General features: G+C 37.7%; 3 protein-coding genes and 1 pseudogene across 8 annotated transcripts; 2 read left to right on the plus strand and 2 right to left on the minus strand.

The window, feature by feature from the left end:
• Positions 1 to 25,059: 25,059 nt before the first annotated feature.
• LOC116659138 lies at positions 25,060 to 26,021 on the minus strand (annotated as a pseudogene).
• A 1,084-nt stretch (positions 26,022 to 27,105) lies between these two features.
• Positions 27,106 to 51,169, plus strand: LOC102515291 (placenta associated 8). Of its 3 annotated transcripts, none has more exons than XM_032499129.1 (6): positions 27,106 to 27,263; positions 40,199 to 40,341; positions 40,658 to 40,659; positions 42,146 to 42,270; positions 47,312 to 47,428; positions 50,805 to 51,169. In XM_032499129.1, the coding sequence occupies exons 2-5, from the start codon at positions 40,229 to 40,231 to the stop codon at positions 47,414 to 47,416; spliced, it is 345 nt and encodes a 114-aa protein (XP_032355020.1). In that variant the 5' UTR covers positions 27,106 to 27,263; positions 40,199 to 40,228; the 3' UTR covers positions 47,417 to 47,428; positions 50,805 to 51,169. The 3 variants fall into 3 exon arrangements, 1 of the variants encoding a protein (XP_032355020.1); XR_004326758.1 differs by lacking the exon at positions 40,658 to 40,659 and adding an exon at positions 39,700 to 39,828 and having other exon boundaries at positions 27,110 to 27,263; XR_004326757.1 differs by lacking the exon at positions 40,658 to 40,659.
• Positions 51,170 to 55,516: 4,347 nt separating this feature from the next.
• On the minus strand, positions 55,517 to 84,577 carry COPS4 (COP9 signalosome subunit 4). 2 transcript variants are annotated; one of them, XM_006190334.2, is made up of 10 exons: positions 84,423 to 84,576; positions 76,989 to 77,068; positions 74,733 to 74,884; positions 73,759 to 73,862; positions 69,480 to 69,633; positions 69,169 to 69,319; positions 64,621 to 64,791; positions 61,399 to 61,514; positions 61,117 to 61,201; positions 55,517 to 56,035 (listed from the first exon to the last, which is right to left on the minus strand). In XM_006190334.2, exons 1-10 carry the CDS (start codon positions 84,494 to 84,496, stop codon positions 55,902 to 55,904), a joined length of 1,221 nt encoding a protein of 406 aa, XP_006190396.1. In that variant the 5' UTR covers positions 84,497 to 84,576; the 3' UTR covers positions 55,517 to 55,901. The 2 variants fall into 2 exon arrangements, with proteins under 2 accessions (XP_006190396.1, XP_006190397.1); XM_006190335.3 differs by lacking the exon at positions 61,117 to 61,201 and having other exon boundaries at positions 84,423 to 84,577.
• Positions 84,578 to 97,422: 12,845 nt separating this feature from the next.
• On the plus strand, positions 97,423 to 121,638 carry LIN54 (lin-54 DREAM MuvB core complex component). Of its 3 annotated transcripts, none has more exons than XM_032456669.1 (4): positions 97,423 to 97,588; positions 109,824 to 110,536; positions 114,362 to 114,485; positions 120,896 to 121,636. In XM_032456669.1, the coding sequence occupies exons 2-4, from the start codon at positions 109,856 to 109,858 to the stop codon at positions 121,078 to 121,080; spliced, it is 990 nt and encodes a 329-aa protein (XP_032312560.1). In that variant the 5' UTR covers positions 97,423 to 97,588; positions 109,824 to 109,855; the 3' UTR covers positions 121,081 to 121,636. The 3 variants fall into 3 exon arrangements, with proteins under 3 accessions (XP_032312560.1, XP_032312550.1, XP_032312568.1); XM_032456659.1 differs by lacking the exon at positions 97,423 to 97,588 and adding an exon at positions 97,954 to 98,349 and having other exon boundaries at positions 120,896 to 121,638; XM_032456677.1 differs by lacking the exon at positions 97,423 to 97,588 and adding an exon at positions 99,475 to 99,863 and having other exon boundaries at positions 120,896 to 121,637.
• The last annotated feature ends 7,257 nt before the right edge of the window (positions 121,639 to 128,895 follow it).

Below are 128,895 nucleotides of genomic sequence, written 5' to 3' on the forward strand. Positions count from 1 at the left end.
TTGCCGTCACTGGCCTCCTAAATTGTTTTCAACGTCTTAAACGAAGGTGAAATTTCTCTCTGATGCAGAGAGGAGGCTGAAGTGCTGAACAAGTATTTTTGAAGTGTGAGGAGGTACACATTGCTTGCCTTCCTAGGGAGTCCTCAAGACTTGGCGTCTCAGTTTTAGCTATATATTCCTTTTTTCCTTTGGTGAAGAATTGGCAGGTTTGCATAATAACTAAAGTCTTCTATAACCTCCGGAAGCTTCTCCCATAGCTATGATTTCTCATTTGCACCTTGGTTTTGTTGTTGGGTGGGATGGGGAGGAAGCTCTGAGGGATCAGGGCCCTGCCTTGATATTGGGTAAGAGGTTCAAGATATCTTGAGGGTCCTTGGGCTCAATAACGGAGCTGAGTCTTGGACCATCTGAGCACGGTGGGATGCCAGGGAAACCAGAAACACAGCTAGGACCTTGGGTTCCTACTGAGCCATCACACAGGGACCAAGGGACACACCGGGGTAAAATTGTGCCCTCCTCTTCTGCAGACTCCTTCCAAGTGCCAGGCAAGCCTGTGCCACCCAGGCTGAATCTTTTCAGTCTCTGCTCCAGCCTGTTGAGAGGAAACCCTGTCACTTTATATGATGTGGCCTTCCCCAAGCCATGCGGCCACTCCTTACTTCAGACAAGGCCAGTCTGCCATCAGAAGGAACAAAAATAAGACAGAAAGAGATCTCAGCCGTGCTCAAGTCCCCAGTTCTGGTTATTTCAAAAGGCTGTTTAGATCCCTGTCCTCAGGCTCTTGTTTCTTTTTTGTTTTGTTTGTTTTGTTTTGTTTGTTTTGTTTTGTTGGGGAAAGAGGGGCAGGTGAGTAGGTTCTGTTACCTGTAACCTATGCATGGTCTCTCCCTAATGAGAGTTGCCACATTTCATGAAGAAAGCTGGGCCTGTCTACAAGTCTGTAGCTCTTGAGCATGGAGACAGTGTTCCCCCAAGAAATGGACAGTCTCCCACCTAGCTGCCGAAGGACAGGAATTTAACCCACGATAAAGATAAAGCTTGCCCAGGGAAACCAACGTCACAGCCCCTTCCCCAGTACATCCTCCTTATCATAAAACCACATTCTCAATTACAACTTTCTGGAAAAGTATTTCCACCAGATATAAACTGACATGGTGTTGGCATGAGCTGGAGGTGGGTGAGGATCTAAGCACAGAGATAGCTTGCCCCCAAACTGGTGTTGTAATATTTATAATTCTCCTTTACCAAGTGTGTTGTAAATCACCTGGTCTTTATTCATTTCATTTTCCTTCCTCCTGAGAGAATGTTTGTTAAGGAAATGTACCTGTGAGCAGGGCTACTTCTCTCTGCTGCACTGACAGTCAAAGCAGCTCCCCCACAGTTCAAGCTCATAGACTCTACAGTCTTCTCGCCACATGAAGTTTAATGATGTGCATACTTTCACTGAAAAACAAGAGATAATAAGCCAGAATGATCTTTGACATCACTCCTTTTAGGATAGAATATTACTTCTGGAGAAATGCCGTGATTTCTAGCAGTGTTTATAGCAATGGGCCCAGAGTACAAGAAAAGGACATTAAGATTCACTTACACGTGACCTGATAAAAGCCTGAGAAATGGAAATGTTCTACCCTCATTAGCATCTGGAAATGCTCGATTTTTCCATGCAAATATTTACATAATGGCCAATTTTCCATTTAGAAGAATATTACTGATAATTTCACAAGAAGCTGGCCCTCTGTTCCATATGAACGACAGCACCAGTTGCTCCAGATGCTGAGTAGAAAAATGCACGGACAGTGGAGCTTAGCTCCAGCTGTTTTCTTTTTAAGGATGAAAAGGATTTCTAACTCCCAGCTTTTTAAAATTTGACATATAACTCACATACTATAAAATTCACCTTTTCAGAGTACGATTCAGTGGGTTTAGTGTATTCACAAAGTTATGCAAGGGTGGGGTTATGGGCTGGGTCTCATTTCCTCTCTACACAAGTGCGAAATAGATGAAGGAAGATAAGCCAGAAACTAAAGAGATTAGTTACCTACAGGGGGTGTGTAGATACAGGGTGATGGGAATCGGGTACCAGAGATGAAGAGAGTGTAACTCTTTTCTGAGTATGTTTTCTGTACCCACACTAACGGCAGCAACAAAGAAAAGAATTAACTGAAGTAACTTTGGGAAACAGTGTTCTGGCCTGATCCTGTAAAGCGAAAAGCAAAAGAAATGTACACGACAATGACACTAGTTAGTAAATCAGTGTCTCACAGAGGTATGGGTTAGCAATTCTGAAACCATCCGGTGTACATACTAGGATTGAACAAATAAGTAAGTGTATCATAGATAATGAGAGCTCAATTTTTCACGGTCTGAAAAAGAACTGAAAATAAGGCAAGGAGGAAAGCTAGCATTAATTCTTGCGGTATTGAATTAGAATTAGAGGTATGAAGTTTAGAATTAGAATTATCAGCATGAACACATGGTTTTGGTTGATAGAGCTGTATGTACGCACATCCACATGTGTATCCATGTACATATTGATGCATATGTACACGTAAATGTACGTATATCTCCTCGCTTTACCGAAGCAGCCTAAGAGCAATGAGAACCCAACAGCAGTGAGCCCACCTCGCACCCAGATCTTTTCTAAATACCATTCTCCAATGAAAGGAACCAGAGCTCCTTGGAGACGAGGTTAATTTAGCATAGGTACTCTACAAACAAGTCATGAAAAGCAAAGAAAAACTGGGGCATTTCTCCAGGTTGGAGGAGATTGAGAGAGATGACAACTAAATGTAATGTCGAATCCTGGGTTGAATCCTTGAGCAGAAAATGGAAAAACGCTTAAGATTCAAATCATGTCTGTGGCTGAGCTAATTTTATTGTACCAATGTTGATTTTCTGGTTTTGATCACCTTCCTGTGGTTATATGAGATGTTGATTTTACAAGAAATCTGCCTTTCGACACCTTCATCAAAGCCCAGATGTTTTTGGAGACAGTGGTGGAGGGACAGGGAATGGGGGCAGTTGGGGGGGGTCTTATACTTGTATGACCAAGAATATTCACTTCATTGTTCGTCTTTTAGTTTTTATTGATTAAAACAAAATAGAGATGTGTTCATCTGAGACCCAGGGGCTGATGGGTCTCCAGTTTTAAATTTGAAGAACAGAAACCAATACACTTTCCCCAGAATGATACTCCTTTTGTGTTCCTTTAGCCCCTAGTCCAGCATTATCCCAGTCGGCCCACTTCCCGGAGACAGTGCACAGCAAACCTCTCAGTCTGGCCCAGAACAGTCCAGGGATGGCTGGTGGGGGCAGTGCTGCTTGTTTGGTGCATTCAGGTTCCGCTATGGCCGTCAAGTTACTTACATTTAAAATGGAACTAGTGTTCTGCTTCTGATTTCTCTGGACTCACCTGGCTAAAGATAGACTTTTAAAACATCTGATGATCCTTTCAAACCAAGAAACTACATTTTCCACCCCTAAAACTGAAAACAAAATTCTCTCTCCCAGAACAAAAGAAGAATCTTCCCCAAAATCTGCAATTTTCACTGAGAGCAAAAACACACATTTCTGGCAGCTCAAGGGTAGCCACTTTTTAAGGTTTCCAGCCATCAAACGCATTTAGGTCCAAAGTCTGAGAGGCACAATCAAGAAAAGATAAATGCGAATGAATCAGGCTGGGGGACTTGAAGAAAAGGAAGAAATTTAGGATAGTGTGCTTTCAGCTTGAGCAGCCAAATGGAGGGGAGGGCCACTAAGCCAAATGGGCAAGTCTGGAGTGGGGTGGGAGGAGAGGTTTTGAGAAAACTGAAAGCTCTCTTTGGACTCGTCAAGTTTGAGATGTCTATGCAGCATCCAAAGGAACAAGTCAGGAAAGCAGACATCAAGAGGTTGTCGGTCAAAGGAGAGACCCAGTGAGGAATCGCAAATTTCGGACTTGATGGCACTACACTGGTGCTTGAATCGATGGCAGTGAATGAGAGGAGCTAGGAAGGGCAGAGACAGAAGAAAGAGGGTCTAGGGCCAGGCCTGAGGAACTCCAAGATTTGGACATTAGTTAGAAAATGAAACATTAACAAAATTCAGAAGGAGCAGCTTGTGTGGAGGGGAGAGTGAAACCAAGGGAGATAGAAGAGGACAGTGTTTCAAAAGTGAGAGACCAAATTATATGCAGACACTTGAACTGTGCTGCTGGAATGGAACTGAAGACCTTTTGGAGAGCTTCTCCCATTTTGCAGTATGTGTGCGGGGGGATGGGGGACAGGAGCAAATGATTTCTCCTGGGGATGACTATGAAAGGGTAACTATCTTGGGGGAATAAAATGGTCTGATTATTCCTTTCCACATTTGGAGCGTGATCAAGGCCAGAAAAATGAATGAGTGGAAAGGGTGGCTCCGAGAGGGACAAGGAGAAGGTTAGACACCAGTCAATTTCCCTTTTTTTGAGTTCCTCTAAATCCCGAAAATCAACTCAGTTTAATCGTGTGGCTCACTAAACAGTCAGGTCCCAAGGGCTGTCTCTGTCCTGAATAATCACGTGCAGGAAACTGATCGCTCAGTTTTCCAGATTCCCTCAGAAATAAGCCATCTTTCTGGTGTTCTGCAGGAAATGGCTGTCATCTCATCCTTGGGTCAGTTTTTTAGGACATGCTGACTTGCATCACATTCTCACACTTCCAGCCAGGACTCTCGGTTCATGGCAGGATGGGAGGTGGGGGATAGAGGGAGGCAGGCTCTGTCCACTTTTCTTGGCGTGGTGAACTGAAGTCTCACAGAACAGGCTGGCATGTAGACCCCCTAAGACAGACCACGTCGTCTTCATTTCTTCACCCGCTTCAGAGCTTAGCAGAGAGTGTTGCCATAGGAAGCACTGCACAAATAGTTCATTCAGTAAGTATTTAGTCAGTGCTACTACGTGCCTCTCTGAGCCTCAGTTTATGAACTTATAAAATGGGCATCATAAGAGTACCTACCCCATAGGGTTGATGTAAAGAGAAAATGAAATAACATAGACTGAAAGTGATTAGAAGACTCCTTGACACATAGTAAGTGCCCAAGAACAGTTGATTACCTTTGTTATCATGGTTGTCATTTGCCAAGCATCATCCAAAGCTCTGAATAGAAGGTGGTTAAAAAAAAAAAAAAAAAAGACTATCATCGTGGAGCTAAAATTCAAAAGCTGTTGTTGAACAAATAAATTACTTTTACCACTTTTACCAACAATTTCCGCAAACGAATGTTTCCCTTTGTACTTTCACTGAGTGTCTCTACTCACTCCCTGTAAGCTCCCCCATCTCTAGTCATTAAAGAAACACCAAAGAATCAGGAAATTCTTACGAGACTTGCAGGTGAGTCATTTCCCTAGAGTGGAAGCATGTGCTTTGGGAGCTCGGCAAGAGTCTGGCCACTTTGTGAAACTGGAGGGGACGCCACAGCAGTGATGACCTCCACTCAGCCAACATCTCCTGAGTGTGCTCTGTGTGGCCCTGGGGACACGAGGATGGACACCGGGACATGGCATCTGCCCTCCAGAGCTCAGAGGAGGGGCGCAGCCTGGTCATCCCTGCCTCGGCCTGAGCTGTCCGCACTGCCAGAATTCAAACATGTTTTCTACTATGGGATGAAGATGCGCTGCCTGTAGTCAACTTGCATGAAGACTGAAGAAATACTGATTCCCACACCTCACCCTGTGTGAAAAAACCCAGAGGGAGGGAGAGAGTGGGAGCCTGTGCTGCTAACACAATCACTGGTGACTCCAAGACACACCAGAGTTTGAACATTGCTGCTTGTGGGTTAGCGGAAGCTTGATTCTGATCTATGGTCGGTTTCATATTACCTGCAGGCTTTAATATCCTGGATTTGTTCCAATTTCTGAGCTCGCAAGCCTTGTATGAATTATCAGGGTGTTAGTTATGTTTACACCAACTACTCTGCTTTTGGCTTTCCAAAGCATTTTCCTAGATCATCATTTTTAAATGTTACTTCATTCATCAACACCCAAATAAAAAGTGTTCCACTTTAATTTTTTGCAAATAATAAAGATTAAGATGTTCGCCATTATTCCAATTTCTCATGTCTTTCTACAAAAAGAAAAAATCCTCATAAACAGCTTTGTACATTGTATTAGTCACCTACTCACGCATAATAAACTTCCCTACACTTAGTGGCTTAAAACAACAATGATTATGTATTGGGTCTCATGGTTTCGATGAATCAGGAATTCAGGTGGAATCAATGGAGACAGCTTGCCTTTGCTCCATCATATCTGATCCTCGTTTGAAAGACTCAAAGGCTAGGATCTGGGACCACCTGAAGTTCATTCATTCACATGTCTGGTGGTTGATGCTGGTTTGTTGGCTGAGGGCTTTGCTGGGACTGTTGGCCAAAACATCCACATGTAGCCTCTCCATATAGACTGGTCTTCATTCAAATACGGTAGTGGGTTCCAAGGACAAGCATGGAGGGTGGGGAGAGCCTCTGTATGACTGAGCTTTGAAGTCATATGGCATCACTTGGGCTGCTGGTCCCTTGGTCAGGCAGTCAAAAACCTCCACCCAGATTCAGAGAAAGGGAACACAGACTCCTACATGTGGGAATATCAGTCACAATGTAAGAAGAGTAAGTGGGGTGGGATATGGACGGCCATCTTCAGAAAATGCAATCAGCTATATGCATGTAATTGGTAATAGGAACTTGTAATAAGATACTCCCAGCACACGCCGATAAAATTATCCTTGAGCATGGACACATAATTAATGAGGTTAGGAATCTAGAAATACACGACTGAGACTAGCTTAGATTGCACCTAAGTTAAGCCCCTCCCAGTGTGATATCAGAGCATCCTGTACTTACCACATGGAGCTGAAATTGCCCTGATGTCTGTCTCCCCTGAGAGAGACCTAAAGTCAGGGATTGTGTCTTGTTCACCTTTGGATTCTCAGGCTCTGTGCTGTCCAGCTATGTGCCTTGTGCTGATCATCCCATGAGCGCTGGGCGACCCAAGAAGCTGACCAAGCACATGCCCAGGGTCCCAGCAAAGCAAGGACACAGAGAGAGAAGAGAGACAACGAGGTGCTTCTTATCATTTGTCTAGGATTTGGCAAATTAAAAACGCATTTGAATTTCAGTTCATGCAAACGACATGTCATTTCAAAAAATAAACATTTATTTTCTCAGAGCATAAGAGCTTGCAAGATTCTGCCCGCAACTCCTTTTCTGCTGTTGACCTCTTCACCATGGTGCAGTTACCACCACACCTGTTCATCCCCACAGGTGAGATGAATGTGGAGAGATGCCACTCTCAGTACTGTTCTGTCCCTTTGTTCCATTCTACCATCACAGACATGGAATTATGAGTGTATTACGCTTCTCTAAAACACTGGCAGCTACTGGCAATTACAATGGACAGGAGTTAAAAAAAGAAATTATTAAAATGTGTATATAAAATTTTATTCTGTATGATACTACAGTGGTGGCCACATGTCATTATGCATTTGCCAAAACCCATAGAATGTACATCAAGAATGTACAACCCCTAATGTAAACCATGGACTTTGGTTGATAATAACGTGCCCTTATTGGTTCATCAATTGTACCAAATGTGCCACACTGACGAGGGATGTTGAGGGTAGGGGAGTATATATGTGTGGGTGGGGAGGGCTATGTGTGAACTCTGTATTTTCTGCTCAGTTCTGTTGTGAACCTGAAACTGCTCTAAAAGAATAAAGTCTATTTAGAAAAAAAAAAGAAAGAAAGAATAAAATCTATAATTCAAAGCACATTAAATACTTTGAAAAAAATAACAGTTGTGCATATGTGGGTTTATTGTGTATGTTAGATTTTTTTGGAAACAAGAAATCTTCAGAATAAGTTAATAAAAGAAAGCAAGGCCCAGAAGAGCATATAGTTATTGTGTGTAAGAAAAAAAACAATATCGGTGGAGATAGATTAGGAGTTTGGTATTAACAGATATACATTACTATACATAAAATAGAGAAACAACAAAGACTTACTGCACAGGGAACTATATTCAATTTCTTGTAATGAGCTGTAATGGAAAAGAATATGTGTGTGTGTGTGTGTGTGTGTGTGTGAGTGTGTATGAATCACTTTGCTATACACCTGAAACTAACATTGTAAATTGACTACACTTCAACTAAAATAAAAAATTTTTAAAGAAAGAAAGAAAACAATATCTAGATGGACATCCTTGTAATAAATCTACTATTGCTGAAAGATACAAAAGAAACTGGCATCAGTAAAAGCTTCATACGGGGGGATGGTGTAACTGGGGGACCAGAGAGGGAAGGAGACTTACTTTTCACTGCATACTCTTTTATGGCTTTTGAATTTTGTACATTTACCTATATTATTCTTTCCAAGTAAATGGCACAATATTTAGAGAGAAAATTAATGAAAGTGATCAGTAAATAAGAGAAAAAAAATAGAATTCACTTAACCAACAGAACCAAACAAGGCTTTGTCAGCAAGAAAACTGTGCCTGGGTCAGCAGGACAAGAGGAAATACTGGACAGTATGACATTCTTGAGATGAGAAACAAGACAGAGGTCCTGAGGGTAGGGAGGAATTTAGGAGGAATCTGTGCAGAGGTCATATAATAAAACCACATGGAGGAGGTTTTCTAGTGGGAGGATGTTGTATCAGCAGAAAGAAAAACACAGTTTGAAGAGCTGAAGGTAGCAGGGTTGACATGACCATGATCTGGGTCCGGGAAAGCTTCCCAAAGAAACTGACAACTGAGCTGAAACCTAGAAGACAAATAGGACTTAACTAGCCAAGAGGGACAGGGCAGTGTAGGCAGTGGGTGAAAGAGTGTGTGCAAAGGCTCTGTGGAGGGAGTGCACAGACTCAATTCTCCCCCAGTGCCCACACACACTGGCTAACCCACTGCCACCAGTTTATCCCGATTTAGCGATCAGAATGTTCAATTCTCCCTTTGTCTGAGAGAAACCCTCCTCCATAAGGCTAAACTAGTGGAAGGGGGGCAATCTGTGTATCAGGGGTAAGATATTTGACGTAAGTTGCACGAAGCCTGCGATTTTCTGTCTTGTTCACTGGTACATTTAAGATTATTACCTCCATCTTACCCGAAACTGAAGCACAGGTAAGAGAATCAACTTGTCTCTCCAAGATTGCACAGTGAGTGACTAAGCGGTATTTTTTGGTGCTTATTCAGGTATGCAGGTATGGCTTCATTCGGGCTCTGGCTCCAAGTCCCTTGGTTGCACTCAATCCTCCCCCACTGATTTTCTCTCTGCATCTCAGAAAAAACTGATGGAGAAACTTTGAGCTGAAAAGCCAACAAACGAGCATTTAAGAATCATTCCTGCAGACTTTAAGTTAAAACCCAGAGACTGGAAAAACAGTCATCAGCAGAAAGGAGAGAGTTCAATGAATTCCTAGAAGACGTAAAGTAAGTGGAGAAATAGTAGTTGAAGAACAAATAGAGGAAGCTGTGGTCTAGAACACTTGTAGAGGAGGCCGAAAGGAAGTGGGAGTTTTATCTTTCCTATAAGAATCCCAGTTACTGTTTCAGAAATAATGAAAACAATGGAAGATGGAATTAAGACATGCATTGGCATCAGAAACAATAACTGAATGAAATAATATAAGAGATTTTCCTAGCACTGAAGGATATGTCTTTGGAATGAAAGGATCGACAAAGGACTCAGCACAATGAAAGGAGGAAACATAAGCATAAAAATGAAAATGCTAAAAGCTTCCAAAAACATACTGCTTCCAAAAGAATAAAAATTAAATTGACTTCTCAGTCACATCTGATGGTAAAAGACCATGGAGCAATGCCTTCAAAATTCCCAAGGAAATTTATAGACAAGAGTGCACATAACATACAAACATGGCTTAAAAATAATAGTGAAATGAACACCCATGAACCCAACACTCTGCTAAAGGTATTTCACATCACTAGTGCCTGTGACACCTGAGGGCCCCGCCCTGATCCTGCTCCCTTTTCCCAACTTTGCGCTAACCATTTCTTTGATTTCCTTTACAGTTTCGCCACATATGCATGTACTGCTGACCTATATAATCTTGGTTTGGAAATATGTATTAAAAAACATATATTCATTATATGAAATTTCTACAAGTATCTTCCCATCACATGCATTCCTCTGACTAGCCTTTTCCACTTGTGTTTTTCTGAGCTCACCCGTATTGGTGCAGACAGCTGAACCAGCTGAACGTCAGGGTTCGTGCATTTTCACTGCATTCTAGTATTATTGGTCTGATGGTAATACAGTGACGCTAGCTTGCTTTTGGCTAGTTGCCTGGTAGACTTTTATCTATCCCTTGACTTTTAAAGTTTCTTTGTATTATGTTGCTGCAAATCTTGATAAGAACGTGTGGCTGCATTTGCTTATTCTAAAAACCTGATCTAAGAACTTTCTGTTTTAACTTAGGAATTTAAAGGGAATGCTCACAGTGAAAAAAAAATGTGACAATGAATATATATATGTTCACGTATAGCTGAAAAATTGTGCTCTACACTGGAATTTGACACAACATTGTAAAATGACTATAACTCAATAAAAAATGTTAAAAAATTTTTTTCAAATTAAAAAAAATAAAGTGCTTAATACATTTGGCCGGGGTGGGGGGAATCTGCCATCTTACTTTCTGCTTTCTCTTCCTCTCTTTTCTCTCTTCTTTCTTACCTTCTTTTGGATTGAGCCCCCTCACTTTCAGCTCATCCCTCCTTCCCATAAGAGACTTTATTTTAAACACAGAATTCTAAATATAATTAAACTATGAAGTGCAAAGGAAGAATAAAACATTTTTCAGACGTGGAAAGACTCAAAAATGCACTTCCCACCCCTCCTGTCTTAGGAAGTCACATTCAGTGTGATCTAGTCAAACAGAGTAAACAACGCAAAAGGGTGATCTGGAGTTTAAAAAGCCCTGGGGAGGAATAAAGAAAAGTTTTGGACAGAGAGAAACACAGCAGGTCTAGAGAACAACTGATCCAAATTGGAACAAGAAGGTAGATGTTTTAGGAAGGAACAATCTAGAGAAAACAAAATTCCCAAGATTTGAAATTGACATTCAGAAGACGTTTAAAGTGCATAAGAAATAAAGAACAGTGAATAGAAACTTCAGGGGAAAAAAAGTCCTGACTCCTCAGTTAACTAACTGTGACATTTCCCTAGTTGTTAACTTTTCTGCCTGGACGTCTCCTCACTCTTAAAATAAATTTCCTAAGGTTCAGCCTTCCTCAGAGGGCTGTCATGAGGACCAGGTTAGTTAATAATTGCAGAGTGATTAGAAAAGTGCCCAGCAATTAGTAAGTGTGCATTGAACGGACAAAGAAAAATGAACCTTGGCTCTGTCCTTAACAATAGTCATATAGTCACAGTAATACTAATATTGCTTTTTTGAACTATTTAGATTCAACGATTGGACAATATACAAATTACTTAATTACAGGTACAGAACAGAATGTAAGTTTTATCAACTTCAAAAATAGAAAAGTATAAACAATAAGCTCCTAAAAAATAATACAAATAAATAAATTAATTAATAAGGTTCTACTGTATAGCACAGGGAACTATATTCGATAGCTTGTAATAGCCTGTAATAAAAAAGAACGTGAAAAGGAATATATGATGTGTAACTGAATCACTATGCTATACCCCAAAAACTAACACATTATAAATCCACTATACTTCAATTTTTTTTAAAAAATAGAGAAGTAAAACCAGAGAGAACAGAAGCTAGGAGGCAGAAATGGAGAAGAGGGCAACAAGACAGGGTCAGGTCACCACTCTTCTTGCCTCTCAAAACAGAAAATCGAGGGATACTGTCTAAATAAGAGAGAACCAAACACAAAGGTCTACGTGTAGCATTTAAAGTTATGAAGGAATTAAAGTAGGAACTGAAAATAGTCCTGGTGCTGTGTTGGGAGGGGGGACTGAGGGGGAAACTAGAAGTGCATAACCTTCTTCTACCTCCCTGCAAGCCATAGATAATGTCCAAAATTATTATCAAAAAACAACAGTATAATATATTATCGAGGGACAACATGACAATATCCCAGGAAAACTAAAAACAGAAACAGAAATATCTGAGTTAAAATGCTTTCCCTCTGTGGAGCAGGATTACAATGACAGAAAGGTAGAGCAGGAAACTGCTGCTTCTCTGGTTAAAAAGCCTTCTGTATTATTTGAAAACGTTTAATCATGTGCATGTCCTACTTTCAAAAAAATGAAAAGAAAACTTTCTAAAAATATGCATTCACAGTTTTTCTGGAGACAGCATTGCAATTGTCGAGTTCTGAAGTGGCTCCTACAATTTGCCGTCACTGGCCTCCTAAATTGTTTTCAACGTCTTAAACGAAGGTGAAATTTCTCTCTGATGCAGAGAGGAGGCTGAAGTGCTGAACAAGTATTTTTGAAGTGTGAGGAGGTACACATTGCTTGCCTTCCTAGGGAGTCCTCAAGACTTGGCGTCTCAGTTTTAGCTATATATTCCTTTTTTCCTTTGGTGAAGAATTGGCAGGTTTGCATAATAACTAAAGTCTTCTATAACCTCCGGAAGCTTCTCCCATAGCTATGATTTCTCATTTGCACCTTGGTTTTGTTGTTGGGTGGGATGGGGAGGAAGCTCTGAGGGATCAGGGCCCTGCCTTGATATTGGGTAAGAGGTTCAAGATATCTTGAGGGTCCTTGGGCTCAATAACGGAGCTGAGTCTTGGACCATCTGAGCACGGTGGGATGCCAGGGAAACCAGAAACACAGCTAGGACCTTGGGTTCCTACTGAGCCATCACACAGGGACCAAGGGACACACCGGGGTAAAATTGTGCCCTCCTCTTCTGCAGACTCCTTCCAAGTGCCAGGCAAGCCTGTGCCACCCAGGCTGAATCTTTTCAGTCTCTGCTCCAGCCTGTTGAGAGGAAACCCGTCACTTTATATGATGTGGCCTTCCCCAAGCCATGCGGCCACTCCTTACTTCAGACAAGGCCAGTCTGCCATCAGAAGGAACAAAAATAAGACAGAAAGAGATCTCAGCCGTGCTCAAGTCCCCAGTTCTGGTTATTTCAAAAGGCTGTTTAGATCCCTGTCCTCAGGCTCTTGTTTCTTTTTTTGTTTTGTTTTGTTTTGTTTTGTTTTGTTTTGTTTTGTTGGGGAAAGAGGGGCAGGTGAGTAGGTTCTGTTACCTGTAACCTATGCATGGTCTCTCCCTAATGAGAGTTGCCACATTTCATGAAGAAAGCTGGGCCTGTCTACAAGTCTGTAGCTCTTGAGCATGGAGACAGTGTTCCCCCAAGAAATGGACAGTCTCCCACCTAGCTGCCGAAGGACAGGAATTTAAGCCACAATAAAGATAAAGCTTGCCCAGGGAAACCAACGTCACAGCCCCTTCCCCAGTACATCCTCCTTATCATAAAACCACATTCTCAATTACAACTTTCTGGAAAAGTATTTCCACCAGATATAAACTGACATGGTGTTGGCATGAGCTGGAGGTGGGTGAGGATCTAAGCACAGAGATAGCTTGCCCCCAAACTGGTGTTGTAATATTTATAATTCTCCTTTACCAAGTGTGTTGTAAATCACCTGGTCTTTATTCATTTCATTTTCCTTCCTCCTGAGAGAATGTTTGTTAAGGAAATGTACCTGTGAGCAGGGCTACTTCTCTCTGCTGCACTGACAGTCAAAGCAGCTCCCCCACAGTTCAAGCTCATAGACTCTACAGTCTTCTCGCCACATGAAGTTTAATGATGTGCATACTTTCACTGAAAAACAAGAGATAATAAGCCAGAATGATCTTTGACATCACTCCTTTTAGGATAGAATATTACTTCTGGAGAAATGCCGTGATTTCTAGCAGTGTTTATAGCAATGGGCCCAGAGTACAAGAAAAGGACATTAAGATTCACTTACACGTGACCTGATAAAAGCCTGAGAAATGGAAATGTTCTACCCTCATTAGCATCTGGAAATGCTCGATTTTTCCATGCAAATATTTACATAATGGCCAATTTTCCATTTAGAAGAATATTACTGATAATTTCACAAGAAGCTGGCCCTCTGTTCCATATGAACGACAGCACCAGTTGCTCCAGATGCTGAGTAGAAAAATGCACGGACAGTGGAGCTTAGCTCCAGCTGTTTTCTTTTTAAGGATGAAAAGGATTTCTAACTCCCAGCTTTTTAAAATTTGACATATAACTCACATACTATAAAATTCACCTTTTCAGAGTACGATTCAGTGGGTTTAGTGTATTCACAAAGTTATGCAAGGGTGGGGTTATGGGCTGGGTCTCATTTCCTCTCTACACAAGTGCGAAATAGATGAAGGAAGATAAGCCAGAAACTAAAGAGATTAGTTACCTACAGGGGGTGTGTAGATACAGGGTGATGGGAATCGGGTACCAGAGATGAAGAGAGTGTAACTCTTTTCTGAGTATGTTTTCTGTACCCACACTAACGGCAGCAACAAAGAAAAGAATTAACTGAAGTAACTTTGGGAAACAGTGTTCTGGCCTGATCCTGTAAAGCGAAAAGCAAAAGAAATGTACACGACAATGACACTAGTTAGTAAATCAGTGTCTCACAGAGGTATGGGTTAGCAATTCTGAAACCATCCGGTGTACATACTAGGATTGAACAAATAAGTAAGTGTATCATAGATAATGAGAGCTCAATTTTTCACGGTCTGAAAAAGAACTGAAAATAAGGCAAGGAGGAAAGCTAGCATTAATTCTTGCGGTATTGAATTAGAATTAGAGGTATGAAGTTTAGAATTAGAATTATCAGCATGAACACATGGTTTTGGTTGATAGAGCTGTATGTACGCACATCCACATGTGTATCCATGTACATATTGATGCATATGTACACGTAAATGTACGTATATCTCCTCGCTTTACCGAAGCAGCCTAAGAGCAATGAGAACCCAACAGCAGTGAGCCCACCTCGCACCCAGATCTTTTCTAAATACCATTCTCCAATGAAAGGAACCAGAGCTCCTTGGAGACGAGGTTAATTTAGCATAGGTACTCTACAAACAAGTCATGAAAAGCAAAGAAAAACTGGGGCATTTCTCCAGGTTGGAGGAGATTGAGAGAGATGACAACTAAATGTAATGTCGAATCCTGGGTTGAATCCTTGAGCAGAAAATGGAAAAATGCTTAAGATTCAAATCATGTCTGTGGCTGAGCTAATTTTATTGTACCAATGTTGATTTTCTGGTTTTGATCACCTTCCTGTGGTTATATGAGATGTTGATTTTAAAAGAAATTAGCTGAAGAGCACATGAGAAGTCTCTTCTATTTTTGCAACTTTTCTGTCAAGTCAAAAGTTGTTTCAAAAAAATGTTTTTCTCTTATCACTCATATGTAGAATCTAAAAAAAAAAAAAAAAGACAAACGAACTTATTTATAAAACAGAAACAGACATAGAAAACAAACTTATGTTTACCAGAGAGGAGGGGACTAGGAAGGAAAAACTGGGGGCTCAAGATTTGCAGATACTGACTGGTATATATAAAATAGATAAACAAGTTTATGCTGTATAGCACAGGGAACTATGTTCAATATCTTGTAGTAGCTTACAGTGAAAAAGAATATGAAAACAAATATATGTATATTCATGTATGACTGAAGCATTATGCTGTACACCAGAAACTAACACAACATTGTAAACTGACTGTACTTCCATTAAAAAAAAAAGTTAAAAAATAAAAATAAATAAATAGATAAGAAACAAATCTAAATAATACACTAAATAACAATGAAGTGTTAAAAATGAAGGAACTCAAGGTTTTAAAAAAAATTCCATTCTGGTATAATTAAAGGATAAATCAGTTCAAATGAAATATGTCACTGCTATTAAAACTTCATTCATTTATTTAAAAAAATTTTTTAATCTTAATAATATTTATTTCTCTCATGAAGAAGTTACTTTTTAAAAAAACTAGAAATTTGAGGGGATGAAGGTGACAAAAGGAGTGAAATAACTATAAATGTTCTTCTAGATCAAAAATCATCTGACATCTGAGACGGAGGACTTTCCATATCTATCTGTTACTTCTTCACGTGTCCTAGAAAGACTTCATCATGCTTAACAAAATCCATTACAGTGTAAAACCATTTCCAATATCTGTTACCATAAACCAAGAAATCCATTCATTCAAGGTTACATAAGGAGAATTAATCACACAAAAATTTTATCAACTTCTTTTTCAAAAATTAAAGTACTTTATCGTACTTGGCATTCTTACACATAATGATGTAGATTCAAAGACTGAAAGCATTAAGGGCATATAATTAAAATTCATGGACTGAGACGAGGCAAAGATGACAGAGCAGTAGGATGCTCGCGGCTCACCCTCTCCCACAGATACACCAAGACTCACATCCACGGACCCACTCAGCCAACCAGAGCACCTGCAGAACTCCGACAGAACATTGTCCTCTTCAAAAGATAAAGATGCCAAAAATCTGGTAGGAGAAAGGAAAAAAACAAAGACAAAAAGGCAAAACAGTGCGAGTCCTGTCCCGCGGGGAGGGAGTGGCAAAGGAGGACTAGCGCTCGTTCGCGGGGTCTCCCCTTCTCCAACCGAGAGGCCAGAGGGATGGAGGGGGAGCCTCCGAGGCTCGGATCTGTACCGAGCAGCCCTTGACCTACAGAACCAAGTTAAATGGGCACAGAGGGTCCCTGCGACACCCAGCCCGAGACCCGAGCTGGGAGCTGGGGGCTGGGACAGGCTGCCCGAGCCGGGCGGAGGACGGGGACAGATGGCTGCACTGAGGCAGCCTGGGGGGACTGCAGGGTGCTGCACAACGTGGATGAGTGGGTGCACAGGGCAGAACAACCACGGCCCTCCATAAAACAGCATGGCTGATGTGCCCTGGAGGGAAGGGTGCATACCCCCATCTCTGAAAACCCACAGAAGGTTTTCGGGGAGGAGACGCGGGACTCAGGCGCAGCTGCCATATCCTCTGGCACTTGGCACCCAGGTAGGGGCAGGGGCAAACCTGAATCCGCACCTAGGGGCTCAGCAGCCTCAAAGGCCAGACAGTGACTTGTTTGTAGCCCGAGTCAGATAGGATCCTTGTGCCCGGGTGCCTCGCAAAGTTCACGCCACCAGGACAAACGAGGAGCTGAGTTTGGACACGGAGCAGGGGCGGGCCCGCCTGCGGACCCAGGGCAGAGCGAGCGGCGGCGCGGGGCGGAACTGCGGATCCACCGGCGCCAGGAGACGGCGGGTAGCCCCCCACCTTTACGGCAGGAATGCTGTGCTGGGAGGGGGCGCGATCTGCTTGCCGACAGGCACTGGGAGCAGCACAGACAAGGGCGCCAACAGAGGGCCTCTGGAAATAGCAAGCTGAGTTCACAAAACAGGGTGAAGACAAAGACTTCTCATTAAGAGCACACAGTCTCCAGGAGAATACCCCCTCCACCCTCCTTTTTTTTTTTAATCTGTTTTTACTTGTTGTATTTTCTACTACCTTTTTAATTTTTACTTTTTAAACAACTACATATCCTCCCAGTTTTAACCCCTTTTAAATGTTTCTTTTAAAATAATATTATTTTTAAAAATCCACGTCATGTCATTTTTATCTCTCTTGGTTTTGATCTCCTGTTATTGATTATACACAGGTTTCAAATATTTTTTTCCTCTTTTTCTCCTTTTTTAAAGGTTTTTAAGAGACGTCTCAACCCAATTGCTATTCTGCTTCAGCTTGCTTTTTAATTATTCATTATACACTGTTTTCAAACCTTTTTTCCTCCCCTTTTTCAAAATTCTCTTTATCATATCTTTTTTATCTGTTCTATTTTTTATTACTTTTTAAATTTCTACTTTCTAAACAATTGTATATGCTTCTAGTTTTAATTCCTTTTAAAATTTTTCTTTTAAAATAGTTATATTATTTTTTTTAAATCCACCTGATTTCATTTTCATTTCTTTTAGTTTTGATCTCCTGTTATTGATTATAAATAGGTTTCAAATACCGATTTTTGATCATTTTTCCTGTTTTTTAAGGGTTTTTAAAAAAAGACATCTCAACTCGAATGCTAGTCTGATTCAAATTGCACTTCTATAATTGATTGTACACTGTTTTCAAACCTTTTTTCTCCCTTCTTTTAAAATTCTCTTTCTCTCTCTCTCTCCTTTTTTTTTAAAGTTTTATTCCTACATACGCATTAAATAGATAAATAAACTCCTTTAAGGATCACAATAGATAACTGATACTCCATATGCCACAGTGCCAGAGAGATATGAGCAAGATGAAGCAGAGAAACCACTCCCAATTAAAAGAACAAGAGAAAGCCCCTGAAAGAATGATCAATGAAATAGACATCAATAGCCTACTAGACCAAGGTTTCAAAAAAGGAGTGATCAAAGTACTGAAGGAACAAAAAGAGATAGTGTTTAGAGATATAAAATGTGTCAAAAATGAAATGGTAGCTATAAACAAGAGCCAAGTAGAATTGGTAAACTCATTGGCTGAGATGAGGAATGATCTAAAGGCTGTGCAAAGCCGACTAGATAATGCAGAGGAACGAATTAGTGACCAAAAGACAGGACAATAGAAAGCACCCAATCAGAACAGCTACAAGAAAAACAAATAAAAACAAATGAAAATAGCATAAGGGACCTATGGGATAATATAAAGCATGCCAATCTTCACATAATAGGGGTCCCAGTAGGGGAAGAAAGATCAAAGGGGGTTGAAAAGGTTTTTGAAGAAATCATGACTGAAAACTTCCCAAACTTAAAGAAGGAATCAGATATCCAAGTACAGGAAGCTCAGAGGGTCCCAAACAGGAAGAACCCAAATAGACCCACACCAAGACATATCATAATCAAGATGGCCAGAGTCAAGGATAAAGAAATGATCCTAAAGGCAGCAAGAGAAAAGCAAAGAGTGAGTTACAAGGGAACCCCCATAAGGCTCTCGGCTGTTTCTCTACACAAATACTACAGGCCAGAAGGGAGTGGCAAGATATATTCAAAGTCCTGAATGAAAAAAAGATGCAGCCTATGATACTTTATCCAGCAAGGCTATCCTTTAGCATAGAAGGAGACATAAAGAATTTCACAGACAAGAAAAAGCTACAAGAGTTTAGCAACACTAAACCCATGCTAAAAGAAATATTGAAAGGTCTACTCTAAATAGAAAAGCAGCAGGATGCTACAGAAGTGAGAAACTCACAACTTGAAAGGTGATAACTCATGAATTACAAATAAAATAAACACGAAATTATAAAAGAACATACAAATCATTGAGAGTGGGAGAGGGAGACAGGGAAATATAGAAATTTTTCTTCTTTCTTTTTAAATTTTTTGTTCTTGATAGGATGGGTTTGAGAACATGTTACTATCAGTTTAATAAAAACAATTATAGTAATGGGCTAATAGATTTACAAAAAAGGGTAACCATAAGCCAGAAACTTACAAGGGAGTCACAAAAACTAAATAAAATCCATGATAATACAAAGGAAAATTACCAAACCACAAAAGGAAGAAGAAAGGAACAAAGAGGAAATACCAAATCAACTGCAAAGATAAGTTCAAAATGGCAATAAAGACACATCTATCATTAATTACTGTAAATGTTAATGGACTAAATGCTCCAGTCAAAAGACATAGAGAGGCAGACTGGATAATAAAGCAAGAACCTTCAATATGCTGCATACAAGAGACCCACTTTAGGGAGAAGGACGCATATAGATTGAGAGTGAAAGGATGGAAAAGGATATTCCATGCAAATGGAAAAGCCAAAAAAGCAGCTGTTGCAGTACTGATTTCAGACAAAATAGACTTTAAAACAAAGGGCATAAAGAAAGATAAAGAAGGACATTTTATAATGATTAAAGGAGTGATACAAGTTGAGGATATTACACTCAGTAATATATATGCACCCAATATAGGAGCACCTAAGTACATAAAACAATTACTAACAGAGATAAAGGGGGATATTGATGGGAATACAATCATAGCTGGAGATTTTAACACAGCATTAACATCACTAGACAGATCTTCCAGACAGAAAATAAATAAGGCAACAGAGAAATTAAATAATACAACAGGGAAATTAGATTTGGTGGATATTTTCAGAGCATTACACCCGCCAAAAATAGAATAAAAATTCTTTTCAAGTGCACATGGAACATTTTCCAGGATTGATCATGTACTTGGGCACAAAAGAAACCTCAGCAACTTTAAGAAGATAGAAATTATCTCAAGCATCTTTACTGACCACAATGCCATGAAATTAGAAATCAACAACAGAGAAACAAAGGAGAAAAAAGGAAAGCATGGAGATTAAACAATGTAATTAAAAAACCAATGGGTCAATGAGGAAATCAAAGCTGAAATTAAAAAATACCTTGAGACAAATGAAAATGAAATCAAAACCATACAAAATTTATGGGACACAGCAAAGGCAGTGCTAAGAGGGAAGTTTATAGCAATACAGGCCTTCCTCAAAAATGAAGAACAATCTCAAATAAACAATTTAACCCACCAGCTGAGTGAACTAGAAAAAGAAGAACAAAAAAAACCCAAAAGGCAGCAGAAGGAAGGAAATTATAAAGGTTAGGGAGGAAATAAATAAAATACAGGTTAAAAAGACCATAGAAAAAATGAATCAACCAAAAGCTGGTTTTTTGAAAAAGTAAATAAAATCAACAAACCTCTGGCCAAACTCACAAAGAAGAAAAAAGAGAGAGCACAAATTAGCAAAATAAGAAAGGATAATGGAGAAATTACAATAAATAAAATAGAAATACAGAATATCATATGAGAATATTATGAAAAACTATATGGTACCAAACTGGATAACCTAGAGGAGATGGACAAGTTTCTGGAAACATACTGTCCACCAAGACTGAATCAAGAAGAAACTGACCACTTGAACAAACCTATCACTAGAAATGAAATCAAAATAGCAATTAAAAAACCTCCCTACAAGTAAAAGTCTAGGACCGGACGGCTTCACCAGGGAATTCTACCGAACATACAAAGAAGAACTCATACCAGACCTTCTCAAACTCTTCCAGAAGATTGAAAAGGAGGGAATACTCCCAAACTCATTCTATGAAGCCTGATACCATTCTATAACACCCTGATACCAAAACCAGACAAAGACACTACCAAAAAAGAGAATTATAGGCCAATATCACTGATGAACATAGACGCCAAAATCCTCACCAAAATTTTAGCAAATAGAATCCAACAACACATAGAAAAGATTATACATCATGACCAAGTGGGGTTCACCCCAGGGACACAAGGCTGGTTCAACATACACAAATCAATCAATGTAATACATCACATCAACAAGAGAAAGGACAAAAACCACATGATCATCTCAATCGATGCAGAAAAAGCATTTGATAAAATTCAACACCCATTTATGGTAAAAACTCTCACCAAAGTGGGTATACAGGGAACATATCTCAACATAATAAAAGCTAAATATGACAAACCTACAGCCAGCATAGTACTCAACAGTGAAAAACTCAAAAGCTTCCCACTAAAATCTGGGACAAGACAAGGATGCCCACTATCACCACTCCTATTCAACATAGACTTTGAAGTCCTAGCCACAGCAATCAGACAAGGGAGAGAAATAAAAGGGATCCAAATTGGAAAAGAAGAGGTAAAAGTGTCACTCTATGCCAATGACATGTTACTATATATAGAAAACCCTAAAAGGTCCACACAAAAACTACTAGATCTGATGGAAGAATTCAGCAAGGTAGCAGGTTACAAGATTAACATTCATGAAACAGTTGCATTTCTTTACACTAATGACGAATCAACAGAAAAAGAAAGTAAAGAAACAATCCCCTTTAAAATAGCACCCAAAGTAATAAAATACCTAGGAATAAATCTAACCAAGGAGGTGAAAGAATTATACACAGAAAACTATAAACCACTGATGAAGGAAATTAAAGAAGACTGTAAAAAATGGAAAGATATCCCATGCTCTTGGACTGGAACAATCAATATTGTTAAAATGGTCACGCTACCCAAGGCAATCTACAGATTTAATGCAATCCCTATCAAATTACCCAGGACATATTTCACAGAACTAGAACAAATCATAATAAAATTTATATGGAACCATCAAAGACCTAGACTTGCCAAAGCATTACTGAAGAGAAAGAAAGAGGCTGGAGGAATAACTCTCCCAGACTTCAGACAATACTATAGAGCTACAGTCATCAAGACAGCATGGTATTGGTACCAAAACAGACATATAGACCAATGGAACAGAATAGAGAGCCCAGAAATGAACCCACAAACTTTTGGTCAACTAATCTTCAGCAAAAGAGGCAAGAATATACAATGGAATAAAGACAGTCTCTTCAGCAAATGGTGTTAGGAAAACTGGACAGCAGCATGTAAAACAATGAAGCTAGAACACTCCCTTACACCATACACAAAAATAAACTCAAAATGGATCAAAGACTTAAACATAAGACAAGATACAATAAACCTCCTAGAGGAAAATATAGGCAAAACATTATCTGACATACATCTCAAAAATGTTCTCCTAGAAGAAATAAAAGCAAGAATAAACAAATGGGACCTAATGAAACTTACAAGCTTCTGCACAGCAAAGGAAACCATAAGTAAAACAAAAAGACAACCTACAGAATGGGAGAAAATTTTTGCAAGTGAAACCAACAAAGGCTTGATCTCCAGAATATATAAGCAGCTCATACGACTTAATAAGAAACAACCAAACAACCCAATCCAAAAATGGGCAGAAGACCTAAACAAGCAATTCTCCAAGGAAGACATACAAATGATCAAAAGGCACATGAAAAAATGCTCAGTATCACTAATTATCAGAGAAATGCAAATCAAAACTACAATGAGATATCACCTCACACCAGTCAGAATGGCCGTCATTCAAAAATCCACAAATGACAAATGCTGGAGAGGCTGTGGAGAAAAGGGAACCCTCCTACACTGCTGGTGGGAGTGCAGTTTGGTGCAGCCACTGTGGAAAACAGTGTGGAGATTCCTCAAAAGACTAGGAATAGACTTACGGTATGACCCAGGAATCCCACTCCTGGGCTTGTATCCAGAAGGAACCCTACTTCAGGATGACACCTGCACCCCAGTGTTCATAGCAGCACTATTTACAATAGTCAAGACATGGAAACAGCCTAAATGTCCATCAACAGATAACTGGATAAAGAAAAATTGGTATATTTATACAATGGAATACTACTCAGCCATAAAAACCAACAACATAACGCCATTTGCAGCAACATGGATGCTCCTGGAGAATGTCATTCTAAGTGAAGTAAGCCAGAAAGAGAAAGAAAACTATCATATGAGATCACTCATATGTGGAATCTAAAAAACAAAAACAAAAACAAAAACAAACAAAGCATAAATACAAAACAGAAACAGACTCATAGACATAGAATACAAACTTGTGGTTGTCAAGGGGGCGGGGGGTGGGAAGAGATAGATGGGATTTTAAAATTGTAGAATAGATAAACAAGATTATGCTGTATAGCACAGGGAAATATACACAAGATCTTATGGTAGCTCACAGAGAAAAAAATGTGACAATGAATATATATGTTCATGCATAACTGAAAAATTGTGCTCTACACTGGAATTTGACACAATATTGTAAAATGCTTATAAATCAATAAAAAAGTTTAAAAAATTAAAAATAAAAATAAAAAAATAAAATTAATAGACTTAGATATAAAAAAAAATTTTTAATATTTAGAATTCTCTAACATATTCCAGAAAAATAAATCAAAATATAAACATGATGCAATTCTCCTTTGGATTTTTCCTCTGCTTAAGTGGCATCATATAACAGAAAATTGTTTCAAAACACTTGTTTATACTTGCTATAGCCACAGAAATATATAATATTAAAAATATGAAAAAGCAAGGTCAAGAGAACTGTGGGCACTGTGCATAGGGAAAAAAATACATGAATTTCTCTATTCCTAAGAATTTCTAAAACCTACTTTCCTAATTTCAAGGACAAATTCACTCAAAAGAGGAAAAATAAACAGGTCAGCTCCACATTTACAGCTTTACTGATAGGGTATAGCCATTATGCCAAAATTCAGCCATCTATATAACAACCTCATTTCCCATCTAAAGTTAATGAGAATATATTTTACTTCAAATAGGACATAGTGTCAAAGTGCCAGGAATTGAAAAATAACCTTAAAGTCTTCATTCCACACTTCAAATATCAAAAAAGCAATAATTCCCCAAATCAGGAAAGCATAATGAAATAACTACACAGGAAAAAAGTGGATATTAAGTCATTTCAGTCTTTCTTAATATTGTATAGTGAAAACTGATGTATTTATAACTTTAGCATACTTCATACAGTCATTATTCATCAAAAATAGATAAATGTTCACAAAGAATATTTAACTTAAATTTCATAGTTGCTTCTAAAGTGGCACTTGAAAGATTGACCTGTATAAGGAAATAAGAGTCTTGTCAAATAGAACACAAACCTGTGGGTACCAGGGGGAAAACGGGCTGGGAAGGGATAAATAGGAAGTTTGGAATTTGTAGATACTAGCTACTATATATAAAATAGATAAACAGCAAGGTCCTGCCATATAGCGCAGGGAACTGTGTGCAATATCTTGTTATAGCCTATAATGAAAAAGTCTGAAAAGGGATATATACATATGTACAACTGAATCACTATACTGTACACCAGAAATTAACACAATATTTTAAACTGACTATACTTAAATTAAAAAAAAATTTTTTAAGTCATCAAAAGAGATAGTAAACTAAAAATATAAAATATACCACAATGTTTAAAACCTCATAGTATTCCATAGGAAAATCAATGAAGATAACTTAATTTTTCTGGGAGGGAAAAGTATGCAGTGTTACAAATTTAAAGTGTAAATTTAAATAAGAATTCAATAAGGAATGCATTTATTGAATTGCCTTGCATTGCCACATAATGACCATCATCTATTTGTGGAAAAACAATAAAAATGATATACTTTTTGAATATGTGTACATCAAAACCAAAAGGTTAATTTTTACTTTTTCCTTTATGAGCAACTTTGGATGCATTTTTAGGTTTTGGTTCCCAGAGGGAACTGGATGTTCCTTAGGGTTAATTCCCTGAGTTGCCAAATAAATCCCAAACATTGAAGTTAATGTGTAAGCAGAAATTAAATCCACTTTTGCTTGATCAAGTGGGTCCAACTTCTGCAACAATTCGTTGCTAGAAACACACATGGTCTTCAGCATCTCACCCACAGCATCAATGGAATTCTCAAATGTTGATAAATACTCATGAATTTCTACTGGATAGTCTTCATTCATTTCTTTGTCTGCAACTATGACCAACTCACAGGCCTTCCACCCCTGCCTCCCAGAAAGCAGCTGGTGGCAATGACATCAAACTGTTTCAAAATTCTTTTAAATGTTTAGGAAAGTTTACTTCACATAGAATTCATTGTTATTGTGTGTCCTTCCCCAGTTGCCCCCAGCAAAGATCAAAGGGATAGACCGGATGGTTAAGCTCTTTTATTCATCACTCTGCCAGCCTAATACTAAACAGAAGCTTAACATGATTTGACTCTTTTTTCCCGTATTCATTCAAGCCTAGGACCAGGATGAGACAAAGAACCTATAGATGGAAAATGTAGGGTACTTACTCTTGGGAGAGTATAGCTCAGTGGCAGACTGCATGCTTAACATGCACAAGGTCCTGGGTTCAATCCCCAGTATCTCCATTTTAAATAAACCTAATTACCTACCCCCTTAAAAGAATTTTTTTTAAAGAAAATACTCACTCAGTGAAATTGCCAGGTCAAAGGATAAGTATATTTTTTGATTCTGCTATATTCTTTATAGGCAATACTGCCTTTCAAAGACAGAGTACCAATTTATCATGGCACCAAAAAAATCAATGAGACTGATTTGATTTTGAAAAATCAAAAACATCAATCATCCATTTTACAAAACCTTGTCAAGACTGGACGTCATCTCTATGGGGCGGGGAGGAGATCACTGTATCAGATTATAGCTGGTATCTCGAGAGTCTTTCGATGGTATCAGCTAACCTATTGAACATTGAAATGGACTGTTACCAATGACTCCTTAGTGATTTTGGTAGATGAGCCTATTTTTCTAACTTTAGGGGTGAGGAAACCAAAGCTTAGATTTTTTTGACCTTCAGAGGCCACACAGCTAACAAGTTTCATGGTGGGATTTTATCCCCTATCAGCTCAGCTACAAACCATGGCTCTTTTTACTACATCACATCCAATTTCTTTATACCATTTTTTTTTAAGTTTTGTATTTCTTCCTTCTGAAATACTTGTTCATAGCCTTTTGATTACTGATTCCGTAATTGAAGCCTTTCAGAAATGAGAGTGGCCAGGCTTCTCACTCCCTCCAAGATCATTTGGAATAGCAGGGTTTTTCCACTAGAGCCAGGCTGGCGTTAGACTGTGCGTGAGAACGTGAGGCTGGATATGGTGCAGTGAGGTCAGAAGTAAGTGTACAGGTTACAGTCCCGTTTCAGCCAATTCCTAGCTGCCACCTTGTAGCCTCTTAACATTGCTGTGACTCAGTTTCCTTGCCAGTTAAGCGGGGGTGAGAATCATACCTACCCCACAGAATTGTGGGGAGAATTCAATACAGTAATACATGGAAAGCATTTACTGCAGTGCCTAACACATAGAAGGCATTTAATCAATGCTAAGGAGAACAAACAAAGGAGTCCAAAGAGACAGAAGGAAAAAAGAAGAGCATCTGACTAGGTACGGAATTCCAGATAGTCTATTTTCTCCCAAACACTACCTACAAACTCCTCAATTTTAAAATGGCAATAAATGCACACTAAATCTTCTTTGTTTATTGTATTAAAGGGAAAAAGTAAAATTTAAAAATTGGTCAGCTCTGCCAGCATGTAAAAACCAATCAAATTATATAATGAAACATCTTTTTTTCACCCCTAAAAAGATACAAGAGTGTACTTAACACAACAAAAAAGAAGGAACACCCACTTTGGCAAGGAAATACTTTCATTTTCAAGATAACAAAAACATATCTTGAAAACTGTTCTGCCTGGATTGCATTGGCCAATAAAAACCTCAAATCTGTACTTTGTAGCATATAGTGGAATGTGAGCACACTTACTTCTCTCTTGCCTGTGTCATTCACTTTCAGTGAGGTTCTCACTCAAGCCCAAGACACAGCCTGCCAAGAACCTACTTCTTAACTGTAAGTACTTTGAAATGAAGCACTTCTTTAAAAGCTTATCTTGGCACTGAAAAAAAAAAGTCTTCTTTACCAGTATTTGATTTCCTTTTTTTTAAATTTCTAACATGCTGTATTTTAAGGTTCAGCTGAAAGACCAATGTTTTCTTATCTAACTGCTTAAATTTAGTCAATTTAGTCAATTTCAACATGTGCCAGTCATATGGGAGATGCCACGCTTTTTAAAGTAGTGTAAGATGTTTTGAATCCTTCATCAACTCTGGCTTTCAGCAGGAACACATATTAGGCCTTATGTTTACTAACTTGATCATTAATTTCACTCTATATCATACATAGGCATGCTTACTTGTGCCAGTCGAATTTCTTTGCGTTTTGAAACTATTTTGCTTGTTGTTGGTTTTCTTGCCGTTAGAAATAGAAGACAGGATTTTGCTGATCTAGGTAATGAAACATGAGAATCCTTGAATTTTCAGTATGAAAGTAAGAAAAACAGACTAGAATGCTTTAAAATTAAATTCTGGTGCTTTATGTAAATGTGTAAAGAAAGATAACCTTCTCACCTCACATTTATCAGCTTTTGAGATGAGAAATTATGAAATGCAAATGTTTTAATCAAAGCAAAAAAATGAAAAGTTAATCTAAGTGATATATTTAGTACCCAGATTGATTAAATTAATAATATTGATGTCAATCCAATTAATACTATTAATTAATATTAATAAGATAATGGTCTGTCCTTCTCAAGAGTAAGGTGTTCCAAGGCAGGGGGAGTCAGGTACAAGGTTGGTTGTAACTAAGACTAATGGGTGAAATTAAGATGTTTAAGATGTTTAAAATGTAAGCCAAATCCTGCAAGGTTTCTGGGCATTGAGGTCATTTCACGAAAGGAGCTTTCTAAAGAAAGGAGCTACAGTCCCTCTTCAAAGCTTGTCCACCGAGTTTCCCATTTAAATTCCCCTTGCCTCCATTTTTCCTTTTTCCTGAGTGGCACCAGCCAACATTTTTCATCACTCTCTCTGCTCCCATGGTATCAAAGATGTATGAAACAAAACACCTCTATGGTCATTTAGTGATGGGCAGAGCTGCTGGCCGTGGAGCGGGAACTACTCACGCTCCTTAAACCCTACCAAACCCAACACAAGACTTTCACAAACATTGGAAGCCTGCCCAGTAAATGTTTACTAAAGGGGATTGGATCTGTAGTTATTCTTCACAGAAGAGAAATGAAAACACCCAGGGCTGTGAGTTACAAAGTGTGCTCTGTAAGGTCACTGGTGCTGGAATCCACTGAGAAGCCAGGGCTCTGCACGGGCAGGTGGTGCTGAGGTGAACAGGGCTGGCTTAGCCTGTGCTCCTAGGCGAGCTGGAGGCCTCAGCATGGGCTGCATCTGCCTGGAGAAGGTGATGGCGTTTTTCTAATTCTCATCAAGTTGTAGCTCCGCAGAAGGGCCACTTTTCTCTACTTTACACGACGGCATCTCATGGCATAGTGGCAGCAGCCTTGAGGGTGCGCGGTACAGATTCCTGGACCCCAGTCCACCTCGCCTAAGTCACAACCTCGGAGGATAGTGCCCAGGAATCTACATCATAAACAAAGTCTCCAAGTAGCTTTTACGCACAGGAAGCACTGAAGGCCACTGAACAGAGGAGACAGGCTTGTAGACTAGGTCCCAGAAATTCTTAGAAATATCACTGGGCACTGAAGAGATTCCAGGGGAGTTGCCTTTTGTTCTCTTCCACCACCACCACCACCTCCCCAGTTCCTGCTGTTGCTTTTACTTTGAATGGTTAAGGTTAAAAAATTACTGGGTACTTAATGGCTAAAGCAGAGATTTGCGGTTGTTTGGCATATTTTGTTTCTATTTCACATTTTGCTACAACCTAAAGGATCCCTCAAATTGTGAAATGATATTTAAACCACAGAGCTACAGAGGAGTAAGTGTGTTTGTTTTCTCCTCTGTTTTATAACTGTCAGGGAGGTACCTCTTGAATAAAACAATCTCACATGAGAAGTCACAAGACCTCTTTCAGAAAAAGCTAAATTGGTCAAATGGAAGTGTGGGATGCTGATTCCTAGGGCTGCTCTTCTGGGGGAGCTGGATGGAGCAGCCTTCTTCCTGCTGTAGGTAACCTTCACTAGAGATACACTCTGAAACCCACTGGGGCCCCCACTCCCTGCTCAGTTCTCTGTACTGAAGTCCACAGAAGCACCTGGGTCTCCACAATTTTCCATATTCAAAACAGGAAGTCAAAAGCTGTGAAAGAAACAGAAACCGAGAGCTTTGACTTTAGGGCTGAAGACTGTTTCAGACCCCACACAGGTTTCAGCTGTAGACTTTCCTACAAACTAACTGGCAGTCAGCACGTGGACAGGTTTTCCATGAAGCTGCTCACTACAAAATGTGCAGATGATCGCTGACTGAACTTCAGATGCTCTGGTCTCAGGCTGCTATAAGGGCTAACTCCAGCCTATCTAAATACACACGTACTTAAAGTACACACTGAGCGAGGACACTCAGCTGAAGGAAAGGATGATTCTATAACTGCAGGCAAGTTTCTATACTGAAATCTTCAGATTGCTGTCATTATATTAAAAATCACAGCACAGACTTCTTGAAAAATAAACAACTTAAATGAACATGTTTTTCCTGAGAGAGATCATGGAAAGGATATTCATCATTCATTCATGCAGCTGGTATTTATTGCATGCCAGTTGTGGTGCCAGGCATTGGCTAGGGGCTATGGAGAAGAAAATACAGACAGCTCTAAGCTATACGAATAATCAGCATGACCCTTTACATTCCTTCTCTTTTTTTTTTTTTTTTTTTTAAGTCACTAGGTTTGCTTTTTGTTTCCAAATGGGTATTTCTTGTGTTGATTATAAAAGGAATAAATGCTAACCATAAAAACAGAAAACCAGATAATGCACAAAATTACAAAGATAAAAATAAAAAATACCTATCAGCCAATTCCCTAGTGATAACCACCTAACATTCTATATAGCCTTTCCTGTCTTTTTCTAATGTTTGATTATTAAAAGGAAACACAAAAGAAAATCTGACTGAACATTTTTTTAAAGAATTTCCTGCAATGCCTCTTCTTCCCAGGCCTCAAATATGGGAAGCCATCACCCAAAACTATGGTTTCTATCATCTGTGTACTGAGGTTTGGGATATAGAAAAGACCTGGATCTTAGGATGTCTGGCGGTCTAAAGCAGTTTGGGAAGGAAAGCCATTGCTTAAGTGGTTTCCAGGGCTGGGCACTAGCCAGTGTCTGATGTGCACCAGCTCCAGCTGGCGTCACGCATTGAGACCGCGGTAGCGGGCACCTACTGCGTGCGAGACCTTGCGCTAGGCTTGTAAGATACGTCAGCGAACACAACCCACAAAACTGCCCTTGTGGAGCTTACATTCCCGATTGGGAGCTTCCTTTTCCCCAAACCAAGCTAACTATTGTAAAAACGGTGAGCAACAGAAATGGCATTGCAATTTCTTTACTTGCTTCTTCGTGAAAGAACGAGTTTGTTTAGAGAGTTGTGGTTGCTTCCCGTTACGATGAAAAATAAGCCTGTGCACCAGAAGTAGAATCTGGAGCCCACCTCAGCGGGGCGAGGTGGGTGGGGGGCTGGGGTGGTCGTTTCTGTCTTACTTCCCGATCAGTGAGCTGATCAGCCCACCTATCTGATGATAACTTTTAAAAATGTATTATATATGCCTGGTGAGACTGGGCGACGGGGGCAGGGGGAGCGGCAGGGTGCCGGGAGGGAGAGGCGCCACGACACGACTGCCCGGCCGCTGCCGGTTCCCAGCAGGTCCGGTGCGTCCGCGAGGTGCAGCCACCTAGAGCTGGCTGTCCCCCGCTTACGGCCGACCCTGACCGCGGGCTCCGTGCTGGCTGCCCTGGAGAATTCGGGGGCAAATAGGATCCTGTTCCAGCAGAGGAGATAGCCGGGTCCTGGGAGGCCGAATGTGGGGGCCAAGAGGAGAACACCTTCCGCGCCCGCAGGCCGCTCGCAGTCACTTTCCCGAGCGGTCGAGAGGTCAGCGCGGCTGAGAAGCCACACCCCGGCCCGCCCCGCACCTGCGGAGGCCACAACTCCCGCGTGCGCCGGAAGCGGGGGCGGCGGGCTCTCCGCCCTGAAGAGAACCACAGGCTGCGGAAGGGCAGGGAGGGAGGTTAGGGAGGAAGGGTGTGATGGCTCGACCCAGCCTGACGCCCGCATACCCTTCCGCACTCACCCTGCCCTGCCCTTGTCACGGCCTCCTTGACCCTCCTCCCTGCGAGGGAGTCAGAGCACAGCCAGACGCAAGGTCATTCGCTCCATCACTTGAGGAGCCTACCCTTACCCTTCAAGATAGACTCCTCCCCGCTACATAGACACCCATAAATGACGCACCCCCGAAATGATCGCCCCCACCCCTGACCCTCCGGCTGTTTGTTCACCTACTAGAACTTCCTTTCGCACTGTTTTCTGTGAGATTAACAGTGTTTAAACTTTTATTGTAATAGAGCAGTAAAAGGCCATTATGGCACCAATCAATCAGAAATCAAAATCAAAAGCCACTTTAATGCATATAAAAGAACAAACAATACATTTTTAATCAGCTTCAACTATTCCGAATGCATTTTATGGTATTTTACACAAAAAAGAAATTCTTTAGAATGGTTCCTAATAATTATAAGGGGGAAATGAAACCACAGTTCAAAAATCTTATTATGGCTATATTTGCATTATATACTACTTGGGTTTAGGGATATATTTTTCTAGTGTTTGTAGCAGATTGCTTTTGTATTTTTCATTCTAAATCCTATGGGGCTCTTCTCTCCCCGAATTCTCTTTTATGTTTTGTTTTGTCATTTTTTTAGAAATAATTTTAGATTTATGAAAAATGTTGCAAAAATAGCACACAAAAAAAGACAAACAATAACAAATGCTAGCCAGGATGATGGAGCCCTATACAAAATGCAGCCGTTTTGGAAAACAGTTTGAAGCAGTTCTTCCAAACACTATACGTGACCTTGGTGGTATAGTGCTTAGCATAGCTGCCTTCCAAAATACTAAGCATAAAGTTACCATTTTGACCCAGCAATGCCACTTCTAGGTGTACACCGAAGAGAAATGAAAATAAATGTTCACACAAAAACTTGTACGCAGATAGTAATAGGAGCATTATTCATAATAACCACAAAGTAGAAACAACCTGAATATCCATCAACTGATGAAAGGATAAACACGAAATGGTGTATCCACAGAATGCAGTATGATTCAGCAGAAAAGTACTGATATACACTACAGCATGGATTGTTGAAAATCTTAAAAACATGCTAACTGAAGGAAGTCAGTCACAAAAGACTATATTCTGTGATTCCATTTGTATGAAATGTCTAGGATAAAGCAAAATAGTAGAGGCAGAAAGCAGGTTAAATGTGGTTTGGAGGTGGAGGTGAGAGGAAACGGGAGTGACTGCCAATGGATATGTTTTTTCTCTGGAGAATATGTGACATAATATTCTAAAATTAGATTATGGGGATGGTTATACAGTTATACACTCTAGTCACTGAACTGTATCCATTTTAAATGAGTGAATTTTATGGTATGTAAAATATATCTCAATAAAGCTATTTTTAAACTAGCACACAGCACACACACGCCTCACCTAGGTTTCCTGATTCTTAATGTTTTACATAACCATTGTACAAATATTGAAACCAGGAAATTAATGTTGATAAACTACTAAAAACTAATCTATAGGTCTTGTTCAAATTTTACCAGTTGCCCCACTAATGTCCCAAGGAAGAGAAAAGCAGCCCTTGCTGTCCCAGAGCTGGCCCAGTGCTGTGAGCTAGGCTTTGGTGTTGCTGCAAGTTGGCCGGACACTCACACACTAAGCCTTTTTCTTTTTCTTTTTCTTTTTTTTTTTTCTGAGCTATAATTGACATATAACACTGTATTAGTTTCAGATGTACAATATAATGATTTGATATATTGTGAAATGATCACCACAGTAAAACTAGTTAACATCCATCACCACACTGTTAACAAATTATTTTTTCTTGTGATGAGAACTTTTAACATTTATTCTCTTAGCAACTTTCAAATAGACAATTTAGCATTATTAACTATAGTCACCATGCGGTACATCACATCCCCAGGACTTACTTATTTCACAACAGGAAGTGTGGGCCTTTTGACCGTCTTCCCCCATTTCACCCACTTTCCACCTCTCACCTCTGGCAACCACCGATCTGTTATCTGTAACCATGAGTTTGGCTTGCTTGTTTGTTTTAGATTCCACAAATAGGTGAGATCATACTGTATTTGTCTTTCTCTGTCTGACTTATTTAGCTTAGCATCATGCCCTCCACGTCCATCTGTGTCGTCCCTCTCACCTGGTCTTGGTGTTCCCTGGCACGTGAAACAACCTCACAGAGTGTTAACATGAGATAAGGCTACACTGTGACCATGATGGATCAAAATAACAACGCTAGCACTCCATAATCGTATTTGAACACAGATGAATTTTAATCATCATCCAAGCCACAAAATACCAAACATTTCCCTTTCCTGACTCACATGAGTGATTGCTAATATAACCTATTGCAGAGTTAGCCTTGCTCTAGTCAGCACCTCCTATAGATAAGATTTATTAATATACCCAGTCATAGTATTGTGTCCACTTTCTAGAGCATGTCAAGATGTCCCATTATTGATAATATTAACTTTGATCATTTGACTAAGATAGTGTCTGCCAGGTTTATCCAGTAGAAAGTTGCTGTTTTTCCCTTTGTAATTAGGAAATAGCCTGTGGGGAGATACTTTGAGACCATGTAAACGTCTTGTTTCTCATCATACTTTCAAAGTCTAATTTTAGCATCCATCCATCCAAATCTTGGTTTCTAAATACTGTTTTTCAAATTTTAAAAGCCCAAGTTCATTGGAGAAATGGTTGATTAAAAGGCTGGGGCAGGGAAAGTACAAGATAAATCTGAAACATCTTGTGGGACCAAAAAATAAAATAGCGTGGATTAGAAGCGGGACCTCAGAACCAACTGGATGGCTCTTCCAATGCTACATCTGGGACAATTTGAGCAATGATGCAATTTTAATATTGTCTAGAGAAACTATCCATAATTCTATGCTGATATAAATAAAGGAATTTTTAAATGAGGGAGAAGGGGATAGTGCTTTCCTACAGTAGAATTCCCATTAATGAATGTGGGAGTGGGAAATACAAGATCAACATTTGACAAATCCACAGTAATCGTTGTTATAGACCCTCTGGGCATGCTGTGCCTCCCTCCTTAGGACCTGTGAGTAGAATAAATTCTTTAATTTTATATGCCTCTCTGAGTAGAATTTCCACAGCTGTGTTGGAGTGGTCCTTAAAGACCCCACAAAGGGGATTTACTCCCCTATTTATAACTCTGTGTGTGTGTATGTGTGTGTGTGTGTGTGTGTGTGTGTAAATAACCATGAGTTCATACCTCTGATTCTAATTCAACAGGATTCATACTAGCTGTCCTCCTTTTCTTATTTGTAATTTCTTTCTCTGACAGTGCAGTCTCATTATCCACAATGTATTTACTTATTCAAGCTAAATATATATACATATAATATATATAAGTATATATATAATATATATAAATATATATGGTATATATATATATATGTTTCAGAATTGCTAGTTTCTACCCCTGTAAGAAGCAAGTTTACTAACTAGAGTACAATACTTACGTCGGTTATTTTTGTCTTCAGCTTTACATTATATATTCAAAATACTTTGCAAAGTTATTTAGTTTACCCTTTTCTTCCCCAGTCCCTTTCGTGTGGTTGTAATATTAATTGTAATACACTCAGCTCTGTTTGTTACTGTTTATATTGCACTTTGGACTCCTTCCACGTTCTGATTGATTTTACTGATCCATTGTGTGTTGACTTGATACGTGAAATATTAGCATGGTCGGATGAGTCAGAGTCAAGTGAAAAGGCACACTGAGAGTAGTGTTGCCACCACCCCTGCTACTCCATTTCCATTCTCTCATTCTTTCCGTCTCATTTACTTTGAACATAAGAAATTTCATTTGTTCCTGGTTCATTCTTCCTGTACTTCTTATTTCACAGTTGAACAGATATAGTATGTTTCCTTATATCCCTTTATTTCTTATATAAAGGATTTCATACCATAGCCATTCTTTTGTACATTTTTTTACCACTTATATATATCCTGGATGTCACTTCATGTTAGTTTATAGAGCTTATCCTCATTCTTTTCTTGACAGCTGCATAACACTGCATTGTGCGAGTATACCATAGTTTATTCAACCTCTCTCCCATGTATTGTTTACAATTATTTCGTAAAAACAAGCAATGCTGCTATGAATAACCTCATGCATGTGTATTTTTGCATTGTTGGAGGTGTATCTTCAGGATGAATTTCTAGGGGAGGGATTACTTGGTCAAATGGAAAGTGTTTACATAGTTTTGTTAGGTATTGCCAAAGGTCCTCCCAGAATGGTCGTACCAGTTTGCATTCACACCAGCAATATTTTAGAGTGCCTGTTTCTCCACAGCCTTGCCAAAAGACTGTGTTGCCTTCTTTTTAATTTTTGCCAATCTAAGTGTTTAATTTATATGTATTTAATATTGAATGAATTTGAACATCTTTTTTATAAATCTATTTAAGGGTCATTTTCATGTCACATTTTTTGTGAATTATCTGTTCCTGCCTTTTTGTCATTTTTCTCAACCTTGGGGCTTTTAAATTTCTCTCATTTTAAAGTTTTCTTAAAATACTTAATTCAAATTTAGTCCTTGTTTTCATTTTGTTATTTTATAATCATTTTATTAAAACTTAGAAAAATATGTGGCATTTGCATACCACACTCACTACTGGGAAGGGAAGTACCTAGAGCTATTTTCTAAAGGTGATAATGTTTGATACAAACATTTAAAAGAACATTTTAAAGTTTCTTCCTTCTTTTTAAAAAAATAATAAAAATAAATTTGTTTTATCCTCATCCAGAAACACTGAATGTTCTTCCCATGAGGCTGTTTGCTAGGACTCAGAGAACCATCTATAAAAGTAGACCTGGTTAATTTACAATTAGCTGTGATGAAGCCTGCGGAGATTTAGACATGTTTGAACCAATGCTGATGCGTTTTCAGTTATGCAGAGAAACACTCAAGATGTTGTTCTGTTTCATATGCTACTCTCTTTTTGTCCTCAGGAACTACCAAACTAGCCAGGTGTCACTAAGCAATGCAATCAAGAAAGAAACCAGCTAACTCAAGAAATAGAAAAATTACAAAGTAATAGGGGACAGTGGAAGTTATCTGCTTGCTTTTGAAACTGTTCTATGAGGGGAATAATGTAAGAAAGCAAATAGTACAATCACATTGCCTGAGTATCTGGAGGCATTGTGTTTTTGATTTTAGTATTTTTCTTTTGTGCTTTTAAAAACATGTCCTGAAATCAACTCACTTCATTAAAAAGTAAGAACTAAAAAGAAAAAAACCAAAAAATGAAAAAAAAAAAAGAAAGAAAGCAAAACAAACAAGCAAAAAACACCTACAGAAAAAAGAAATCTGAAGTGGAAATGTATTACACCTCAGTGTCTAGCACACTGTAAGTGAATCAAGCATAAAATAAGTATTTAATTCAACAAGGCAATAAAAAGTATCTTCTGTGAGCCTAGCATTGAGCTTGGTGCTAAAGAAATAAATATAAAGAGAGGGTTCCAGTTCTCAAGGAGATCACAACACACCAATGGCAATGCCATCTGTATGTACTAAGTGTTCTGATGGAGTGGGGACTCTAAAGCTGAGGGGCAAAGGCAGGAGCAGGGACTGTGGAATGAGCCCGAGAAGGATTTGAATTTCACAATTCACTTAAAGTCTCTGAGCATCCATTTCCTCATCAACTCAATAAAGATAATAATTCCTACCTAATAGGGCTGTTGTAGGATTAAGTGGACAATGTGAATCTAGTACAGTGCCTGACAGAGTAGAATCTCTGTGACTACAAGCTCATAGAATTGCCAATAAACGTTTGTGGAAATCATCAAAAGCAGCTCCTTACTGGGTGGGCAGGGTACAGCTTAGTGTTAGAGCGCATGCTTAGCAGGCACGAGGTCCTGGGTTCAATCCTCAGTACCTCTGTTAAAATAAATAAATAAATACCTAATTACCCCCAACACACACACACACACACACACACACACACACACACACACACACACACACACACACACAGTTCCTTGCTACATTTTTGTACATAATTAGCCACTCTCCCTTATATTTATCTGATTTTTTTTAATGTTCATTAAACTCATCCCCAAGCTTTATCTCATTTAATGCCCTCAATAAGCATGAGAGGTGGATAGGTCAGAAACTATTTCCATTTTACAGATTAGTAAGTGGAAATTTAAATGACTAGTTAAATGACTAGGCTGTTCAATGACTAGTTCAAGATAACACAGTTTAGGAAACTGGAATTTGAGCAAAGATATTCTCATTCCAGATCAGATCAATGTTCCATGACCCTGCAGTGCCTCTCATGATGGAGAGAAATTAGGACTAACCTAACAAAATGTACTTCATAATAATCTTTACTGGGGTACACTATAAGGGCTTGCCCCTAACACGTGTCAAGGGTCTGGCAAGTCAGCACTCACAGAGGGATACAGGCTCCAGGTAAATTTGAAGAGAAGAACCAACTTGGATGCAGAAAGATTGGAGAGGACTTCTGTGATATTGTGGTTTATAATAAGAAATACATATTTGGTCTTCATTCTTGTTCATAGCACAGAGCTTCTAAAATCTTTGGAAATTCTTAAGAGGTAAGAATCATAAAGATGTCTTATTATTCATAGCAAGCCCCTCTCAACTACAGAGGAGTTTATGCTAATGAAGTGACTTTTGGAAAGCCTTGAGGATTGGGGCTGGTTGCCAGGGGAACCAACCTGTGATTAGAGGTTTGGAGCTTTTAGCCCTACCTCCTAGGCTTCCAGGAAAGGGAAAGGAGTTGGAGATTGAGTTCAATCACCAATGGCCAAGGATTCAATCAATCATGTCTATGTAATGAAGCCTCCATGAAAACCCTAAAGGACAGGGTTCAGAGAGCTTTTGTGTTGGTGTGCTGGGAGGGGTGGCATACCCAAACTCCACAGGCTCTGAACCTCACCTTCGGTATCTGTCATCTGGCTGTTCATTTGTATCCTTCAATATCCTTTATAATATATCAATCATCCAGTAAGTAAACTGTTTTCCTGAGCTCTGTCAGCCACTTCAACAAATTAATCAAACCAGTTGGTCAGAAGCACAGGTGATAACCTGGACTTACAATTGGCATCTGAGGTAGGGGAGGGAGGGCAGTTTTGTGGCACTGAGCACTTCGCTTGTGGAATCTGACACTATCTCCTGTACACACTTGTTGGAATTGAGCTAAACTGTAGAACCACATATGGTTGGACCCCCCCCAACATGACAGTTCTCTTCTCTCTGAACATCTCTTGCTCAACCAGCCTCTGCTTCACCTACACCCAACTCACATGACTGATCTTCCCTCTTAATCACATGCCTAATCAAATTCCTAAATTCCTATGTAATTGCCCCCGGCCCCCGCTAGAGACTGTTCTAAGATTTGGATCAGAACACCTCCACCATGATAGCTTTTCAAAGAGGTGGTGGGGGGCATGCTCCTCTGCTGGTTTCCTTGGTAACCAATGAGCCAACCTGGGGGCTAAGACTACTGCTATGTCCTGCCCACCGCCCACTGCACATGGTGGGGCATCACTCCAAGACTTTTTTTCAGACATGTAAGCTCCCCCATCCATTAAACTATTGATGTCTCTGTCACTGGCTCCGGGACCTTTTTTTTTTGATCTAGAGGCTAGGCAAGCACAGGGCTTGCAAGCCTATGGGGTGCAGCCCAATGGACACCCAGCGGGTGTTGCAGAATTGCTTAGTGTGCGAAAAGCTACCACACATTCAGTGATCACAAGTGAAGTAGAGTGTTCTGAGAGTAGACAGAAAACAGGAGAGTTTTTTTCTTTACAATCAGAAACAAGTCCATAAAAAAGGAAACATTAAAAAAAGGAGAAAGAGGGGGAAATGTGTGTGTGCACAGAAACTTAGGATGGTGCAGTTTTAGAGAGTCTGTTTCCCTTATTTGCTATTTCTGGCTGTTGGCTAAAAAAAAATACACAATGTGGGAGTTGTGAGTTAAGTTTTACTTAGGGGCCAAATGAGGGCTATTGCCCGGGAGACAGCCTCTCAGATAGCTCTGAGGAAGTGCTCGGAAGAAGCAGGTGGGGAGGTCAGTATATGTGTGATTTTAGTGAAGAGGGATATGTGCAGTCAAGCACACATCTTGGCAGAAAGTTTCTGCTAGTCGTAAGGATCAGATGTCTTTGTTAATGATTTTAGTTCTTTTCTAGAAATGAGAAGATGCAAGAAATTGGGCTCATAAAATCTTCTGCAAATATCTATCTGAAGCCCTGTTCTGCCAGTTTCCCCCAGAGCACAGAGTGTCTCATTCCTGATCTCCACCCTGAGCTCCTTTCAAGGTGTGTTGAAGGTCAGCCACTGCGGTAGCTAGAGACTTCATTCTTGTAGAGCCAAATGGCGAGTGACAGGGTGTAGTTGGCATGGCCATAGGTGTCCTCATTTGTTTCCCTGTCTTGTGTGCAGACTAGGCACCTGCTTAAAAATAGTACTTGCAACCCTGTTACATTCCCTGTACTTCTAGGGGAGCATTTTTACCTTTTACCACTTCAGTGAATCTCTTCCCCCAGGGAACACTGCAGAAATTATGTTCTTCAGGGACTAACAAGCCACTTGATCTAAATCTCCTTACTTGCCTACAAAGCAGAGTGCCTCAAAACAGGCTTCCAAGAGCAACCTCCAGGCTACTGACACTAACTTTTTTCCTTTCAGATCACAGCTACTGAAGATTCAGTAACCAAAATGCAAGCTGCATCCCCAGTGGTCATTGTGACTCAGCCTACAAGTGGTCCAGTACTTCAAACCTCCAACTGGCAGACGGGCATGTGTGACTGCTTCAGCGACTGCTGGGGTCTGTAAGTGCTGGGAAAAGGGCCCCGGTAACTGACATGGAGGCAAATTAACAAAGACCAAATCCTCCCCTCATTCCTCCCTTATCATGTAATAAAAGTTCCTGACCTACTCCTCCAGGGCACCCTGCATGTCAGGCAACGCTTTATTAACAGAAAATGCCTGTACTGAGTATAAGGTAATTCTTCTCCTTCCTTCAAAGAGTAGTTTTACTCTTAAAAATAAGTGCTGGGTTAAAATAACAGTATAAAAGCAAATGACTCTAACCATGCACAAGCTTGGCCTAATGATTTTAAGTTGACTGTGCATTATATAGAAGAGATGTTTCAAGCTTAACTTGATTTTTTTTTTAAAAAAGGCTGCTCTTGTTACATTTAAATTCAACTCCTTATATTATAGTTCCATTGTGTCCAGTACACAAGGGATAATTTTCATCCATGGTTTCAGCATGAGCTCAGAGAAGAACTATTTTAATTTAGGGCTTTTAGGTTTTTTTATACACATAAGAACAAAGAATTTTAAAGGCAATTAACTTCTCATTGGGTAAAATATCTCTGACTCTGTTTTTTGTTTTGCTTCATTTCATTTTCTGATGTCTAAGTGACTTTCTGAGAAAAGGAAGTTTGAGGGTGAGATGAAAGTGTCAGAGGTCAAATGCGTAGTTCTCAACACCAAGCAAGAAACAAACAAACCTACTTACCAAAAAAATGTTTGCTCTGAGATTTTTTTTTGCCTATTTCAAATCTACATCGTGTTCTGAGACAGGGAAGAAAATCTTGTTAACCTTTAACTTAGCAGTGAAGTTGAAATTTGGAATCAAGTTAATAATTACATTGCAAAGCATAGAAGAAAAGGGTTACCCGGGAAATGGAACAACTGGGTTTGTTGATTTGCTCTCATTGTCTTACTGGAGACCTGGAGTCATGAGTTACACTTCTCAGGACATTAGTTCAACATCTGCAAATCATAGTGATAATGAGACTACAAAACTAAAACCTTCTAAAGAGGAACATTTTAATCCTCCAAACCCTAGTATTGTTCCTCAAGTAAGTGAATTACATGTTCTAATATGAACTTAATAGTTTCATGGCAGGATTCCTTAATTATAGATCTGACCAAATCATTCTTTCTTTTTAAGATACTTCAGAGGTTCCTCATGACTTTCATGACCCACTCTGAGGTCTCATATTTCTTCACTGTCCTGTCCCAACCTGCCTTGTCTTCTAGCCTCATCCCCATCCCATCCCTGGGCTCTAGCCATGTTGAATGAAGACCAGGCATTGCCAAGACATGCAGGTTATCTCAAAGAGGCTTTTTTCCCTTTTCTCTACCTGTAAAATCCCTAATCTTCCTTCAATATTCAGATCAAGCCATCTTTTCTTCCCACAGCCTAGGAGATCCCATTTCTGTGGGTGACACCTAGATGTCTTGAGTAGTTCTGTTGGGGAACTTTTTGTATTATGTGACTTCCCTACTAGACTTCAGACAGAGGCATTATCAGCACTGAGGACAATCTTTGGAACATGACTAGGATTCAGTGAATCATTCAATATGTATTTGAAGGCGTTACTACAAAAAGAATACAGACTTTCCAAGGTGCTGTCACTCCTAAAATGATTAGATGGGGAGAAGGGAGAAGCTAATGCAATGTTGAACAAAGTAGTGCCGATTAACTTGGCAGCACGGTATGTGCAAATCCCCAGGATGTGGGCTGCCATTCATGAAGGCAAACTAACTTTCCACTGCGTGGGGGGCGGGGGAAGCAGGGGCAGAGTGGAGTCATTTGCGCCTCTGCCTTCATGTGTTCAGGTCTCTGTGGCACATTTTGCTTCACGTGCCTTGCGATTCAAGTTGCATCTGACATGAACGAATGCTGTCTGTGTGGAACAAGTGTCGCCATGAGGACCCTCTATCGGACTCGATACGGCATCCCGGTGAGTCTCTTACAATACTGTGTCATTCAAATCCGCACCAACATTCAAAATAATTGCTATAAACATGGAGGCCCTTTGATGGTATCCACCATCTGGATTGGATCTGTAGGCGCTTCCTAGCTTGTGCAACCTTGTATTCCATTATTGTAGCAATAGATCCTCTGATTATGTGACTGCCTTCCATGTATCTGTGAAAACCCTAGAGAATAAACGTCTCATATTTGCCATGTATATCATACAACGGGAGAGGATTGTTCAGAGCCTACTATGGCTCAGGTACATTACCTATGTTACATCACTTAATCTTTACATTATCCCTATAAAGTAAGTAGGTCCCCACATTTGCCAGATGAGGACTTTAAAGTTTGAGAAGGTCAAGTAACTCAGGCAAAGATACGCACTAGAGTAAAGGGAGTCAGTATTCAACTCCAACTTTCCACGCCTGCATATTCCATTATACCATAAGCTTCACTTTATGTAATAGGAGAAGATATTAGTGCTCTCCAGAAACAGAATGAAAAGGAGATATAGATGACATGGATATAGATAAATAGAGAGAGAAAGAGATGTCAAGGAATTTGCTCATATTATTGTGGGGGCTAGCAAGTCCAAAACAGCAGGATAGGCTGACAGGCTGGGAAGAGTTGCAGAGTCCAAAGGCAGCCTGCTGGCAGAATTCCTTCTTGCTCAGGGGAGGTCAATCTTTTTCTATTAAGGCCTTCAACGAATTAGACAAGGCCCACCCACATTACAGATGGTTACTGTAAGTCTGCCGATGTAAATGTTAATCTCATCTAAAATATTACCTTCACAGAAACATCTAGAATAGTGTTTGCTTGAATATCTGGGTACCATGGCCTAGCTAAGTTGACACATAAAACTAACCACCACAAGGAACAAATGACATAGAATATTATAGGAACTTATTTTATTCCATTGAAATTATTTTATTTTTTCAGTTAAAAGATGTATTTCTTAACTATAAAAAATAATAAACATATAGGTAATTTTATGACAAATTCAAACACAGAAATATATAAAACAAAAAGTGAAAATATGACTCCTTTACACACAATGCCACTACTCAGTGATAAACCCTGTTAATCATCGGTGTGCATTGCTATCCTTCAGGGTTTTTCTCCTATGCCTATAAGGCATCTGAATATAAATTAGATGTGGCTATAGCTACAGATCTAGACACGTGGGGTTTGGGGTTTGGGGTTTGCAAGGCTCTTTTATTTGTTTTGTTTTTACTTTTTAAAATGGGGTCATACAAAAGAATATGAAGATGAATATATGTATGTATATGCATGACTGAGACATTGTGCTGTACACCAGAAATTGACACCTTGTAACTGACAGTACTTCAATAAATTTTTTTAAATTGGTTGATATTATACTATAATCTGTTTTCTTTTTTCTACTTAATATATGGTAGGCCCCTTTTATGTCTGTAATACAGATTCTTTTTAATGTCTACATAGTATTCCATCATATAGATAATTTATTTAATCACTTCCTTATTGGTGGAAAGTTAAATAATATTGCATTTTAAATAGTTGTCCATATATGATTTGTACATGCACTGGTATTTTTGTAGGCTAGTGTACTACATTAGATTGATAGATCACAGGGTATGCACATTCAAAATTTGAAAGATACTGTCAAATACTCCTCCAAAAAGATTATACCAATTTATAATTCATTAAAATTATATGTGTGCCAATATTTTTTTTCCATTTTGTCCATCAGAGAGGCAAAAATGATATTTCTTTCTTGCTTTAACTAAATTTTTATTAGATAGATCAAGCAACTTTTTGAAAATTTACTGTCCTTTTGCACTTCTGTAAATTATCTGTACATACACTTTGTTCATTGTTTTATTGGGTTGTTTGCCTTTTCTTATCGGTTTGTTGGAATGCTTTATTTATTATGCTACGACTATTTAACATGGACTTTAGCAAATTTTTTAAAGGCTTAGTACATGACCAACTTTTTAAAATGCTCCCTGGGAGTTTGAAAAATCAGTAACAGTCTAAAACTAGAACTCTAGTTGATTTTAACAAAATTTGGAAGATTAGAAGAAAGAGGAAGAAGCAAATATACCCTAAAGACTTTGTTGGTCTGGCATTGATTGGTAAATATAACTTTTTAAAAAAGAATCTTATTGAAGTATAATAGACTACAATAAACCGCATATATTTAAAGTGTACAATTTGATAAGTTTAGACTATGAATGTACCTGTGAAACCAACCTCACAGTCAAAATGATGCACATATTCATCACCCCCAAAAGTTCAGTCACACCCCTTTGTAATCCTTCCTTCTTCCTCTTCTCTCTTCCCTAAGTAACTCAACACGCTTTCTGTCAGTATAGATCAGTTTTCATTGGCTATCATTTTATGTAATAGACCTGTACAGTGCGTACTATTTTGTGTAGCTTCTTTCACCCAGTATGCATATTTTGAGATTCATCCAAGTTGTTGTGTTGTGTACAAGTTACCATGTGTTAAGAGGGTTGATTTGATGTTAAGTATTTTTAACACAAAAAAAAAATTAGAAAAAAATAAAATATTTGAATGGTTATTAACCACATAAAAAGATGTTCAGCATCATCAGTCATTAGAGAAATGCAAATTAAAGCCACAAGGAGATACCACTACGCGCCTATTTGGATGCTAAAATTAATCAGGCTAAACCACACCAGGTGTTAGCAGATATGGAGGAACTGAAACTCTCATGTACTGCTGGTGGGAATGTAAAATCAGTTTCTTAAAAAGTGAAGCATATACCTACCATTTGGCCCAGTCATTCTGCTCCTAGATACTTACCCAAGGAAATACATATCCATAACAAGACTTGCAAATGTTCAGAGCAGTTTTGCTTGTAATAGCCAGAACTAAAAACAACCCAAACGTCCCCTAGCGGGCGACTGGATAAACAAATTGTGATATATCCATATAATGGAATACTAGTCAGCAATAACAAGGAATGAATTTAGGAGTTCTAGATTTGCAGATACAAACTAATACACATAAAATAGATAAACAAGTTTATACTGTATAGCACAGGGAACTATGTTCAATATCTTGTAGTAGCTTATGGTGAAAAAGAATATGAAAATGAATACATGTATGTTCCTATATGACTGAAGTATTGTGCTGTACACCAGAAATTGACACATTGTTCTCTGACTATGCTTCGATTAAAAAAATATATATATATATATATATATATAATAAATAAAAATAACAAGGAATAAACCACTGATATACACAACAACTTGGATGAAACTCAAGATAAATATAATGTCAAGTTGTGGGTAAAAATTTAAGGGGAGGTCATTACTAACTGGATAAAAATTAGTTGTGGAACATCAAAAACTACTAAAGGGAACAAAAGGAACCAGGAAAGATCTACTCAGCAAAAAAGAAGAAGAAGGAAAAACAGCGTCCAGTGAATACCAAACAGGAAACAGTTTGGCTGTCTCATGGTGGGAGTGATTTAGACTTCTCAGCTGTACTAAAATGTCTTTACCTTTTATTAATTCTTTCAGTGTGTTTGTGGTGCATCTTAGGGAGTCTGACCTCTTATGAGATAGGTGAATAACTGCCCACTTATCTTGCCCCTCTTCTCTCCATGGCCCCTAAGCCCACACTAGGGTCCTCTGTTAAACTGATCTGCAGGCGGTGCCCCGAGGGAAAGCCTCAGCTGGCAGCTCTGGGCTGGCCCAGCCACTCAAGCTGGCTTCAATTAACCTCTCGTCTCTCGTTTCCCAGCCTCTTCTTCCTCTTTTCTGAGCTCTAGGTGTTTGGTTTGCGGTTTATCTAATGCCCTGCCCCTGACTCTGTTAGGTTTCATGTTCCTTAGCTCTGTTTTACTTTCTCCCTCAGTGTAACCCCTCTGCTTCACATTTTTCAAAAATTGCTCAAGATTTCTGGCTCAATGAATTGCCCCGTCCCTGCTTTCTAGTACGGCTTTCATTTTATTTAACAAAGTTCTTCAAGCACATAGTTTTTCAAATTATCTACTTCACAAAGTTTGTTAAGAAAAATTATAGTGCCCAAATTTCTCTTCACTACTTCTTCTTCCCTAGAGCTGGTCTTTGGGTGTTTCCCCAAAATCATAGTCTTGTATTGCTATTGCTACTTTTTGACTTTTCATTCTGGGGCCTTGTCTATGTACCTCCCACTGTGGAAGATGAGATTTTAGTTGTCTTCTCCCCTTTCCTCACTACAGACACGCACCTGACCCCTGCCTCACTTCTTCCAATATAGTTACATATAATTGTGGTTAAATCCATATTCAGTATTTATATTAGGGCACTTATGTTTGCTCTTCAGAGTTGAGTCATGTAATGAACTATGCTTTTTCTACCAAACTTTGTTTTTCAGTAGTATTAATAACTCCCAGCTTTTTCATTAGTTTTCCATTTACTTAGCAGTAAGTCAACCCCAAAACCTTTCCCAGTTTTCCAAATCTCGTCCCAGAACATTCAACACATCAGACAGTCTATCAATTTCGTCTTCCTGATGACATCACTCCCTGACCTGCTACCCTTGAACTAGTTGCTCTTCCCTCCCGGTGCTTTGCTTGCACCCTGGGATCTCCTTCATCACGGCCTGGAGATGCCATTAACCTCTCTCCCAGGTTAGGCTCCGTTTCTTATATCTCGTATCCTCTTCTTTCTTGGTCTGCTCCTTCATTTTGGGCGTGGTAGCTTCCTAGAGGAAGCATGTGGGAGAAAAGAATTTTGAGATTTTACTTCCTAATACTCTTTATTTTACCTTCATATTTATGCTTTGATGATACTGTCTTTTATTGTCAATATCACAAAGTATAGGAAAACATTTGATGTCATAAAAAGAGACAAGAGTTACATGGAGAAATCAACTAACATTTCCCTAAATGTACCCATTCAAGCTCTGAATTCAAGGGGTCAATGCCTTTTGCTTCTCTTCAAAATGTCTTGAAAATCCACAAGTTTTAATTTCCAAATAGGTGGATTTTATATTTCTATTTCTTTTATATTTTCAAACAGGGATCCATTTGTGATGACTTCATGGTGACCCTTTTCTGTCCTCAATGTTCTCTTTGCCAAATCAAGAGAGACATCAACAGAAGGAGAGCCATGCATACTTTCTGAAAAAAATTAATGGTAGGTCCCAAAATCTGTGAGTGCTTAGAAATATAATTACAAGCTTTTTATATTACAACAATTCTTTAAGTCTCTTATATGTTATCTTAATATAAAAATTGATTTTGATTTCTTTTTATGAATAAGATAGCTGGACTAGCTTGCTTTGACATAAATCACAGCAATATTTCTCCCAAACCAGGTCCTAGAGTAATGGGAATAAAAGCAAAAATAAACAAATGGGACCTAATTAAACTTAAGAGCTTTTGCATAGCTAAGGATACCAGCAGCAAAATGAAAAGACAACCTACAGAATGGGAGAAAATATATGCAAATGATGTGACCGACAAGGGACTAATTTCCAAAATATACAAACAACTCTTACAGCCTAATTTAAAAAACAAGAAACCCAATAAAAATTTTAGGACAGAAGATCTAAATAAACATCTCTCCAAAGAAGACATCCAGATGGTCAACAGGCACATGAAAGGATGCTCGACATTGCTAATTATCAGAGAAGTGCAAATCAGAGCTACAATGAAGTATCACCTCACACCAGTTAGAATGGCCATCATTAAAAAGTCCATAGTGGGGAGGGTATAGTGATAGAGCACATGCCTAGCAGGCATGAGGGCCTGAGTTCAATCCCCAGTACCTCCATTAAAAAACAAATAAACCTAATTACCTCCCCCCTCAAAAAAAAACAAAAACAAAAACAAAAACAAAATTTTAACCAAAAAAGTCTACAAATAATAAATGCTGGGGAAGGTGTGGAGAAAAAGGATCCTCCTACACTGTTGTTCGGAATGTAAATTGGTGCAGCCACTATGGAGGACAGTATAGAGGTTCTTTAAAAAACTAAAAATAGACTTACTCTATGATCCAGCAATCCCATTTCTGGGCATATATCTGGAGAAAACTATAATTGGAAAAACACATGCATCCTAGTGTTCACAGCAGCACTATTTACAACAGCCAAGACATGGAAACAAACTAAATGTCCACTGACAGATGACTGGATAAAGAAGATGTGAGACACACACACACACACACACACACACACACACACACACACACACACACACAGAGGAATATTACTCAGCTATAAAAAATAATAAAATAATGCACTTGCAACAACATGGATAGAACTGGAGGTTGTCATTCTAAGTGAAGTAAGCCAGAAAGAGAAAGAAAAATACCATAGGATATCTTTTATATGTGGAATCTTAAAAAAAAGACACAAATGAACTTATTTACAAAACAGAAACAGATTCAAACATAGAGAACAAACTTATGGTTACCAGAGGGGTAAGAGGGTAGGAAGGGATAAATTGGGAGTTCAAAATTTGCAGATACTAACTACTATGTATAAACTAGGTACACAACAAGTTTATACTGTATAGCACAGGGAACTATATTCAGTATCTTGTAGTAACCTACAATCAATTAGAATATGAAAAGGAATATATGTCTGTATGACTGAAGCATTATGCTGTACACCAGAAATTGACACAACATTGTAAACTGACTATACTTCAGTTAAAGAAGTAAAACAAACAAACAAACAAACTTAATTACCTCTCCTCACCCCTCCAAAAAAGAACCTTTCTTTCTGATGTTCTTCTGGGCTTCCCACCAGTTGAAACTATCAAGAAGGCAGAAGGCAGGACAGCATTGCTGGCCTCCACAGGTCAGCCTCCCAGGGCACCAGGCAGTGCGGACAAGGGTAGAAATGGATTGGATGGGGCAAACAGGAGATTTCTGATGCAAGGTGTGATTTGAATAAATAGAAGTGAGTTTTACTTCTTATCAGCAACATTAGTGAACTACAGAAGCCAGAAAAGGGGGAAACATCTGTGTGAGCTTAGTTCAAATCTGGTAGGAACAGATGGTCCAGGTAGGAAAAGAATGAGAAGTGAAAGCTTTCTAAAAGTGAGCTGGGGCCGTGGCGTATCATGTAGTGGATACTAGGCTGATGACTTGGCCTTTTATCTGGTGAGCATTGGGGAGTTCCTGCAGGCTTTAAGTAAGGGAGTAACATATGCAGAGCTATACTGTAGAAAATTAATCTGATAGTGACATATTCAAACAGACTGGACAAGATGAGGTCAGAAGTAAAGATGTGGCTGTACACCATTTCAACATTGTTTATTTAAATAATCACATGAGACAATTTGGATAAAAGATCTACTCGCACATACATAATAACAAATCTTGGCATTGGAGCTTCTTTTTTTTTTAACCTTGAGAAAATTACCTTATTGATTTCTGAACTGGTTTGAAGTAAAATACCTTGGTGACCCTAAGGCCTGCTCATCAACTCAGACCCTGCATTATTCACTGACAGCAGAGCTTTAGATCCCCAAATAAATCCTCAAATATCTGAAACAGGAGAATCAAGAGACCAAGATCAAAGCATAACGTGGTTTATGTTAAAATTTAAAAAAAAAAAAAGATTAAGACAAAGAGATAGAGGTACCAACTGAAAAAGTTCCCAGTAGCCAAAACTGGAACAATCTGAGCAACAAAATAAGGTAGTATTGGGTTAAAATCAACTCAGATTATAAAATAAATATCTGTAAGTCCATACTGATATAAATACCTGATTAAATACATAAATGGAGGAGAATAGACAAATCTCCCAGGAGTACAGGATTCCAAATAATTTATGTAGTTACGCCTCCCTCAAGGAGATGGAGTGTAATTCCCCACCCCTTAAGTGTGGGTTTGCAGAGCAACTGCCTTTCAAAGAGTGTAATATGCAAAGGGCAAGGGAAAGAGTAACCTCATGGTGGAGAAACCCCACAAAACTACCTCAGGCAACTAACATCAAAGTCAACATCATCGGTGGTGTCCTTGAGAGCAAGTACCCCTGAAATGATGTGATGAATTGACGCATCACCTCTGTGATCGTCCTCGCAAAACCCCACAACTCCAGTCTCACCAGGAGCAAAACATTACACAAACAAAAATTGAGGTCCATTCTACAAAATATGTAACCCATACTCCTCAAAACTGTCAAGGTCGTTGAAAATAAGTAAGGTCTGAGAAACTATCACAGTTTGGAGGAGCCTAAGGAAACATGGTGACTAAAGGTAATATGCTATCTGGATGTGATCCCGGAACAGCAAAAGGAAATTAGGTAAAAACTGAGGAATGTAAATAAAGGATCGGCTTAGATTAAAAATAATCTATCGATATTGGTTCATTAGTTGTGATAAACCTACTAAAGTAAGATGTTAACTAGTATAGAAATTGGTGCAGGGTATATGGGAACTCTCTGTACAATCTTTGCAACTTTTCTATAAATCTAAAATGATTCTAAAATTAAAACTTTATTAAAAATAAAAAAGTCGCCTGAGGAAATTTAACCCTATTTTTTGTGTGTCCCTTATAGGTGAAGAGCTTTTTTTAAAATCCTTTTTCCTGTGGTATCTCTTGACCTGTTGAAGAGCTCTTACTGAAGCAGCTAAAATCAGCTCCACACCTCTTCAGCTTGCATGTTTCTCCACTCTTGCAACTGAAGTATAATTGATATGTTTAATCACAATCAGTGGGGTTAAAAAAATAGAACTTTGGTTTCTTTTACAGGAATACTGTCCTTTAGTTATGCTAAATGATCCAGCTTGGTTTCTCCTTGCTATTAAATTTTCTGGCTTATAAATTTTGTATTACATTTAAAATATCAATCAAATAAAATATTTTACTAACTCAATTCTTTATGCTTCTTTGCTTTCAATAAAATGTCTTTATGTTATTACTGAACTTCAAGGGTCAGTCTCATAATTTTGTTCTCATAGTTTGGTTTCCTAATAGGAGATTTTGGTTCACAGCAACTCAGCTCTCTTTCATCTAAGAAGTTTAAGAGAGAGAAAGAAAGACCACAGATAACTATTCTAAGACACTTAAGATACCTTCAGCCAACACGGTTGCTCTTTTTCATGTTATCTATGAACACTGCTAATGCTGACAAAGAAACAATGCACTGTGCTCTGTTTCCCAACTGCACATCTGATGGTTTTGTTATTATGTTATTGATTTTTTTTCTCTTTTAAATATGAAGCATCAGACCAAGTAATAAAAATTCAATTCTCAAATTTAATGACTCAGTTTTGCTTAGTGATGGATACATGTGTGAAGCAATATGTTTTTGCATACTTCTTATCCTATTTGATCCTCTGCAACATTTTGCCCTGATGAAAGTCTCACTTCCTAATTTCCTTTCACTCTCCTCCTACATACACTTCTGAATCCATTTCATTTGTTGGAATGGGGGTGGTGGGGGAACTACCTGCTGTAAGCAGATATTTCACTATAAGTACACCGTGAAATTTCAATGAAATAAAATGTAAAAGCTCCTGGAACTTAATAGGCACTCAACAAAGTAGAGCACTTTGTGCCTTCGTTTACTTGCCTTCTAGGTGTAGATGCTTTGCAAGGTTCTATTCTGAGTCCACTCCTTTCACACCTCATGTTCTTCTTAGTGTCATCTACTCCCATGGCTTCAAATGCTTTCTATGTGCCAAGGAGGACTGTATTTCTAGTTTCTCCCTTGCTATTAATCTTCAGAATGTCCCTTCGTTTGCCTACTAGACAAGTCAGTCTGGATGACCCCTATACCTTCTCTACCTAACAGATCAAACGATACCACCACTCAGTTGTTCAAGGTGATATATCTAGGTATCAATGAAACCTGAATTGTCTCATCACACCCTACTCCCTTCTCCTCACATCTAACCAGACACCAACTTCTGTCCCTTAAACTCCACTTGATACCCCTAGTGGGTGATCTGTTTGTTGCTGTATCTGCAGTGCCTAGAACAATGCCTGACACCTGGCAGATACATCTTCAAATTACTTTTTGAATGAATTAATCTGTCCTCGCCTCTTTCTTCCCATTGCCACAGATATAGTCCAAGCCCTCATTATGCCTTTGGAGAACCACATTCATAGCTCCTGAACTAGTTTCTCTGCCTCTAGTAACTCGTTTCCACTGCATTCTCTCCAATCCATCCTATACACTGCTTGTCATGAGTAAATTGTAAACATTCTAAAAAATTTTCTTTGGTCCTTCACAATGTAACCTCAATTTACCTCTTTAGCCTATTCTGACATTTTTCACTCTCAAAATTCCTTATTTTCCCTGCTTTCAACACACATACTTTTTAAAAACAATTTCAAATCCCGACTGTTCATTGTTATATATGTATAGAAAAGCAATCAATTTTTGTCCAGGATTTTTTTTTTCTGATTCCTTGGGATTTTCTACATAGATAATCATGTCAACTATGAACAAGGACAGCTTTATTTCTTCCTTCCCAGTCTATGTAAGTTTAATTTCCTTTCCTGGTCTTACTGCATTACCTAGGACTTCCTGTGCAATGTTTAATAATACCCTTTATAATCCTTCTACTCTTTATGAGATCTGTAGTGAAGGCTCCTTTCGTTTTTAATATTAGTTAATTTGTACCTTCCCTTTTTATCTTAGCTTGGCTACTTACAAATTTTATTGAAATTTTCAAAGTACCAGATTTTGATTTCACTGATTTTACCAACTTCTTGTTTTCAGTTTCACTAATTTATGCTCTAAACTACTCTAATTTTTATTATTTCTTCTCTTCTACCTACTTTGGATTTGTTTTTCAAGCTTCTTTACATGAAAGCTAAGATTATTGATTTTAGATCTTTCTTCTTTTCTACTATATGCAGTTTTCACTGTATCTCACAGATTTTGGTTAAGTTGTATTTTCATTTTCATCTGGTTCAAAATATTTTAAAATTTCTTTTGAGATTTCTTCTTTGACCCATCCTTTCTTCAGAACTATGTTGTTTAAGCTCCAAGTATTTGGGGATTTTCCAGTATCTTTCTGTTACTTCTAGTTTCATTTCATTGTGGTCAGAGAGCAAACATTTTATGATTTCTATTCTTTTCAATGTGTTTTATGGTCCAGGATGTGGTCTACCTTGGCGAATGTTCTACATGAGCTTGAGAAGACTGTGTTCTGTTACTGTTGGATGAAGGGGTTTAGAAACATCAATTAGATCCTGCTGATTGACAATACTGTTGAGTTCATCTGTGTCCTTACCAATCTGAATCTGTCCATTGCTGACAAAGGGTGTCAAAGTCTCTGGGTACAATAGTGGATTCATCTATCTCTCCTTGTAGTTCTATCAATTTTTGCATCATGTATTTTGACACTCTGTTGTTGATGCTCTGTTTTTAATTGAGCATTTTATGATTCCATTTTCTGTCCTCTTAGCATATCAATTATATTTCCTTTTTTAAAATTTTATAGTAGTTGCCCTAGAGTTTTCAGTATACATTTACAATTAATCTTAATTACAATTAAGTCCATGTTCAAATAACACTATACTGTTTCATGGGTAGTGCAACAGTGTATTCCTAGAATACTCCCAATTCCTTCCTTCCATCATTGTCATTTATTTCACTTATCCATGTGCTATAATCATCCAAAAACTGTTGCTATTATTACTACAAACAAAATTAATCTATTAGACCAATTGAAAATAAGAAAAAGAAAGTATTTTACCTTCACTATTTCATCTCTGAAGCTCTTCCTTCCTTTATGTAGATCTGAGTTTCTAACCTATACCATTTTCCTGCTCTCTAAATTTCCTTCCCTCTAGCATTTCCTTTTAATTCTTAAGTTTAATCTCTCTGCTTACATTATTCATCTGTTCTTGCATGTTGTCTACCTTTTCCATTAGAGCCCTTAGCAAATTAATCATAGCTGTTTTAAATTCCTGTTCTGAGAATTCCAACATCGCTGCCATATCTGAATTTGGTTCTTACGCTTGATTTGCCTCTTCAAATTGTGTTTTTTCTGGCTTTTATCATCCCTTGTAATTTTTCGGTTGAAGGCCAGATGTGATGTTTCAGGAAATATGAACTGAGGCAATTAGGCTTTTAATATAAGATTTTAGGGTAATTTCGGTAGAAGCCAGGCAGCACTTAATGTTTTCTGTAGCTGTAAATGACAGAGGCTTCTCTCCTCCGTTTTCCTTGCTGTGTCTTCTTCCCTGTTGTGTTGTGTTCCCCTAAGAATTCTTTCTTAAACAGTCAGTCTTGGATCTCTCAGTCATAATCCACCGCACCGATACCGTACTGGAACTCTGTTGTTGTGGTGGAAGGGTACTTGGTAAGCATTCAATAATCTTACAATTAAATCTGTTTTTTATTTGGCCCAAGTCCCTGGGCTGTGACATCAGAAGTGTTTCTTATCCTTTTTTTTTTTCTCTTCTCCCATGATACAAGAAGACTAAAGAGGGCTGAAATGTTCTAACTGGCTTTTCCCCAGATCAGATAAGGCTCTGGTAACTTCCTTTAGAGGACAGGACTTTATCACGGAAAATGATCTAGGTGTATTTCAGAACAGTTCCTTTTTCCTCCCCGGCTGCCTGAAATACAAGAGGATCCCTGATCTTAATCATGAGAACCTGATGGGGTTCCTGGAGGTAAATCCTAGAAAGTGTAGGGGTTCCCCTAAGAGTGGGCCCTCAGGGGGTTTTAACTGTCCACCTAGTCTACAGTCAGCCTCCAGTATTTTGCCAAAGTTACCATTTCACTATGTATATCAGTTATTGGTTCAAGGAGGTCTGCTCCTGGTAAGCTGATCTCTATTCTAAATCTATTTGCCTGTCTCTCCAGTTTTAGGAGTGGTGGTTTGCCTTGTGACCTCAATTCTGTGATGGATCTAAGACAAGGCATGATTTTTCAGTGTGTTCAGCCTTTTTCTTGTTGTGAGAATTGAGTGATGACTTCAGCTCTTTACATGTTGGAGCTGAAACTGGTAGTCACCTACAAACTCTTTTTTTTTTTTAAAGTCTTCCCTCATTTTCTCTATAAAGTTAAGCTGAAATAATCCTCTCAGAGGAGCCCTCCCTGACCTCTCTCTGCCAAATGAAAAGCTCCTCCCTGTGTGCTCTAGTACTTGTACAGCTACAAGTATTACACATGTTGTCTACTGGCTCTGTGAGTCTGTGAACGCCTGGAGAACAGGCATTACGGCGGCTTATCTTCGCATTTCTTGCATATAGTATAAACAATCGTCTACTGAATTGAAAGGAAAAAGGAACAAAACACTGTTCACTAATTAAAAACAAAGTACTACTTTTATTTGGCTCACTTCTCCATTTATTAGAATAACCACATCTGGAGAGGCACAAAGCACTTAAGTTTACATGACTACAAAGTTATCACAAATCCCAAACTTTTTAGCCACAGATATTTCACTTATTCTGTTTAAAGAAAAAGCTTTCAAAACATCTGAGTTAGCGTTGATACACAGAGACCCTGAATATATGGGAACTACATATTTTCACTTCCTGCTCTAATAATGTTTTCTTTAAATAGAATCCAGCATAAAAGGGATTGAAATATGTAAGGTCATGATGCAAATGCTTTGGAGAAATAGTGAAATTAATCTGTACAACACGGAAAAAGATGTAGTGCGCACAGAAGGTCTGCAAGGCCTCACTGAGCCATCTGGGCTTCCATGGCTTGTGCTGTCCATTCTGGTGCTGTCTGACTAATTTTCTCCAAAAGGTTATTCACTTGGAAACAAAGCGACTGGATCTGTTTGTCCCATGTTGGCAGGGCTTCTCGTGCTAAAGAAAAAGGAATAATGTACAAAGTTGAAATTATTCCTTTATACCATTGAGAATGTGAGTTAAAAGGTAAATACAGAAGCACTGATTTTTAAAAGTTTACTCCAAAAATCTTGGCTAATAAAATTAAGCTAATCAAGCGATAGTTAAGAAGAGTACCCAAATCACTGGCACAAAGTACAAAACAAAACAAAACAAAACAAAACAAAAAAATACACATACAGAGACTTATTATCAACCAAATAACCTCAACCACAATCACAACAATAAAGCTACTTCACTGAAGCCTACTGACTTATCACCAGTGTTCACCAAATCATAAGACACTGCCACCTGCTGAGGAAAGTAAATTTATATATTCAAGGCTGTCTCTACTTGATTCTGAAGGATATTTTAATATTTAAACCCAAAACAAAAAAAAAATTCATAATGAATCCAGCAGGTTTTTCTCTGTACCAGCAATGTATAGTTAAAAATAAAAAACTGGGGGTGGGGGTGGGGGGTAATCCCATTCAAAACAGCACCCAAATTTACAAATATGGGCACAGAATTAATGAAGAAAAAAATATAAAATCTTAATAAAAGACATAAAATTATTTGAGTAGACACAAACCACATTCCCAGGTGGAAAGATGCAGTATTATAAAAATATCAGTCTTTTCCTATTAATATACAAATTTAAAGAAATTTCAAAGACAATCCCCCTTTTCTGTTTTGCTTTCTGAACAAGAATACTAAAGTTAATATGGAAGAACTGATGCTTAAGAGTATCCAAAATAATCCTGAGAACTAAAAATACGGGCAGGATTATGATGTATCTATAAAATGGAATCTTATTCAGCCATGAAAAGGAATGAAGTACTGATTACATGCTATAACATGAATGAAACTGGAAAAACAGTATGTTAAGTAAAGGAAGCCAAAAAGTCACTTATTGTATAATTCCATTTATATGAAATATCCAGAATGGGTAAATCCACAGAGACAAAATAGAAATTGGTGGTTTCCAGAGGCTGGGGAGAGGGAGGAATGAGGAGTAACTGCACAAGGGGCATGGGATTTCCTTTTGGGAAGATGAAAATGTTTTAGAACTAGGTAGAGGTGGTGGCTGCATAACATTGTAAACATACTAAATGACATTAAATTTTTCACTTTAAAATGATTAATTTCATGCTATGTGAATTCCAACTCAATTTAAAAAAAAATTGTAGTGGAGGAACAAGAGTAGCTTTCCCAACAGTAAAATTTACTATAGATTTATTACCTAATATTGTTACAGATTAATGAAACTGGAGTACAGAAATAGATTCAAACATAATGGTATCTGATATATGCCAAAGATTAGAAAGAATGTTTTATTTAATAAATGATATTTACATAATTGGCAATCCACCTTTTAAAAAAAACTAGACTACGCCTAAAGTTATACACACAAATACTGTTGACAAATTAAATTTCTAAATATAAAACAATAAATGACAGAATAAATTTTAGGAAAATATTAATTTTACCCCAAGGTGAAGAAGACTTTCTTTATCAATACAGGAAACTCAAAAGCCATAAAATTTTAAATGGACATATTTGACTATAAAAAAAAAAGCCTTTAAATATATTTATGGTATGCATTGTCTTACAGAAACACAAGTAACTGGGGTGGGAAATGGGAATGGGAAAAATATGTGTCACACAGACAGCAAAGAGCTGAAATTATCATTAAACCAAAAGCTCCAGCAAACTGACACTGGGAGGTCAGAAGAATAGGTGTAGAGGGGAAAGGAAGGAAATAGGCAAGAAAAAGTAACATCAATTCACAGAAGAGGAAACGCTAGTGGCCAAAACATGGAAAGATCAAACTTCACTAGTGTCAGGGAAATGTACAGTAAAACAATAATGCAGTATTTTCCCTCCATCAATTGGTAAAAGATAAAAAAAAGGAATAAAATCCAGCTGTTGAAGACTCTTTCTCTCATTCTGGTGGAAGTGTAAATGGCTACATGTGTCTGGAAAGCAAACTGGTGGTAGCTATTAAGAATCAAAATACATATATCCTCTGATGCAACAAAGGATGAAACTTTTCTATAGAACTAAGTGTCCCAGTATATAAAGATAAGCACAGGAAACCACCTGAATGTCCACCAACAGGTGAATAGCTGAACTCCAGGAAATACTATGCAGCTATTAAAAAACAGATTTACATCTACTGACTTGAAAATATGTTCATGGTATATTAACTTTTAAAAAACACCTTGTAGACCAGTATGTACTTTAAAGTATAATGCCACTTAAAAAGATCTCTACATGTTTTTAGGAGGGAGGATGTAGCTCAAGTGGTAAAGTGTGTGCTTATTAGCATGGTCGAGGTCTTGGGTTCAAACCCCAGTCCCTCCTCTAATAATAAAGGAATAAATAAACCAGATTACTCCCCCCAAAAAACCTAAATAAATAAATCACTCTTCAAAAAATAAAAAAATTAATCAAGAAAAAGATCTCTATATGTCTTTATTTTTCTATATATAAGCATGGAGAAAAGCACACAAGACTTGACACTGACATTAGTTATGCCAGGGAGCTAGGATTAGCCAAATGGAGACAGAAGTGAAAAGATATTACAAACTCTTCCTTTATTCATCCTTATAATGTTTTACTTATTATTATAAGCATATTTATCATTATAATTTTTAAATCTAAGAAAATTAGAAAGGAAAATATTCCATATTCTATCAAGATACAATACATTAATTTAAATTGTCCTTTCACTTGGTGACCCCTTTGCTATACTATTCATCACATAATGTTTGTGTTTATTCAATACTTATTTCCCACTTAAAATGTGCAGGGCACTGGAAGAGATGTTGGATATACCATGGAGAACATGAGACATGGTATCTACCACTAGGAAGCTGAGCTTGGAAACAGATATTTAGACAAATAGCTACAGAAATGGAAATAATTACACTTAATGCTAGGAAAAAATTCAGGGTGATAAGAACATGTAACTTTAAGCCATGACTAACCTGAGGAGTCAGGAAAATTATTACTGGTGAACACTGTTCAAACTAAGACCTGGGGACAAATAGAAGACGGCTGGAGAGGCTGGCTGTGGAGAGGGGTGGTTATTTCAGAATGTTTGGAGTGGGAAGGAATTTACAATGCTGGAAAAAACTCAAAAGACCTGTGAGCTGGATTGGAAACAGAAAGCTATAAAGGATCATGCAGGACTTTCTGGAGACTTTGTAGCATTTTACTCTGCAAGCAAAGGGAAAGCCATTCTTTAGAGTGTCAGAGAAGAGAGTAACATTTAATAATTTGGTTTTTTCTTTTTTCTTTGTTTGTATTTTTAAAAGATCACAATCACTCTGGCTATACTAGGGCAACTGAATTATAAAGGAGAAATTGTAGATGTGAGGATAGTTAAAAGGCTGTTTCTCAAGGCCAGAAGGGGTTACAAGGGTTCAGAATATGTCGGTGACAGTAGAAATGAAGAAAAGCACGTGGACTCCAGACAAACCTAGGAGGCAAAATTGAAAAGGATTCTGGGCAGCAAAGAGAAGGCATGAAGGATCAGAAATGCTGGAGAAAGTGGACAGTGTAGTTTTTGATGGTTGGTTGGTTGCTGTGGGAGGCAGACAGGGACGGGAGATAATGAATTCAGTTTTGGACACGTTCATTCTGAGATGCCCACAAAGCAATCAGGTGGGAAACACTTATTAGTCAATTAGAGCCACTGAGTCTGGGACTCAGAAGAGAGATTTACACTAAAATCTAAGCATTGCCTGCATCAAGATGGTAACTGAGTCAATGGGAACAGATGAGATTCCCTAGGGAAACTCAGTAGAGTAGAGTGGGGAGACCAAAGCTGAGGAGTAAGCCTTCAGCAACCCTAATATTTAAATTTAAAGCACTACAGAATCTATAAAGATGACTGGAAACAATACCTAAAGAAACAGGAGGGAAAGCGGGAGGACAGGGTGGAGGAGATGAAAGAAGTTAAGATGTGGGGGGCATCAAAAAGGAGTGAATCATCAACCCTATTCGGTATGTTGAAAAGTCAAGATGAATTCTGAAAGATCAAAGGATTTTTGCTAAAATGGAAGAGATCCAAGAATGTTTAAACATTGATAGAAAGAAGCTAATAGAGAAAAAAGGATGAAAACAGAAAATAATTACTAAGCTCGGGTTCCTAAAAAGGATTTTTGGGGGGGTAAGGGTGGCAGAGGTCAGAGGAGGGATTCCAAGTACAAGTGGAAGAACTGGAGAGAGAGAAGTCGTCTCTAGTACAACAGGAAGAAAAGACAGAATGAGATCTATGTTTAACGTTTAGTGGTTTATCAATCTGACAAAGAAGTTAAGATAATTTCATACTGACAGTTTTTTTTTTCCTGTGATAAATAGGAAACAAGATTTTCTGCTGAAGGAGGAAAGTCAGACATTTAGGAAAATGACTCTAAATAGTCATCACAGAGTAGAGGAAAAGGGTCGAGGAGGAAATGTGTAAGAATCCCAGGCAGTGTTGAAAACCAAGGACCTTGAATTTGCAATGGAATCAGTCTGTTTGGTGCTCTGACTCTTCTCCAGCAACATCTGTTAACTACTCAAGTAAAGGCATGGAAAGATGGAGAATGGGTTCAATTCAAGGCGAAGTTTTGCTGGACTGCAGGGACAAAAAGTTCACAGACAAGTGTTCTGGGGCATAAAAGAGTAATTGCAGTGATGAATGATGAAATCCAAGCTGGACAGGAAGAATAGAAAAGACGAAAAACAGCTGGGCTGACTGGAAGAAACTGAAAAACAACAAACCGGAGGCTCTAATGCTGTCAAGGGAGAGGTGAAGAAGCAGTAACTGAGAAAGACCACTAGAAAGACAGGGAAAAGGCCGTGTCAGGGTGGGATACTGCAGATTGAAATTGTACAGGTGGAATGGTTCTGGCATAGCAAGACCCAGGGCGTAAATGAGGTGGGCATAGGGGCTGAGGTATTGGACAATGAGAAAGTTGCGAGATCTCCTTATATGTCTGCCTCCACTCATTTAATGAGCTGCTAAACAGGAGCTACAACTGTCATAAACAAGCAAAACTTCTTACTTTCAAAGTGAACTATTCCATCAATCTGATCAATAAATCCATTCATACGTCCTTCTGTTATCATTTGCGATGCTATCTTTTCTGCCTGTTAAAAAAAAACACAACAATAAATTCTCAGACACTTTATCATATCTAACAGTCATTCTAACATGTGATAAGAGAACTGAAACGTGGTTTAGCTACCCATCACTAAGCTTTACATATGTACAATTTTTACTTTGTCTTTATGTCAATAGTTTAGTCTCTCAACTTCCTTTTTATGTATTGGAAACAAGAAAATACCTTAGCTGCAGGAATCTCTAAAAGGGCTCCAAGTTCTTCAAAGGTAATATTATTATATAATTTGCTTGCAGACAACAAATTGTGTTCAATAACAGCTCTGTCCAAGATGCTAGAACCTTAAATAAATATAAGAGAGTCTTAATTTTGAAACTACTTTAACACTCTTAAAAGATGCATCTTTTAAAATTAAATATCCAGGCAGGTAATAACTCATAATCATTGTCCTCATTCCTCCTATCAAAATTTTAAAAGTAACCAAAATGCGTTATTTGACACATTTTGAATAACATACAATTAAATACAAACAACACATTTAGAAAATGACTGGCGAGTAGTAACTAACTAGCTAAATGGATTTAATCCTTTGGATTTGGGTTTGCTTCCCTGGACTATCAGCTTCATTAACTTTTCTTGCTATAAGCACAAACTTTCATCAGCAAGTAGCAGCAAAACAATCATGTGACCTGTTCTGCAAGCTTGAAAAGTCAATACATACAGCTCAATGGAAGTATCTCTGTTCTTTTAGGCACTTCACATGGATCTTACCCTGAGGCAAACGTGAGAAATGTCTGGAAGGCAGGATCCCTTCATGAGAGATCAGGTGTAACATCCCCCCTTAAGTGAGATACTATAGGCCCTGACAAAGTTCTGAACCTAAGGCCCGACCCTGAAGGTATCAGACTGCTGAGCTCACCCAATTCTTTTTTTTTTCTTTCTAGTTTTATTGAGATATAATTGACATATAACATTGCATTCATTTAAGGTGTACAACATAATGAGCCGATTCACGTACATACTGTGAAATGACTACCACAATAAGTTTAGTTAATTAACATCCATCACCTCACATAGTTACAATTTTTTTCTTATGATGAAAACTTTTAAGATCTACTCTCTTAGCAACTTTCTAATATAAAGACCTAAATAAATAGAAAAACATGGAAGACTTAATATTGTTAAGATGATAATATTCCCCAAACTGATCTACAGATTCAGTGCAACCCCTATCAAAATCCCAGCTGGCTTCTTTCCAGAAACTGACAAGCTGTATGACATTTATACAGAAATTCAAAGGACTCAGCAGAGTGAGAACAATTTTGAAAAAGAACAAAGTTAGAAGACTCAGATTTCTTGATTTCAAAACTTACTACAAAGATACAGCAATGAAGACAGTGGTACTGGCATGAGGACAGGCATACAAAATAATGAAATAGAATTTAGAGTCCAGAAATAAACTCTCACATTTACAGTCAACTGATAGTCAACAAGGATGCCAAGGCAATTCAGTGGGGAAATAAGAGTCTTTCCAACAAACGGTGCTGGGACAACTGGATATTCACATGCCAAAGAATACAGGTGGACCCCTACTTTACATCATATACAAAAATTAACTGAAAATGAATCAAAGACCTAAATGTAAGAGCTACAACTATAAAATCTATAGGAGAAAACAAAGCAAATTTTCATGACCTTGGATTAGGCAATGGTTTCTTAGATACAACACTGAAAGCACAAGCAACAAAAGAAAAAACATAAATTGGACTTCATCAAAATTAGTAACTTTTGTGTTTCAAAAGATACCATCAAAAAAGTGAAGAAATAACACACAGAATGGGAGAAAATATTTGCAAATCACTTACCTGATAATGATAAGATCTAGAATATACAAAGAATTCTTACAATTCAATAATAAAATGACAAATAACCCAACTGGGAGTTGTAATGACAATAAACAAAAATGTCCAAGAAAGATAAATAAGAAAAGCAGTAACGTCTAAAATTCGAGAGGAAGGAGACAAAACATCTGTCATATACTGTATAGCCCTGTGTGAGAAATCTGAAAATCATTTGCATTCTCAGAGATCCTAGTGAGTCGCTCTCATTTTAGAAAAGAATTATCTATCTGATTATATCTTCTTTTATTTTTGTCATGGCCAGAAACCTCAATGTCAAATCTGAAACTAAGCTATATCAATCTTGGAAACTTCTTTTTACTTAACTAGCTTTTAACTTGTTTGTCAGGCATCTTCTTGCAAAAAGAATTTAAAGTTGCTCAGAATACACAGAAGACAAAAATTTAAAAGTAAAAAACAAAAACAAAAATAGCAACAACCAACACACAAACATGCTATTTACAGGTGGGCTACAAGTTTAATTTTTTAAGTTTTCTTGCAGCCCACCAGTTTAAGAAAACCAGTAAGTTTATCAACTCATGGTTTTCAAATAAGATAAAAACCAATTGCTCAAGGAGAATCACAACTAATCCTAAAACTGAAAAAGAACTTTTCTGAGTAGCTGCATTAGGAATATATTTAATTAATGAGCATTAGTAATCAATTGGCTTGCTTCTTAAAGTACAATTAAATGAAAGCAATTTAATAGGAGGCCAATATAATTCCTGCAATGATCTGGTTTAACTCCACTCAGTAAGACTGGAGAGGTGTATATCTTTCCATCAAATCTTACATAAATAATTCTTTTTTTTTAATAAATAATTCTTTACAGCTAGATTCTCTTCAACATAGGATGACAGTGAGTCCAAGGCAATGAGTCTAACAGAGCTGCATGTTAATCTCAACCTTTTCCATGTTTCTGATGGTCCTGACGGTCCTATATCTGTATTTTTATTATCATGTGTACTATTGTTATAAGCTACTTTAAAATCTCTGTAAATAAACATATACAGGATATTTGATGTTATGAATAAGCATCTGTTAAAAACTTCTTCCCCAGCAAAGGCAGTCTGATTTAAGCAAACACATCCCTTAACTAGGGAACACAATACCAATTTCTATTCTTATTGGAAACACATTCCCCTGAATAACCTTGGGAAAGCTACTGTGCCAAATTTTGTTGTACCTAAAATAGGACTGGAAAATTATGCTCTGTCACAAACTGATGTTTAAGATTGATTACAGTGCTTATCAAATGGTTTGTGTTTCTAAAAAATCAGGCACTGTACACCTAGACTGTTATTCTTCTGCCCTTACAGTTTACAAAGTATGCTTTATTCCACAAAATACTTTCCAACAGGGCTATTTTTATACTTCAAAGTCATATCTGTGTATAATATTCATCTTGTCAATATAATATTCCTTTTTCTTATCAAGTATTATATAAAAATATTACAGAAAGATATTAAGATCCTTCTAATTTAACATACTTTCCACTAGTGTGTACCTAAATATTTACTACCACATACTTATCAGACATGATCATTACCATCAGCTGTAGTCGCTTTCTGGTGAGGCATCAGCATGGCAGCAAATTCTTGAAGTTGATTTCCTCTGATGATCCTATCTAGGTACATTTTCTCTAGAATCCCATAAGCAGCAAGTTGCTGACACCTTTCATCCTTAAAAAGAGTAGCTAGCATCCGAGAACGCTGCTGTCCTAAGGGAAACAAATGAGCATCAAATATTCTCACGATCTATTTTCCCAATGAAAGATAATCTTTCCTACGACCCCATTTTTGCCTACTAAAATATACAGTTGATTCTCATTATTTGTGGTGGTATGTTCTATTGAGCTACTGCTGACACTGCATTAGTGAACCCTCAACTGCTGCTCCCAGGGAGAATACAGGGTTGGGTTCCTATGAGCCTCTGGTCACAACATTTTTATCAGCTGATCAATATGTAACCTTATGTGTATTTCCGTTTAAAGGCACCTTATTTAACGTATGTTTTTGATTCATTAACATTGAACTCATGGGCTACACTATAACTTACACATGAATGAAGTTTATCTGACACGTTATCTTCTCTATAAGGCACATCACAGACTTCCCACCCTTAAGAACACAAGACAGCACTTCAGCACTATACTTAAGGGTCATTTTAAACAGCAAAATCATCAACAAAATGCATGGAAATGTGAAAAGCATCATATTAAAAAGACAACAAAAAGGGCACTTGTTTACAGCATGTGAGCTAAAACAAGAAGGCAGAACACTGCCTTGTTCAATCCCAACTGGAAACATACACAGGGGGACTCAAATATTTTGCTGCTCCACACATGTCTGCAAATGACTGTAAAAGTACATCGAGTACTGATTTGGGGGTGACAAATTATAGAAAGTAGGCAAATTCACAAATATGGAATCCATGAATAATGAGGCTCAAGTATATATTCATTTGTGAAGACTATGGTACACAGTCATTCTCTCAGTATCCAATGGGAATTGGTTCCAAGACCCCCATAAATACCAAAATCTGCAGATGTTCAAGTTACTTATGTAAAACAGTGTTGTATTTGCATTACCTTCACATATCCTCCCCTACACTTTTAAATTATCTCTAGATTACGTATAATACAAAGTAAATGTATGTAAATAGTTACTGATGTCGGAAAATTCAAGTTTTGCTTTTGGGACTTCTGGAATTTTTCTTCCCAAATATTTTAAATCCGTGGTTGGTTGAATCTACAGATGCAGAACCCCTGGAAATGGAGGGCCAACTGTATGACAAAATGTTGTAAGAGATATGAATTATAGCTAATTGTTATTCTCCTCTTCTTGCTTATTTGTATTTCTACAATGAAGATGCGTTCTTTTGTAATAATAATAACAAAGACCTCCTTTACCTTCTTCACTGAGTTGACATTTGTACTGCTGGTGCAAAAGCAGTGGTGGCTAAAACTACTGGCACCACAGCACAGATCAAGGCACTGGCACCAAACTGTACTGTGCCACACACTCAACAGCCAAAAAACAAAAAGTTTCATTTCAGAATGTCCTTGAAGCAGTAAAAAATCATTTTTATTATATCTTGACAGTTGAGAATATGTCTTTTTAATACTTTGTGTCACAAAATGCGATATGTACCAGTACTTCTGTTGTAAATCAAAGCCCAATGGTTATTCCAAGGAAATATAGCACACATTCACTTAAAATAACAGCTGATAAATTATGGTTTTATAGACTTGGGTATTTGGCAGAAATTTTCTTAAAAATGAACAAAGTGAGCCTATTACTACCAACCAACAGCATCTGCTGGACCTGATACAATTTGAGTTTTCAAGAAAAATGTTAGAATTTTTGAAAACTTGTATCTGCCAGGTGGGAAGGGATAGACTGGGATTTCAAAATGTAGGATAGATAAACAAGATTATACTGTACAGCACAGGAAAATATATACAAGATCTTATGGTATCTCACAGAGAAAAAAAAATGTGACAATGAATATATATATGTTCATGTATAACTGAAAAATTGTGCTTTACATTGGAATTTGACACAACATTGTAAAATTATTATAAATCAATAAAAAATGTTAAAAAAACAAAAAAGAAAACTTGTATCTGCTGCTATAAGCTTGACAACTTTCCAACACCTAAGAGGGTTTTTTCCCTGATGAAATCAGTGGTAACACATTTAAATATAATTTTTATAATTATAATTATAATTATATAATTATACAATTATAATTGTATAATAAAATATATCAATATTTGGAAGCTCTGCGTAACTCAGTGAGCCAGTATTTTCCAAACAATACATGATGGCACAAAATCTTACATGGGTAAAAGATTCATTTGAAGTGCAAGACAGACCAAAATTTGAATATTACAGGATGCAAAATGCTCCTTGATATGGTTTTAGATGCCACATTCCAATGAACCTATAAGAAACTACACCGCTTGTCAAGTGTGGTATCAAAAAAAGTTATCAACAATTATCTGAAAAAAACAATAATATGCCTCCTTTTTCCAACTACATATCCTCATTAGGCTGGATTTTCTTCATATGCTTCCACTAAAACAGCATATCAAAACAGGCTGAGCATAGAAGTGCCTTTAAGAATTCAGTTTTTGTCTATTAAGCTGGACAACAAAAAGATTTGTAAAGTCAAAAGTAAAACAATTCCAATTCTCTAATGTTTTTTGCTTTGGAAAATATAGTTATCTTATAAAAATATGTCATTTATGTTTACATGTAATAGATTATTGCTATTTTTAAATGAATTAATAAAATTTTAGAATTTCTCACTTCACCTTCCAACTAGTAAACAATAAATATACCCTTCCTAAACAAAAGCTCTCTAGGGTTCTCAATTTTTCAGAATCTAAAGGGGTTCTGAAACCAGAGGATTTGAGAACTTAAAAATACTGGACAAAAACGTGAGGGAATTTAAAATATGTCATTTCAAAATAGAGAAGATCTTTCTAATAAGCACATCAACAAAATCTAGACGCTTCATAAAAGAAAAGATTAAAATAAACTATATAAAAATTTAAAGTTTCTGCATGGCAAAAATTTTATAAACAAAGCCAAAAAAGAGATGACAAATTGGGGGGGAAATGGTTAATTTCTTATATACATGAAGAGCTTTTATAAGTCACCAGAAAAAGATAAAAACAAACAAAAGAAAATGGCGAATGAACATAAACAGATAAGTCACTCAAAAAAAATGGGTTTCCAACAATAATTTTTTTTTACATATATGGAAAGACACTCAGGAGCATTCATGATAAATGAAATGCAAGTTAAAACCAGAGTGAAATACTATCTTTCTTTTACCAGATAAGCAAGGATAAAAGAATTTGGTAATGTATGTGAATAATCAGGTACACACAGACATTGTTGTTTACAGTGTAACATTAAAGGCCAATATACAATTTCTATCAAAATTTTAAGTGTATGTACCCTTAAAGAATTTAACCTATACATATATTCATGTAATTCATATATAATTACTACAGCATTGTTTATAATTGACTAATTATAATAAAGCCAAACAATAGAAAATCGAAAATGAGCTATATATGTACTGACATAGAGACCACCATGATATATAGCCACATAAAAAAAGCAAGCTGCAAAAGTGTGTATATCATGCTATCATTTGTATATTAAAAAAAAGAGGATACACACTTTTATATTGAAGGAAATAGAAGAAACCAGTAATAGTTCTTCACAACAGGAAGCAGTATCATTTTATGTATTGCCTTTTCAGTAACAAAAATAAAATAAATAAGATCACTGCTGGAGGGAGGGTATAGCTCAGTGGTGCAGTGCATGCCTAGCATGCACAAGGTCCTGGGTTCCATCTCCAGTACCTCCATTAAAAATAAATAAATAAACCGAATTACCTCCCCTACCAAGAATTTTTTTTTTTAAATCACTGCTTTATAAAGCAGTGGTCTGAACATGTCATTAGGCTCTCAAGTAAATACAGTTCAAGAACAGACATTCTAAAATGATTTAGAAAAGCCATGGCTTAGAATTACCAGCATTTCCATCTCAATGCCCTTTTCTGCTTTATAAGTTGAGTGATTTGCATGCTATAAATTAGTAAAAAGAACAAAGAACAGTTTATTATTTAAATTTATTGAAGAAAAGGATAAATGCCAGGTCTAAAAGTGAGGCTTGAAGATTAAAAAATCCTCAAAGCAGTACGTTAATTATCATATTACCACTTTCTAGATTTTAATTTTTGTTTCTTTGTATAATTCTCACTTAATTTAATATCCATTTTTCAGTGATTTTAGGAGAACTAAACTTCAGATTATCTCTCTTAACTATTCCTAATATCTGTGAGTAAGAGACTGATAACATGCATATTTTAAAATGTCTTCAGTTAGCAATCCATTTTATCACTGTTTTTAACTGTTTAAAATTTAAACTAAATTTACCATAATCATATTAATAAGATTAATAAGAAGTCCTCTTGAAGAATAACTCTTCACTAAGTCCTTGAATAGTAATAAACCTAAAATTATTAAGCAAAGGTAACTTACTGTTCATTAAAGCATAAATGACATGTTTACCTGCTGACGCTAAGATGGTACAGTGCAGAGCATGTTTTAAGGCCTCTAGTCGTTCACTTTCGTGCACTATTGTCTTGTAAGAGAGCTCATTGTACCTCTGTGCAGCTTCAATGAATTTTCTTCTATAATCAAGAACACGTGCATAGCATACCTGTAAGAGGGAAAATGTTTCAACTGGGGGAAAACTTTTTCAAAAAGCAAAAAATAAAAGAATTTCTAATATATAACAGCATTCATCAGATATTCTGGAGCATCTTAATATAGTAGGATTCTCTAATACAAAATTAATTCCAAATCAGCTCATCTGTTACCTTATAGTGTATCTGTAACTGTTCATTGGTTGATTCATTCTGAAGCAATGATGCCCGATTTATGTAAGCCTCTGCCTGGACTGGGTCATCGTCCTCCAGGTACAGCCTAGCAATCTTCAGGTAAGTCTCCAGTTTATAATCTACATTGTACTGTCTGGGACATAACAGAAAAACACAATGACTAAATATTTCATCAAGAAAATCTTTAGGGGTGGTAGAAAATAAGTTATTTTTTCCTTATACATATTCTGTTAATATAAAGGAGTCAATCTTTATACTGCATTATATTATATAAATAAGCTAAAAAAATTCAGAATTCTTATTGAGTTTTTGTTATTTTTAATCATTGTTCATATTTTATTTTAGCTTCTTCTAATCCTCAGATAATCTCACAAGACAAAGATCTTTAAAAAAAAAAAAAAAAGCCCAGTTCAGGGATATGCTATATACTACTGGGGGCACTATAAACATGTATAACCAACCCATAAAACAATTTGGAAAATACTCTCCAACCATCCCTTGAATCCTTTAAAATGCTTATACTCTTTATCTACTGTGTTTTACCTCTAAAAAATAAATCCTAAAAAAAAAAAAAAACCATGGATATACACACATTTGTATGTACAGAATATTCATTTGTAAGGTTATTCATAAATAAATGCAAAAGAAAAAAAATTGAAATCACCCATAATGATATTTACAGTATCAATTAAGTTATGGTACATAAAGATGGTAGATACTATACAATTATTATAATTACTTTTGATAATAGTCACGATGCAGTTTTGCTAAGTGAAAAAACTGAATAAAACATATAAAACACCATTAAAGTGCATTTCTATACACATGTATCATGAGATAATAGCAATTATCTCTAGGTGATGAGATTACAGGTGGTTTTCATTTTCTTCTTAATCCCAATGGTCACATTTCATGCAAGAAATGCATAACACTCTACATAATTCAAAACTCACATAATTTAATTCTCACAAAAAAATTCTCTTTACTAGCAAAAGTGGTGCCACCATGTGGCAAGAATAGAATTTACAACTGATTTAGCCCCAGTTTTGAAATTCTTTACCTCTTAAATGTTTTATATTAATTCACATTTTTCCAAAAGTCATATATTATTACTATTTCGTATTGTATTACTTCCATTCACAACACCAATTTACATAAACTGCTAAAAATAGCACCATACTTTCCTGCATTTTCAAATTTTATGCCAAGTATATCTATTACTTTCATAATCAGAATGAACCATTTTTTAAAGATACAAGTTCTCAATAAATTATCCAAATCCCTTTTACTTTAATTTGTTTAGAAAACTACTAAGTTTTCAGTTCTTTGGTATCCTTACAGATAATGTTACAATACTCTCAAAATGATACTACCACTGCAAAGAACAATAACTAATTTTATATTTATTTCAACCACCAATGAAAATAAATCATTTGCTTTGTGCTAGGGAGAAAGTGCTCTAGACAGAATAAGATCAAAGCTATTAAGAAAGTCCCTAGCCTTTTCAAACCATCAAAGGAAAAAATCAAATTAATAAGAGGCCTTAGCAAAATTCAACATGTACATCTGAAGGTTTTTTCATATCCTGGTTGCTTTTTCAAGGAACATTACTGCCTAACAATTTCATAAATGCACCTGAAGTAGTATCTGCCTTATAATCACAAATATTAATGACGACAAAAAAGAAACCTTCATGGACCTGGTAAAAGAGAAGTAGCTGAAAACATTTAGGTCATTCACAGTTGGTATTTTTATACTTGCCAACTGAAAGAGGAAGTGTGCTTAATGATACACCCATGAGTTTCACACCTTTCGTCCTTCTTGTACTATATACTTTGGAGTATTTCATAAGAACTATAAATATTTTTCAAAATACTTATCAAAGGTAAGATTGCCTGAATAAGAGTTACAAACTATCATCCTAATTTTTTCTAATTGTTTTTCCATCTCATTTTCTCTAGTATCTCAAACCCAACAATCCATTGACCCCATTGTGACACCAAATACTGATACTATAATATTGCTACTGTATTTCTCCCCTTAAAGGCCTCACCTCCCTCCTTACCTAGCTTAACTCCTATGGTCAACATTACAATCATTGAATTGCATATGCATCCATCTCTCTTGTTCTTCTCATGCTGTCATACCTTTGGGGCAAAATCGTAACGCTGATTAAGCCTAAGAGTTCACCCACTCCTTTCCTGCAATCATGGAGCTGAACTCTGATGGAGAAAAACACCCAACTAATCTGACTGATCTCATTTTAATGACTACAATCTTCAATTGAGCCCTTAATGCTGCCAAGTATACTACATATTCCTAGTCCACTCACTGTCCCACTCTCCTAGAGAACTTTTTCTGATATTCTTGTAGCTTTTCAAACTCACAACTCCAACCACCCCCAACACTTCGAGCTGACGACTCTGACTCCAACTTTACTGGGGACACCGAAGCAATCAGGGCACTCAGACCAACGTTACCACCACGTTACTAATGCCTGCACCCACACACCCTATGTTCCTGGCTGTTACTGTAGATCACTCGGGGCTATTCTGCCCACCAGGGAACACGCAGCAATGTCTAGTCATTTTTGATTGTCACAACTGGGAGTGGTGGTGCTACCGGCACCTAGTGAGTAGAGACCCATGATGCTGCTAAACATCCTCCAACACACAGGACAGTCTCCACAATAAATTATCCATTCTAAAATGCCAACAGTGCCAAGAAAGTCTGAGAAAGTCTGCCATAAACGAACTATCAATGCTCCTATCTAAAGCCTATCCCTCCACTAGATTCTTTCCCCTCTAGTCTACTTCTGCAAGAATCCCCTCTATTTTCCACTGAATTATAAAAGAAAAAACAATCTCAGCCTAACCTCTGCTGTCATCTTCTACCCCATTACTCTGCTCCCTTTTATGAAAACTTCACCAAAGAGTTGCCCATGCTCACCATCTCCAATTCTTCTCTTCCTATTCTCTTTTAGACAACTCCAATCAGGCTTTCACTCTCACCATTTCACCAAAACAGCTTTAGTCAAGGTCACCAATGACCTCCATGTACTGGCTCTTATGGTTAACTTTCAACTTCTCATCTTACTTTACTATCAACACCACGCTGATCACTTACTCCTTCTTGACACATTTTCCTCCTTTGGCTTCTAAGATAGCACACTCCACATTCTTCTGGTTTCCTTCTTACCTCAATGGACCTCTTCACGTCCAAGTGCTTAGTGCTCAGTCGTCTACCTGTATTCCCTCCCCTGGAGATCCCATCCACTCTAAAGGCTTTAAATTCCATCTACACGTCAGTAACTTCCAAGTGTACATCTCTAGTCCAGACCTCTCTCCTCAACTCTAGACTAACATATTCAACTCCCCAGTAAATATCTCCACTCAGTTATCACATGTCAGAAACAGAACTCTTGAGCTTCCCTCAAAACCTCTCCTTTACCACTAAGTAGATAGCAACTCCATTTTTCTAGTGATTCAGACCCAGAATCAAGACTTAACTTGGCTGCTCTTCTTATACTTCATATCCAAGCTGTCAGGAAATCCTTAGCTTTACCTTAAAAACATAGCCAGAATCCAAAATTTCTTACGTCTCCATCTCACCTGCAGTAGTGTATAAGCCTCTTAACTAACGTTCCCTACTTCTATCATTGCATACCCATAGTTTATTCTCAACTCAGTAGTTAGGATGATTTTTTTAAAATACAAGTCAGATCATGTCAGCCCTCTGTACAAAATCCTCCAGTGGCTCCCCCTCATTTCACTGAGAAAAAAGCCAAAGGCCTTACAACGGAATACAAGACCCCACAAAATCTGGTCCCCAGTACTCTCTGATCTCACCCTCTATCGCTCTCCTCTCTGCTCACTCCACTCCACCCACAATGGTCTCCTTGCTCATCTTAAAATACTCCAAGCAGGCTCCCATGTTAGGGCCTTTCCAATAGCCATCCTCTCTAAGAGGTTCTACTGACACTCTTCCTTCAGACAGCTCATGGTCACTCCCTTACCTCCTTCAAGTGTCTGAGAAGGTATCAGGACCCCTCTACCACTCCAATCACTCCATCTAATGGTACATCCTACCCCCAACTTTGCCCCTTTCCTTTTCTCCATAGTACTTATCACCTTCTAACACAGTACAAAATTTATTTATTTATTAAGTTGTTCATTGTTTGTTTTCTGCACTAGAATATAAGGGAAAAAAGTAAGTGAACAATTATATATATCCATCCAATATCCACTATTTACTATACTTTTGTCCTGTTTCCAAAGGAATTCCCACCAACACTTGGGCTGCATTTCTCCAATCTTCTTCTTTTTCATATATGGATGCAAGATGCTGTCTTATGGAAGCAACCTGGAATAGTAGGTATACATGTTAAATTATTTCAACTGATATTAGTAACTAATTAAAATAAATAGATAATAATCTATTGTGACAATGCTCTCATTCAACATATTAAGCAGGCAAGTAAATAATAAAAGTTTACCTAGCCCATCCAAATTTTTCTATGAATTTTGCATTCATAGAATATCAAAATAGTGACCTGAAATAACACATTTCTGCAGTGCGGATTGTGGCAATAATTTAGTTTAAATATTAAGTTTTGCTTTTATGTCACTGCATATATAATGCTGGAGTTCTCCTATGTTCTCAGCCTATTTCACAATTTTATCGATCTTAAAAAGTTGTCTCCAGGGGAGGGTATAGCTCAAGTATTAGAGTGCATGCTTAGCATGCATGAGGTCCTGGGTTCAATCCCCAGTACTTCCTCTAAAAATAAATAAATAAGTAAACCTAATTGCCTCCCCCACAAAAAAAAAAATTGTCTGAAGAACATTTGCTTCATAAAACCAAACTGTACTATATGAGCAAATGTTAGCTGGACTTAAAACATAATCAATATTTATTTGACTTTACATTGTAAAATGCTGTTTGACACACTATTTGTAAAAATGAAATTGAATTATTATCATCTTTAAAAATTCAACAGTATGTCTCAAAATAATTACTGCTATCTCAAGTTCAAAAATCACTGCTCTAATAAGCCAATGTTTTATAACTATAAATGGAATATAACCTTTAAAAATTGTGAATCACTGTGCTGCAACCTGAAACTTACATAATATTGTACATCAACTATAGCTCAGTTTTTTAAAAAAATCACATAATAAACAGATTCCTAAAAAACAAAACAAAACAAAAATCAATGCTCTAGGTTTTTACCTGCTCCTCAAATGAAATGACTCTAGGCTGGATCTTTTCCAAGGTGAAATGATAGATTTCTTTGGCTGTGCTATCAGGCAGGTTGGGGAGGTGTGTGCAGAAATCAGTCAGCAACTGGCGAGAGATCACGAGGCTGACATTTTCATTGACCACTTGTTAAAAAAGTAAGAGATAAGAAAACATGAGTAACTTACACATTTTCATTAAGCAATCAATCTTTACCTAAAATTAAAACTAAAAACAATGTATATTAGTATACCCTTCAATGCATTATTCAGGGATTTACACACCCCTATGACCTTACATTATAGGACCAGTTTTCCTTATGCTAAATTATTTAATTATATAATGACTACATCAAAACAGTAAAAATACCACAGCTTTTCTAAGAAACAGAAGTGGTTGAGAAAAAGTTTTAACAGTTGAGAATTTTATATCATTCCTTTCTCTTCTTTACTTTTCTACAGATTGAACATACAGACACACCTACATTTTTATTTATGTTCTTATATTCCACTGAGCTACAATAAAGAGCTAAAGAAGAAACAGTAAAATAATTGTCATGAAATTTAAACAAAGCGAGTAATGATAGTTACCACCACTTGTACTTTCTCAATAAAGACAACAAATAAGAACTAGATGCACAGACTTATTTAATGACACTGTTTATAAACATTTATAAATTTATAAACATTACGATACATGATTAAGGATAAAAACTGTGGAGCCACACTACTTCCAAACACTCCTGATTACACGCCCTCAGACAAGAAACTTAACTTCTCTGTGCTTCTTCCTCTTCTGCAAAACATGGCCAAGGCTGCTGTGAAGCTTAATGCAATACACATAACTTATGCAATATACATAAAGCACTTTAAACAATACCTAGTGCATAGCACTCAACAAATGTAAGTTATTATTATCACTATTATTACATTTCAGAAAACGTTGTCATGCTTATGAACCACTCCTTGGATAAATTAAGTTTACATCAGTAGTTACTGGGGAAATAAATGATGGTTCAGAACCATTCAGTTGACATAAATGATTTTAACAGTAGACTGCTTTTTTTAGTGGTTCATTGAACTCACAATTTATATAAAGATCAAAAGTTATAAGAAGCACTATTCTTTTGCTACGAAGTGCAAAGTTCTCAATAAAGCCACTCCTAAGGGTTTTTCTGAAACCACTGCCAGTTCGTCTCACATTATTACAGGCCCCAATTTTTTGAGGCAGTAACTTATAGGTCTTGTAACTAACCAGTTTATAATACATAAATTGGAATTGGATGATACTGGATGTGATTGAGAAAATGGTTTCATGACAAGTGCCATTAGGTACCTGTAACTGCTAGAAAGAAATTACTACACAAATTAGCACTTCCCAGGGAAATATAAGTAACTAAGAACTGTAAATCAGAAAACCTAGTTTCTAGTCTAGGTTCTGCCACTGACTAGTTGAATGTCCTTGGAAAAAAGTCACTAATCCTGAGACTCATTTTACAGTACACTTTGTAGGGCTATCTATACCTATACTATTAGTCACAGGGTTATGACAAGGAGCCTGTGTGATGGATAATGTGTGCGAAAGTACACGGTAAACTATAAAGCACTATCAAGTATCATTAACATTGTGAACAAAGAATAAATTCCCACCTGAGTTTTGAGCAATTTTCAAGATAACTGGATATGTTTAAGGTCAAGGAGTGGAGAGAGTGTCTTGAAGTATGGAAATGTCTAGTTCCCATTCAAAAGAACTGTTCTTAGCATTAATAACAGCTAACACTTATCTAGCATTTATCATATGCCAGGTACTGTTCCAAGTACTTTATTATATATACTAACTCATTTAATCTCCCAACAATTCTACAGAGTAGCTATCACATTCCTATTTTATAGACAAGGAAAAGGAGGCACAAAGAGGTTACCTAAGATCACACAGCAAATAAAATAGCAGACCAGGATTTGAATCCAGACTGTTCTCTTTGTCATCATGCTATATCGTCTCTCATCAGTTACTCTATCAGTAACTGTATAAAAACCTTAACTGCAAATGTAACAATGTCTTCACAGTTCATTGAAAAACAATCAAGTATCAAGTTGTAAATAGTATAAGTTCTAAAACCAATCTCAACGTATATTTAATTTAATCTCAATGTAAATTATAATGAAAATTTGATATAAAACAAGGCGTGAACAAGTTTTAAAGTCCTATCTCAGTAATACATGGCAAACATGGAATTTTTATCCCACTTACTTGCTTCCACAAAAGCTTTCAAAGCTTCCAGCTGTTCTGCCCCAGATAACTGAATGGCTTTTTCCAAGATCTGACGATACCTAAAACAATACCAAAAAAAAAAGTGTTCAGAGGGTACTATACCATCTAATACTAACTTTGATGTTTGTTTATTTCTATTTACCCTGGTTTCTTTCATAGTGCTCTAGTTTGTGGTTTTCTTTATAGAACATCATAGATTTTTTTTTTAAGTTTCCAGTCTATCACAAGAAACACAAAGCCTATAATTCAAAGTTCCACTTCTAGTTTTCTTTACAGTATACCACAATTTTTTAGGTTTTCAAGTCCATCACAAAAAGTGAGTCTATAGGTTACTGGATCTGAGGTGCCACTTTTTCTTGAAAGCTTTAGTTTTAAATTTTAAATGTTAATTTTCTTTCAAATGTCTCAAAAAATAAGCTATATTTCCTTCACTTATGTGTTATACAGACACACAAGAAAGTTATTTGAGGTGTCCTAGAACCTTTTCCTTGTGGACCTAATGAATCTTAGGTTATTAACAATAGAATGATGTTGACTAGGCAATGAAGCCAAGTATCAGAGATTAAATGTCTTAGTGTATACAAAATAAACTCCACCACGCCCAGTGTACTGACAGAACATTCTTTATGCTGTCAGTCAGTGCCTATCAATTCTTTATTTGCATTCAGTTCTAATAACTGTTCTGCTAATATTCATGATCACATGAGATTCAAATCAGCATTCTTAAAATGATGGGGAAATGCTAAAAACAAGGACAATACCAATTATTAGGGAATGGCAAATTCCTTCCTAAACTGTAAACTCCATGAAGACAGGGAATTTTGTTTGTTTTGGTCACTACTGTATACATAATGCCTAGAATAGTACTTGGCACATCATAAGCACTCAAACACATAACAGGGTTAGTAACATTTTAATTCTTAAATTGAGTAGTTGGTACATGAGTATTACACTATTCTTTACCCCGTTTGTCTGTCTCAATCATAATATTTATTAAAAGCATTAGTTAATGTATTTTATAAACCTAATTGCAATTATTCAGAACATCATCCAGAATACAGTCAAGAAATAAAAATATACAAATAGGGCCCAAATTCATTCAAATTTATGATGTATATTTGTAGGGCACACTCTCAAGCTACAATTCGGCACTTACTGATTCTCATCTTATACATTATTCTCAAAGCCATTATATTTCTCAAAACCACAATGAATCAAACTGACTTTGATATACTGACAGAAAAGGTACACTGACAGAAAAGACAGCAAACTCCAAAAGAAGAGACAAACTATTCCAAGAAAGCAAGGAAATATTATCAAGCTTTAAAATAAAAATTGTTATTTTTAAAATTGCTACATTTAAGGAATAAAATTCAGTTATCTAAAAAATCATTTACAGAGACTATCTCATTCTCTCTATATATACACATATATACACATATGCACATATATTTTCCATATCTATATTTATATATTTACTTTATTGTCCTCGGCATGGTTTTAGTTAATATATTCAAAGGTTTATCATTCCTTTTTTGGATTGGATTACTTTTCTTATTCAGATCAAGAATAATAGCTATATCCTCTTACTCTTACATGGCCATAGGTTATTTTATACTAATAATATTATATTCAAAGAGACAATGTCTCACAAAAATTTGCTAATAACTTAAGTTTTAATGTATAGTTTCATAACTTATCAATCACCTAATCTGCACTGGGAACACCAAAAAAAGAAAATCTAAAACAATGGAAAAGAGGGAAAAGTGACTGACGTGGAGAACATGACAAGTACCAGTATTTTTTTCCTTAAGAAATATTATGGAGGAAAATAAATTTAATTAATTAAGGCACCTTGCATCTGTCCTATCCATTTATCATCAAATGTTTATCGAAAATTGATTATCTACATAAACTAAAGTACAAGGTCAATTTCTGATTTCTTGGCACTTGAAAGAAATCTGAAGGTAAATAAAATATGTACACATGAAAATGTACCACAGTCACTATTTAGGATCAAAATGAGCAGAAGAGGTGTGTAGTCACAGATCTTTCACTTACAGTAATGGTGACCTGGATGACCGGACCAGCCCTACTTCAAAAAAAAACAACATAAAAAGCTGAAAGAAATGAAAAACAAAAAAAACAAAACAAAACAAAACTTTCAATAGCACAAAATCCTAACAAGAAAGAGTAAACAGAAGAGACTACAGGCACAAAGAGATGAACCACAGCTTCTGCCTGAAAGCATTTGCTGACTGTGGAAAGACAGCAGAAAGGTAGAAAGAGGCACTTCCAGTGGGGCGGATGGAGCGGGCTCAGCTAGGCTCCAGGGTGTTCTGCCATCTGCTGGAAACACTGAGAGGCAAGCTGCAATTTCCAGCGGACTAATGAAACTAGAACAGGGATCTGGGGGGTTTCACCTGCCAAAGGAGGAAACACTAGCACTTTGGAAGTAAGGTTACAAATTCTATTCCAAGGATCATCTAGTAGGTAGACCAATAAATTTGGAAGCCTGGGTCCTAGACTGCTGGCACCTCAGGTGCCTGGCAGAAGGAAATGAAAATCCTCTCTGAAAGGTAACATCACAGGCCTCCAGTTGTTTCTAAAACTACATTTTAAAATAAATTGCCCAACATAGAAGATTACAAGGCACATGACAATATTAGCAAGAATCAACAAAAACAACAGACAATAGCAACAAACAGGGACTCCAGATAAGACTGAAGTACACTTATGTTTATCAACTTTATAGAGAAAAAGACAAGCTTTAAAGTTTCAGCAACAAACTAAGAAACATAAAAAGTGTCATTTGAAGAAAGAATCACCAAAAAACTAAAGAACTAAAAAACACTACTACCAAACTTAAAACTCAGAGGAGTTCTTAACAGCCGACTAGACACATCTGAAGAACTGATTAACTAGAAAGCAGGTCAGAACTTATTCAGAATAAAGCACTGAAATGGAAAGTATAGAAGACAGGGTAAGGCACATAGAGGTCACAGTAAAAAGGCCTAACTAGGGTTTCACTTGGGTCCTAGAGGAGAAAACAGAATGGGACAGAGGTAACATTTAAAGAGATATAGCTGAAAACCTCTCAGGACAATGAGAGGACGCAAGCCATTGTTTCAAGAAACAATGAAACTCAACCAGGATAATGGGGCAGAACATTTGCAAAAATTGGCCACAATTCTTTTACTCTCTGTATCTATGCCCCTTTGCAATGTGACTTTGTAGCTCTTCACATTCAGTAGCATTTATTTCCCCACCCTTTGATGTGGGCTTGTTTTAGATCAACAGAATGCAGTAAAAGTAAAGTGCCTGTTCCAAGCCTAGATCTCAAGAGAATTTGTATCTGTCTTTATCTCTTGGAACCTGACTGTTGCCATATGAAGGAGTCCAGGACAATCTATTCGATAATGAGATATGCAGCCCACTCACCTCCACTGCTCCAGCCAACACACAAGCAGAATCTGACCTGCCTACCGGCCTGTAGCTGACTACAGACGCATATGGAGCCCATGTGGAACCAAGACCACATGGAGTAGAGAAGAATCAACAAGCTGGGCCCAGCCCAAACTGCCAATCAAAAGAATGGTGAGCTAAATAAATTATTGCTTTGAGCCACTAAGTTCTGGGGTGGTTTATTTCAGAGCAAAAGCTAACTGACATAGATAAATAAAAACAAATCCACAGACACATCAAAACAAAGCTGCAGAAAATTAAATACAAAATCTTAAAAACAGCTATGTGCTAAAATAATCTTTTAGAGGGGAGAAATAATTTCCTAATGAGGTTGATCTTTAAGCATTCTAAGTATCTGAACTTAGTATTAAGGGGGAAAGAGTAGGGGAAGACAGATATTCTAGGCAAAAAAAAAAAAAAAAGAAATCACGACCTGAAATGTAGTCCAGTTTGGTAAGACTAATGTAAGGCCAAAAGGTAGATGTGTTCAGAGTTAAGGGCTATGAGCCAAGCAGATAGACTGTATTCTGGCTTTGTCACTAGCTATGTGACCTCGGAGCTAAATATTTCACCTCTGCACTTCAGTTTTCTCATACGTAATGTAAATAGTATCACCTACTGTTAAGGATTTTAAAATGTAAGTAAAGTTGTGCTTGGCATGTGATAATTTCACACTCTTCCCTGGGAACCATTGAAACTTGTGTGTGGAAATAAAAGAGACCCAGAGAATCTGAGTGAGAAGGGGACTTTGAGGTTATACAGTCTGACCTCAGTTTTGTGTGTGTGTGTGTGTGTGTGTGTGCCCTCTATTTTTTGACAATTCTATTCCTGTCTATTATTAGAAAGCTCTGATCCAAAGTCTACCTCTGTGAGGTATAAAAATATATTTTCTTTTCTACAAAACAGCTTTTCTCATAGTCAAGGGTAGCTAAAAGGCCTTCCTCTAACTCCTTTCTCCAGATCAACAGCTTTTTGTAAAAAGAAATGTTTAGATTTCAAAGGCCTGGTATTTCCCTCTGGTTTTTTTCCTCCATGCCACAGAACCGGAAAGGAAAAAAAAAAAAAAGTCCTATTTATATAGGATTAACTCAACAAAGACCTATAATCCATGACCTCAAACCTGCCCTCAAAGAGATTACATTCTAGTTGGAGAAGCAGAGATGCAAACAGACCAAACAATTAAGTGCTACATTAGAGGTAAATACAGGATGCCAGTTGGCATAGGAAGAGCAACTAACCAGGTCCTCTGTGTGTTGGTAGTTGTTCAGAGAAGGCTTTTTGTGAGAAATAACATCTGAATTGAATTCTGAAGAACCATGTATGTTTTAGCCAAGTGAAGAAGATAAGCAATCACAACAGCTATCTACTCAAATGCTCTCAAGGCTTTTTACTCTTCTTCTAAAACTTTATATGAGATAATTAATACAATTCAAAATATGTACAAATGCAGTCTATATAACTTGCAAATAAGCTTCTCACATGGCTAATTTCTTTTATCAATTTTGGACTACTGTATTATCTCACAGTTACGGCAAAGCATTTCTAATTGAAGTTTTGACAAGAAATGCCATATAGTCTAGTGGGTAAAAAAAATGAGCTTTTTAGGGTAGACAAAGCTGGTTACAAATATAAGCTTTGCACCCTTCCAGCTATTCACTGAGTCAGCCAGTAGCATCAATATTTTAAAAAGGAATTTACTCCATAATTTCTTAATATGGAATCCCCCATTACTCAGCTCCTAACATAAACCCTATAACCACTGATATATTTCAAGATTACTTATCTCGTAAGTACATACCTTATATCACGTAGCTGGCAGAACTGTTTTATTATGAAAATAAATACGACACATTCGTGTCCAGATAAGACCAGATATGCATCTACAGGCAAGGCCAAGACTTTCCTCAGAAAGCACTGGCTATCAGTTATCAAGCACATTATTTCATTTAATCTTCACAACAACCCCATGTAGATTGCTGGCGTCCAATGAATTATGCCTCCCTCTGACCATGCCCCTCTGCAATGTAACTTGACCACTCTTTCCATAAAGAAGTAGACCCCATTTCCCTTCTCCTTGAATCTAGCCTGGTCCTGTGACTTACTTTGACCAGTACTTGAGAACTGATGTCGTGAAACTTCCAAGGGTAGCCTTAAGAGGTCTTGCAGCTTCCACTCTCACCCTCTTGGAACACTCCCATGGCCCTGTAAGGAAGCCTCACTACTAAATCAGAGACAATGTGGAGAGAGACTGAGCCAACAGCCGAATAAGTGAGTCCATGTTAGCCCCATCACCCCAGGTGAGCTGTCAGATGACTGCTCCTGTATGAGTGGGCCCAGACAAGACCAGCAAAGCAGCCCAGTCAACCCAAAGAATCTTGAGAAATTATAGTTGTTTTATACCACTAAGTTCTTGATTTGTTACAGACCAATAAATAACTGAAGCACCCAATAAGATAGATACTACTGTTTATCTGCAATTCAGAGCCGAGGAAGTAAATGCTAGCTTAAGTTCCAGAATTCTGCAAATACATTAAAACTATATCTCTTCTGATAGCTAATACAGATTTTTCTTCAACAAAACAAAAAGGAGAAAGCAAGCACAGGAGAAAAAAAAAAGCCAGTTTTACTTTCATCCAAATCTATTCAAATTACATGCAAAAAAGGATTGAGCCATGGGACACATTCAACTTATTTCCAACCCAGGGAATAAGTCAATATGCATTTGTTAATTGCTTAATAAAATAACAGTAACAATGACAATCTTGAGGTTCTAAGTGTCAGGCACTGTTCTAAGTGCTATGTGTGATAAAAGTGTATATGCAAACACATACTCATATGTTCCCAGACAGAATGAGTTCCATAATTATACAATTTTCCTGAGAGGGAAATGGTCGCACAAAGTAGTTAAGCTCAAGATACACAGCTAAATTTCCCACTGATAAAAGTAGATTGCATTTACCACCAGATGCACTACAGCCTACATAGAACAGTCAATGCTTCAACGTCCAGGTTAGAGCAGACATATCCTATGAATATAGATCAAAGTCATCTCAGCTGTCATGCTGTAAATAGGATCAACATGAAAAGCATACTTTAAACAGAATGCCTGTTCATTACAACAGAACAGCTCTCCGAAACCCACAGAGAAAACGGACAATTTATCTGTCTATGTATCTGTCTGTTTATCTATCTATAATTAACACTGTTGAATAACTGCTTGTAGGCCAGGCATATGTCACAAATTTTAAGTTGGAGTAGATCTAAGCCTTCTACGTAAATTCCGACAAAATTCCTAAACAATCCAGGTTCCTGCAAATATCGCTACTCTAGATATGCTGACCCACGTTATGGTGACATTCTGCCTACGTGCCCTTCTTCAGAGTTGGTGGAGGAGACCGAGTATCCAAAACACAAGAACCTACAGAAGAAGATGGTTCGAGTGGTTCTGGACGACATGATAGCGGCCATACCTCCTCAGCCCCCGTCAGCCTCAAGAAGCCATCTCCCTGGCAAACTCTGCACCAAGATCCCAGAATACAAATTTCCCTCAATCAAAAAGAAAAGAAGAGAAAGTAGTGGAAAAGAGAGGACAGAATTCGGTGTGAGAGGCTGGCCAGAGAAGGGAAGGGGCATCAGGGAAGGCTTAGAAGGCCAAGAGAGCAGGCGTCCGAAAGACCGCGCTTCCAGAATCTTAAGGGACTGGAAAGGAGGCCACCAAAAATTGAGTAAGTTGACAGTCACCCCAGATCTATGGTCCCGAGGGCTCCCTGCACAAGGTCCCCTCCAGTTTTCTGCTGCTCCCAACATCTGCCTTCACAACCAACCTCAGGCCCGCCCCCTCGGTCGGCAGGCCCGCTCCTAGCCTCACATTCGAAAGGCGCCGTCAACCCAAGGAAAGCAAGTCTCTGGCTTCACTCCCCACCTCCCAGGCCCCTGAGAAATACTCACTTGCCCGCCAGATCTTTATGAGAACCACTCGAATTCATGAGCTGGCCCAAATCTTGTCGCACGGCCGCCGCCATCTTTCTCCCAGCTCAGCGGAGGCTGCGGGAACCTCTCGCTGCCAAAAGAAAACGAGTGTAGTCCTCCAAAGTGCAGCCAGAGGGAACCCGAGATGCCACAGAGTAGCGTCTGTGTGGGCCAGAGCGCCGAGTGTGGGAGCCGGCATTAGGCCCGCCCCCAGGTTTGAGTGGCAGGAAGCTCCACTCCTCAAGTCTTAGGCCCGCCCGGCTTATCCCATACGCTCAGGCTCGCACGCTCCCACTTCGGATTGGCGGATGAACTCCAAGGGACTGTGTCGCTTGTGCAACCCCAGTAAGTGCCCAAGACACAAAACTACTGCGTTTTTGTCAGGTTCCGTGTCTCACGTCTATGGTTTGCCGTCCCTTTAAGGCAGCCCTCAAACTACCCGAGGTAAAGAACGAGTTGTTTTTGTTTACAATTCACCACAGACCGGTACTTTGTTGAAGTACAATAAAAAATATCTCCATTCCCCTTCCCACTCCGCACCCTTTACATAGGTTGATTATACACCCCAGTTTGTCCGGGACAGTGCCATTTTCCATCTGTTGTCCTGGAGCAGTAGTTAATAGCATGTCCTTTCACTCTAGAAACTGCTCCATGTGGATGACAAATTATATGATCACCTTACCTTGACATGTAATTTTATTTACTATGTATGCATCCTTAACAGAATTTCTGTCTGCAAAAACAAGCAAATAAATGTAAAAATTTATCTATTTTTTCTAGCTTTCACAAAAGATAACACATCATATCATTTTTCTGCTCTTGACTGTTTCACTCTTTCAGAAGATTTTACCACGTAAGTCCAGAAAGCTTAAGTCCAGAGAGCTTCTTCATTCTTTTTTTAGACCTGGAGAGTATTTCATATAATTCGGGGATGCCATGGTTTATTTAATCCCCATAGCTAGACGCTTAGGTTATTTTTAGTCAATCAACCAATGTTGCAATGCATAACCTTGTACACACATTGTTTTATATGTGTACAGGTAGAATACATTCCAAGAAGAGAGTCAAAGGTACTTACAGTTTTGATAGATACTGCCAAATTGCACTTTATAAGGATGGTACCATTTTGCCTTCCAAGCAGCAATACATAAGAGTGCAAACTTCTACAAATTTGCCTACATATATGTCAAAAATACGAAAGGATGTCAAACTTGAATTTTTGTCACTTGACATGTGAAAAATAGCATGTTCCCTCTACTGGGAAGGGAAAAGAAAAGAAGACCAGAAACAAGGAAATTCTTCGAGAAAGTAATGTGGAGAGTACCACATCAATTCATCTCTCACTCCCTTGGCAAAAACTTAGAAATGACCATTCCTATCAACAGTGAGACTGGAAATTTAGTTTCCTTTTGCCCAGGAAAAAGGAAAGGATAATTTTAGAAGGACAATCAGCAGTCTCTACTACCATCTGTCCCTCCGACCATAATATTTGTGTGTATCCTTCTTACAGTAGAACATTCTCACCCCTAAAGAAGAGAATTCAGTTTCCCATTCAGTTTCTCTACCAACTTAAAAATCCAGAATATCTGATGGAGTATAACCCTCTCCATCAGGTTGGGATGTGGCTTTTCATAGTCCAGACACATGTACATTATAGAACAAATTTTCTGCCTTATGCCATACAAAACAGTAGTGGAGCAGAAACAGGGTAACCAGTTACAACTCATAGAAAGTAAGAGTGGAAAACACACAACAGTTACTTGTCTATAACAATGGTAAAATCCTGGGCAGGAATTATAAACATCCACTACCTTGGTTAGACCCTAGTTGTGCATTTCGAGAAGATGTTGATCGTTCACTATATTCCATGGGTCCAAACTTTTCACTCTGAATACAAGTTATCTGAATGTTGCCAGGTATGCCCTCTTAAGGGAAATGCTTTAGAGCTTGAACAATTGAGGGCATTTTTAGGCCAGGTTTTTCCAGTGTTTTTTTAAAACATAATTTTATTGACTATTCTGCAAACTCTGTTTGCTTACAGACAGTCTCAGGTGCCAGTGACCACACCCAAAGTTGTTTCTAGAAGTAGTCATTAAATCTGCCCTGTTTCCTGACTTCCACACTTAACCTGTTCTTAACATCTTTTGAATGATGGCAACCTTGAATTATCTGAAACAATAAAATATGTGAGAAGAGAACTCTGTTAGTTTGACTTTTGCTTCAACTTATCTTTGTTTTCTACTGTTTTTTATTTATTTGTGTTTTCCAAAAAGTCTTAATGGGTTCCAAGAAATCTCTAAGCCAAGTCTTCTCTTCTGTTTTTTCTTTTCTTTTCTTTTCTTTTGTATTAGGTTTAAAACACTTGGCTTTTTCAACTTAGTGAAGCACCACAATTTCTGGACATTGTACTCCCTGTTTGCCCCAACTTCAAACTTTACTTGTAATACAAAAAGAAGACAAAAAGAAGTAGCCACACACACAAATTGGCTCTTTCCAGATACCTCCACTAGAGCTACAAGCTAGGGAAGAAGGTTATCTGTCTTCCTAGTTATTGCAGGCATCAATTTTACTAAATTTTTTGACATGACAAGCCCTCCCCTTTCCAGACTGCTTATTACCCTGGCCTAACCTCTCAGAGAATACTGCGTATTTTTAGATTTTGCTCATAGCAGTGAGAAAAACAAACCTGGACGGCACTGGAAGCTTGTTCTCTCCCTCTTTTCAGTTACTTAGCAAGAAACTAGCTAAGCACATCTGAGTTAAGGGAAGTGCACAAATCCTAGTTCTTTTTTACCAGGTAAAACTTTGGGTCCCAGCCCTGACTTACTGAGTCAAAGTTGTCATGTTTACAAAATCCATCTGGTAATTCTTGCACATTAAAGCTTGAGTAGCACTGCTCTGGGTGATGTCACCGCTGGTATATGAGCTCTTCTCATCAGACTCTTACTTAGTAAGGCCTGTTTCTCTGTTCAGGAATCTCCCATTTTTACGTAATCAACTAGGTGGTCTCTAGCCCCTCACGGTTTCCCTACTAATATGCAGAAGAAGTCATCCTGGGGTCCTTTTCCTAGCTCATCTTCCACTCTACATCCCATGTGCCCAGCTCAAATATGTTATAAAAGTCAAAAAAAATTAAATAAAAAGCATAAGTGAGTGTACATATTCTGCTGCTTTCTGAGCACTAATCTTTACTCTGAATTTTTTCCATATGTTGTTAGTGCCATGTATCAAAATTGTTCTTGAATCGTCTCGTGTTTCCCAGCCTAGTTCCCAGAATCAGCCATTTCTCCAAAAAGCCTTTGTTCCTTTAGTTCCTTTTAGGAATGAGATTTACAGATAACAATCTGAGTGCTAGGGATGCTCATTGCTACCATGCTGGTCATTTGGGAACCTTTTCATAGGCTAGAGCTAGGACATATATACATATTTTAAGGCTAAAATAACTCATGAGTTTATAATGATACTTCCAATTCCAATTTGGGTGGTTTTACTTAACCTCTTCTCTACTACATCTGTATCTCCTGACTTCCACATCCAAAACCCTGGCCCACAATATATAGGAGATCACAGACTCAGAATTTTCCATAATTCATTTCATTCATCCCACATTATATACACAATGGCCTCAGAATACACTAAAGCGAACACTTTCAATATGATTGCCAAAAAGAGTTCAGTATTTTCCTGCCATTCCTTGCCCCATTTCCTCTTATTTTTCTTAATTGTACACATCTATATTGTGAGCACACACAGCCATTACAAATGGTACTTTCTTGCTTTTAAGCCTAATTTAGTCTTAGTTCTGTAAGTAGTTCATATTTAATGCTCACCATCAGCTCTTCTATCGATAGCTCTCTGATCCTTTTGGTTGTCTGAAGTTAGTTCTTTAAAAGGTTTCTCAGGAAGTATTCAAGGAAACCACATTCTTAGTAACATCTTCTGTCTCTTGTGTTTGAAAATCAGGTTTGTTAGATATAATCAACCTTGCGTCACTTTTCCTGACTGTACCACATCTTAAGTGTGATACTCTATTTTCTTGTGGCATAAAGCGTTGCTGAAAATATCTCATACTAGACTATGTGCTGATGTTGGTCATTCTGGGTCAATATTCTCAGGTACACAGTGTGCTCTTTCCATATGTAGTTTTCATTTTTTTTTTTTGGCAAAACCTTATCTATAATTATAATATCTTACACTTGTTCTATTATTTTGGTTTCTTTCTTCAGAAACTACTGTTATCTATATGTTAAACCAGAAGATCTACCTATTTTCAATGTTAGTCACCTTTCCTCAAAATCTTTTTATTTCCTTTTTCACATATTTTTATTTTTAAAAATTTCTTCCTTTTCACTATATTTCTCACGAAGCATTATCTGCCATTTTTATTTTCTCCTGGTTTCCTTCTACTTTAGTCTTCATTTCTAATGTGATTTTTTTTCTAATTATTTCCTGAGTTCTACCACTTATTCTGGGTGTTCCTAATTTTATTGTGTTATCCTATCATGTCCTATATCATTTCCTTTTCAATTTAACTCATGAGAAAAGTGTATTAAAGCTTAAAAAAAAAGTATCTCATCTTCTTTTCAATTTAGCTAGTGATTACTTTCCCTTTTCTGACATTCACAATCAAACGTTTTTTCTCTAATAATATATGAGAACCAGTTGTCAGTCATTTCCTTCCTTCTAGACACTTTAGTCCCCAATTGGCTTTTTACTACACCTCAGTAAAAGAGAGTCTTAAGAATATTTTCACTTCCACACCTTGCACTCCTAGTGGAGACTTTCAGAACATAAGGAGTGCATGTTCTGCTCCTTCCACCTCCACCTAATTCCTAAGTTTCACTGAGAAAAGTTGGTATTTTTGTTCTGTTTCACCAAGTATTTTGTTTCCCTTTGCAGTACCTCTCTTGTAGTTTAGGGCTCCTCAATTTTCCTCTTGTGTTATAATTCCCAGTTACATTGTTATTATTCACTTCCACTGCTATATAAATTCAAAGTAAATTACTCATCACAATTTCCCTTTCTCTTCATCTTTCCTGTCTTGATATGAGGTCTCTGTTCCAATTGTTTTATTGTTTGGTAGTATTTACCCTTAAGTGGCCTGTTAAATGCTGTGCATGGATAACATACTTGTGAATCCGTGCCTACTCAGAAATATTTATCATCCTGACAGTTGATGGGATTTCGGCTGATCTGCTGTCATTTTCCCTCAGTGACCTGCAAATGTTATTCCACCATCTTCTAGCTACCAGGATTTCAGATAAGTCCAATGCCAGTGATCTCTCTCTCTCTTTCTCCCCTCCCTCCTATCCATCTCCTTCTCTCCTCCTCTGTCTTTCTCTTCCTCCTTTCCTCCTTCTCTTCCTCTCTCCTCCATTCTGTCTCTCCCCCTTTTTTCCCTTTCTCTCTCCTTCTTTCTTCTCTTTGAGAGACTAAATATGCAAACAGGCAATGGGAGACCATATAGAAAAATAAAACTCTGACTCATAACCCGTAGCACCAGTCCAAGAAATCAACTCACTATCTGCAGCAACCATCCCAGGATACATGCAACAACATGAATGAATCTCAAAAGCAATATGCTGAATGAAAGAAACCAGATATATATATATATATTTATGTATATAAATGTTCCATTTACATGAAGTTCTAAATTATAAAAAAAAAAGCTAATCTATGGTGGTAGAAAATCTGAACTTACTGGAGGAGGGGGAAATGGAAAAGGGTAGGAATTTACTGGGAAGTAGCAGGAGGTGATAGAAATGTTCTAGAGGGAGGGTATAGCTCAAAATGCTAGAGTGCATGCTTAGCATGCACAAGGTCTTGGGTTCAATCCCCAGTACCTCCTCTAAAAAATAAATAAATGAATGTAATTACCTCTCTCACCCCCCAAAAAAAAACTTTAAAAAAAAGAAGATTTTAACGAAAAAGAAATGTTCCATATGTTGGTAGGAGTGTGGGTTACATGGGGTATACGGATTTATCAAAGTTTATCAAACTATACACTTAAGATCTGTGCATTTCCCTGAATGTAAAACCTTAAAAAGGGAACACACACACACAATTAATAATTAATAAATAAAAAGGGGACACAATCATGCTTTTTGTTCCATAGTCTTGTGTGTATGTGTTGAATTTAGTCTTCTGTTTAGATATGTACATATTTTATTATTTATGTGCTTATATATTTATTGATGTATTTTATGCTTTTATTTATGTATTTATTTATGGTTTAAGTTGTCTTCTCTTTTTCTAGTAGTTTCAAGGCTAGTACTCATCCAGCCTCAGAGAAAAAGAAGTTCCAACAAAACCCTTACGCTTCCCCAAATCTCCTCTAGTGTCAAGATGACCAGCAAATCCTCTCAGGACAGTGCCAGTACAGATCTGATCTTTCTACTTCAAGGTCCATGGATCTTCACAGGCTACACTCTCTTCATTACCCACTGTGTTCTGATTCTCTTTCCTTTCTATCTCTAGGCTCACCATAACCTGAGGCTTCATTCGTGCCATCTGGTGCCCACCCTGTCTGTCTGCTGTTCTCATGTGTTCATGTTTCAAGTGGAATCATATAGTTGAAAGCAGGTAAAAGAGGTGTGCTAGCCTGACTGATTTTTGTAAACCACCTGGTACCCAGAACTGTGTGCTTTGTGTTAACTAGGCACTCAAAGAAAATTTGTTAAATTGAGTGAATAACATAGTTGGATAAATAGGAGACCTCGAAAATCCCAGCATGTTGAATGTGATGTTGTTTCCGTCTCAACCTCCCTTCCCTGAGAGTCTTCACCCATCCCTTGAGGAACAACAAGGTTTGCTGACTTTTCCCATCAATTTAAGTGCTAAAATCAAGGCGTTTACAACTCTCAGGGCTGGGTAGGAACTAACATCAGTAAGGTGGAAAAGATGATGCAAATCTGCCACGAACTGTGGCAACAAACAGAAGCAGATAGTTAAACTCAGGTTATAAAGCAAGAGATCTGAGAGCTAATAAGATGAGTAGGAAAGGGTGGGTTAAGAGTGTAAGTGGAAGGACTGTCCTGGGTGAAAACTGTGATGAGCACTGTGGTCCAACAATAGAGACCCTCAGACTCTTTTAATAAAATAACACCTGGAGGACTTTCAGCATCTGCCGAGATGTAGAGAGCTGGAAAGAGCACTGCTCTCGCCACACAGCAATAAGCTAGGTCATCTACAAAATTATAACTTTTATTAAACCAATCAAAGACCTGCGATTATAGGGCAACCAACTAGCCTGAAATGTAAGGAAAGGCTTGTGCTTCTAAACACAGATGAGATGCGAGCACTGGGTCATCTGTGGCAGAGCATGGGAAGGAAGACGGGGCAGCCATGCAAGCAGGAAGGAAGACTTCTGCTAAATTTTTAAATAAATTGCTAAAGAAAAAGTGTGCGCTGGCATGCTTGTAGGGAGCCATGATTATAAGTGGATTCACATCACATCCACTCTCAGTCTGGTCTCCTGGGACCCCCCAGTGGGTAGCCAGGACAAAGACTGGGGGCAGGGTGGAAGGTAAGAGACAGACTCCTGGGTCCTACAAGCCTAGAAGAGAGGAGTGGCTGCCATTGTAGGAAAGGCAGGAGAAAACCCAGTCCCTTCTCCCCTAAGGAAGGAAAGACTTGAACTGATGGGAAAAGGCAGCAAACCTTGCTATTCCTCAAGGGATGGGTGAAGACACAATGCAGCTGGAGGAATAGGGAAAAGAGGCGGGGAAACCATTCTAATCCTGGGAGAGGGACTGGAAACTGTCTAGGGGACAGATTCAACCTTGCAGATAAAACGTAGTGCATGGGAAGAAATACTCTTCCTCTGCATCTGATATTTGTGTGTTGCGTGTATTATGTCTACGTATGATACTAGGTGACAGCCACTGGAAGGCAAGCCTATGAACTAAGGCAAGACCTTGAGAATGGCCGTGTGGAGAGGAAGAAAGAGCCAGCTTCGTTGATGATATCTTTTCTCTGCTGAACTATCCTGGAAAATTTCTCTACCATTTATTTTATGAGCTATGCAGAGTGTTATGAAATATATAAGCTATTTTTACCTGGGCTTTCTATGACTTGCAGCTGAAAGCTGCCTAGTTACTGTCCTTAGTCATTTACAACTATGTAGCAGATAGCTTTGTGGGTAGCTTTGTGAGTTCACAGGCCTCAGGCCAGAGCCATCTCAAGAATTTTTACATTGGAAGAACAAAGAACAGCAGTTTGATTGGACTAAGGAGGTGAATGCTATGTGAACAGAGCAGTTTACAGAAGACTGATGAGTCATTTGTCTTCCTCAAAGAAAGGGGTTGTTTTCATGGAGATTATAAAGGGTGAAAGTGTTCTAATCTCCTCCCAGGCTACACCTATGTAGGCCCATGTACAAGGTGTCTTCACATCGCCTCTTCTGGTAGTTTGGATCAATGCCCTCAATTCTTCATTCCCTCTCTGTGCTAGAACTGGTAATACACCTACACCCTGTGCCATGTACCTTCTACCTCACTAGTGTAGAAAGGAATATACATCCTCCGTCTTATTGATGTTGGGCCATATGACTTGTTTTGGCCAATGAAACAAGTGGCAGTTGTCTGGCAGAAGTGACAGTGTGCCAGTTGGCCAGAGAAGTAGCCTTAAAAAGGATATCATGTTTCCACTCATTCCTGTCGTGTTCCTATGCAGTGGGGAGGGTAGAGCTCAGTGGTAGAGCACATGCTTAGCATGCCCGAGGTCCTGGGTTCAATCCCCATTGCTTCCATTAAAAATAAATAAATAAAGCTGTTGTGTTCCTGTGCTCCACTAAGAGAGTGTGCCCGGGTAGCTAATGCCCTATCAGCTTGGGGCCAGAATCTTGATATACAAAACAGATGGGAACCCAACCGTAAGCCTGGGTTCCAAACCTACCTGAGCCCTGCCTAGGTCAATGAACCCAGTCAATTCATGAGAAAAATAAATGCTTGTGATTATAAGCCACGAAGAATTTTAAGATGTTTTGTAATTAAAACCAAAATCAAAACAACAAAAACGCTACCTGGTTTTCAGTCTCTCTGGAGGGAGATATTTTCTTTCTCCTACTAGGTGGAAAGGTGGGCACACACTTTCAAACACATTAAATTCTTTGTGTCCAGGTCCAAATAAGCAAAGCTGAGGGAAAGGAAGCATTTCCCTCTCCCGGTGTCAGCCCTTCTTTCAAGTTCCCATATCCTGTCTCAAGATGCGCCTCTTAGGATGATGGAGGGAGTTTGTCAATATCTACTTCCTTCAAGGGAAAACCCCACTCCTAACCACAGGGATGGTTACACCCCTAGAAGAACAAGTACATCAGAACATTACAGAGGATCCTCTACTTCTATCATTTTAATTAGAAAATCAAAAACAACAATCATGGAGGCAAAGAAATCATATAGCCAGAGGAAAAGTAAATGAATCCTACCTGGCCCAGCAGATGACTTTAGTGGTTGACTTTATTTTTTCAGGTGGTTTGACATTATTAATCACATCATGTGCCATAAGGTAAAAACCTGGAGTGTGTTCAAAGTATACTGATCCATATTCCCTTAGTCCAAATCCTTGGGTATCTATGTGTTTTTGGAATTAAGGATATTTTGAATTTTAGAAAGCACGTGCAGATTATAAGAACACTCCTTTTTTTTCTTTTAAAACCAACTTTAGTGGAGTATAATTTACATATACTAAAACATCTGTTTTAAGCGTAATGAGTTCAGGCCATTGTATATAACCTTATGCAACCAAGACCACAATCAAGGTCAAAAACATTGCCATCACCTCAGAAAGTTCCTTCCAACCCCTTAGGTCTTTATCAAATTCCATAATCAAACATATATTTCTGCACTGATGTATATTGAATACTCAGACATTAAATATTCTAAAGAATATTAATACCTTATGTCATATTGGTTTTCCTACTAAATGAGTTTGTCATGAGGGTCCAGAAATTTCAGTTTTCAAAACGTTTTAGATTTTAAAATTGTTGATAAGGAGCTCTGGATCTGTTCTAAAAAGTTTTATATGATAATGAAAAAGAAATGTGATAATTACACTTATACAGATTTATACATGTTGGTTGCTTGTATAGAGACATCTTGGGCTTATGACAAATAGACTCAAGAGCAAAGGAACTTCTGAATAATCTTTTGGAAATGAATATATTTTAAGAAAATTTTATTAACTAGTGTGTACTTTGTACCTAGCAGTATACCTGGTATGTAATAGATGCCCAGTAATACATTTTGTTTTTTCTTTTGATAACTCTACCCAACTCATACCTCAATACCATCTTTTCATTTTTCGTATTGATATTTTCCTCAGAAACCTCCTTTATTTAAAATCTCTAAATTTTTCTACTAGTTATTGGCTGTCATTTCCTCTAAAACCATGCTATCCAATATTGTAGTCATCAGCCACATGTGGCTATTTGTATTTAAATTAATGACAATGAAATAAAATGAAAATTCTGTTCCTTAGCCACATTAACCACATTTCAGTTGCTTGATAGCCACACAGTAGCCTAGAGGCTACTGTATCAGATAGTGTGGATGTAGAACAGTTCCACCTTCCCGGAAAGTTCCGTTGGATAGAGCTGCTCTGTCTTGTTCAGCACTTTATTCCCAGTGCCTTGCTCAGTGCTTAGGATTTGGTAGATGATCAACAAATATTTGTTGAATAAATGCTTTTAGTTCATCTAGAAAAGCCAGCATACAAATGTAAGCAAAGATTTTCTTTTGTTTAAATAGTAGTGGTTCTTAGGGGCTAAAATGCTTTCCTCGAAAAAAGTAAAAAATTATATTACATTTTAGGCTGTATTGTAGCTTTGGTTATTATTAGTTTTCAGTCATGGGCACTTACCATATGCCAGGCAGTGTTCAAAGGGCTTTGTACATAGTACCTCATTAATCTTCATGACAACCTTATGATGATGCTTTATTCCTAATTTACAGATGAAGAAACTGAGGCACAAGAAGAAACTTGCTTAGATTCACATAGCTATTAAGTGGCAGGGCCAGAATTTGGGCCGAGGCAGTCTGGCTCCAAAGGCCGAGCAATTAACCACAACACTGAGCTCTCTATAATTATTTTTAATGAGGACCAATTGGTCTCTTCTTTCCACTATTTAAACTTCTTTTTTCTTATTTTCTTATTTAATTGCATTTAGCTAAGACGCCCTGAAAAATGTTAAATAATAGCCCCTATAGCCCCGCATCTTTGTTGGCCCCTGATTTTAATGTGAGTGCATCTGCTGTTTCACTCTAAGTACGACATTACTGTTATTTTCTGATGATTATCTTGATCCAATTAAAGAACTGTTCTTTTCTTTCTAGTTTACTGAGAATTTTTAAAATTCAGCAATGGCTGTTGAATGTTATATAATACTTCTCTAGAGCGTATCATTTGACTTTTCTCCTTTAATTTAATAAATGTCATGATTTCTTAATATTAAACCACCATTCTTTGAATAAACTGTACTTTGTCATGGTGTGAATTCTCTTTATTACCACGTTACTGGATTTTATGTCTTAATATTCAATTTTGTCTTTGTAACAAAGTCATAGTGAGAAAAGAATTCCAACGCCCGCCCCCTTCTTTTGGTACCGTCTGACTTGGGTTTTGTTATCTGGGTTATGCTAACTTTGTGGAATATACTGGGAAATTTTCTCCTTTGGGGGGAAATTCTGTTTCCCTAGATTCTAACTGGGTTTGTGTACCCATCTCACTCTTCTTCCTTCTAGAGGTGCCCCACAGCACCACCAATCATTTAACCACGAGGTTGTGTTCTTACACTAGCTCTCAAAGCTCCTCATAAACTGGACTCACCTACTGATCCTCAGTAAACCCTGTGTATCATTCAGCTTTCTCACGTTCCTTGCACAGGCCCCAGACCTTCCCACTTCCAAGCCATTGCTAATTTCATGCCACTTGCCTTGCAAAATCCTAACCGTAGATTTTAAAGTGGAAGGTACAGGATGGTGTTGATTATGGCAAAATAGAATTAGCCTTTAAAGCAAAGACTATTTGTAGCTACTTTGCACCCCTCACTTTATTTGATCCTCCGTATCCTGGGAAATTTTGTTATTTTCCTTTTGTAGATGGGAAAAAAAACATGATAAATATTACACACTAATAAGTGGAGGTACCAGAATTTAAAACCAGGACTGCTTGACTCCAAAGTGATTGCTGCTTCCACTACAGCATGTCTCACCTCCTCCATTGTGTTCTGAAGCTACAGTGCCTCACGTTGACCAGTATGTCCTCCCTGCTCCATTAGCAATTACAAGACTGTAATGGTACCACACTATTTTACATTATGTATACACATTTGTATTTTCTATTGTTTCCTCTGTAGTTTTTGTCCCACAGAGCAGTTATTAACTGAATCTCTCAGTACCTGCTTATCCGACTTCAAATTTGGATATCTTTTCTTATCTTATAAAAAGAATAGCGGAAAAATAAAAGAAGGAAAAGGTGAACAAATACAAAGAATTTTGATTGTGTTACTCTTGGCTGTATACTGTAAAAAAAAAAAAAAGTCCCTTTAAATAAGTTTAACTCTGCGTGGTCTCTCAGGGGCTTTTTAGAGACCCCTGTAAAATCAGTGCCTAAAAAACGAAGAGATTTGGCATTTGTGATTGCTGATCACCTCCCCACCCAAGCACGTCGAACAGCCACAACATGCTGGAAATGCCACCTACAGCACAGACTTCCAAACAAGGAACGCTAGAAGATAAGGCAGTCCCTCCCAACCCCGCTCTTCCCCCTCCCAGCCTCAGCCCGATGGAACGTTCCGTGCGAAAGCTTTGACAGAGCGCCACTGGGAGTCACGTGGAGCAGGAGCGTACTCCCGGCGCCTTGCGGAATGACGCTAGCTAGGTTGCCAAGGGGAGGGGCAAGGCGGCGCGGAAGGGGCGGGGCGAAGGAAGCCGGCCGGAGAGGCGGGGCGGGCGGAGTGGAGGGGCGGGCGGAGAGGGGCGCGCGGGCGGGGAGGGCCCAGCGTATTATGGGATGCGGCGGTGGAATGGCGCTGGGCGCGTGATTTTGAACAACCCCGGGTCTGTGTCTCCGAGGCGCCGCCGCCGCCGCGGCTGCTGGGAGCCCAGGGAGCGCGGCACGAGGAGAAGGCGGCGGCGCCGCCGGCTTTGGTGAGTGTCAGCCCCCCGGGGTGGGGGCCTCTGGGCGGGCGAGCGGGAAGAGAGCGCTGTGGGTGGTGGCGCGGGCGGAGGGCGCCGGACCGCCCCCTTCGGGAGCCGGGGCTGGTGGGTCGTGGCAGAGAGCGGGAACCTGCAGTCTGGGGGCCGACGCGCCCCATCCCCGGGCCGCAGGAGGCGGGAGGATCCTCCAGGCTCGGCCTCTTCCCGCCGGCACTCGAGAGGGCGGCTGTCACCGGCTGGGCCGGCGCTCGGCCGGCAGCCCGCCCTTCCCCGCCGTCTGGAGGAAGGGCTCCCGCGGCTGTTGACACGCACAGTGCGCGGCCCGAGGAGCCGCCGTGTCGGCCCCGGGTTTCTGGGAACCGGTTTTGCTGCTGTGTCATTTTGTACCAGCCCCTCCTTTCCCTGCTGCCCGCCGCCCCGTTCTTCCTACGCCCCTTTGTATGGTGTCTTCTTCGTGTATGTCCGTTTTCCTCGCGAAGCCCACCAGCCAAATGTCATAATGTTCCCGAGGTGCACGGGGGAAGGGAGCCGGCCAGGACTTAGATTGGCCAAGCAACGGTAAACACCAAGCGGAGTGCGGGTGGACGAGGACTGGCGGTGGGGAAATAAAGTTTAAAGATGAAGAAATTGGGAAGGTTTGATACTCTTGGCATCTAGCAGGATTATAGAAACGGCGACTGGGCTGGGCGATAGATAGCACTTGTTTAAGCCTGAATCTGCTGACTTTTATATGGAGTTGTCATTCAAGCAAGGTAAGGAAATGAAATGACTTTTTCAACTTCTACCTTTCTTTTCTTAAACTAACTTAAAAAAAAAAACTGTCTCTGTTCGAAACCTTCAAATTCAATTTGCTCATTTCAGACAGATCTTTTAGAGCTTATGCTGTAGTTGAATAGTATAGAATTCATCTTTTGAATGCGTGGTTATCAAATCTGAAATTAACAACGGTAACCAGTTTCTTTTTGTGAAAAAAAATCTGGTCCCGTCAGAAGCCTTGCAGGAGCTTCTATTTTTTTGATGATCAAAATATACTTATATTCTCTTAGTTATTTATTAAACTGCATCATGGTGGGGGTCGGTGGATAACTCTGGGATCTTGTTCTAAAGCAAGCTGCTTATTTTCATTGTATCGAATAAACATATCAGTGGTAGATTTGTTTTTTAATTTGGTGACTGAGATCCTAAAAACATTTGGCAAAGAATTTTAGTTTAGAGGTATATTTTCTGTATTTTAGAAATTGTTCACTCATGAATAGGGTCAACACATTTTAAACCTGGTTGCACTTTGACGCCTTAAACCAATGACAAACGAACTGGAAGTCACAGTGTTTATAGACAGAAATGATTAGACGAAATTAAATGGAGAGGAAAATAGTTTTGAAGTTTATTTTAAAAACCGGACGTTCTGACCACAATGTCTGCCTAAGAATCAGTGCCTGTAATTTACAGATGTATTAGAGAGGTCAGACTTGCCCATGGAAATAGCCCGTTCTGTGCTTACGGTGGAGGAAAATGTCAGAGTTGGTGAGTGACATTAAATGTCTTGATCCTGTTTTTAGTGTCTGCGATGGACACAGTGAACAAAACGCATTCCATCATCTCTCCCAAGTTGCTTTATTGAAAATGAAAGAGTTTGGGCTCTTTATTGTCCGCGTGCCCCTTTCCGCATGGTTTTTGCTCTTCAAAACAAAAATATGCCGGACTTGGGATCCGGCAGGTAGCGCGACTTCCTTTCGCGTTGCCACCGGGCCCGCAGGAGCTCCATCTTTCGTGGCGGGGTGAAAGGTCTCGGCGTGGGCTGTGTGTGCATTTGTGCCTCCCTGAGCATTTGAAGGTTGGCGGGGCCGGCGGGAGGTTTCCCCGGATATGTGGGTGTGCGCCTCTCCGGAGGGGAGGGCCAGGGAGGGGAGGAGGAGGAAGGGGGAGGTTACTGGCGGCGGCGGCGGCGGCGGCCCGGGCTCGGGCTGTCGGGGAAGCTGCTGAGCTGTGATGGTGATGACGAGGTGAAAATGGCGGATCTTTCGAAATACAATCCCGGCCCCTGACATACCAGAGGCGGCGGACCGCGGCGGCGTCGCCACCCCGGCTCCCTCCTCGGCCCCCGGGATCCCTGTAGCGCTCCAGTTCGCGCAGACTGGGGAAGGAAGCGGCCGGCCAGCGCGACCGTGAACAGGCAAACAAGCACCGCCCGGGCTCGGAATTGCCCGGGACCTTCTGGAGCCCCCACCTCGGAGCCGGAGGGAGGAGAAAGCGGCAGCCGCCGGAGGTAGAGGAGAAGGGGATACCCGAGGGCTGCTCTGTTTTGAGGTCTCTATTTCGGGGAGAGGCTGGGTGGAAAAAGAATTGCGTTGTGGATCAAGGAATGACTAGTTCAGAGTGCAGAAGAATCAGTAACCTTGTAATGACATCAACATTATTCTTTGAGTGTTAAGAAGGCTCGAGTTTGCTCTTATACCCAAGGCTGCTGCTGAGGCCTAGAGGAACCGCTAGCACTTATCATGATTTCCTGATTTAATATATAAAATAACCACTCTGGCGGGTGTTGGTTTGATGATGTTAAGCAGTTTATCAGGTTGTATGTTTCTTTAGGGAGGCAGAGCATTGGCATTTTATTCTGCATTTAAGCTCTGTGTCTTACATCATAGTCTATAACTTGTTGGGGGGTGGATGTTCACATTTTTTAAGCATATGGACCAGTTTTGTAATAATTAAAACTGTTGTCTTTTTCTTTTATGGAGCTGTCATCCATAGAGGACCCCCTTGGCCCCTGCCATTTGGCAAATAACAATTGAGATACTGTCAGTCATATTTGATATCCATGTTTTTCCTTGCCTCCTATCCATTTCATGAATTCAGAGAGTAAAGTTAATGGAAGATTTTGCAGTAGATTTTATGATCCAAGTGGAATACCTCTCCGGGAGCTCTATTTTGGTTCACAAGTTTTACCTTCATTGTTAAGAAGGAAGTTGTGATGGCTTGATGCATACACTTGTTGTGAGTCTTTTAAGTTGGTTGAAGGTGAATTGAGAATGAATGTTTTATTTTTATTTAAACTAGGCTTGTTAGCTCTTTGTTTAAAGAGCTGGAGAATTGGATTGATTGACTTTATGACAGCTAGTCTCATTTTGTTAGGTTACCTAAATAACCATGTATGTTTTAGATTGTGCTGCAGATTCCCAGCAGTGTTACTGAAAAGTTACATGTGAATCAAATTTTTGTACATTAACTTGGGACCTTGTTTTTTTTTCAGCTTTTGTAGTGGAAGGTTAGGTCAGTGGAAGGTTGAGTCTACAGAGAGGTGAATGTATAAGAAATGAACACTGGTAACGTTTATGATTAGCAGTGATTTTCCTTATCCAAGTTTCCTACAAAGAGATGATATCATAGTATGTTATACAATATTATTCATTATGTATTTTATTCAGAGGGGAAATATTTTGTGTGTATGTGTTTGTGTAGTTTGGACATTTGTGTGTCCAAATACATTCATTGGAAGAATAAGAAACCAAAAAAAATTTTTTTAAGAGAAATAACTGAGAAGTACTCAGAAATTTTAGTTAATGATTTTTAAAAAATCATTTGTCTGATATTCTTGTTTTATCCAGTAGGAATCTGGTTCTGTTTTGGGGTGTGTGTGTGTGTGTTCTCTTACAGCTTTTATGTTGCAGTTGTTTGATCCATGCCAACCCAGCTGCTAAGACCAAGCAGCTGATTAGACTAAGAATTTTTAAAATAATTAAAGAGAGAGATTTAAATGCTTTTTTCACTGGCTTGCCTTTTTTGTTTCTTTAAATCACAGAATGCTGTTGTCCTTTTGGGATTCCTTGTGATTGTCTTTAAAAGACCAGTTTTCAGATTGTTGTGGTTAGAACGATTGTCTTAATAAGAAGTGTGTTAGAAAGGAATGAAGGAAGGGTTATGCCAGTGGAGATAGTTGGTGTCTTCTGGTGGAGAAGAGCACTGACAGATTTCCATTCTTTTTTTCAAATATTATTATTGGGTATCCATTATGTGTTACATACTATGCTAGGGATTGGAGATACCTCAATATCTTTGCCTCAAGAAGCTTTCAGTTTAGGAATTGCTGGAGGTAAAGTTGGAAGGATCGGTTGGGTAGAGCCTTAATGCAGAAGGCCTTGAGATTTACAGAAAAATTTTGAGTAGGAGAATGACAACCTCAGAGATGTACTCGAGGAAGATAATTCCTTAGCTTTTTATGTAGTATGTATTGTAGGTAAGAGGAGATAAAGGTAAAAGTAAACTAGTTGGCCCCAAGCTTTGGAGATCTGGAAGCTCGTGGTTGCAGTGGGAAGGAGACATTGTGAAGGTATAATCTTCATTATACAAGACAGATAAATAGTTCTGTGCAGAGAGATCAAAGATGACATGATCTTAAACTTTGCTTTTTGACAGAATATTGAGTGCCAATTTAGAAAAGAGAGAAATCAGGAGAAGCTAATTTAGATAGAGAAAGAAGAGAAGAATTTTCATTTCAGTTTTAGTGTACCACTTAATCTTCACAGTAACCCTGCAAATAAACTAGAGTTTAGAGAGATTATTGCTTAGTGTTGCATGATAAGCAGCTAAGAGAGTCAAGATTTGGAGGTGGATCTTTCTGATTTGAATCCCCTTGTTGTTTCCACCATGTTAGTCTTAAGCATGAGTAATATACAATCCCCCTCAAAGGAAAAAAAAAGATTATGGCTCCTCAGTATTGGCCTAAATAATTTTATTTTATTGAAATATTTGATTTTTTGATGTATATAAATTCCTTATGCTTATTGCTTTTATGCAAGTATAAAACAGAAGTAAATTTATAAATGAAATATAAACAAAACTATAAAATCAGTAAAACGAATTAAATTTAGGGTGATGGATGATGTTGTTTTGCTGAAATGAAATCTTTCTTTGCATAGTGAGTATACTCTGGTCTGCCTTGGCGAGGCATGCAGTTTTCTGTCTACTGTATATCCTATGATAACTCCTACACCACTTTCCTGTGTTTGAATGCTGCAGAGCTTTCCTCCTTAAATCACTGGTTAGGTGTTTTGGCTTTCACTTGGCATAAATATATCATTTACCTTATAAGACCTTTCTATGCCTTTTTCTTTAGTTCACTCTAATTCTAGTACCATTGATGGCGGATATAAGATGGTAATCTAGATGATCCAGGGTATACTTTAAAAAATACGTATTATTGAAATGAAAGTACAAACTTTTCAGTTCTTTCTCAAGACTCATGTCCTATAGTCCACTGTTCCCAATTTTGTTTGAGAAATGTAGTTCTGTATCTAGTTTTTCAGTTGCTGATGTTAGATTTTAGAAATGAAAGCTAAAATCCAAGTAGTATAGTTAACCAGTTAGTGCTGGTAGTCCTCTAGGTACAAAAGTATAGTTCTTAAGCATTCAGATGTTTCTGTCCCAACATCTGACAAATTACCCATCTATGATACGGTGATAGGTCACGACTTTATGTTATTATGTGCATGAAGGAAAACAGTTGTTTACCAGGTTGTCCTCCACCTGTAACTAGGAAAGAGAACAGTGTTTGAGCACTGGTAATATTCTCTAAGAGACTATTAAAAATGTAAAAGCACAGAGCATTTGTCATTTCTGTCTTATATTATTCATTTCTTTTAATGTCCTAAATCAGACCATCTATTTCTCTCTACCTTAAACTAATTACTGTAATAGCCTTCTAACTGGTTTCTCTGCCTCCAGTCTGATCAAACATCGAGATGAAGTTAGTCCTCCCGAAGTAAAGTTGTGACGATGCCACTCTTCTGTTGATTTCTGAGGTCTGTCAGGGCAAAGGCTCTGTTAATTTCCCTCCACAAAGTTGGGATGCAGTACACATTTGTTAATTAAATGACTGATAAAAATCATAAACTAGTTAAAAACTAAGGCCTTTAGAACTTCGTTTTATGAGCACAAGATACTGGAGGCAAGGGAAATGCATTGTATGTTCTGTATTCTTTTCTTACCATACCTGGGCAGGTAACCCCTCACACAGATGAAGTAAACTAAAGCTCCTCAGTCCTGTTGGCTCGTGAAGGTCCTCTCTTTTCTTGGAGTGGTCCTCAACACAGGGATGATGAGGTTGCATGTGCTTGTACATATCTCCCATTCCTAAAGGATAAAATTAGAGTGATGATTCATGTAACTAGATGGCCAAACCCTTTCCTGCCATGCCCACAAGCTCCTTTTGAGAGTTTCTTTTAGCAGAGGCCACCGTGCCCTGCATGTGACCCTGACTGAAACAGATAAAGCAGTTATCATAGTCGCCTAGAAGGTGTGCTGGCTCCAGAACTCTGCACAGCCCATGCTGCTTAGACACTGGCCAAACCAATCAGACCTTTTCTTGTTAGAAGTTTGAACTTTACTCCTACTTCCAAGGAAGTCTCCTAGTCCTATAACTCCTAGTCTTTTTTAATAGTACAAATAGGACGTGCTCTTCCTAATAACAGAGCTTCAAAATTATGAAGCACAAATGCACAGAAAAGGGGAAATAGACAAATCCACAATCAAATTTGGGGATTTTAACAGCCTTTCTCAGTAATTGATAGAAGAGGAAAGAGTCTGTAGAAGATTTGAACAACACTATCAACCAACTTGACCTAATTGACATTTATAGAGCACGACTCTCAGCAGCTGCAGAATACATGTTCTGTTCAGGTGCACATGAAATGTTCACAAAGAGGGACCATACACTGAGCCTTAAGCCTCTAAATTCCATATCCAAATGATGGAAATGGTAGAGTATTATATTCTCTGACAATAATAGGAGTAAATTAGAAACCAACAATAAAAGATAGAAAACCCCCAACTATTTGGGAACTAAAGAGCATACTTCTTTATTTTCCATGTGTCGAAGATGAAATCACAAAATATTAGAAAACATTTGAAGTGAATGATAATAAAAACATTGAACTTAGCAGAATGCAGTTAAAGCAGCATTGGGGGCAAGTTTTAACACTAAAGTGTTTATTTTAGAAAAGAAGAAAAGTTTAAAATCAATGATCTAAATCAAGTGTTGACAAATTTTTTTTCTATAAAGGGCCAGATAGCAAATATTTTAGGCTTTGTAGGCCACGATTTATCTATATCTATATATAGGTATAATAGATATATAGACACACACACACACACACAGCCACCCCCCCCACATATATCTTCCCTCCCCCAACTATTTAAAAACATAAAAATCATCTTTATCTGAAGAACAATGCATAAATAGACTCTAGGCCTGATTTGGTCTACAGGCCATGGTTTGCTGAATTCTGATCTGTGCTTCCATCTTAAACTTCTAGAAAAAGGACAAATTAAATCTAAAGCAAGCAGAAGAAAGGAGATAAAGATAATAGTCGATTAAATGAAAGATGGACACACAACTGAGAAAATCAATGAAGCCAAAATGATTCTTTGAAAAGACTGATAATATTGAAAAATCTCAGGAAAAAAAAGAGAAAAGAGAGAAACTAAGATGAAGAATGAAGTCATTTCTGCAGACATTAAAATAATATGATGTATAACTTTATGCTAATAAATTTGGCAACCTGGAGGAAATAGAGAAATTCCTTGAAGGATACAAACTATCAGATAGCAAAGTCACTTGAGAAGAAAGAGATAATCTGAGTAACACTACATCTATTAAAGAAATTGAATTTATAGTTAAAAACCTCACAAGGAAGCTTTATGTCTAGATGGCTTTGCTGGTGAGTTCTAGCAAACATTTCAGGAAGAAATAGTAACAATTCTACATAGACTTTTCCTGAAAATTGAAGAGGACGAAACACATCCCAACCCACTTTATTAGACTAGCATTATCTCCAGATAGCCAGTGCAAAAAAACTAGACCAATAGCCCTCATGAGTATAGACAAAAATGCTTCACAAAATATTAGCAAATAGAATTGAGCAATACATAGAACATGGAATTTCATATAATTTTATATAACTTTGGGGTTTATTTCAGAAATGCAAAATTGGCTTAATAAAACAATGAATATAGTTCACAAACTAAAAGAGAAAAGGCATGTGGTTATCTCAGTCGTTGCACAAAAAACATGATTAGATGTCCATTTATGATTGAAAAAAGAAACAACTGAAAACTGGGGCTGTAAGTAAGCTTCCTCAGTTCAGTAAAGGGAATTTAGGAAAAACCTAAGCTAAGGTAAGATTGGGAACAAGGTAAAGATGTCTTCTCTGACCACTACAACATTTTACTGGAGGTACTAGTCAGTTTAGTAAGGCAAGGAAAAGAAGCAGAAGACATACAGATTGGAAAGGAATAAATACAGATGTTGTTCTCCGACACCATAGATTATCCTTCTAGAAAATCCTGAGGAATCTACATCAAAAAGATACTAGAATTAGTAAGTGAGTTTAGCTAGGTTGGACATGGGCAGCATAAAATAATCAGTTAAATTTCTATGCATTAGCAACAAACAATTGGAAAATGGAAAAAAAAAGGCTATTTATAATGCATCAAAAACCATGAAACACTTAAGGATAAATTTACCAAAATATACACAAGATCTATACACTTGAAGTACAGAAGACATTGCTAAGATAAAGAAGTAGAGAGATATGCTATTGGGAGACAGTTCTCCATGGTTTTTGCATTTCTTTACTTCTTGCAAGTGACAGCCCTTTTAAACAATTTTTTCCAGGATGTTTGTATAGCATAAAGCCTTGCATAATAGAGTTAGTGACTCTTGCTGTAGCAAAGGGCAGATTTGCTTATTGTCCAGTATAATAAAGATAATATCTCCCTTTGGACAAAGGGTAGATGTACTTCAGCCCATTATAAATGATTCCAGTTCCTTAAGCTCAGGGTTCCTTGGTTGTGATGCAAACTCACTGCCTTCACAGCATCTACCTGGGTGTCTCCACTTCTGCTCTGTGGGACTTGTGGGCATGGGGGAACTGATACACATGTGGTGTTTATGTTCCTTGCTGTGCTGAGAGTACTAAGTCCTGTGTTTCTGACCTAGGACTACTGGGTTGTCTGCTAGTATCCATGAAACAATAACAGGCTACATTGTTAGCTTGCAAGGAGAGTCTAAAATCTCAAATCCCTCTCAGTTCTTGACAGTTTTGGCCGTAAGAATGAAGTCTGACAGAGACATGGCTTTTTGAAAGAGGAAGGATGAAGGCCTGGGGGCTGGGCTGGGGATATGGAAAGACTGTCTGGCATCTGGTAGTGAGTGCTCTCACCCAGGTGGTGGGCAGAGGTGGTGGGCGCAGGGAGTGTAGGCACCCTTCAGTGTTCTGCCTCTCAGTGAACACTTAGGGGCTGAGCTGAGTGGTAGCCTGAATGGTGCTTCGGTTGCTGTACACTCAAATCCGTGGCATAGCCCTTGCTGAAAGGCGGTGGGCCTGTGGCTGCTGAGCATGGGGTCCCCAAAGCTGAGAAAATGGTGTCAGAAATGAGGATTTGGGTGTATTAACAACATTAGAAGTTGACTTAGTTGAGCTGCAAGTGTGAGTGCTTGAAACTGAAAGTAAGCACTATCAGGCCGCTGTCTCTCTCTGTGGCCTAACCTCTCCTCCTCTTATGTCAGGTGTTTAAGGAGAGAGATGAATAGGGGTTGGGCTAAGATCTCCCTGCCCTTATGAGGGTCTAAAGGCCATACCCATGTGTCTAAATATGCTGGGGGAACTTCATGGAGAGGAGGGAGTCAAACTTTTATGCCTCTGTTGGATACTTACATCCAGGTCATCAGCATACCTGTTCTCTAGGGGATGGAGTGTTCAGAGACAATTGATGGGGCAAAGTTTGTAGTAGGGAAGGGCCCCACTGTGGGTGGGGCCCTTTGTTGTTGTGTACTGTTGTTGTGGCCTCCATTACTGAAGGTAGAATTGTTGTTGATATTTTCACATGCCTGTTCTGCAAGTGCCAGAAGGTGTTCTCCTGATCAGGAGCAAGCAGAGAAGTGCTTGTATTTTGGGGTCCCAAAACCCTAGTGATTCCTCTGAGCTACAAGTTATTGTGACTCATGATTTTTCAGTGTATATAAAGAACTCATCCAACTCAATAAGACAGAAAAAAACCAATATTTTTTAAAAATTGGCAAAAAGCTTTCATGCAGACACTTTTATACAGGCAATACTCATATGAAAATGCTCAACATCATTAGTTATTTGGGAATTTAGATTAAAACCACAATGAGATATCATTTCTTACCTACTAGAATGGCTGAAATTAAAAAGACCAACAAAACCAATTGTTGGTAAGGATGTGGAACAGCTGGATTCTCTTATATATTGCTGGTAGTTGTACAAAATGGTATAGCCAAGTTGGGAAATCGTTTGTCAGTTTCATGCAGGTTTGAAAATAAACTTACCTTGTGGTCCAGTTAGTCCATTTCTAGGTATTTATTTTTTAAAAAAGAAAATATCGATCCATAAAAAGCTTTATACCAGTTTTATTCATAATAGTCTCAAAGTGGAAACAATATGAATGGCAATCCACAGGTGAATGGATAAACAAATTGTGTAGATTCATCCAAAGGAATATTTCTTGGTGGTAAAAAGGAACTAAATTACTAATAACTGTAAGAATAAATATAAATCTCAAAAAACACATTGAGGGAAAAAGCTTATACTATATATTCCTTTATGTCATGAGTACATAATATATGATTCCATTGAAGTTCTAGAATGGGCAAAAAGGCAGAACTAATCTAGTGAAGTGGTTGTTGTAGAGAGTAGGATTTGGGGGTAGGGGATTGACTATAAAGGAGTAGACATGTTTTTCTCCATTTTAAAATACCAGTGACAAAAATTTAAGGCAGTATAATATTGTGATTAAAATTATGTACTTTGGTATCATAAAACATGTCCTGAGTTTGAATTCTGGCTTTACCATTTACTAATTATGTGACCTTGAGCCAACTGTTTAAGCTTTCTAAGTTTTCACATCTATAAAGTGGGGGTGATAATGATACCATCTTAGAGTTGTTGTCAAGCTAAATTAAATTATACCATCACTGGTAGATAGTAAGTGCTCAATAATGATGATTAATTTTGGCAGTATTGGTATTTGTCAATGCTAATAATTATAATTGGCTACTCATGTCTGTTAATCGTGGATGGGTACTGCATTTATATATTTTAAAAAAAGGGAAAAGAAAGAATAATTGATTAGGTTCCTATGGATCTGTAATATTCTCTGGACAAATAACTTATTGTTATTTAGTCAGTCATAAATATGATGTACTGTCTTTAATAAGTGAAGATAATGGTACTGACACCTTTATTGGGAGTTCTGCATGACCTTTGGCTGAAAGCATTGCAGTTTTTTGGGGTTTTGTTGTCATTGTTGTTGTTTGGTTTTTTGTTGTTGTTGTTGGGTTTTTGTTTTTGTTTCTTTTTTGCGGTGGAGGGTTCATTGCAGGGCCAAGCAAGGAGAATGGGTGGGTAACTTGTGCTCAAAAAACCTGAACTCCTGCCATTTTGATAAGTTTGTAATTTGCTTTATTATTATTACCATTTTTTTTCTTTATGGAGACTGGCTATATACCTTTTAAATGGTTCCCTTTTGACATTTTAAATGGCTGAGGAGAATTTGAGAATCTTCTTTCCAAATAAAGATTTCTTTAGTTATGAAGAAATCAAACTTGATCAAACTTGGGCCAGATAAGCCATTTGTTCTACAGTAGCTGAGAGGGATTACTCTAGAAACTCCTTTAGCATTAGTTTGAGCATTTAAAATGGGTTTTTATAAATAGTGTGGTACCCTCATTTTAGGACTTAGCTCATTGGAGATTTGAGGATATTTTCTAATATCTGTTTACATTTAAATCTACATTCTTGTGTGGATCAGCAGTGTTCAAATCTGTCAGTAGGAATTAAAAAAATAACTGGGAAGAAATAAGATGATGTTGAAGATTAAAAGGTTTTATGAGCAGGAATTGGAAAGGGGTTTCCTGTAATTATGTGACTTAGTGTTGTCTGAATGCAGTATACTTTTGGACTGAGACATGGCGAATGAGAATGTTTGCTTCAGTTTTGTGTCCCGTATGACTTATATTTCAGAGTCTTGAAGGTTGAAGATACATGTTAAAATGGTTTAACCCAAATATGCATCAGGAATATCCTTCACTCAGTTATACAGTGATAAAAAATTTTATTTTGTCATTTACATTTTTCTTGAATAATTTTTTCTTATTAAATTTGTTTTGAAACCTAGTAATTTATTCATTTTTCAACTTTCATTGCAGTGCCTGATCAACTTTCTAGCAGGAGAACGATCATGGAGGTGGTGCCAGCTGAGGTGAATAGTTTGCTTCCAGAGGAGATAATGGACACTGGTATAACTTTAGTGGATGATGATAGTATTGAGGCTGTTATTGTTTCATCCCCAATTCCCATGGAGACAGAACTGGAAGAAATTGTCAACATAAATTCTACTGGCGACTCTACAGCCACGCCCATTTCCACGGAGCCAATCACAGTGTACAGTAACCACACTAACCAAGTTGCAGTGAACACCACAGTTACTAAAGCAGATTCTAATACCACAGTGCAACCAGCTTTTCCAAGTGGCCTTCAAAAACTTGGTGCTCAGACTCCTGTGACTATATCAGCCAATCAGATTATTTTAAACAAAGTATCACAGACATCTGATCTTAAACTTGGCAATCAGACCCTTAAACCAGATGGACAGAAGTTAATTTTAACAACTTTGGGCAAGTCTGGTTCACCAATTGTTTTAGCACTACCCCATAGCCAACCCCAGGCTCAGAAAGTTACAACTCAGGCCCAGTCAGGAGATGCTAAGTTACCACCGCAGCAAATTAAAGTAGTTACCATTGGAGGGAGGCCAGAGGTGAAACCTGTCATTGGTGTCTCAGCATTGACCCCAGGAAGTCAACTGATTAATACTACAACTCAGCCCTCTGTGTTACAGACCCAACAGTTAAAAACAGTACAGGTAAAAAAACAAAAGGGGGCTTACTAATTAAAATGCATGTTAAACATTAAATTGATTGATAGTTGTGTGTGTAGGGTGATTAAATGCATAGTTGTTACTGAATTCTTTTGAATGTTGCTTTTAGTAATTGTGTGGATTTTTTTTGTAAAGTTTGATATGTCTAATGCTTTTGAAAATTTCTGCCAGAGAACTTAGAACTTAATTTTGGTTAAATTCCAAATTAGTGTATTTATAGCTTTTTACTCATTTTAAAATGTATTGTATTCTCAGTAGTAGTTTGAGTACACGGATGTTCTGCTGGTATGAAAATGTCAGAGTTGGTTCTGGGCTGTCAAAAAATCATTCAGACATGATATTTTCAGTTAACAGATGGACTAAGTCTAGGAAAACTTGCTGCTCTGAGAAACCCTTTGAGCTAGCAGTAGTACATACTAGCTAGTGTGTGCCTCTTCTTTGGAATTTACTGTCCGTTGCATTACTCATGTTTGCAGTGTGGAAAAGGCAGTGCCATGTATGGAAGGTTTAGAGTTGGACCAACTGAATTTGAGTCGCCTCTCTGCTGCCCTCCCAGCTGTGGAACTTTGGATTGGCTATTTACTGTCTCTGAGTTTTTTACTTTAGCTGAAAGATGGCTATTTGATTGTGATGAAACACATAGGAAGAGATGAGTACTTGGTATAGTTCTCAAAACATTGGAGATCCTTCAAAACGGTACCCATTGTTAGTGTGAACAGGAGCCTAAGATAAAAGGTTATCAGGACATATATTAAGTGGTTCCCCATTCTTCATACTCAAATAGGCCTTTTTAGGTCACCACTACTTTTAGAAATACAATGATCCATTTAAGACCAGGGAACCCAAATTAATTTCCTGTTTGAAAGCGTCGGCTTTTAGAAAAAGGAGAAGGCATGAATTAGAGAACTTAAGCAGACGTATAGGGAAGTAGGAGGGTTGGGGGAACTGTCTACTCTCAGCTGATATTAGACACAATGTTTTGGTTATTATGTTTGCAAAATAATTAGAAACATTTTTCATGGGCTTTTTATTTAAGAACTTTGTAAGATTTCTCAAACCATAAGATTTGCCCATGTTCCTTCTGCCGCTGTTAAGCACTTAGTGCCCTCTCCTTTCTTGTTCATTATCATCTCTCACTTATTGCTGACTTCCTTTTACTTCTCTTGATGAGGATCTCTTGAATGAGATATCCTATCACCATGAAACACCTTGTCCTCAGCTTGTTTTTTTGAATCAGTTTTGAAATTTGTTTTTATTGGTTTACCAGAGTTTATCTGGCTTTGGGGATGTGAATCATAACCATGTTCACAAGAAACTATAATGTAAATTAGGATGTTATTTTTTTTTTCCATTTACAAGAGCAACATATACATACTGTTTCTAAGACCAGTTTATTTGTATCCACTAGTTTTCTACTATAATCCCCTAAGTACTAACAATAAAAACAAAGACTGGGGTCTGATTCTTACAACTTCTTTTATTGTTGCTACTTTTATAAAACCTGACTCTATTTATTTAAAAAGAACTTCTATTAAAAAAAAAAAAAAGAAATGTCATTTAGAATATTGTTCTGCTTGTTCAGTTATTTTTAGGCAACTCAGATCTTTCCAACTCAAGAGTAGCCTGCAAAGCTCTGAAGCAAAGAAAAAACAAACAAAAAGCTACTATTTCCATTCTAGGCACCAGAATATTTGGTTTAGTAATGTATGGTGTATATGAGTTTCTGGGTTTTTTTCTTCACACGGTCCTCAGCATTGTCTTAAATTTAATTAGAGTATTGAAACTGTTAGGGTGTGGACAATGGGTAAGGGTGGAAGGAGGAGACCCATCTTGAAAAATGAAGGAAAGAGGTGACAGTTGAGTCCCGAGGCAGTAACAAAGGGGGATAGTTACACTTACTTACAGATGTATGAACACTTTCCCATGTTTCTTGTGCATAGTATATATGAGTCATAAATATCTAGCAGTCTGGAACAACATAACTCCTTATTGGTTCCTGCACCTACACTACACAGTGCCAAAAATTACCTCTGTGTATTATTTGGTCACATGTTTGTCTATCTTATTTGTAAATTTATTTTTTGATTCATTTTTGTCTTACTCTGCTTATTAGATAAATTTTGTTAAAAATAATCCTTTATACTCTGTTTTATTTAATAAAGTAAATTTGTTCTAAGGTAGTTTAGAATTAATAATGCAAAAAGCATGGTTCCTTAACAGAACTGGAATCCTTATTTTCAGCAATGCTCCACTAGAGAAATAAAACCACAAGGGCAAGTCGGGATCGTTCATTTTAATAATTAATCTGCTTTTCGTTGTATTGTTTACATTTTTTTCCTGATTGGTGAGTATTCATATAGCCTTATGATTGTGAACATCAGTTAAAAATAGGGAAATACTTTAAGTTCCCAATTTTTATAGCTAAGGTTATTTTTTGCTAAACATGGGTTTCTAAGAATATCAATACCTCTACCTCTTGAGAGTCTTAATACTAAGTTAATAGATGGCATATTCTGACTAAAATTTAGAGTTTTAGGCCTGTAAATACACGAGGGAAGTATTTCCCTATATGTCTTCCAAATTGCATCAGTTTTTTAAAGTACAGTTATGGATTTATTTGTGTATTTCAAAGCTGGGAATTTTTTTAATGTAGTAATGGATCTCCTTAGTTTGTTTATTTAAAAAGTGATTTGTATTTCATTTACATTTTGTTTTGTCAGTAGTATGTTCTGAGTGTAAGAAAGTAATATATTCTAAATGTAAGAAAATGTTTTATTTAGTTTAATATATAGTTTGAACACAAAGCTGATATTTACCTAGTTGGTATATTTTTGTCATTCAAGTTGGTCATAATTATTCATTTTGAGTTATTATTTCCAATAATAAATAGTATTTTTAGGGCCTCAATTTTCATATCTGCCAAAGATAAAATTAATATTTAATGTCCTTTCTGCTCTGAAAGTCTATGATTTTGATCATAGTTAAACTTCTGTTTCTTTTAGAAGAAGCTATATCTTTGCATGTATGGATAATTTCAATATAAAAACATTGGTAACTCTACCTTCCCTGACTTGTGGGGAATTTTAGTTCAGGGCAACAGTGTAAGATCAGAGATGAATAAAACATAGCCCCTCCTTTCAAGGAATTTACAGTCTAGTAAAGCTGTATTTTAGTAAACAGTATTTCAGAGGCTTCACCTTTTGAATAGTCTTTGTTTTGTCAAACTTGTCTGTTTGTATCCTAGGGTGTAAGCTTGCTCAGTTCTTCATTTGTCTGCCCCTGATTTATAGATCTAAAGTTGAAGATAAAATCATAAGCCTATCTTTTTAATGTGTATTTATATTTTGCTTCCAGGGGCCAATGAAATTATATTAACAGGTGGCTTTATCATTTGCACTATGCTTTCTTAACTTACTCTATTCCGTCTTTTTATTATTGAATGATTTGTGATTTGGAAAGGAGTATTTACTGTACTAAGTGTTTCATTATTATTATTGTGAAATATTTATTATTAGATAAACGTTATTATTGAACATTAAGCATTATTTTAAAAATTAATTTGGTTTTCATTATATGCATATGTCCCAGAAACTAAAATCCAAAAGTATTATTATATAATGGCTTAAAGATGTGATTATATTAATATTTCGATGAATGGCTGTATTTTAAATGTTTTTAACATTAATGCTTAGATATGTTTTGTTAAATGATCTGGTTTCACATGTACTTCTATATATGAATTCTGTTTAATTTTGATTGAGTAGGTGTTTTATAGAACCAGTGGTCTTCATAGTTACTTATATATTTCAGATTGCTAAGAAGCCTCGAACACCAACCTCTGGTCCAGTAATCACGAAGCTGATCTTTGCAAAACCAATTAATAGTAAAGCAGTTACAGGACAGACAACTCAAGTATCACCACCAGTCATTGCAGGTTATATTTTTTTATAGTTTATTAAGCTAAATATTTACCTTCTTTTTAAGGTTTAAAAAAGGTTGTTCTGCGACCTTGAAATGTTTTAGTGCTTATTACTATAAACCAAACTCATTAATAAGAAATGTTACACTTCTTAAATGTGTGCTTCAAGCAAAATGCCTTATCTCAAAATTAATCCTTTACTTTAGTCTCCTCAGTTTTTGGTTAGAATTTTACCTTGAAGGTAGCAAAGTCTTAAACTCTAATAATACTAGCCAACATTTACATATTGTTTACTGTGGTCCTTGTGCTAGTGTAAGTTCTTTACATATGGTGAATGGACAATCCTCTGGCAGTCCTACGAAGTAGGTATTAATAACATCTCCTTTTGCCAGTGTGGAAACAGAGGCACTCAGCTAGCAAATGTCCAAGTTGGGATTTGAATCCAGGCAATTTATATCTGGAGCACATATGCTAAGTCTAGTAGGTTTAAAGTAATACATGGGAGAGTATAGAATTTCATGGTTTCTGTTTGAATTTTTAGTTTCAGTATTTTCATATGCTCTGTATACAGTTCTCTATGAAACAGAAAATTGTCACAATGGTAATAATTACTTAAGTTGTAATAGAATTTTAGTTATGTTTCTTTTACCAGCAAATTCCTTAGTGTGGCCCAATTCTCTTTTATTAGATACTTGACAATTTTTCATCACCAATACTAGCACCTCAGAAATCTTGACTTTGAGTTTTCATTCTCTTTATTATTCTGGTTAATCTGCCTTTGTACTTCCAGTCTAGCAGTTCTTTCACTTTGAAATCTGATTCATTAACTCTTCTACTTTCTCATTAATAGTCAGCCCTTTCCTGTCCTCAGATTTTTCCTTACTTAACATGGAGTTCATGACCCATCATTATCGCTCCCTGCAAGTACCATTGGTTCTCTTTTTACTGTCTCTTTCTATAATGGCTTCAAATGCTAGCTCTCTTCTTTCTTCTTGCCTGTCAAGCAGCTTATTACTTGTAGAGAAAATCACACAGCCTTGGTGACTGGTCTTTAATTCGGAGCTATACTAATATTACTCCCTTCACCAATTAAGAACTCATCTCTAATTTCCATTGTGCTAAGAGCTTATGGAAGCTCCTCTGGGTGGTAGACTTTGGCTAGGGACTTTCAAATGCTAATTACCCATTTCTAGAATGTGTACTCTTGGTGAAGGTACTTCACATGTTAACTATACCATCCCTGGAATATGTATTAAACCACCTACTCCTGTCTTTGATAATTTATAGACAATGTAACAGTAGGCAACTCTGAAGTCAGTGGCAGTAATTTATCATTAATCTGAGGCTTTGAATTATATGTAGGGAGGCTTCTCATTTTAGCACATGAGAGAAGGCTTAAGGAGATTGTAGTTTGAGGGCAGTGTTGGGTGAGTGATTGTTCTTTTTCTTTAGGCCTTTAGTAGAGATTTGGGATGGTATAGGATGCTTATATCTTGAGGGCTGTCGTGGGAGGCAGATGTGGCCCGAGAGAAAAAATTGGAAAGGATTTGGATTTGGAGCTGCTTCAGGAAGTGGGCCTCAGTTGGCTCGAGTGAATAAGATTTGGAGGTATTGATGATAAAGGGACCACCAGTCCCTTGGGAGGCTGGGTGGATGGAGGTGGTTAACTAGGAGGAATGTCTCAGTGCAATGTTCACTGTTTCTGAGTTTGAATAACTTTTAGTTATGGGGGAAATTGTATACTAAACAACTGGTTTTGCAGAAGTGTCCGAATGAACAATGGTGATGTCAAGGTTTCACCTCTCTTACATTTGCCTATAATGGATGTCATTGCTGGGTCTTTGGGTCATTTACATTGTGTTGCACACTAATCATAACTTCACCTTTTAGTTATAGGCTGACTTACTAGCCCTCCCAAAATGCATACAGATAGACTTCTCGTAAATTTCACTAGAGTTGCTGGCATTAATTTCAGTTTGGAAGAATAATTTCTACTGTTAACTAGTAGTTTGTAGCCTTTTAAATTAATATAAGCCAAATTTTAAACCAACAAAGTAACTCTCCTATTGAATTGTCCTATCACAAGGAGGTTCCATGGTTCCATTATCTTCATATTGCAGCTAATGATCTTTCAGGGTACACTTAGATGGCTTTTTAATGACTTTTGGGCTTCTCATTGATGGTGGACATCTTTTTCTGTCTTTCAGTCAAGGTGAACTTAATGTTTGTATGTGAGTGATTTGTCTAAAATGCAAATCTGATCTTGTCCACCCTTGCTTAAATTTTTTTTGGCCATATCCATTTCTTACCCATTTCTTGGCCTTAATCCATCAGGAATAACTTCAAATGCTAGAGCTTTCTTAGCATTAAAATCATTTATGATCTAATACATAACTTTTTTATTTTCACCTCCTCTTAGGTCCAGACCTACTGATGTAACTTATTTTAAGAGATCACCAAATGGACCATGTTCTCTCAGAACTTAAGCTCTTGGCACTGTTGCTTTTATCTGAAGTGCTTTTTTTTTGCTTTCCTAATGGATAACTCATTCATTTTATCTTTGGATTATCTCTACCTGTCTTGGAAGTTTTTGATCCCTAAGCTTAGTTAGGTACTCTTTTCTCTGACCGTTTCCTATATATTTCCATAAAGCTTGGTTATACTTAACCAAATAGTTGACTTTAATTAGACTTCTGTTAAATTTCACACTGGCTTTTTATGTTTCCATTAGTCATAGTGTATTGTAATACTTGGTTTTCTTGTCTGACTCCCTTACTACTACACTTTTTCTTAGTAAAATTTTTTTGATTTGATTTGTCGTCTAGTTTTTAAAAATTACTAATGAATTAAATTTTTCTTAATTTTGGTGAAATATACATAACATAAAGTTGATTTAACCATTTTAACCATTTAACCATTTAACCTTTTTTTTTTTTTTTTTTAACAAAGGTACTGGATCGAACCCAGGACCTCATGAGTACTAAGCATGTGCGCTACCACTGAGCTAAGCCTACCCCACTTTAACCATTTTAAAGTGGGTTCTTTGGTGGTATTAAGTACATTCACATTGTACAAACATCACACTGTCCATCTCCAGGACGTTTTTCATGTTGCAAAACTGTATCTCTGTACTCATTAAACAGTAACTTCCCAATTCCTTCCTCACCTCCGTCCCTAGCAGAGACTTCTGTCTCATCAGTTTGACTGTTCCACATAAGTGAAGTCATACAGTGTTTGTCCTTTATGACTGGCTTTTTGTGACTGTCTGATACCTAGCACAGTTTCTGGCACATAGATGTGATTCAGTGAATGTGTATTGTTGAGTGAATAGGTATTATCATGGAGGCAGTGTGATGTATGGGAGGAGCTGTTGGGAAACTTGAGTTTTAGTCATGGATCTTCTGTTGATTTTCTTGTGATTTTGGGTAAATATCTTGTCTGTTCATCGTACTTATTTCTTGGGAACGTTGATATCAGCCACTTCATATGACTTTTGAGATGGTTACATGAGGTACAAAGGTCCTCATCATCAGAGCTCCCAAGGCACAAGGTTGCTATAGCAAAGCAGACTTCATCAGTGTGAAAATATTCATTAATGAATTAATCTCTTATAGAATTAGTCCTGGCTCAGATATGCTAACTCCCTGCCTGGCCTGTCTGTGGCTTTATGGATTATGTCTCTCTTGATTCTTGGAGAACACCTGACAGTAGAGTGTAAAATGCCTTGCAAATTGATTTCAAAGTGAAATTGTATAACTTGTATACTTTCTTGAACATTCTGCAGAGCCAAGGAAAAACAGGGATTTGGAGATTAGATTAATCAGGAGAAAAGCTATCTGGATGAAAACCAAGTGGCCCTTCAAAAAGAATAACTTTGGGAGGAAGGAACTTTCAGTGGTAGAGCATGTGCCTAGCATGCACAAAGTCCTGGGTTCAATCCCCAGTACCTCCATCAAGTAAATAAATAAACCTAATTACCCCCTAAAATCTTAAAACACCCCCTAGAAAGGAATAACTTGAATTATAAAGGATGTAGAGGGTTCTTGGGAAAATTTGTGAAATCCTGAAATATTTTGGCAGAAATGCTCTTCTTTATCATGTGGCGCCCATCAAACAGAACCTGGGATTGTGGTGTCACACAAATTTTCACAAGATCCTCTCTCCCTTAAACTGCACATTTCATCCTAAGAGTTAGTATAATTGTAATTATACTGACTTTTTGTTAAATATAAGCAAAAAAAAGTTTCAGTTTTAGGGGTTTTTTTGTTGTTAACAATGAAATTTTTATCCTTGTTTTAAGTGTAATTCACTTTAAGTGGCCTTTTTCTGTTATCAGTTATCAGGAATTGAGGATTTTTTTGTATGAATGTTTTCTGAAATGTAAGTAATGTTTAACAAATAAGAAATTGCAGTAATAACCATAAATGATGAGCATTTTATGAAAGGGTATTTTTAATGGTAATTTCTTAATATAATGATTCTTGGGACTTCACACTTATCCCACAGGTATTAGTTTTGGAGACCAGAACAGGCAAATATGTTACTTCAGGCAGGTACAACACTTTAGGGTGGCCTTCTGAAAATATTTGATGTAGATTCATTTCATTTATATAGAATTGATTTATTTAGTTATGATGTAATTCAGGCTAAAAAAAAAACCCTAGCAGAATTCTCAACTGAAATTCAATAAAGGATATATCAGTAGTATAAAATGTAATCATGTACTACAAAGAAATTGAAAAAGTTATATTTAAATTTTTAAAAAAATTCATAAATGTCAGATAAAACTTAATTCACTTTTTAAAAAACAAACTATGTATACTGTGGCATTGTTATCAGAAAAAATCCTGAAACTTATGTGCTAGTTTTCTATTTTTGTTTGAAGAGAAAATCCCTTCCTTTTTTTCTCTTTTTCCCTTTTTCTTTTCCTCATTCCCTCTTTCATGTGTAATTATATCTGTCAGTTAAATCATAGCATCTAAAAGGTTAGAGGGGATTTTAGAGATAATCTGATTATCTGCCTTCTCTTTTTCTTGAGTGCTTGAATTTCCTTTTTAGCCAGTGGGTTTGATTATCCACCATCTTCTTGGAACACCTTCAGTGAATAGAAACTCACTCATATTGGAATAGTTGTTTCAACTGGAAATTTTTGTTAGAAGTTCTTTCTTGGTGCTGAACTGAAAGTTCTCTATTTCTGTTATGTTAGTGCTATGCATCTAATGGGTACAGATTGCTTCTCATCCTTCAACTTGACAGTCTGGATCAGTCAGGACAATCTTGGTTTTCTGCCATAATAAACAATCTCCAAATCTCAGAAGTTTTTCTTTTAAGCCAAATTTTATTTTTTATTTATACTTCATGGTTATCTGTATGTCTGTTGTGAGTTAGAAAGGGACTCTTCTCAACATCGTCACTCAAGGACCTCAGCTGACAGAGGAGCCACCATGTCAGACGTGGCAGAGGAAAACAGAGCTTTGGAAGGTCTTGCATTGGCAGTAAATATTCTGACCCAGAAATGACACATCACTTCTGCTCATAATGTATTTGCCAGGACTAGTCATGTGGCCCTAATCTAAGCACAGGGAGTGGTGAGGGGTAGGACATGGAGTTCTACCATGTGCCCAGAATGGGGGAGAGGGGGCGGTGGCACCAGAATATTTGGTGAGTGGCACCACAGTCTTTCAGGAATTTGGAGATGTGTCATGTCTTTGTATTTCTCGCTTGCCTGGGATAAAAATTCCTAATATTTCAACTCCTTGTGATATGATTTCTAAATCCCTAAACCATCCAGACACACTATAGTTTTTGTGTGTTGCTCCTGAAGGGTATTTCCAGAAGGGAACACAGTTTTGCTGCTGGAATCTGGCCAGGACAGCTGGAAGAATTTTTTTTTCCTTTGGGCAGTCTAAAATCAGATAGCATTAAACCAGACAAGTGTTCAAGTTAGTCCAATACCTGTTTGTTTTATAAATGTGGATTTAGCTTGTATCCTGAATGGTTTAAGTTCAAACAGGAAGGCAGCTGAGATATAGTAGAGAACAGAGATTAAAGTTTTAAGACTTGGATTCAAGTCCCGACTTTGAGGAGCTGTGTGACACAGGACACGTCGCTTAGTTGTCCTGAGCCTATTTTCTGGTAGATACAACTTAACAGTGTTGATGAGAATGTGAGCAGAAGTGTTTTTGTGGACTTTAATAAAATGGTATTAAGATACTAAATGTTACTAAGAGGCATTGTTTTGTTTCCTTCTGCCTAGGTTCACCACAGTTCATTAGGGACCTTCTTAAGTGTTTAAGTTCTTACGTGGCTACATATGAAATACTAAACATATGTACTGCAGTCCTTGTGGTTGTAAGTCGTCATCACAGACATTTTTATCCTATTATTGAAAAAAGTCAAACTGATGTGCTGCCTCTCATTTGCAGGTAGGGTTCTTTCACAGTCTACTCCCGGGACTCCTTCAAAGACCATAACAATATCTGAAAGTGGTGTTATTGGATCAACTTTAAATTCTACAACACAGACACCAAATAAAATAGCCATCTCACCTTTGAAATCGCCAAATAAGGTAAAAAAAAAATTAGGTACAAATGCCAAGAATTGTGGTTAATGACTGTATCTTCTTGCTAGTCACTTCAGATACTTCAGTTTTAATATATTCCCAAGCAGTTAATCAAGGATATATGACAGATAAAAAAAAAACTTACTCTAAACACATAGTAACATAGAAATCATTTTGCATGCTAAGATGATATCCATAGCCTGTGTAAATGTGGGTACAACACAGATCTTTTGAATGAGGTACGTTGTGTAGGTGTTTAGTTTCTCTTCAGTTAACGTTCATGCAAAATTTTTGTTTTTGGGTCGGTCACATGTATACTGACTCTATAAATATAAAATGTTAAATGTAACTTTTTAAAAAATAAAATATTCGGTGTCTTATGCTTAAGCTGTCCTGGATTTTATGGAGAGTTGAGCTTTCGCTGGGTAACAGAGTACCCTAAATACTAGAAATTGCCATCAAATGCTGGTAACCATATCATCAGTTTTTTAGGCTCAACACAATTCATTGAAAGCATTTGAAAGCTTTCCATGATTTGTTTTCACTTTAAGGTGCAAGGTACCTATCATTTTAGGTCGAGTAAATAGTCTTAGTTCCTAAAATATACAGATGTCATTATACCAGCATAATGTTTTGAAAAAAGTATGTTTCGAAGGACATATTCAGGTGGAAAGTGAAGCATCGTTATTCTGTAAGGTGCCACCCTTGTGACTCTGGAAACATGCTGCCCTTTGCACCTGCATTTTTCTTTAATTTGTTACTGTTTGTGAGTAGAACAAACATTAAATGTTTACCTTACATTTTAACAATGACTAGCTGTTGGTTTCTGTTTTAATGAGACTTTAATATAATGTATAAATACGATGTCTGTTACAGTTTAAATGGGATTCTACCTGCATAATAATACAGATAATTATTTACTTGAATGAATTCGGCAGATAACTTGAGTGCTTACTGTATGTTATGCATAGTGATAGGCACTGGGGATAAAGGCATAAAGATAGGTTTTAGTTTCAGATAGTTCAGTAGGGAAGTTAGACTTAAGTGTTAAGAATTGCCCTACAGAATCATAATGGTCTCAAGTGATGACAAAGGATGCTGTTCTTGAAAGGTCTGAATCTTAAAGGTGGTTTGGGCCTTAGCTGTGGGTGAGTGTGGGAGCCTTCCAGGTTGAGTTAATGCTTCACATAGAAGTGTAGAAGCATGGCCCTTTCAGGGAGCTGCCTTGCGCTGGTGTAGTGTGAGAGCTGAGGTGCTGAGGTTAGGTGGATGGTCTCATTCCCCTCAGGGAAGTTTAGATTTTGTTGCTCTTAAGGATTTTCTTCCAGGACAGTAGTTCTCAGCCTTGTCTGTACATTGGAATCACCTGTGGAGCTTTAATAACTACAAGGGCCAATTCTTATCCCCAGAGACTCTGTATTAATTGGTCTGGACTTTGGTCTGGTATCATGATTTCTTTTTAAAGCTCTCTTAGTGATTCTAAAGGGTAGCCTAGATTGAAAACAAATGCTCTAGGATAATGTGAAATTTGCATTTTTAAAAAGATGACTCTGTGGCATAATGAAAGATAGTTTTCAGGAAGGTAATCCTGGATTCTAGGAGAGACCAGTTAGGTTAGTCACACTTTTGAAGCACCTGGGGACTTCTGGGAAAAAGCTAATGGCTGGCCCCTACCTGATCCCGTTTAAATCAGTCTCTAGGCTGGGGCCTAGGTATTAGATTTAATGTTTTAAAATTCTAAGGTGGAGGTCAGGGTAGAGAATCGCTAAATTAGATTATTACAGTGCTTCAAATTTGAGCTAGACTAGTAGCTAAGGGACTAGGGAAAGAGATGAAAGAAGTTAAAAGAGGTTTAAGACATAATGACTGGACGTCAGAGTGTCAGGGATGGGGACAATCTAGGATGAATCCTCGATTCCTTACTTGAATAACAGAATAGATGGGAGCACTGTGGACTGGTATGTGGGCTATATCTGATGGCATACACATGAGAACTGGCTTAATTTTTCTCTTATCCTTGACTTTAGCCATGCCATGTTGAATCTTTCCCTGCCTCTTCACAAGAAGTCTTTTTAAGCTATAAGAACACCTTTCTCTGATGATTAAATTCACAGGTATGAAAAGTCTACTCAAAAGCTTACATCCAGTTGAAAGCTCCTCCCCTCAATTCAGACCCAGTCTTGTCTCAGGGACCTTGCGGTGGAGAAGAAGAGTATGATCTGTTTCTTCACTCTTTTACTTTCTCCTCTTTCTGCTTTTGGCTGCTGATTGGAAGGAAGATTTGAAAAGAAAGGGCAACATTTTATGTGAATGAGACTGTTGTAATCCAGCTGCCAGCACCCTTTGTGTGGCAGGTGTTCAAGTGTGGCCTTTTAGAGTTAATATGTTTAGATGGTTTTTGGAGGCCCCCATTGGTATATCCATGTAGCCCAGGTCCCTGTCGTAGGTGTGGTGCACACTCCAGCTTACCTTTGGCAATCTTCTCCTGTCTCTCCTCTTGTAGTTCACCTATAGCCTGTTGCTTCTGAGTATCCTTACTCTAGAAGGCACATGTCTTTGGCCAACAAGATGCGTTAGCCCTTCTTCAGCATCTGTTTGGCTAATGGGAAACCTGTAGCAGCCAGTGGTAGAAGTGTAGCCCACCTAACTGCTGTCCTGTGTGTCCTTGCTCTGCCATTTTGAATGTCCATCCAACCTCATGCTTTCAGAATTCTCCAGGCTGGGACCAATTTCTGTGTTCATATATACCCTAAACTCTTGGGGATATATGGCAGGTTCTTCTGGCAGCTAGACCGAAGTGGGCTAAGGGTTCCTTTAACTCAGTACATTGCCAGCCAAAGATTCAGCTGTCACTTTCCCTTTTTATAGTTATCACCCAGTCTGTCCCAGAGGTTTTCTTAGAGAACCCATGCCTTTGTTCTCACAGAGCTACAAAGCGCTAGCATTCTCTGTGTTTATGAATTCATTTCTATTTCTAATCTGTTTTGTTTTGTTTTGTTTTCAATAGGCAGGAGGTGGATGATAGGGATGCTGTCTTTTAGTAACTCTGGCATGGATGGAGTTTTATCATTTGTAGTTCTCAGTTTTGGGGGTTTCACTTCAGCCAAATTTTGAGATAGGAGAAAACAGCCCATTATCCTCTTATACTAGAGAGGAAATATAGAAGAAATAGCTTTTTTGAGCAGAGAGATATTGTTTAGTTCTTGGAGATGTTTGACACTGAAGTACCCACTGATTGTCTGGAGGAGGATGTCCATTAGGAAGCTAAATATGGGCAGTGGCTAAAACTATGCATCAGGATGAAATCAATCAGGGAGCATGAGGTTGTGTATACAGTGAAAAGAAAAGCAGGACTGAACCACCAATGTTAAGAGTTAGTAGAATAAAAGGAGCTAGTGGAAGAGAAGGAATGATAAGAGAGATAGTATGAGAGACTAAAAAAAGTGAGTGGGGAAGATGGTTTCAAGAGTGATGGTGAGCTACAATTTCAGATGTCATAGAAAAGTCACTTAAGAAAAAGACTGGAAAGTAATGATTTGCTGGGGATGTCCTTGCTCCCATCAGTCAGAACTGATCAGATGGAATCCTCAAGCACCCACCCTCCCTACCCGTCAGCGCTCACAATCTGATCACCATCTGCCTTGAATCTGCCAGGACTTCTCTCATTACTTATTCCTATTTATATTGGGTACCACCAAAAGGCCCAGACCCCTAGATTACCTATTTTTTCCCACATCTAATCTCTTTAAGGTTGTCAGTATCTTCTGTCCCCTTTCCCACCCAACCTCAACTCTTGATTACTTCCTCTGCAGACCTCTTTAAGTGATGACTGTCCCCAGCCCTTATGCCATCGAGCCTGGAAGTGGGGACTAGGGTGTAAGTGTCTTCCTTGCTTTTTCTCTTTACAGTTTGCAGGCCATTCTCACTCTCTCCTCCATCTTTGAAACTGATGTTACCAGGTTCTTTATGGGAAGTTGGGCATGGCTAATGTTTTCTCAATTTACTTGATATTATAGTTGTCTTTTATTGTAGGGCAGATTTCTTCCATTATATTTATTTTCTAAAGTAATCTTGTTTTCTTAAGTATTTATAAGACATGCAAATAAGTATTAAACTAATGAAAACATGTTTTTGCATAGTTTACTTTCTTCTTTATATTTTAGCAATGCTGTTATCCTCCACTTTCTGACGTTTAATGTGTCCTTTGTCCTGTAATCTTATTCTTGCCTTTTAGTATTGTTTTTTTCATGGCATATTTGGTTTCATTTCAGAAATACAGTGCGGTTTGACAGTTTAAAAAATATCTATTGAATTCACAGCATTAGTAGGAAAAAGGAGAATAATTATAATGACAGTCTCAATACATGAAGAAAAATTCTAATAATATCTAGCCTCCATTTTGGTTAAAAATACTTGAAACAGTAAAAATAGAAAGATATTGGGAGGGTGGGTATAGCTCAGTGGTAGAGTGCATGAGGTCCCTGGGTTCAATCCCTACTACTTCCATTAAAAAAAAAGAAAAAATAGATATTTTTGTAATTTGAAAATGAAGATAAATACATTGAACTTCATGTAATGGTGAATGTTCAACAAAGATACCCACTTTCAACACCTGTTGAATTCTGCTGCAGGTCTGAGTTCATGCAGTAAGGCAAGAAAAAGAAATAAATGTTATAGAGCTTCCAAAGAAAGTAAAAATGTGTTACAGTTTACACATTACATTATAATATACATGTAAAATTTAAGAATCTGCCATTGAACTATTAGAATTAATATATAAATTTAGCAAGATGACTAGATATGTGGTCAGTATAAAAAGTCAGTATGTGTAGACTTTTACGTTTAAAGTAAGTTTGATATGATTGGTTGTTAAATCTTCTATCTTACTAGTTATTTTCTCTTTTTCCCACCTGTTGTTTTTCTTTCTTTAACTCTTTTTCTGCTTCTTTTAGGTGATTTGAATATTATTTATGGTTCTGTTTTTAATCTCCACTATTGGCATATTATGGTTTAATTTTTTTCTTAATTTTGATTGCACTGGAGTCAAATGTACAGCTTTGACTTATCACAGTCTACATGCAAATTTGTATCACTTCATGTAGGGTAAGAAGCTTACATAGAGTGCTCCAGTTCCTCCCTCCCACCCTTTGTGCTATCATTGTTAAGTAAAGTAAAATTACTTTTACATGTTATAAACTCTATAGTACATTTTACTGGTTTTGCTTTACACAAAGTTGCAATTAAAAAATAAGAAAAATAAATCCTGTAACTAATTTCATTTTAGTCATACCCTATACACTCTCTTTGTGTAGGCCTCAAACTCTGGTATTAAACTCCTCACTAAAGAACTTTCTTTCTTTTTCTTTCTTTCTTTCTTTTTTCCTTTCTTTCTTTCTTTCTTTCTTTCTTTCTTTCTTTCTTTCTTTCTTTCTTTCTTTCTTTCTCTCTCTCTCTCTCTCTCTCTCTTTCTTTCTTTCTTTCTTTCTTTCTTTCTTTCTTTCTTTCTTTCATTGAGTTATAGTCATCTTACAATGTTGTGTCAAATTCCAGTGTAGAGCACAATTTTTCAGTTATACATGAACATACGTACATTCATTGTCACATTTTTTTTTTCGCTGTGAGCTACCACAAGATCTTGTATATATTTCCCTGTGCTATGCAGTATAATCTTGTTTATCTATTCTGCATATGCCTGTCAGTATCTACAAATTCCAAACTCCCAGTCTGTCCCTTCCCACCCCTTGCCCCCTTGGCAACCACAAGTTTGTATTCTATGTTTTTGTGTCTGTTTTGTATTTATATTCTTTTTTTTTTTTTTTTTTTTTTAGATTCCACATATGAGCAATCTCATATGGTATTTTAAAGAACTTTAATATTTCTTTTAATGAAAATCTGCTGACAAGAGATTCAGCTTTTGTTTGCCTGAAGAAGTCTTATTTTGCCATTATTTTTGAAAGATACATTCGTTGGGTAAAAGATTCTGGGTTGACAGATTTCCTTAGTACTTTAAAAATATCACTTCATTGACTTCTAGGTTACATAGTTTCTGCTGAGAAGTAATGCTGTAATTTTTGTCTTTTCCCTCCTCTGTATGTAACATCTTTTTTCCTAGCTGCTGTGAAGATTTTCTCTTTATATTTGGATTTCTGTGGTTTGATTATTATGGGTCCAGATGTGTGTTTTGTTGTTGTTCTTTTCTTTTTAAAATATGTATTTATCTTGACTTTAAAGTTTCTTGGACCTGTGATTTATTGTCTTTTATTTTTGGAAAACTTTTGACCATTACCTCTTGACATCTTTCTTCTGCCTCACTCTCTGCATTCTAGAACTCCAATTTCAAAAATGTTAGACCGAGATAGTTCCACAGCTCTTGGATGCTCTGCTCTGTTGTTCTTCCCCCACTTTTTCTTCTTGGTGTTTCAGTTTGGATAATTTCTGTTGCTGTCTCTTCACATTAATTGATTATTTCCTCAATTATGTGGAGTCTACTAAAGGGCCCATTGAAGGACTTCTCCATCTCTGATAATCATATTTATTCTATTTCTGGCCTTTCCGTTTGGCTCTATTTTACCATTTCTGTCTCTGCTGCAGTTCCCCTCTGTTCATTGCTTGTTGTCTTCCTTTCCCACTAACTAGGTCTGTTAACATATTAATCACAGTTATTTTATTTTATTTTATTTTATTCTATTTTATTTTTTCTTCTCTCTTTTTTTATTGAAGTACAGTTGATTTACAGTGTTTCGTTAGTTTCTGGTGTACAGCATAGTGATTCAGTTATGTGTATATATAAATATATATATACACACACACATACATATTCTTTTTCATTATAGGTTTACTACAAGCCACTGAATATAGTTCCCTGTGCTGTACAGTAGATAATCATAGTTATCTTAAAGTCCTTATTTGATGGTTGCCACATCTAGGTCATCTTTGAGTCTGGCTCTCATTTTATCACTAGAATGGCCATCTGGCCTTTTTATTTTGAAGCATATACATCTGGGGTGGGGAAGCTGTAGTCTATTAAAGGTAAGTGACATAGCACAAAGAGAGAAGCTGGGCTGTTGATCCGTATCAAATCTGATCAGAAAGACTTCAGGATAATTAAATTGTTGGATAGCTTAAGTTCAAAAAATGTAAAGGTTTCTAGAGCTTGGGTCCTAGAAAATTGGATCAAAGAAACAAGGGTTAGAAATTTCTTCCTCACTAATTTGGTTTTAGAGTAAGTAAATATTCCTTAAATGTAAGGCCTGGTCATACCTTATGCAATGTTGATGGGTACTTTTTTTTTTCCTCTGTCTTATAATAGACATGAATACATCTTCAAAGTACCCTACTCTTTAATTTTAAGAGTCTATGCAAATTATTCTGGACATCCTTGAATACACCTACACCCACTTCTTGTCAGTTTTGCTCTCCTACCCAAGGGAGTGCTCTTCCTCTTTTGCCTTTTTTTGGCAAATAGACCTTTTCCGTTTGCCCTGCCTGTGGTAAGTAATTGAACCATCCATCACATAGTCATTTAGGACACAGAATGTACTTAATTCGCAGGGGAGGAATTCAGAGCATAAGCTTATGTACAAATGCTTTAAGAGAAGTTTTTTACTTCTCTGATTTCTATGACCAGTATAACTTCTTGAACTCTTCCTACTTCTGGGTCTTCTAGCTTGAGTAGAGTTCTATAAAGCTTCTGTAATTTAATTCTAGATTCAACATTTTACTGTAGTTGCTTTATCATTTATGTACTCATCCCTCCATCCATTAAACATTTTATTTTTAAAATGCATTTCAAAGTAAGTTGCACATATCTTGTATATTTCATCAAGCGTACCATTAACTAGAATTCACTATTTGTCTAGAGAG

The sequence above is a fragment of the Camelus ferus genome, chromosome 2 (assembly GCF_009834535.1).
Source record: "Camelus ferus isolate YT-003-E chromosome 2, BCGSAC_Cfer_1.0, whole genome shotgun sequence".
Lineage (NCBI taxonomy): Eukaryota > Metazoa > Chordata > Mammalia > Artiodactyla > Camelidae > Camelus > Camelus ferus.

Bases quoted from the DNA above. Each gene is read 5' to 3' on its own strand.
- LOC102515291 (XM_032499129.1), top strand. From the start codon at position 40,229: ATGCAAGCTGCATCCCCAGTGGTCATTGTGACTCAGCCTACAAGTGGT. The intron at 42,271-47,311 runs GTGAGTCTCTTA...ATTTTCAAACAG, and splicing joins GGACTCGATACGGCATCCCG to GGATCCATTTGTGATGACTT.
- COPS4 (XM_006190334.2), bottom strand. From the start codon at position 84,496: ATGGCGGCGGCCGTGCGACAAGATTTGGGCCAGCTCATGAATTCGAGT. The intron at 74,885-76,988 runs GTAAGTGGGATA...TTTTTTAACAAG, and splicing joins GAAAGCTTTTGTGGAAGCAA to TGGTCAATGAAAATGTCAGC. The intron at 61,515-64,620 runs GTAATGATCATG...TATTTATTTAAG, and splicing joins GAAAGCGACTACAGCTGATG to GTTCTAGCATCTTGGACAGA.
- LIN54 (XM_032456659.1), top strand. From the start codon at position 98,328: ATGGAGTTGTCATTCAAGCAAG. The intron at 98,350-109,823 runs GTAAGGAAATGA...CTTTCATTGCAG, and splicing joins GGAGTTGTCATTCAAGCAAG to TGCCTGATCAACTTTCTAGC. The intron at 110,537-114,361 runs GTAAAAAAACAA...TATATATTTCAG, and splicing joins AACAGTTAAAAACAGTACAG to ATTGCTAAGAAGCCTCGAAC.